The sequence below is a fragment of the Larimichthys crocea genome, chromosome IX (assembly GCF_000972845.2).
Source record: "Larimichthys crocea isolate SSNF chromosome IX, L_crocea_2.0, whole genome shotgun sequence".
Lineage (NCBI taxonomy): Eukaryota > Metazoa > Chordata > Actinopteri > Sciaenidae > Larimichthys > Larimichthys crocea.
This window is the reverse complement of record NC_040019.1, coordinates 335,218-449,069: the sequence shown is the minus strand read 5'-3', so window position 1 is coordinate 449,069 and position 113,852 is coordinate 335,218. Positions and strand designations below refer to the sequence as shown.

General features: G+C 41.6%; 9 protein-coding genes across 14 annotated transcripts in view; 4 read left to right on the top strand and 5 right to left on the bottom strand.

Moving 5' to 3' along the window:
• ankrd34ba (ankyrin repeat domain 34Ba) overlaps positions 1 to 12,218 on the top strand; it is a 29,463-nt gene extending 17,245 nt beyond the window's left edge. Inside the window, exons 2-3 of one of the 2 annotated variants that reach the window (XM_019278672.2) lie at positions 4,812 to 4,974; positions 9,666 to 12,218. In XM_019278672.2, coding sequence (XP_019134217.1) covers positions 9,714 to 11,336 — 1,623 coding nt within the window. In that variant the 5' untranslated portion in view covers positions 4,812 to 4,974; positions 9,666 to 9,713 and the 3' untranslated portion in view covers positions 11,337 to 12,218. Of the gene's footprint in view, positions 1 to 2,276; positions 4,975 to 9,665 lie in introns of those variants that run through there. The other variant, XM_010753034.3, reaches the window with a different exon arrangement.
• A 1,625-nt stretch (positions 12,219 to 13,843) lies between these two features.
• Positions 13,844 to 22,157, bottom strand: oclna (occludin a). Its single transcript, XM_010753030.3, has 9 exons — positions 22,000 to 22,157; positions 20,854 to 20,943; positions 19,396 to 20,047; positions 19,142 to 19,309; positions 16,695 to 16,825; positions 15,830 to 16,012; positions 15,397 to 15,568; positions 14,997 to 15,038; positions 13,844 to 14,491 (listed from the first exon to the last, which is right to left on the bottom strand). Exons 2-9 carry the CDS (start codon positions 20,901 to 20,903, stop codon positions 14,393 to 14,395), a joined length of 1,497 nt encoding a protein of 498 aa, XP_010751332.2. The 5' UTR covers positions 20,904 to 20,943; positions 22,000 to 22,157; the 3' UTR covers positions 13,844 to 14,392.
• Positions 22,158 to 24,487: 2,330 nt separating this feature from the next.
• On the bottom strand, positions 24,488 to 33,870 carry marveld2a (MARVEL domain containing 2a). 3 transcript variants are annotated; one of them, XM_019278669.2, is made up of 9 exons: positions 33,746 to 33,870; positions 30,551 to 30,642; positions 29,084 to 30,058; positions 28,637 to 28,857; positions 27,833 to 27,871; positions 27,543 to 27,718; positions 27,099 to 27,270; positions 25,948 to 25,998; positions 24,488 to 25,120 (listed from the first exon to the last, which is right to left on the bottom strand). In XM_019278669.2, exons 3-9 carry the CDS (start codon positions 30,039 to 30,041, stop codon positions 25,001 to 25,003), a joined length of 1,737 nt encoding a protein of 578 aa, XP_019134214.2. In that variant the 5' UTR covers positions 30,042 to 30,058; positions 30,551 to 30,642; positions 33,746 to 33,870; the 3' UTR covers positions 24,488 to 25,000. The 3 variants fall into 3 exon arrangements, with proteins under 3 accessions (XP_019134214.2, XP_019134213.2, XP_019134215.2); XM_019278668.2 differs by having other exon boundaries at positions 30,584 to 30,642; XM_019278670.2 differs by lacking the exon at positions 30,551 to 30,642 and having other exon boundaries at positions 33,746 to 33,861.
• Positions 33,871 to 38,138: 4,268 nt separating this feature from the next.
• slc25a1b (slc25a1 solute carrier family 25 member 1b) lies at positions 38,139 to 49,214 on the top strand. The gene is made up of 9 exons (XM_019278681.2): positions 38,139 to 38,571; positions 43,089 to 43,196; positions 44,282 to 44,381; positions 44,718 to 44,856; positions 45,517 to 45,601; positions 45,754 to 45,858; positions 45,946 to 46,061; positions 46,146 to 46,219; positions 46,887 to 49,214. The coding sequence occupies exons 1-9, from the start codon at positions 38,460 to 38,462 to the stop codon at positions 46,999 to 47,001; spliced, it is 954 nt and encodes a 317-aa protein (XP_019134226.1). The 5' UTR covers positions 38,139 to 38,459; the 3' UTR covers positions 47,002 to 49,214.
• A 1,572-nt stretch (positions 49,215 to 50,786) lies between these two features.
• On the top strand, positions 50,787 to 74,739 carry pi4kaa (phosphatidylinositol 4-kinase, catalytic, alpha a). 2 transcript variants are annotated; one of them, XM_019278647.2, is made up of 54 exons: positions 50,787 to 51,024; positions 55,150 to 55,266; positions 55,348 to 55,441; positions 55,673 to 55,761; positions 56,364 to 56,436; positions 56,524 to 56,786; positions 56,865 to 56,931; positions 57,015 to 57,163; positions 57,245 to 57,310; positions 57,384 to 57,480; positions 57,562 to 57,753; positions 57,843 to 57,943; positions 58,151 to 58,280; positions 58,363 to 58,489; positions 58,572 to 58,667; positions 58,743 to 58,926; positions 59,008 to 59,108; positions 59,200 to 59,368; positions 60,215 to 60,265; positions 60,356 to 60,464; positions 60,560 to 60,696; positions 60,775 to 60,908; positions 60,994 to 61,076; positions 61,161 to 61,231; positions 62,297 to 62,421; positions 62,505 to 62,586; positions 62,669 to 62,752; positions 62,832 to 62,921; positions 63,002 to 63,121; positions 64,010 to 64,102; positions 64,208 to 64,364; positions 64,445 to 64,572; positions 64,650 to 64,808; positions 64,892 to 65,043; positions 65,122 to 65,229; positions 65,824 to 65,951; positions 66,969 to 67,124; positions 67,208 to 67,287; positions 67,381 to 67,580; positions 67,747 to 67,834; positions 67,913 to 68,080; positions 68,167 to 68,220; positions 68,357 to 68,477; positions 68,612 to 68,741; positions 69,072 to 69,142; positions 69,763 to 69,835; positions 69,914 to 70,094; positions 70,172 to 70,276; positions 70,362 to 70,487; positions 70,593 to 70,713; positions 70,797 to 70,956; positions 71,212 to 71,301; positions 71,928 to 72,011; positions 72,094 to 74,739. In XM_019278647.2, exons 1-54 carry the CDS (start codon positions 50,926 to 50,928, stop codon positions 72,143 to 72,145), a joined length of 6,285 nt encoding a protein of 2,094 aa, XP_019134192.1. In that variant the 5' UTR covers positions 50,787 to 50,925; the 3' UTR covers positions 72,146 to 74,739. The 2 variants fall into 2 exon arrangements, with proteins under 2 accessions (XP_019134192.1, XP_019134191.1); XM_019278646.2 differs by having other exon boundaries at positions 65,824 to 66,044.
• hic2 (hypermethylated in cancer 2) lies at positions 73,191 to 78,632 on the bottom strand. Its single transcript, XM_010750709.3, has 3 exons — positions 78,382 to 78,632; positions 77,180 to 77,416; positions 73,191 to 77,103 (listed from the first exon to the last, which is right to left on the bottom strand). The coding sequence occupies exons 2-3, from the start codon at positions 77,396 to 77,398 to the stop codon at positions 76,009 to 76,011; spliced, it is 1,314 nt and encodes a 437-aa protein (XP_010749011.2). The 5' UTR covers positions 77,399 to 77,416; positions 78,382 to 78,632; the 3' UTR covers positions 73,191 to 76,008.
• Positions 78,633 to 80,217: 1,585 nt separating this feature from the next.
• On the top strand, positions 80,218 to 91,756 carry zgc:56235 (Voltage-dependent anion-selective channel protein 2-like). Of its 2 annotated transcripts, XM_010750700.3 has the most exons (10): positions 80,218 to 80,353; positions 83,248 to 83,318; positions 84,551 to 84,600; positions 84,937 to 84,939; positions 87,389 to 87,541; positions 87,639 to 87,691; positions 88,617 to 88,838; positions 89,350 to 89,500; positions 89,592 to 89,649; positions 91,277 to 91,756. In XM_010750700.3, exons 2-10 carry the CDS (start codon positions 83,252 to 83,254, stop codon positions 91,366 to 91,368), a joined length of 849 nt encoding a protein of 282 aa, XP_010749002.1. In that variant the 5' UTR covers positions 80,218 to 80,353; positions 83,248 to 83,251; the 3' UTR covers positions 91,369 to 91,756. The 2 variants fall into 2 exon arrangements, with proteins under 2 accessions (XP_010749002.1, XP_010749003.1); XM_010750701.3 differs by lacking the exon at positions 84,937 to 84,939 and having other exon boundaries at positions 80,219 to 80,353.
• Positions 91,757 to 92,365: 609 nt separating this feature from the next.
• tor4aa (torsin family 4, member Aa) lies at positions 92,366 to 100,837 on the bottom strand. The gene is made up of 3 exons (XM_010750708.3): positions 100,539 to 100,837; positions 97,624 to 98,124; positions 92,366 to 95,379 (listed from the first exon to the last, which is right to left on the bottom strand). Exons 2-3 carry the CDS (start codon positions 98,122 to 98,124, stop codon positions 94,522 to 94,524), a joined length of 1,359 nt encoding a protein of 452 aa, XP_010749010.2. The 5' UTR covers positions 100,539 to 100,837; the 3' UTR covers positions 92,366 to 94,521.
• Positions 100,838 to 104,131: 3,294 nt separating this feature from the next.
• Positions 104,132 to 113,852, bottom strand: part of brap (BRCA1 associated protein) — a 13,864-nt gene continuing 4,143 nt past the window's right edge. The window contains exons 6-13 of the mRNA XM_019278665.2: positions 113,710 to 113,852; positions 113,313 to 113,388; positions 113,079 to 113,217; positions 110,862 to 110,971; positions 110,700 to 110,789; positions 110,508 to 110,611; positions 109,716 to 109,855; positions 104,132 to 105,042 (exon numbers count right to left, since the gene is read on the bottom strand). The exon at positions 113,710 to 113,852 is cut by the window's right edge and continues 6 nt beyond it. Of these exons, the coding sequence (XP_019134210.1) occupies positions 104,810 to 105,042; positions 109,716 to 109,855; positions 110,508 to 110,611; positions 110,700 to 110,789; positions 110,862 to 110,971; positions 113,079 to 113,217; positions 113,313 to 113,388; positions 113,710 to 113,852 (1,035 nt within the window). The 3' untranslated portion in view covers positions 104,132 to 104,809. The remainder of the gene's footprint in view (positions 105,043 to 109,715; positions 109,856 to 110,507; positions 110,612 to 110,699; positions 110,790 to 110,861; positions 110,972 to 113,078; positions 113,218 to 113,312; positions 113,389 to 113,709) is intronic.

Genomic DNA, 113,852 nt, shown 5'->3' with positions numbered 1-113,852 from the left:
CAGCTGCCAAAATGAGCTAACATGAGCTAACAGCAGCTAACAGACTGAGCTAACATGAGCTAACAGCAGCTAACAAACTGAGCTAACAGCAGCTAACAGACTGAGCTAACATGAGCTAACAGCAGCTACAGCTGTCAGCAGGTTACTTCACTGTCCATCATAAACTCTGTAAATCACAGAGAGTTGAGGCGGAGCAGCCGGAGGACATCAGAGGGAAAACCAGAAAACATTTCCTCCATAAAATATGATCCAGTTTCACCAGAACCAGTGAAATAGTTGCTGCTGTGTGACTTAGTGCCGTAAAGCGTTACGTACTTCTCCCGACCCGGAGCCCAAAGTTACATAGTGTGAGAACAGACGTACGAATGACAGAGACACCGTTCACCTGATCACAGGTCAGTGTGGGTCAATGGGAGTTAAACTCGACACGAACAGTTTCATTGATCGTGGCACAGTGGGTGGTCTTGGGTGGGGCCATAAGGGGCTTTAATAACAGCACTCTGATCTGTAGATATAGCCAGCAAAGGATTATAGAGGATTACTATTACTGTGCGTCTGCCACTATGACTGCTGCACATAAATCACAAACATTACTGACCATGATATGCATTGTTTCATTAGTCAGACACTCAGTACAGTCGAGCTCTTCGGAAGCTGTTGCAGCCTCTTTCTTGTGGTTATTTCTTCAACACTTTATATTCGCAGCTGCTTCTGCATCTGTTTTCTGTGTTATTCTGGGAGAGCACCTGTGTGCAACCAAGCGAATGGCAGAGGAGACCCCAGACTCCTGCACAACACTGCAAATCCTTTAGTCTAGTGGTCTGCAGATCTGTGATTTCTCTAGCCCACAGAAATCTGAGCAACATTGTCTTGGCTGGAAATAAACTTCCTGTGTCGTTAAATTCACTCACAAGGGGAGAAAAACTGTATAGTTTCCCTAATTTCAGTCAACTCGGAGGCTTTTCTGGTGCTGACATTAAAGGTGATGTCTCTAAACATAAGAGGAGGAGACAACAACAGCACAGACTGCAAATAAATATGTAAAGTTACCATTAAAGCTGCTGTAATTGATATGTTTTATATCAGTGAAAGAGGTCAAACCAACTGTGGTGGAAGAAGTAGTCCAAACTTGGATAAACATTTGTAGCAACATTGCATAGAAATTTGGTTTTTGTTGCGATTTACCGAAAACACGTCGAAAACATCAAGCAAGGTCAACCCAGCTCCTGTTCTGGCACAACACTGGCTCTGCTCCCTGTCAGCATTCGCTAAAACCTCCTCTTCCCTGTGATACAAACACTAACACTCCTCCGGTGCTCTGAGCTCACAACCCAGCTAACAGACTGAGCTAACATTAGCTAACAGCAGCTAACAAACTGAGCTAACATGAGCTAACAGCAGCTAACACACTGAGCTAACATGAGCTAACAGCAGCTAACAAGCTGAGTTAACATGAGCTAACAGCAGCTAACAGACTGAGCTAACATTAGCTAACAGCAGCTAACAAACTGAGCTAACATGAGCTAACAGCAGCTAACACACTGAGCTAACATGAGCTAACAGCAGCTAACAAGCTGAGTTAACATGAGCTAACAGCAGCTAACAGACTGAGCTAACATTAGCTAACAGCAGCTAACAAACTGAGCTAACATGAGCTAACAGCAGCTAACACACTGAGCTAACATGAGCTAACAGCAGCTAACAAGCTGAGTTAACATGAGCTAACAGCAGCTAACAGACTGAGCTAACATTAGCTAACAGCAGCTAACAAACTGAGCTAACATGAGCTAACAGCAGCTAACACACTGAGCTAACATGAGCTAACAGCAGCTAACAAGCTGAGTTAACATGAGCTAACAGCAGCTAACAGACTGAGCTAACATTAGCTAACAGCAGCTAACAAACTGAGCTAACATGAGCTAACAGCAGCTAACACACTGAGCTAACATGAGCTAACAGCAGCTAACAAGCTGAGTTAACATGAGCTAACAGCAGCTAACAGACTGAGCTAACGTGAGCTAACAGCAGCTAAAAAACTGCACTAACATGAGCTAACAGCAGCTAACACACCGAGCTAACATGAGCTAACAGCAACTAACAGACTGAGCTAACATGAGCTAACAGCAGCTACAGCTGTCAGCAGTTTACTTCACTGTCCATCATAAACTCTGTAAATCACAGAGAGTTGAGGCGGAGCAGCCGGAGGACATCAGAGGGAAAACCAGAAAACATTTCCTCCATAAAATATGATCCAGTTTCAGCAGAATCAGTGAAATAGTTGCTGCTGTGTGAGAAACAGACAAAGAATATTGTTCTGGTTTTAATATAATTTCATGCACCGTGTTCCTGATCATCATTTGAAGGCAAATAACTCTCGGCCAGTGTTTCTAATAGCAACCGTGTCAGACGCCTCTCATTGTGTCGTCTAACCTTCACTCTCACCTTGATGCTGTGAATCAGAAAAATTGACATTACGTGAAAATGTGATTTTCAAAGTGAAACAAACAGACAGAGCTCTGAGCTGCGTTCACACAATAAAAGACACTTCGGTCTTCAGTCCGTCAGCTGAAGAAGACAGTTAGCTGTGACGATGCATCTATAAAATAAAAGATCTAATACAAAACTCCAAAGTGTGCTCTCTCCCTAAGAGGGCAATCAAGCAGGTGCCTGGTTAGTCATGATGGCTAAACATACAGTCCCGTGGGTGTCTCCTGTTTCCAGCTGAGAGTACTTGTTCACAGTGCTGATTTCCATCAGAACAGGGCAGAGAAAGTGTCAGGTAAATGGCTGCTTGTTCACCGCCAGGACTCAAACACTGCGGAGAGCTGAACTGGGCAGCAGCTCAGAGGGGATAAAAAAGCGAACATGAAGATTATTATTAACTGCGTTTGTTACACAACGTTGCAAAGAAAGGCCTTGCATTTGAAACAAAATAGAAACTGTGATAAAAAAAAAAAAGAATGTTTCACCCAGATTTAACCTCTCCAGCAGTGGATCTTCAACAAGTAAAAGTACAAATACATTAAGTATCAGAAGTACTCCTGTGACTAATATTACAGTCCATACTGATGCATCAATGTAAGAGAGAGTTTAGTCCATGTGGGTGTGAAAGTGAAATCAACAACTCATGACGACGAGTCACAACTCTGTATCACTGTTTGTTAAAGCAACTTTTCTCTCGATTCCCGAGGTTGACGCGGGAGAGGAGCTGGTGTCGTGCCAGAACCAGAGCAGGCGGCAGTGTAACCGGGCTCAGCAGCCACTATGGACATAATGGCAGAGGAGAAAAGACCGAAGAGGACGCTGACGGAGGAAGCGAAAAGAAGAGAGTGAGCGGGCAAGATGATTGATGATTGGTTGATGATTGGCTGTTAGCAAAGTTGTCGGGATTCAAGCCCACGGTATCGAAGGCCTGCCCAAAACCAAGCCAATCGCGATGTTCCAGGTTTTATGGAAAGACGAGACATCCATCTGGACCAAACTTTGTTCTGTGGTTTGGAGAGACCTCCTTCTCTTTTACCATCCGATGTTGGAGGTAAATGCTGATCCACTTTGACAGAAATGATCCAGGGGAACATCAAGAACATCTCAGATCATCACCCAACGATGCCTGTGGAGGTCTGCCCACCCCACAAAAAGATGGACAAACTATTTTTCTATTGGTGGTAGCATTGTACATCATCTTCAGAGAAGCCTGAACATTTGAACTTCACCCCTCTAGTGCCCTGTGTGTGAAAGACCAACTCCAGGAGAGAGATGCTGAATTTAGATCGCGAAAAAAGACCAACAACACGTTTCTGAAACAGTTTCAGCAACCAACAACCTCCACGAAGGAGGATCTACCACAGGACTGTGTTTGTTTCAACTCACTGTGCATAGGTCAGACGCTGACATCTTGTGGTGGATTCACAAACTGCTCCGTGAAAAGTCACAGTGTTTCTATGGCTACAGAAAAGTGATAGAAACTGTACCGCGGTCCTGACAATTAACAGCCGGGCTGGTAACCGTCTGGGCACGGAGGACACAAAGAACAGTGTTTTTTCTTAAATGTGATGCAGAACTGCAATTTGCATTTTTTCTTTTTTCAGTTCATGAAGGACTCTTTAAAAAAATGAGCTGATGTTTGATCTGCAACAAACCGCAACCAGCTTTAATCGTCTTTAATCTTAAATTTGTGCAGATATTTCCAATAAATCAATCAAACATCGACCCTCCTCATATATTTGATATTACGATAAATGAATCTTGTGCATGCAAGCAAAGTGTATGCACGGCATCTTATTCACACACACACACACACAGGTGCATACACACTCCCACACAGGCACAAAGAACAGTTTCCTCTCGCACAATTACAACATGTGCCGTCATCCGGCCTCCTTGATGGTTGTCATGGAGATGTCATTGATAAGGTGGACAAAATAAATATATATATTTTTTCTTCTTCTTCTTCTTCTTCTTCTCTCTGAGCGTAAACTAAAGAAGAGAAAAGTCCTGCGAGGCGGCCACAATTAAAAGGCTGAATCAGAACTCCCATTTGTTTTGTTTTTTTGTAAATGGAAAGACAAATCAGACATGCTGCTGTGTGTGTTGCAGCGCTGGGTTGCTATAGTGCTTCACCTTGTGTGTTCATCTCTGTCAACCTTTTTCTCTGTAACTCTCCAGAGCTCTGCTTACTGCTGCTGCTGCTGCGGTGATGATGGATTAACCATTTCTTAGACCAGCCTGACGACAAGCCTCTATCACTCTCTCTCACTCACTCACTCACTCTCTCTCTCTCTCTCACTCCATCATCACATACTTTGTCTGAGGAGCAAACACAATCTGAAAAACCTTGACTGCTGCTGCTGCTGCTGCCTCTTCTGACTTCCACACACACAACACCGCCTGGTCACTGAGGACGTCAGTCGCAGTCTCTGCAACAAGGGAGTAAATGTCTGCAAGAGAGGACTGATCACACACAGCTGAAGGTTGGTAAGTATGAAGACACACACACACACACACACACAAACACACACACACACACACACAAACACACACACACAAACACACACACACACAGGACATTCAATCTTTAATTCTTGTGACCTTTTTTTGACAGAATCTGTTCGATAACTCAGAGGGAAATGTCACGTTATGCAGCATTTAATCAAGTCTGACTAACACGTTTTGTCTTGTTTGAGAGTGTGCTACACACAGCTCTGACATGTGCACTGCAAACACACACACACACACACACACACACACACATTGTTAGTGGGCTCTCACAGAGGATGAGTGTTGAGCTCAGCCTGTTCAGGTGAAGTGGAGTTTTCTGCAAAGCCTGCAGGGTGGAAACAAAACACTGCAACACACTGTAATATACGAGGAGCGCGCAGTGTGTGTACAGTACAAACAGTACAGTTTGTAAGTATGGAGACGTTGATGTGAGGGTGTTTACATCCACATTAAGATACACAGTGTAGTACATGGAGTGCCCCGATGTTTGGAGGGCTCTAAACTGCAGAATCTCAGTAGATGTTTAAGATTTTAAAACCTCAAACGGACAACGCTATGTGTTCATCCTGAATGTCAGCTAACAATATTTTAAATCATGTTGATCCACACTGACCTGTGATCAGCTGAACGGTGTCTCTGTCATTCGTACGTCTGTTCTCACACTATGTAACTTTGGGCTCCGGGTCGGGAGAAGTACGTAACGCTTCACGGCACTAAGTCACACAGCAGCAACTATTTCACTGATTCTGGTGAAACTGGATCATATTTTATGGAGGAAATGTTTTCTGGTTTTCCCTCTGATGTCCTCCGGCTGCTCCGCCTCAACTCTCTGTGATTTACAGAGTTTATGATGGACAGTGAAGTAAACTGTAGCTGCTGTTAGCTCAGTTTGTTAGTGTTTGTATCACCAGGAAGAAGGAGAGGAGGATTACAGGGGAATGCTGACATTGTTGTGCCAGAACCGGAGCTGGGCAAGCAGGCGCTGTAACTAAGCAGCCTCTATGGACATAATGGCAGAGGAGAAGAGACCGAAGAGGACGATGATGGAGGACAAGAGTAAATGTGGGACTGACTTTTAGTGGTTGGTGAGAGCTTGGTGAAATAAAAGGCTGAAAGACAGTGATATTAGAATACTACAGATCCCATAATGCAACGCTATATGACAATGACGAGTAAACCAATCTTTAATTCTTCTGCAATCGAGGGTTAAAACAGGCGTTCTGATCAATAACTGATTGAAGTCTGTGACCCGCAGATGTTCTGCCACATCTGTAAACAGAACATCGTTTTGATTTATTGACTTTGGAGATAAGGAGGCGACATTTTCTGTCGTCTTCTTCTTCTTCTGCTTCATCCTGTTGCTGCTGTCAGCGGTGACATCATCACTGAGCTCTTTCCAGAGGCAGCCACTCACGTCCAAGACAAAACACCACCTGCACCGCGTTTGACAGATGAGGTGGAGGTGGTTTGCATTTAATCATGCTGCTCCTTTTTTTTTTTTTTTTTTGGTCGATGCTTTCATCTTTTCATCACCGCTCCACAGGGCAATCATTTTGTCATTAAAACACTTTGTTACAGGTTTCTTACGGAGTGCTGCAGGAATGAATAAGCAAGCAAGCTTCTCGCTCGCTCACTCGCTCATTTTATTTATTTATCATCATCGTCTTCAATCTTTTTTCGCCTCTGTCCTGTCTCCGGTTCTGGCACAACATCGGCTCCACTATCTGTCAGCATTCCCCGTACCCTGTACCCTGTAAACCTCCTCTTCTTTTCCAGTGGTACAAACACTAACACTCCTCTGGTGCCCGGTGCACAATCGGGCTGCCCGGCTAACGAACTGAGCTAACATTAGCTGACAGCAGCTACAGTTGACAGCAGTCAGCCCAGCTCGGCGTCTGTCTTTCAGCCTTTTATTTCACCAAGCTCTCACCAACCACTAAAAGTCAGTCCCACATTTACTCTTGTCCGGCGGCTTCTTGCTCGCTCACTCTCTCAGCGTCCTCTTCACTCTCTTCTCCTCTGCCATTATGTCCATAGAGGCTGCTGAGCCCGGTTACATTGCCCAGCTCCAGTTCTGGCACGACACTGGCTCCACTCCACTCCATCGGTATTTGCCCTCCTCTTCCCGGTGGTACCCAAACACTAACACTTCCCTATTAGCTAACAGCAGCTACAGTTTACTTCACTGTCCATCATAAACTCTGTAAATCACAGAGAGTTGAGGCGGAGCAGCCAGAGGACATCAGAGGGAAAACCAGAAAACATTTCCTCCATAAAATATGATCCAGTTTCACCAGAATCAGTGAAATAGTTGCTGCCGTGTGACTTAGTGCCGTAAAGCGTTACGTACTTCTCCCGACCCGGAGCCCAAAGTTACATAGTGTGAGAACAGACGTACGGATGACGGAGACAGTTAAAATATTTTAGTTTCAGAGAGAAAAGTTCCACAATGATGTGTTTTTCTTTCCAGAAACTTCAGTCCAGCCAGCTGGCACCTTTTTATTGAGGTTTTTGTAGTTAACGAGGAGGCATCGTATAGAAAACAACCAACTGTTCCTCATCCATATGCAGCACTTCCAACATAAGTGCCAGGAATAAATAGAAACGAAGCATCCGACAAAAGTTCAGCTCAGAGAGGGCAGCGAAAAGCTGATTTTAAATAAGTCTTCTGTGGATGTAAACACCATGACAAAGGATAAATATGCCGTTTATTCTATATTTTCCTCATTGTCAACAAGTCTCATGAAAAGATTCAACACTTAAATCTCATTGTTTCCCCTCGAATCAAATGTGCAGGAGTGCAGATTGCATTGATTTGTTACTATGTGGAAACTGGAGCATTGCTATTAGCAACACATGCAATACATGCAGTACGATGTAGGCCACTAATCATTGTGCAATTTCAGTCACACAATGGGGGCCACGCAAGTACATCAACCCACATGTGAAGTAACATGCAGATGCACAATATATGACACATTTAAGCATATATAGTCAAACATGTTGCAGACACGCAGCAGGGTTTAAACAATGAGACCAAAGACTCGCCTGAAAATGTGTTTTTATTGCTTAAATCTGCGATGACCACCTGTTCAGTCTGTCATTTAATGTCATTACAGCATCATTTCATCCACATTTATGGGGCTCCACACAAACACACACCAAGTGACTGTTGCCTCTTTGCATACCGTTGCAACATACTAAAATAACGCCTTTCCCCTTTAGAGATGTAAATCCTTGCCGTGTTTCAGTTTCATAGACTGTGACTCACGCAGGAATATCTGTCTGAGACTTTGGTAACTGTCACCTTATCTGGTCTAATAGAAGAGAAGCAAGGACACACAGTACAAAGGCTGATAGAAAGTGGCTGCCTCTGCTGGTGCTGCGGAGGACGAGCGTATGAAAAGAAACCGTTGAATGGAACCTATATGCAAACAAACAACAACAAAAAAAAAAGAGACAAGAGCTTTATAGGTTCTCATTTTCCAAATCCAAAATATGTTTCATGTACGAGTAGATTCACGTGTAGAAGCAGCATATAAACTGTTTGATACGGTGCGGTTTAAGAGAGGAGATTAAAGGACATTAAATATTCGATAAAATGAATATATATTGTGTCTTAAATTACAAAATAAAAGTGGGAAAAATGAGAAGGTGAAAGTGAATAAATGGCATATGGCAGGGGTCTTTTTTATATTTACTTTAATTAACGTGTATTTCATGGTATTAACCTATTCATATACTGGGTTATTAGCCGAAATGTGTTTATGGTTGATTTTAAAAAAAGTTATGTCATAGTTATTGTTGTTTATTATTAACGCCAAGAGCTGTGCATGTCCACTGATCCATCCAGTTGCAAGTGCAAATGTCTTTGCTGTTTGTAGTTTCTTAATTATCTGCATCCTCACAGTCACCATTACTTTGGTGAAAATTGTCAGTTATTATGACAAAAATTGGTGGACCCCCTGCAGTACCTCTGTGGACCCCCTAGGGGTCAAAGACCCATGGTTGAAGACCCCTGGTATATGGGATCGGGTTCCTGGTCTAAACATTGATTCACGCTCCCTTGTTGGTATTAGACTGCTGTTTATGTCAGGGATGATATCCGACAAGGCGTCTATTATCAGGGATTAATGGATGACAGGGAGGCCAGAACAGAACGGAGATTTAATGCAGAATGAATTCCTGATTGTTGACACCTCTTAAAGGACATTAGGGAAAGTGCAAGCAAGCAGTGGTTGAGTGATGTAGACATGAGTGAATGAGAGTGAGGGAGCGCTGGTATCAAGAAAACCAGTGAAACGACAGAATAAAATGTTATTTCCTGATTGTTTCATAGTAGTTACATGGTCAGAGGATGAGGTACTGAAAACTACACTTCGAAGTTGGACAGACAGTTTCCTGTACCTACTTAATTAGTCCTATATCTGGACACCCTGCAGCCAGTCAGAATTAAGTATTCACCCAGAGCGTGAGGTATGAAGTCTAAGTAAGAGTCCACGATACCAAGAGGGCTCTAGAACCGAACCCCTCGAACAACACCCACAAACCCAACACAATCCTCTGGACATATCGCTGACACTAGCACCAGACAAGCATCATTTAGCTACCTCATCCTAGGTTGTGTGCAACTGTCTTACATCTTTGTATCTTGTTAATTTCTGCAGAAACCTGTCCGACTACATCTCCAAAACCACCTGCTGGGACCAAGAGGGATGGAGGGCGAAGGCTGTAATCCTGGGGTAGCTATGGATTCAGGTAATCCCTTGCTAAAAGCAGTCTTCCTCCGCCGCTTGCGACTCACACGGCTGCTCCTGGAGGGAGGCGCTTACATCAACGAGAGTGACAGCCAAGGCCAAACACCCCTGATGGTGGCCTGCAGGACCCAACATATCGATGCCCAGAGCGCCAGCAGGGTCAAGCTGGTCCAGTTTCTTCTAGAGAAAGGAGCAGACCCGAACATCCAGGACAAGGAAGGTCGCTCTGCGCTGATGCACGCCTGTCAGGAGCAGGCAGGTACCGAGGTGGTGTCTCTACTCCTGGCCAGTGGAGCCGACATTAGCCTGGAAGATCAGTCCGGGACATCAGCGTTGGTCTACGCAGTCATGGCTGGAGACTGGAAGGTTCTGAAGTTAATGCTGGACACGTGCAAGGCTAAGGGCAAAGAGGTGATTATCATAACGACTGACAAATTCCCATGTGGGAAACTACAAGCCAAGCAGTACCTCAGCATTCCTCCACTTAGTCCTCTTGACCAGACGGACAAAACAACGTCAGCAGCTCCTGCATCTCCTTCTGAAATTCAGCTCATCACTTCCCCCCAGTGCTCCTCCTCTACCCTGTGTCCCCCAAAGCCCGTCTTCTCCTTCAAAGAAGCCCAGTCTTGTGGGGTAAACTCCCATCCATGTTCCCCATCGAGGTTTCAACGACTTGGCCAAGCGGTGCCAAACGGACTGCAGCAGCCCCTCCTGAGGTTGAACTCTGAGCCCTGGCTAAAGATCCCAGCGTCTCTGCTCACCCAGCAGCTTCCGGCGGGCGGCAAAGACCTCAGTGAAAGTGAGGAGCTCGCTCTCTTAAAACCGGATGGGGACAACAGCGTAAATTCAACTGGCAGCTTCAGATGCTATGAAGGACAACTGGCGAGGGACAAAGGACTCGAAGGAAACGGAAAGAGTGAATGTGCCAAACACGTGGAACAAAAGATGTCCTTGCCAGGTCTCATCTCATCCCACTCAGCCTCCCACCCCAACCTCCACTCTGTAAACCTTGGAACGGATACAATCGCCTCATCTTCCTCCTTTTCAAGTGGGAAAACTCTTAGCACTCCACTCCACAGCATGGCCTCATCGAGCCTGCATAGCATAATCCAGAGGCGCAAGCTTGGGGCGGACATCTACAGCTCTGACCCTCAGCTAGCTGTAGACATCCAAAACCTCCCCGAGGAGTCCCAACAAAGAACAAGAGACCTAGCAGATGGCAAGAGGTTGGCGCCCTTACGCTGCTCCAGTACGCTCGGATCCAGGGAGTCATTCTCGGGCCCAAACAGGAGGGTGCTGTCTGGGTTTGAACGCAGAGGGTCTGGAGCCTTCTTGTTGGACCACAACTCCCAGGTCAGGCCAAGATCTCTGCCACCTTTGACCCTCAACTCCACCAACAACACCCCCCTCCTTAATGTTTATAACCTCAGCTCCAGTGCTGGAAGTGGTTTCTGTGAGAAAGAGCCCGGCTTGAGAAATTTCCTTCCCTCTGCACCTCCTGGACACCCCAAAGAGATGACCCGGCGGATGCTGCTGAGGAGACACTCGATCCAGACCGAACAGTTCAAAACCACGGCTTGAAATTTGACCAAGATGGGGAAGAGAAGTTCATCAGCGTGTTTTAGTGTTTTGTTACGTGATGTAGTGTCCGTGTAGTGAAATTCAATGAGCCAAAGAGGATGTACAAGAATGACAAAATATCCTTTATCGATGTATCTTCCTCTGCTTTAGTGTACTGTGTGTTGTCACTGTGCATGTAGCTTCAGTGTGCAGTTTATATGTGCAACACTTTTCTGGTCACTTGGGGGCAGCAGGAAAAACACAACATCGGACTTCCTGTCGTCTTATGAAGTCGTTACACATACAGCAGAAGTGACTTTTAGCTCAGTTTTGGTCTCAATTTTGGGTATTTTGAAATACCAAGCTCTAAATGCTTCATGGTGTTCAACAGCTAGTCTCTGTGTTTTTATTCAGTTTCATGCTGGCACTATAGAGTAGGTTTATCCAAGCTTTTTTTTTTTTTGGGAAACTAGGTTGATGAGAGCGGAACCAAAACAATAAGCTAAACGGACTCAAAGGCAACAGCACATATGACGTATGACAGTATTGTACCGATGATTCTCTGTAGATTTGTCACTTTTAACGTTATTTATGTCCATTCGATGCATTCTTGATAGAAGAAATATTGATTAGTGCAGCTTTAAAGTCACTGAGGCGAATTCACAGATTTTGCAGCTGCTGAACCTGCAACGAGTAAGACACAAAAAACAAATCATGAAATTGTCAAAGCAACACTGCGAAGCAATTTACCGCCTTAGTGTAATCCTACTGTGGTAAATATGTTCAGCTGTACTCGAGTATTTGTTCAGATTACATTACTTATGATCAAAAACTAAAGAGTCGACGTCAACTAACAAATAGAGCTAACAGACTGAGCTAACAAATAGAGCTAACAGACTGAGCTAAAATTAGTTAACAGCAGCTAACAGACTGAGCTAACATTAGCTAACAGCAGCTAACAAACTGAGCTAACAGCAGCTAACAAATAAAGCTAACAGACTGAGCTAACATGAGCTAACAGCAGCTAACAAACTGAGCTAACAGCAGCTAACAAATAGAGCTAACAGACTGAGCTAAAATTAGTTAACAGCAGCTAACAAACTGAGCTAACATTAGCTGACAGCAGCTAACAGACTGAGCTAACATGAGCTAACAGCAGCTAACAGACTGAGCTTACATTAGCTAACAGCAGCTAACAGACTGACCTAACATTAGCTAACAGCAGCTAACAAACTGAGCTAACATGAGCTAACAGCAGCTAACAGACTGAGCTTACATTAGCTAATAGCAGCTAACAGACTGAGCTTATATTAGCTAACAGTAGCTAACAGACTGACCTAACATTAGCTAACAGCAGCTAACAAACTGAGCTTACATTAGCTAACAGCAGCTAACAAATGAAGTTAACATTAGCTAACAGAAGCTAACAAATAGAGCTAACAGACTGAGCTAACATTAGCTAACAGCAGCTAACAGACTGAGCTAACATCAGCTAACAAACTGAGCTAACATGAGCTAACAGACTGAGCTAACATGAGCTAACATAAGCTAACAGCAGCTAACAGACTGAGCTAACATGAGCTAACAGCAGCTAACAGCAGCTAACAGACTGAGCTAACATCAGCTAACAAACTGAGCTAACATGAGCTAACAGACTGAGCTAACATGAGCTAACATAAGCTAACAGCAGCTAACAGACTGAGCTAACATGAGCTAACAGCAGCTAACAAACTGAGCTAACAGACTGAGCTAACATGAGCTAACAGCAGCTAACAGACTGAGCTAACATGAGCTAACAGCAGCTAACAAACTGAGCTAACAGCAGCTAACAGACTGAGCTAACATGAGCTAACAGCAGCTACAGCTGTCAGCAGTTTACTTCACTGTCCATCATAAACTCTGTAAATCACAGAGAGTTGAGGCGGAGCAGCCGGAGGACATCAGAGGGAAAACCAGAAAACATTTCCTCCATAAAATATGATCCAGTTTCACCAGAATCAGTGAAATAGTTGCTGCTGTGTGACTTAGTGCCGTAAAGCGTTACGTACTTCTCCCGACCCGGAGCCCAAAGTTACATAGTGTGAGAACAGACGTACGAATGACAGAGACACCGTTCAGCTGATCACAGGTCAGTGTGGGTAAACAGGATTTAGAATGTTAGTTTAGGAGTTGAAGTTACACAGTGTTGCTTTAATTTTTACAAATATTACTGAACCTCTGCAGACAGCGGTTGCAAGTGATGCACAATTCTTTGTGAATTCGCCTCAGGATGTGCAGATTTTTAAACATTGCCACCCCGCAGTGGCATCATCTAAAAAATAAAAAAAGTCACTGTGAAAGAGGCAACAACGCTCCGAATGCTTTTTAAAGACGCTGCAATCGCTTTTCTACTCATGGTGGCTTTTTAAAAAAAAAAAAAAAAATCAAGAGAGGTTGTGAGTGTTTCACACGCGCCATTTTGCACAAGAAGTCCCGAACATGTCTGTGAAAAGTCACTGTCGACACTTACCGTGTAAGAACAGCAAGAAAACTGTTTAATAAATGAATTTATTATCATAAAAAGGTATCACAAATCATTGTAAAAGTACATCGCTATGCATTAAACACGCACAATCATTTTCAAAGTGTTTGTTTGTTCTACCATCGTTAAAAGAAACGCACCATAAAAACACAAACGTTCCACGAACGGCTAAAAAACATCAGTGTTTCCCACATATTTACAGGCTTACTTTAAAAACGAGGGTTAAAATATGAGCATCTCGTGTCGAAGAGCTATTCAAAACAAACGGGGGGGATTATGTATCGATTTGTGTTCACGCCACAATCTGGTGGTTTAGAATAAATACATTTAACAGTTCCTATGGCAGGTGATGCTCAGAACACAAACATCGGTATAATACAAAACAGAATATTTGTTTCCTCTGCTTAAAAAAAAACAAAACTTTTGCAGTGTTTCACATCAGCGCAGACAGAACGGAAACGTCTGAAACATTCAACCCCACCGCTCAAACAAAAATCTGATTTCAGTCTCTTCTGTCTCGTCTTGGGACAGGCGTGAAATCCGTTCAGAGATGTTGTCAGTTCCTGCGGTCGTAATCGCTGACCATCTTCTTGATGTGGTTCAGTTTGGACTTCAGGTATTTACACCTCCGCTTCTTCACCTGGTAGTCTGGAGTCTGTGGAGACGAAATGATAAAAACAGATGATGAGTTTGGGGTCAATTGCGGAAACCACCGAGAGGAATAAATGTTCTGTTTTTTTGAGTTGCCATCGTAACTTTCAAGTTCCTTCTTGACCCTCTTGACGGTCACTGACATGAGCATGCTTCATACTCCATCAACATCCCAATCAGCCCTCCCTGAATCTTCAGAAAACAGCCGGTAAGTCCCTCTTGTTTACCCATTACCACCATGCACGGCGGGTCAGGATCTCCCTCACAACACAATCTTACAGCAGCTTCACTTGAATGACTGAATGTAAAGGAAAGTATGGAGAGACGACCGCAGCCTGTATCAGGAATCTGGCAGCACGTCGAGTCAGATAAGGCCTGATTGTTCTCACGTTGTAAAGTGTGAAGCAAGAAAATGGATCACCAGATCTTTTTTTTCCCTCTCAGGTCTTCCGTATGTTTATTAATCAACATTAAATTAATAAGCAGAAGCTCTGATGACTGTCACAAACCTTTTTCATGTTCTTTATCCTGTTGTACTCGTCCAGAGCGTCCTGTTTAAAAGGGAACAAGAACAATTTGTCACATTTCAAATCAAATTTAACAAGATTTTACATAAATATTTTTTTTTAATCTCTATAACTTAAAACTTTTGGCCACTTGGGGGCAGCAGAGGAGACTGTAAACACAACACTGACATCAGCTTATAGATAATAAAATCTCTTATGTTAAATGCTCCATGACGTCTGTAACTGAGTCCGTTTGCAGGAGCTCTTTTCTTTTAGAAACTGCAGCCTGCTGCTGCTAGAAACAAAACTGAAGAGCGTGACATTAAATCTGAGGAGGTGTAAAACAAATATCGGACATTTGTTGTTCGATTCTCGCCATATAAAACAAATATGAATCTCTCACCAGGTACTGCGGGCTTCCCTCCTGCAGGTCGTCCAGCTCTCGGTCCACGTCGGACAGCTTCTTGTTGAGGGAGTCCAGCTCCGCCTGCAGGTCTTTGTACTCCTGGTGGTCACGGTCGAATTCACGCTTGTAGTCGCTGCGCTGCTGCTCGTCCGCAATGGGAGGAAACTCGCTGAAGTCGGAAAAGAAGAAGAAGAGGAGACACATTTAAACGATGGAAAGAAGATCAGAGCGTCAGAGGTATCTGTTGCTTCATGGGCTCAGTTTAGTTCATTTGACTGAGTTTGCACACATGCAGAGTCAGCAGATTTAAGGCTGCTGTTTCTGCCTGTCTGTAGTTATTAGGTAATAGTTTTTATTTACATTTTGCTGATAATACGTCACTTAGGATCTGAACTCTCCTCTGGACGTGTCGTCTTGAATCTCTTCCTACCTGTTGAAGTCGTCGTCGTCCAGCTCGTCTCCTGAGGAGTAGTAGTCGGTGTCGTTGTCCTGTCCGTCGGCGCGTCGTGGCCGACCCGCTCGTCTCTTTTTGGGCCTCCCGGCCGAGCTGGCCACCTCCGAGCTGTTGCTGTACGGGACGCCGTTTTGCAAAGGCACCTCCTCTTCTGCAGGCCTGAGGGACGAGGGACAGTTCACACTGTTAAAGTCAGAACAGACTGAGGGAACTCCTGTAGGTGTGATTTGTCTGTAAAGTTCAAACCTCTTTGCTCTTCAGTGACTTTCTTACGAGACAAAAGAGGAAGTGAACTGCAGCTGTTATGATTTATGATCTCTCGGTTCATCGCGGACGATTAAAGGTCGACGATGACTTCCTGTTTTCTTTTCTGCACTGAAAGTATGTCACCTAGTTTCAGCGTCAGGCGTCAGTCACATGACTCGGTAGCATTTGTGTGCAGAAAAAAACAAACATGAGCTGCTCCCAGATTTTTTTGACAGCAACAATTTGAAGACGCCAACGCCAACTATGCAGTATTCCTATTATTTATGTGTCACCTTTCATGCAAACGTGTAGCTCAAAGTGCTTCACAGAGAAAATGAATTCAAACCTGTCGAGTCCTTCAGATCCACGTGCAGAACAAACTTTTCCTTTTTGTGTTTTTATTCAGGTTTTAGGTTAAACTGCTGCAGGACATGTCCACATGTCGTTCATCCTCAGAGATTCTAGATCTGAAATCTTTTTGTACCTTTGAAATAATCTCAGAGCGACACACATCTCTTAATACGCTGTGTTGAACTGGAACACAGAGGAGCTGCACACACCTCTCTCTCTCTCTGTGCTCCGTCAGGTTACTCACTGAGGGGTGTAGTTGTAGGGTGGTTTGTCATAGTTGGTGCTTTCATCGTCCAGGTGACTCCTGGAGCCTCTCAGCTTCTCCGGGTAGTCCGACATCGGGAGAGCTTCGGGAGCGACCGACACATTGTTCACCTGTGAGGAGAAAAATTCACATTTTAGCATCAAATATTTAAAAAAAATACATGTTTATATTCATACTTGTGTGTTGGAGCAAATTTTTAAATAAAAAGCGTGAATATATTTGAGTTTTGGCTGGTTGGAGAGGCAAAACGAGACATTTTACAACTTAATCTTGAACATTTTAAGCAAAAAAGTCAAATATTTGTTAGTTTCAGGTACATAAATATGAATATTTAATGTTTTCTTTGTCATATATGATTAAAAAATGAATATATTTGGGTTTTGGACTGCAAAACAAGACATTCTGCAACATTATCTTCATCATTTCAAAGAAAAAAATTCAAATATCTGCTTGTTCCACGCACACAAATCTGAGTATTTGGGTTTTACACTGTTGGAGCGACAAAAACGAGACATTTAACCATTGTATCTTGGACATTTTATGGAAAAATGTCAAATATTTTCTAGTTTTAGGCACACAAATGTGAGTATTTGATGTTTTTCTTTGAAATGCATGATTAAAAATAAATATATTTGAGTTTTGGACTGCAAACCAAGACATTATCTTCATCATTTTAAGCTAAAATGCCAAATATTTGCCTGTTTCAGGCACACAAACGTGAGTATTTGATGCTTTCTTTGTCCTATATGATTTTAAATGAATTTACTTGGGGGTTTGACTGTTGGACACTATTTTCTGACTTTTAGCAACCAAACAATTAATCTGTAGTGAATTAATCAGTCGTTAGTTGCAGCCCAGAAACGAAAGCTGCACCCATATTCAAACTACGACCAATAATCCACAATAATAAATAAAAAACTAATCAGCCCGTTCACAAACAACCTTTGACGGGTGGCTCCCTCTGGATCTCTCCCAGCTCAGGTATGATACACCTGCATGGACTTGTCCTGTGCAAATATGCGACATAATGAAGCTGCACCCTCCATAACAACATGTATGTGCTGCAGGTCGCTGCACACACACACTCAGCACTTTCAGGCGGGTTTCCACAAGCTGCAGTGAAATAAACGCCTCTGGGTCCCAGTGTCGCGTTACATGCTGCAGTGTCTTGTGTCTGCTAAGTTTGGTGGGTTCTGGAGTACCAGTCCGACCTGTTCTTCCTCCTCAGAGCTCTGCAGTGCAGCTGAATGTCATCATGACTTCCAGCTATTAACAGTAATGACTCACCTACTCGTCGCTGCTTAAGAGTGTGTCAAATGTGAGGCCTGTTGCAAAACGCTTCTGAGAATAGCTGCAGAAAGCGTGATTCATGTTGTGTTGATTCTGTTCATGCTGGATTTTTACGGAGTCCGGGTTGTCATTGCTGGAATTCTTCTTCCTTTACGACACGTTCAGATTGAAACTGTCATCTGTGTACACGCCACACCTTGAAACCGAGCACACGAAGAAGAAGGAGCTTCTCCTCCCCCCGCTTGTAAAAAACAGGTGAACCGGTTCAACCACTCCAGCTGATGTTTACACTCTCTACCAGGCAGCTCTTTAAGATCAGATCTGAGAGCTTAAAATTCATTGTTTTGTCTTTAAAATGTGTCAGGGAACGGTGAAAATACCCGTTATTACTTCCCACAGAAGCTGTTTTGTCCGACAAACCATCTAAAATCCAAAAAATATTAACTGTTTGGGACAAAACAAGCAACATGAGGACTTTACCACGAGTTTTAGGATATTTTGAGGTATTTTTTTCTATATTTTATTGCCTAAAATGTTAATCGATTGATCGAGAAAAGACTACTTTAATTCACGATATAGGGAAAGATTGTCTTTATTGTATTTAAGTGTCTTGTTTTGTCCCACAAACGGTCCAAAATCCAAAAAGATATCCACGTCACTATCATGTATTACTCAGCAAATGTTCGTCAACTTTGCTTATTTGCTCATTATACGATGATCAAAACTGTTGCGGATTCATTGACTAGTCGTTGCAGCTCTATAACATGTCAGGTCAACAATTAGGAAGATTTAATTAACACGAAACTAAAATTCTGCTTTGCATAATTGTAAACTGAATATCTCGTGAAGGCGTCACCATGAGCTTTAAGATACTGTGAAGCAGATTATTCTATATTTTAAAGACTGAAATGTTGATTGATTGATCGAGAAAATAAATATTTAGTCTATGAAATGAAACGATTGTTTAATCTCAAGGAGAGCTGCAACGATTAGCTAATTAACCATTAACCATTAGTCGTTACCCAATAAATTAATCAAATTTTGCTGATTTTAGCAGCTCGAATCTGAATATTTTCTGGTTTCTTTCGTCCTCTATGACAGTGAGCTGAATTTCAACCAATCACGGCGTCACTCACCCACGCCTCGACGTCCTGCGGCGGCTCCATCTCGTCGATGACCTTCACCCTCTTCCACAAAATGTTGCTCTTGCCGTAGTTCTGGATCTTCTGGCGAGTCTTCAGAGCGAAGACGAGCATGATGATGAGCGCGATGGCGACCAGGAAGCCAAACACCACGGCGATGGCCTGAAACGAGACATCAAACCACCGAGTTACAGACAGAACTACGGACGAACGACACGAGGAGACGAACGGAGGAGGTAAACATTCACCTCCTGCGGCTCCACGACACAGTAGTGGTAAAGGTACTGGTTGACGAACACTCCTGAAGGTTGCGGTTGTTGGTACTGAGCGCACAGACCGGCGATCTGGCTGCCGTAGACCGATCCGGAGGACTGAGCCATCGGGTTCACCGCGACCAAGTACACTATGGCGGCAATCATCATTAGCAGCGCTAGGATTGCGCAGATGATGATGACCGCCAGGTAGAACTTCCTGCTCTCTGATAGGCTCTGATGAGACACGATGATGATGAAGATGGCCAGGCACGCAATGAAGGTGATGGCCGCCATGGCGATGATAAACCCTTTGCCCTTTCGGGGATCGTTGTAGTTCCCTCCGAGTCCACCGTATCCGTAGTTGTTTCCGGCTCCATAACCGCCACCGCCAAAGCTGCCGTAGTTCCCTCCATAAGTTCCTCCGTATGCGCCTCCTCCGTACGCGCCACCGCCGTACCCGAAGCCACCCATGGCGCCCTGACTGTCCCAAGCCAGCGTGGAGGCAACGCAAGCAAATATGGCGACGGACATCACGATGACCATGATGGACATGATCTTGAGGATGCCCGGCGGAGACGTCCAGCGGTAGAAGTGCTGGAACTCGTCGTCCGGGTAGTAGGAATAGGCCGGCTGTGGAGGGCCGTTACTGCGAAGAGACGGACAAGACAGGAAGACGATGTTTGAGTTTCAAAGTAAACAAAAGATGTTTTTTAAGTGTATAGCACTAAATTATCCTCAGCAGGGTTCAAGGGAGGCTGGAGCCAATCCCACATTGGGCGAGAGGCGGGGTACGCCTCGGATAAAAAAGTCCCTTAAAGTCGTTTTATTGGTGAAACAATTTCGACTTTAAGATGAAAAAAATCTAATTTCAAATCAATCAAGCCTGAAAGGAATCGATCAGATCCCATCGCGATCACGTTCTGTCAGTATAATCAGCCGAGAAAAACTTAAACTTTCTCTCTGAATCTGGAAAAATAAAAATTTTCTGTGAAATTCTGTGAAAACTTCAATTTTAAAACTCCCAAAATTCATCTAGATGATTTTCAAAGTAAAATATTTTAAATCCAGCGGTATTTTATCTTTTAATTTTCTAATGAACGTGGCCTTTCTTTGCTTCCGTATGGAGGACGTCATATCAGTTCAGACTAACAGCACTCAAGATCGGTATCGGGCTTGAGACAACTTTTTAAAAAGGCCTTGGTCTTAGCAGCTGTCCAAACCAAATCATCTGGAAATAAAACCACAAAAATTTAATCTGAAGAACACACAGAGGTTTGTAAATACTCCAAAGTCTAACTCAACGTAGAAACCAAAGAGTTGAATGAATATAATCTACCCAAGCATGGTCATGACTTGATCTCGGCTTAGTTGGTCTTGACTACAACGCTGGTTCATTCACTCTGTCTGTCATCAGCTCGAGCTGAGACTAAAATAAATCAAAAGTTGACTCACTATCCGTCCGACTCGTACGGAGGTGGACTCCCGTTGGGCCTCGACGACATGACTGCTGGATCCACTAGACGCTGCTCTGCGAAGATAAATCTGCAAGGAGACAGACTGACTCATTAAAACAGAAATTAAAACATCTTTAATACAGATTGATGGTGATTCATGGACGCAGAGACGTTCATTGAGGGCGAGCTGACACTGGGCCCCTCACTGACCCAGTTAAGTTAGTTCAGGCGTGGTGGGTTAGCTGGTTAACGGCGCCCTAAATTAAGTTTAAATGATTCAGGTTTGATCTTTACACCAAGACATCTATCGCATATCTAAATAGGCACAATGCCCTTAACAAGAAGTCTGGAAATGATGACTAACTAACTAACTAACTAACTAACTAACTAACTAACTAACTAACTAGCAGGTATATTATTATAGTATCGTGGAGAATAATTGGGTGTAGGAGCGCAACTGAAATCCAAAAAAAATCCAGATATAGCAGGAGTCTCATAACGAGGGACGAAGGAGGCGTGGACATTTATACAATACTTCATCTACTACATGAATAAAAATCCAAGTTTCGTCACGATAAAACAACAATGAAAGGGAAGTTAGACTCATTTGTAGCGAAGCCTTGATCAGTTATGTAATGTCAAAGATTAATCTGATGATTATTTTGATCAAAAAATGTCATCTAGGTCACTTATAGGTTAAAAAAAAGATATTTTGTCTGATTAAAACTCCAAAAATCAAACAAAAACATCTGGATCAGGGAGATTTCTTAACATTTTTACTTAGAAATTGAACTTAAATGATGAATACATAAAAAAAAAAAATCAATTTACAACCTTTAAGAGTTTAATCCGCCATTTTCCTGGCAGCAGTGGAACTAAAAACGTCTCCTCGCTTCATATTCATGTGATTAAAACCTCAAACGTTCCTGTTTTATTTAAATTAAGCCACATTAAACCACCTGTACGTTTACATTCATGACAAATCACGCACTTTTTCACGCATTAAATGTCCTCTCCGCAGCAGCAGCAGCAGCACAGATGATGTTAAAGAGATAATTGATTTTAAACCCGCATCTCACAGCAGCACACCTGTCCTCGTCCTACAGGTAAACAAGTTAAAGTGGGTTTAAAACCCGCAGCTCACCTGTCCTCTGTTTGTCTCCTCTCTTCTTCTTCTTCTTCTTCTTCTTCTTCGCTCGACTTGAAATGTTTCAACTGAAACTGCACCACCTGATAAAAACAGCCCCGGACACACCCAGGTGAGCTCCGCTCTCGGTCACTTTAGCCCCGCCCCCAGCCACCGACAGGTGTCGCGTTACGAAACAATGCCGGAAGTGTTCAAGGAAATACAAAAAGGTTAAAACACAAAAAACAGCGAGTTTAAGTTCAATTAAATGAATTAAATCAGTTTAAACAGACAACAGAGAGACTGACACATAATTATAAATCAACATCTCATGAATAATTAATATTAATTATTGAATTTAAAATGTTTTTGTCTCTCAGAGACTTTTCTGTCCTAAATGTGACAAAATGTTGTAAAAGCTGATTAAAATACATCTAAATGCATCAATCAATCATGTTAATTAAATAATCAGAGCCTGTGAGGAGAAACTAATTTATACTTTGTGAGCTAAAATAAGAAAATTAAATGCAAATAAAGTATACTATATATAGTATATAGATGTATATATATAATATAATATATATATATATATATATATCTATCTATATATAAAATATATAATAAGAAAACTGATTCGCTGTTACGCAGCTCACAATCACACAGTGGATAAGAAATACTCATAAATAAGAAAATAAAATAGAATAAATGTAAAATTTAATAAATTCAAATAGGAAAGTATATAATAATACAATAATATATTTAATAATAAATAATAAGCATCTGATTGGGGTGAAGCTTTTATTCAATTAATCAAAGATTAAAATAAACAAATATTTATATTTCTTTTTTAATCATTTAGCTCAATATTTATGATGTATCTCTATTTTTAACTTCACACATTAAAATAAATAAATTACTGCCTCTAGTTATATTGTTACATTTATCTGATTATTGAGTTAAAGACGGCAACTTACAATAATTTTCTTTACCAATTAATTAGCTGATTATTTTCTTGATCAATCCATGAATAAATTTGCTGATATATTAAAACACAAACATATCATTTAAATATTAAATAAAGACAGAAAATCTTCACATTTTAAAGGCTGAAATTAATAATTATGATAAATATAGGGACTTGTTTTCTTTGTCTAAAGTTTCTTTTAATTGTTTCTTTTTTATCTTCCTGCCTGAGTTTTCGAAGAATAAAAGAAAGTCAACCACGTTCAGTCAGTACACAAAGCAGATCTGTATTCTGAGGACAGAAAGCACCAAGTGATCACTTAAATTATGAAAGAACGTGGACATTTACAGCAACGTATATATACAAACATGCTCGATAACATGAGGGAATGCAGACTTTACAACATTGATCCCATTTAACCGAGAGGTCCAGTGTGTGAAGAGGATTAAACAGACACATGAAGGCACTTCAGGATCTCTACGTGACTATAAAGTATAAAATGTTTAATCTATGAAATGCTAAGACTGTGTTACAACATATTCAGAACAAGCAGCACATGCAGATTTCCAGATCCAGTTACATATATATATAAAAAAAAAAGACAAAGTGTGCAATCAAAACAATCCAAACAATCGTCACAGGAGTTCGATAAAACCAGCAGGAGGAGGTGATTCGTAACGGACGAGCAGTGTTTTCTTTGTTTCAGATCATCAGGTCGACGTTCAGCAGAGGTAAACCACGTCGGTGCTTTCTCCCATCGCGTGTCATCGTGAAATAAAGTGGTAAAGCCTCGGCTACAATCATAGTCACAGTATCACACACACGTATATCCAGTTATTTGCATATTCAGACAGTTTTTTTACAAAGGAACAGATGAGCCGCTTTGGTTTCTGGTGAAGAGTTGCCCAGGAGACAGTTAGCTTAGCATAAAGACTGCAGTGTCGTGCCAGAACCGGAGCTGGGCAAGCGGCAATGTGAGGCTTGCTTGAGGTTGACTCACTAGTTTTCGATCATAAGTGATGTAATCAGAACAAATACTCGAGTACAGCTGTCTATATTTACCATGAAGCCTTGATCAATGGATGTTATGGAATATAAACGCACAAAAAACTGATTAATCTGTTGATTACTTTGACTGTAGGACATCAAAATATGTCATCACGGTTAATTACAGGTCTTAAAACGAGTTTTTGTCTCATTAAAATCTACAAAAACAAACAAAAACAGCCGGATCAGGGAGTTTTTTTGACATTTTTGCTTAAAAATTGAACTTAAATGATTAAAAAACATATTACATGATTAATTTTCTGTTAATTAATAAATCTATGAATAGTTTTAGTTTTTATTTTAAATCAAACAGAGTTTAATCTGCCAGTTTTAAAAAATAAAAACATCTCCTCACGTCATATTCATGTAATTAAAACATGAATATGAGGAAACAGGAGTACTTTTACTTTTGGTACTTTATCCTTTATGTTTAATTTGTATACTCTTATTAACTACCACAGTACTTGTTGATCTGTCCTTGTTTTTTTGACGTTCATATTTTTGTACTTCTGCTTCAGTGACAAAGTATTTCTACAGATGTATTTCTACTAGATGTAGTGGCATCTAGCACCAAAAGGTCTCACTGTATCTAGCCCCATTAGTGTTTAGTTTGTCCCTTCTGGGCTACTGTAGAAACATGAAGACGACCTGTTTCATCTGTAGATATAAAAGTCTCATTCTAAGGTAACAAAAACATAAAAACTCTGATTTTCAGGTGACATGACTGTGTAACTCTCCACCAGAAAGCAAACACGTGTATTTCCTCAAATGATGAATAATTCTCTGAAGAATAAAAACTTTGTTCCTCTTCCCTTCTACGCGTGGACTTTAAAAAAATAAAAATAAACGCACACACAAATCTTTGCTCGACGGATTTCAAACGACACAGCAAAGCTGGAAATCCCTGTCGTGCTCCTGTGGTCTCTGATACAAATGTCAGTTTCACCAGCAGCAGTGCTCAGCTGTCGGTGTCAGCTCTGTGTTAGTGGTCAGTAGTGTTTTCAGGGTTTAGCTGTATCCGTCGTTCCACTCCATCACTTTGTCGTATTCTTGGATCTTCTGTTTGATGTGCGACAGTTTGCTCTTCAGGTACTCGCAGCGCTCCTTCTTCTCCAGGAAAGTTGGATCCTGAGGTGGAGAGGCAGAAACAGACAAACCATCACTTTTAGTATTTAATGTATTATTTCCACGCTTCAGAACAGTCATGTGACTACGCAAGACTCTGATGCTGATGCTACGCTGACCTGTGATCAGCTGAACGGTGTCTCTGTCATTCGTACGTCTGTTCTCACACTATGTAACTTTGGGCTCCGGGTCGGGAGAAGTACGTAACGCTTTACGGCACTAAGTCACACAGCAGCAACTATTTCACTGATTCTGGTGAAACTGGATCATATTTTATGGAGGAAATGTTTTCTGGTTTTCCCTCTGATGTCCTCCGGCTGCTCCGCCTCAACTCTCTGTGATTTACAGAGTTTATGACGGACAGTGAAGTAAACTGTAGCTGCTGTTAGCTCAGATTGTTAAGTATTGTTTGGCATTTTGGACCACCGGGAAGAGGAGGCTATGTGGGGGGAATGCTGACAGGGGAACAGAGCTAGTGTCGTGCCAGAACAGGAGCTGGGCAATGTAACCAGGCTCAGCAGGGACATAATGGCAGAGGAGAAGAGAGTGAAGAGGACGCTGACGGAGGAAGCTAAGAAGAGAAAAGGAGAGAGTGAGCGAGCAAGAAGCCGCCGGACAAGAGTAAATGTGGGACTGACTTTTAGTGGTTGGTGAGAGCTTGGTGAAATAAAAGGCTGAAAGACAGACGCCGAGCTGGGCTGACTGCTGCTGGACTAGTCAGTGATATCAGCTGCTGCTGGGGACCTGGTTGATGTTAAACCTCTAGAATATAAACATGGGCAGCTGCTGTAGATCGTTCATACAAAACATCAGTAAGACGACAGACTCACATTTCTCTTCCTCTGGTATTCCTGAAGGATTCTGTTGATGCGATCGACCTCCTGCAGAGACAAAGAGACTATTAACCTCAGGCTGATACATTCAAGGGTTAAACACAGAAAATGCAGTGATGCTGTGAATCAGCATTCCTCCAGTGAAGGAATTTCAGGGTGGAGGGGAAGTTCAGCAGGAAGCGGGAAGTGCAAACAGAGGAAGTTAGACGACGGGGAAATGATGCATATTTTAACAACAAAAAGACTCGATGCTCCGGACACACAATCAGAGCTCACACGAGGCCAAACACTGATCCTCCAGCATCAGACTGACGGGGTGGAGGGAGGTGGAGGTAAAGTGTTTGTGTGGTGGCTCTGAAATCGAATTTCTCAATCAGCTTCTCAAGTGAAACATGTTCATCAGTCTGATGTTGCATATTTACTCCAGCAGTTGTAAAACAGGAGTCGTGTTTTCTCTTTGTGAGAGTTGTTGTTGAGGTGACTTGACTTCGTGGAAATGTGTCACGGTTGAAGCAAACAGTTTCTGTTTGTGCTCAGACATCGTGTGGCTGCGTTTCATTTCACTGCATGTTTACTCTGCGGCATTTTATACTGTGTAAAGATGTCTGAACAATTCAGCCCAATCAGCAGCTCAAGTATCGACTAAGTCTGTCATGAAAATCCCACCAGAGTAGGCCGTACACTGTCTGGTCTTGGTCTCGGTTTAGATTTAGATTGTGACACTTTATGTGGTAATGTTGTTAAAGCCCATCAGAGCCAACCAGGTGTGTTTCCTGTTGTGGGTCGTGCTTGAAAAATAAAAGTTTGATGTCTGAGACTTCAACGTGACACCAGATAACGTCTCTCTCGCTGTGCGATTGTTCATGGAGGACGATGTTTGGATTGTAAATCTGTTTTCTTTCTGAATAAAATTGATACTTTAAATATTATTGGACGTAAATAACATTGATTGTATCGTGTTAAACACACGGTATTGATATTTTTGACAGTCCTTAGCCTGGTGAAGCTACAGAAACTTTTGTTAAACTCTTCTTCGCTTCAGAGGTTGATCAGATGATGAGTAAACTGAGATCGATCATGTCGAGGCTGTAAAGACAGAGGACTGAGGATTATTTTGAAAAGCACAGGAAATGTGTGCAACCAATCACCATCTGGCTGGTGGGGTTCTGGGGCAGGCTGCGCATCATGGCGTCCATCTCGTCAAACTTCTTGAGGGTCAGCTGCACCTCCGCGTGGAGCTCTTTGTACTCGGCGTACTGGTCGTTAAACACGGCTCGGTACTGGTCCCGCTCCTCGTCTGAGTGGATCGTTGTGTATTTACTGCACAGAGGAAGGAGAGGACAGCGACTGATTAACATCAGATCGGACGCTTTCACACCTAAAACAATCTCAGCTGTGTTTGTCTGTTTGAGCTCAGTGGTGATCGAACAACTCGACCCAGGCCGGACGATCTGATAATAAGAGATGTAAATGTTTATGCAAATCATTAGGTAACCATGGTAACGCCTATGCACATCAGCACACGTGCACGGAGGTTTTCCATGACCCATCAGACAGTCAAACCGTGTGTTGTGTGTTTCCGTGACACCTACGCGATGTAGTCGGGCAGAATAACGGGTTTGGGGATGTGTCCCGATGGTATCGTTCCCTGTAAAACCTTCGGTGGGATCGCTCTCGGAGCGGCTCGGATGGGAACGACTGACGAGCCGTGGACCTGTTCTGGATCTTTGTCGTCAGGAACCGAAACTGGAACCGAAACTGGAACCATCTGAAGAGACGCAGCAACAACGACAACAACAACAACAACAACGACTATGTCAAAACAATCACGCAGATTCTGAAATAAACTCAAATGTGCAGATGTAAATTAACGGACGCTTACCAAAGAGCGCTCAGCTCGCATGTCGGACGTCGGATGCATCTGAAACATACAAAAATATTATCCAGTTCACAATCAGGATTTAATATTAAAGGAACAATTCTGATGCCACACCCACGTCCCCCAATGCTAGCCGTTTCCCTCCGTTCCCAGTCTTTATGCTAAGCTAAGCTAAGCTGAGACAGACCTGAGAGCGATGTCGATGTTGGACGAGAGGAGGAGGAAACAGGAGTTTCATATTTCGTATCTCTGTTACACACCAAGTAGTGGAAAGTATTTACTCCCATACAATGATTTAATTTACTCGAGTATTTCCATTTTAGGCTGCTACTCGACTTGTTTCAAGGGTAAGAATTGTACTTTTTACTCTCCTGTATTTATCTGGCAGCTTCAGTTACTTTTCAGGTTGAACTTTTATACAGAAACAGCTAAAATCATTTATTGTGTTTGATACAGCAGCATTACAATGAGCCATGCTGCAGCTTTTCATACTTGAAGTACTCTTTGCTGCTAATACTTCTAGACTTTTACTTGAGTAAAATGTTGAATGCAGGATGTTTTTTTACTGCGTGTCATTAGTACTTTTAAATAAAAGATCTGAATACTTCAGTAGAAATCCGACACCTTCTTGCACAGGTGGGATTAACAGACTCCACCTCCTCACTCCTCCACAGCCTGTGTGCAAATTATGTGGTTTGCTGTTGCGTGTGTGTGTGTGTGTGTGTGTGTGTGTGTGTGTGTCTACATGTTTGTATGTTCAAGTCCTCAGAGTGAGAGACTGGAACAACAGAAATGAAGAGCTCGTACCGCCTGGCCGTACTTCTCCCTGTATCTGCGAGCAGCTTCGTGTCTCCACAGCTTCAGACAAACCATGGAACCGATCAGATAAACGACCATGGTGACAAACAGGAAGATGATGGCTGCGGTCTGGCCCGCCTCCGTTCTGCAGAACGCCCCGTTGATGCCGTTGTTGAAGACCGGGTAGGAGCAGAGTCCTCCGCGGGTCGTGTCCCGGACATAAACGATGCCTGTAAACACAAAAAGAAATATGTTATGATAACCTACAGATGGTTTTGGTCTCTTCTTTACTTAAAGGGCCAGTGTTTCGTTTACAACCCCTCGCCTCACCCTCTTCTTTCTCGTGTGAAGGACAAACTACAGACTGCAGGTGTACATGTGATAGAAATTGACCTACAGATACTCACAAATAAATAAAAAAAAAATCGTTAACGTTAATAAAGAGGCACCACCTACCCGCTGCCATGTACAGCACAGCCAGTGACAGGTTTAAGGTGAACTCCGTCAGAGGCCACCAGGAGGAGTCCAGCAGGATGGTGCGGTAGTACATGGTCATCCCGAGCACCAGCATGATCACAGTGACCAGCCAGGCCAGCCCTGCCACCACCAACACAAACGGGGTCTTTGGACCCGTGTAGTAGGCCCCGCCTGTGACGCCGCCGTACATCCCTCCTCCACCGTAAGCTCCGCCCGGGGACGAGTATCCGAACATGTTGAACCACTCGTTGTCTTTGTGGATGTAGGCGCAGACGCAGGCGAACACGGCCGCTCCCAGCAGGAGCTCCACGCAGCCCAGAATCCTCAGCAGCCCCGCCCAGGACTTCATGAAGGCGTAGCGCAGATGGTACTCCTCCACTCGCTCGCTGTAGGTCAGACCCGTTTGGTAGGTGCGTCCTGACACTGACTCGTGGGCGTCGTGTAGTTCCAGAAGCTCCTTGCGTGAGTTGCAGCTGCTGCCTGAGCCTCCATAAGGATCCCGGTACGATCCCGGAACAGAGGGCGACTGTGGAGGCGAGCAGCGCACGCCCTCGCTGGTGCTGTTGTTGTTGTTGGCCGAGGAGCCCGACATGGACCACGGCTTGTTGCTGCTGCGGTTACTCCCTCTGAAGAAGTTCTTCCATGAGTCGGGGATGAAGCGGTGGACCGGTTTAATATCGAGGGCGGGGTCGAGGTCTGGGTCTACATTGTCCTCGCTGCCGCTGGGATCGAACTCGGGGCCCACGGGCGGCTGGTCCGGCAGAGGCGGAGGAGGGAGGGGGTCGGCGCTCTGAGCGTTGCGAGCCGCCCTCTGCTCCCTCAGCGGCGGCAGGTCGTCGGAGTCTACCCGGGGTAAAGAGCCATGCGGTACCTGGTCGTAGTGCGGCGCCTGGTGGACGCGCTCAGTGCGTCCGTAGAAGCCTCCTCCATAGGACATGAGGATGGTGATGGTCCCTGAGACACACAGACAAACAAACCAGCGTTTGTATGAAATATCGTACAGAAATGTTTCACAAATAATGATTCAATTAAGTTTCTATCGACTGATTCTGATCGTATGATCAGTACAAACCATTAACAGAGCTGAGCAGGTGAAGAAAGAAGAAAGCCAGAAGATAAAAACCAGATTCAGACGGACCAGAAATCCAAATTAGAGTCTAACAATCCCCCCCGGTACCTGAGGTCACCAAAAGCCCTCATGAGTGAAGATGATATCCCAGCATCCTCCATGCAAGTCAGGAATGCATTTTTGTGCCGCGTCCAAATTAACTGGCTCAGATTCCTCGTGGTGCTGTGTTTGTTGTCGTGATAACCGTTTAACTTACCGGCTGCGGACGGCACAAAAATACATTCCTGACCAATCAGCCCCTTTTTAAAAAAAAGCCCCATTATCTCCTTAAAGGATGTCGAAGAGGGTAAAAAATGAAATGAACTCAGCTTCAATACCTCTTTCACACGCAGTCACTCAACTCGACTTACATTGGCTTGCAGGTCAGAATGCAAACCTGGTATGAACGCGCAGTGTGCCGAGGAATCACCTGTGGAGACAAACAAACACGTGAAGGAGCTCCGACGTCTACCGAGCATTTAACTAATGAGAAGAAATACTGACTTCAAATATGATCCGAATACCAGAAGCTGCAGGATTTTCTGATAAAAAGACTCAAATCTGTGAGAAAACAGCGTCTTACAGAAGTGCTGTGGCTCTGCGGAGACAAATCTTCTTCTCCAGGAGCAAGAAAACATGTTTTATACTTTTGTTTGTTCCCACGTATCATGATTCATTCACCAGTATCTGTCAAACAATCGAGCAGCCCGGACAAACACCATCACAGTTTGTTTATAAATCTTCATTTTAAAGTGAGAAAAGCTGCAGAGTCTCACAGCAGATGAGTCGAAATGATTTGAAGCTTCTGGACAATCCAGACCGGCACCGAGAGGCTCATGGAGAGACCACAAGAATCCAGAATGAGGACACAGACCGCGCCTTAAATACCTCTCTTAGTCACTGTACTCATTATTGTTTTTATTATTTATTCAGCTCCATTAAAATGACTTCATACTTACTTATCTACTCACACTGCTTCTATAATAACTTCTATGAAATCTGAAAACATTAAACTTCGATGTAGATAATTAAATAATTCGTTTGAGAGTAACAGCCTGTGGGCTCTAATTATTATTCTGTTTTAATTGAACTGTTGATTGAGTTGTGTGAGCTCACATAAAAACATTTCACTCTGATTGTCTCTGTATGAATAATATGTGACAGATTTAATGAACTGAGTCGTCACAGGAAGTTTCACTGCTTCGTTTACTTGTGGTACTTTTACTTCAAACTGAAGACTGAACAGTTCACATCACTACATCATGTCATACTACTACTTTATCTAATCCTGTGTGTTAATAACATCCCTCCTCACACAGAATATAATCTGCAAACTCATCTTTAAATTAATAATAACATCTCTGGACACGCCGCAGCGTTTAAACACTTTAAACAACGCGAACTTCCTTTTTTATTTGAATGAATCTATTTTAGTTTCTTAAGTTTTTAAGACACTTTAAAACAAAGTTATTTAAACTTATGTGAACAACTGAAACTTAAAAAAAGTACGTTCACACGACTGATCTGAATACCTCTTCATGTCCTCATATATTATATAAATGTATTGTTAATATTTCCAGACAGTAATTATATAGATACGTTAAACAACTTGAAGCTCATTTATTTTAGTATGTTTGATTTTATTTATTCTTTTATATCCTCTCAGTTTTGTCTCGAGAGACAAAAACAGTTATTAAACAACAACAAGAGGAGTACTTTTACATGACTGTGATACTTTTACATGACTGTGATACTTTTACTCGAGTAACAGATCTGCATACTCCTTCACCTCTTTACGTCCTAATATATGATCGATGTATTGTTATTATTTCTGGACGTGCTGCAGCAATGAAAGCTTGTTCATTTCATTTGTTTATTTCAGTTTTTTCCATTTTATTTTGAACCTTTTTCTCAGTTTTTGTCTGTGAAACATAAAAAAAGTTATACGATCAATTTATTGTTAATATTCCCAGACACGCTGCAGTAGATTCCTTAAGCAACTTGAAGCTCATTTATTTTAGTATTTATTTGATTTAATTATTCATTTATATCCTCTCAGTTTTGTCTCTAGAGACTAAAAACAAGTTATTAAACAACTTAAAAAAAAGAGGAGTACTTTGACATGACTGTGATACTTGTACTCGAGTAACAGATCTGAATACTCCTTCACCTCTTTACGTACTAATATATGATCAGTTTATTGTTATTATTTCTGGACGTGCTGCAGCATTGAAAGCTTGTTCATTTCATTTATTTATTTCAGGTTTTTTCCATTTTCTTTTGAACCTTTTTCTCAGTTTTTGTCTGTGAAACATTAAAAAAAGTTATTTAACTCACCTGAAAAACTAAAAAAACACAACTTAAAAAAGTTACTCTGATACTTTTACTCGAGTAACAGATCTGAATACTCCTTCACCTCTTTACGTACTAATATATGATCAGTTTATTGTTATTATTTCTGGACGTACTGCAGCATTGAAAGCTTGTTCATTTCATATATTTATTTCAGGTTTTAGTAAATTATTTATTTCTATTTCCATTTTCTTTTGAACCCTTTTCTCAGTTTGTGAAACATAAACAAAGTTATTTAACTCACCTGAACAACTGAAAAAACACAACTTAAAAAAGTTACTCTGATACTTTTACTCGAGTAACAGATCTGCATACTCCTTCACCTCTTTACATCAGTTTATTGTTATTATTTCTGGACGTGCTGCAGCATTGAAAGCTTGTTCATTTCATTTATTTATTTCAGGTTTTAGTAATTTATTTATTTCTATTTTCTTTTGAACCTTTTTCTCAGTTTTTGTCTGTGAAACATAAAAAAAGTTATTTAACTCACCTGAACACAACTTACAACAAGTTACTCTGATACTTTTACTCGAGTAACAGATCTGAATACTCCTTCACCTCTTTATGTACTAATATATGATCAGTTTATTGTTATTATTTCAGGTTTTAGTAATTTTTTTATTTCTATTGAACCTTTTTCTCAGTTTGTGAAACATAAAAAGTTATTTAACTCACCTGAACACAACTTACAACAAGTTACTCTGATACTTTTACTCGAGTAACGGTGTGAGTACTTCTTCACATCACCTGTGTGTACTTATACACGACACAGAGCCTCGTGCTGTGAGGTACATTAACATATAAACATGCCAGGTGTGTGTGTGTGTGTGTGTGTGTGTGTGTGTGTGTGTACCTTTAAGCCGCACACACACACAGGGCTCGGTTTGCTTTTTTAAAAACTGTTACAACACTCAGATTAAATAACTTTAAGTTTTTAAAGTTTTTAATCGAGCTTTAAGATGTTTAATGAAGTTTTTTTTAAACCGGTTTGAGCCGGTTAACAGCGTTAACGTGACCGTTAAGTTCCCGGTTTGACTTTTCGACGGTTGAACGTCGCATTTTAAAAAAAAACAGCTAACGGCTCCTGATCGATACGTGATCAAACACGCTGATTATCGGTTATTAATCGGTGTAAACACCGTGTGTGTGTGTGTGTGTGTGTGTGTGTGTGTGTGTGTTACCTGTTAGTTTCCCTCCTCTTCCTCTTCTTCTTCTTCTCTCTCATCTCAGTAACGTTAAACCAACAGGAGGACACCACGTGACCTGCCCATCCCCGTGACGTCACTCAGACAAACAAGAAGCGCACCTGTTTTCTGCAAAAAAAAAAAAAAAAAAATGTTACCTGCAAAACTGATACTGTGAATAATCTACTCTGTGATTACAAGTAACTTTACTCGAGTACTGGGATTGTATTGGGTTTTTTTTTTAAAGGCGCAGTGTAAGATTTAAGGACTGTATTTTCACAATAAGGCAAACATGGAATATTATATTCATAACTAGGATGTCATGCATGTATAATCACCTGAAAATAACAATCTTTTTTTATTTTTGTTACTTAAAAATTATACTTTTATGTACAGTGGGAGCGGGTCCTCTTTTTTTTTTAAAGGCGCGGTGTACTGTATTTTCAGAATAAGGCAAACATGAAATATAATATTCATAACTATGATTTCATGCATGTATAATCACCTGAAAATAACAATCTTTTTTATTTTTGTTACCTAAAAATGATACTTTTATGTACAGTGGGAGCAGGTCCTCTTTTTTTTTTTTTTTTTTAAAGGCGCAGTGTAAGATTTAAGGACTGTATTTTCAGAATAAGGCAAACATGGAATATAATATTCATAACTATGATTTCATGCATGTATAATCACCAATCAATCTTTTTTATTTTTGTTACTTAAAAATTATACTTTTATGAACAGTGGGAGCGGGTCCCTTTTTTTTTTTTTTTAAAGGCGCAGTGTATAATTTAAGGACTGTATTTTCAGAATAAGGCAAACATGGAGTATTATATTCATAACTATGATTTCATGCATGTATAATCACCTGAAAATAACAATCTTTTTTATTTTTGTTACTTAAAAATTATACTTTTATGTACAGTGGGAGCGGGTCCTCTTTTCTTTTTTTTTTAAAGGCGCAGTGTATAATTTAAGGACTGTATTTTCAGAATAAGGCAAACATGGAGTATAATATTCATAACTATGATCAGAATCAGAAATACTTTATTAATCCCCACAGGGGAATTGTGTTGTTACAGCAGCTCCCAAACGATAAGTTAGATAGTAAGTAATAGCAAGAAAAACAACAAAAACATTTGAACATAACATCCCAAGAAAACTGCACAAAATATTTGCACTTCCACCTGCAAACTGCAAACTGATACTATGACTAATCTACTCTGTGATAAGAACTTTACACAAGTACTAGGATTGTATATGACCTCCTTGAATACTTTTTTTTTTTTAAAGGCGCAGTGTAGTAAGATTTAAGGACTGTATTTTCAGAATAAGGCAAACATGGAATATAATATTCATAACTATGATTTCATCAGAATCAGAATCAGAAATACTTTATTAATACCCGCAGGGAAATAGTTTTTGTTACAGAAGCTTGCAAACGGTAAGTTAGATAGTAGTAATAGCAAGAAAAAGCAAAAACATTTGAACATAACATCCCAAGAAAAAACATTACCACTATACACCTATAAGATATACAATTTAACACTATATACACAGAGTATAAATAACAGTTAAATAAACCAATAACAGTGAAATAAAAGCCAAGTAACAGTGAAATATACAACATGTAAATCTAAAACCTTATAAAATAATTTAGTGTTTGACTGTAGAATAGACACTGATTGTTTAAAGTGGAGTATGCATGCATGAGAAAATTATTCATGCAGGTATAATCACCTGAAAATGACAATCATCTTATTTTTGTTGCTTAAAAATGATCCTTTTATATCTGCAGTGGGAGCCGGTCCTCTTTCATGTTGAAACACTATATTTCTACAGTAGCCCAGAACAGACAAAAATAAATACTGACTCTAGACAAGGCCCTTTAAATATTGTGGGCAGCTGTGGCTCATAGGTAGTCCTCCAGTCTGCATGTCGAAGTGTCCTTGGGCAAGATACTGAACCCCAAAGTGCTCCGGGAAAGTGTGTGTGTATGAATGGTTAGCTCCTAAATAACTGATGAGCAGTTGGCACGTTGCACGGCAGCCAGTGCCATCAGTGTATGAATGTGTGCATGAGATATGTAGTGTAAAAGTGCTTTGAGTAGTCGGACGACTAGAAAGGCACTATAAGTCCATTTACCATTGTTTCTCCTTTATACTAGGTAGGCAAGGGTGATGTGAGGAGATTGCAATGCAGCGATTACACCACTAGATGCAACTAAACCCTACACACTGGACCTTTAAATGGGGAGAATGCAATTATGCATCTATTGTTATGTCCATGAGATCAACTGTTACAGAATGAGTCTCTCTCTGCGCTGAGGGGAGTCATCATGCAGAGTTATGGAGCTGCAAGAGTCTCCGACTAAAACTGCCCTGTTGTTTAAGCATGAGGTCATGCAGTAGATGAGAGTTATTGTCCATGATACTTAGTAGTTTGTGGAGCATCCTTTTTTCCACAACCAGCTGCAGGGGCTCCAGAGCAGCACAGAGTCAGCCTTCTTGATCAGTTTGTTCAGTTATTTGTGTTGCTGGCTCTGATGCTGCTGCTGCTGCCCCAGCAGATGGCTGCAAAGACAAGATTGCACTCGCAACAACAGACTGGTAAAACATCAGCAACATCTTACTGCACACATTAAAAGACCTGAGCTTCCTCAGAAAGTAGAGTCTGCTCTGTCTCTTCCTGTAGACTGCCTCAGTGTTGCATCTCCAGTCCAGTCTCTTATCCAGGTGCACGCCCAAGTACTTGTAGTCCTGCACCACCTCCACCTCCACCTCCTCACGCAGGATGGAAACTGTGCTCAGGTCAGACCTAGTCAGTCCACAACCATCTCCTTCGTTTTGCTCCCACACCACGCCACAGAGTGATCAACCAGATCCCTGTACTCAGTCTCCCCCACCCCCATCACTGATACAACTCACAACTACAGAGTCATCTGAGAGTTTCTGCAGATGGCAGGACTCTGGTGCTGAAAGTCTGAGGTGTACACTGTGAAAGAAGTGGCAGAACAAAGCAAGGCTAAAGAGCTAAATGCGTTAGAGGAGATGATATTTCTAGACAGTTACAATAAAAGAAACCACATTCTAAAAAAGTTAATTTCATCTACATATAAAAACAAGCAGGGAGGAAATTATAGGCCACAAAAAAGAGAACAATAATTACAGGAAGAAATCCAACAAAGCTGGCAAGAATAACTTTAATGTTCAGCTTAACGTTAAACTTCTAAACAGTCTTTTTCTGTCTCCTGCACACTTTGTATTCCTTTTGATTTGGACAAATTTAAATTTCTAATCATTATTTTATTTTTTCAAGTAGTAATATAAACAGAGTAAATACTACTACTACTAATAATAATTCTTTATATACCTATATATATTTATATACCTTATATGTTTCAATGTGCAGTAGAATAGATAAAATAGTACACAGAGTTACATATTATGAAATGTATTGTGTATTATTTACTTATTTATTGTTTTTGATTAATCATAAAAGTGTATTATACTGTGCATGAGTGGAGTGAGAAATAACACCCCCTACATGTGATCTGAGTCATATTCCTTTCTATGTGGTGTATTGTTCATTTAATTATTATTCATGGTTTATTATGTATAGTTTTTTTTATTAAGTATTATTATTACTGTTAGATTTGTTTTTATCATTTAAAATAGTTAATTTACTGTATAGGTGAAACTAATTGAACTTAATATCTATTGTTTTATTATCTAAAAAATTAAATATGTAGTATTATAAGTTTTAGTATTACTTATTCTTTTTTGATTAATTATAACAATTTTAAATATGTAAATATGTCTCTTTATATCACTGACAGGAGTGAAGTGAGAAATAGCTCCTTCTTATTTAGTCCCTATTTTTGTTTATATATATATATATATATCTCTATATATTAAAATAATAAATTATATAGATATATATTATAATACTATATAATATATATGTTTTTGGTTTTTATATATGATATTATTATATATATTTTAATTAATATAGATAATTAATAATAAAAATAGATATTATTATATATAATCTATAAAATATAATAATAAATAATAATCAATTATTATTATAGTATTATAGTAGATAATGAAATATAATAGTATAATGTTTTTGTTTGATATATTATATATATTATATCTAAATACAATATCTTATTTTTTGTTTTTATATATTTTTTTTATATTATATATTCTATATATAATAATAAAAATAGACATATAGTCATAGTTATAATGTACTTCGTATTTTTTTTATTTTTATTACTATAGTATACAGGTGATTGGAACTTAAATATTTGTATTAATTGTCTGTACAGCGGTGAGGTGGGAAACAGCGCCCCCTGTCAGCCATCATTTAAAGTTCAGAATCTCTCCGGTCCACCTTAAACGTGTGTGACAAACATGGCGCCCCCTCCGTGCCCCGCCCTGGGCGAACACTGACTCGACGCTATTATCAGCAGCTCTGTGTGTGTGTGTGTGAGTGTGTGTGTGAGTGTGTATCACGGAGGAAACTCCACTGTGAAAAGTCCACAGTACATTATCAACTCCCAAAGTCCAATGGTCACTGTGCAGCAGCAGCAGAGCGACTCCTCCCGCACAAAGCACCCAGCCTGCAGGACGTGCTGACCGGGGCTGAGCTCATCCGGATCCGACCCAGAGAAAACAACAAAGTTGAGGCCGGTGTTATCGCACTCATGTCCGGGCAGCCTGGATTCGTGAGCCCGTTCCACAGACCTCCGTGTCTGGCTGCTGCAGCTCCGGCGGGGAAAGCCAAATTCACGCACCCGGGCAAGGCGATCCTGGCAGGTAAGAAAAGTTCTGTACCGCTCCTGCACCGAGAAACTCGCTCACAAGTTGCAGCTTTTAAACATATATAGTGTGCAGATGTTGTTCAAGGGGCCTCTGGTTGGATGTATAGGAGAGGCTTGTCTTAAAGGCACACAAAAACAACAAGATGCATGTGAGAATGTTTCACTGTAGACCTCATGCATGAGTCTGCTGGGTCCATTAAACTTTACCCACACGTCCAGAGTACATGGACCCTGACTCATTAGTCAATCAGTGACATATGCATGTATTAGTGCAGAGTTTGAACTTTTTAAAGTGTCTCTGCATACATGCACTCTGGTGGGTGTTTTCAGTTGAACCCGGTGCCCCAGAGGCCCCCACCACCACCACCCTGAGGCCCCCACCCTCCACTATGTTCTCCCCTGTTTACTTGCATGAATCACAATGACAAAGCACATTGCTCTGTCAGCCTCTGCAACCATTCACATAGTTTACAAAACGCCTGTCACAGTTCAGCTCAGTTCAAGATGATTTTTTTTTTTTTCTTCCTGTGCAGTTGTTGCATGCATGTATGTATCACAGCCTTAAAATAGAGCCGGACGTGTAGAGAAAATGCTTGCAAGGCAAGAATAAAATGAAATGTGTAGGATGACCAGGCATCTATCAGCAAGTCTGAAGAGACTATTTGTACAACCACACTGTAACAGACAGCGCCTGTATTATTATAAAACTATAAAACTAAATGTATCTTGGTCTCTGCATCAATTTAAAGTAAAAGTTTTGAAGACTTAAAGACTGGAAACAAAGGGAAACTGTTAGCCGGTCCCAGGAAGTCACTGCACCTGGTCCAAATATAGCCCAGCATGTTATAGTGCACATATAGTTTTTATATTTTTATTTATCTTATTAAACAAACAGATATATTGAGTTAATTAGTGAGAATTTGTTTCCAGTCTGTGCACAGCCTCCTGCTTGTAGCTTCACATACAAACACGAGTATCAATCTTCTTGTCTAACACGGCACCAAATATTGAAGTATTAAAGCATTTATTTACTTTTTAAAAAGTGTGAGTTGCGAGCATGACTGTATCCTGTGACTACTATGAACATTTGAACACTGTTGAAACTTCAGTTCAGTGAATTTTATCAGTTACAAAGTGCTTTTCCTGCTGTTTTAACGTCATATTCCCTCCATTTAACCACCATAAGTTGTGCGTTTAATGATTTTCTAGCCTGAAGGAGTCGAGGTGACACAGTTAGAGTTTCGTCCAGGTGTTGCAGGTATCATAAAAATGATGTAATCTCACTTTCAGAACACCTGGTCAAGTTTCCATACATGTTGGACTCGATAAACTGGTTTTGTATCTTTCTGCAGCTTGAATATGAGGACGTAACGCAGGTACAGCAGCACACAGAGGCTTGTTTTTGCGGATGATGATGATGATGTGGACTGTTTTGTGTTTCAAGCTTAATTTGTAGTTGCAGCTCCAGCTCTAAAGCCGGTCTCTAACTAAACAAATGCCTGGGTGTGTCACTACCAGCACTCTTAAAAGCAACAATTTGGTCGCCAACATGCTCTTGGATGTTTTAGTGAAAACGGTGATTTGTGAATCTGTAATTTTGTGATTGAACGTGCATGAGCAGCCTGACATGCATGCGCGAGTGTAGGCTGGAGCCACTGGTGTGCTGGGACTTCTCTGCATGGTGGAAAGAATGCATGTTAACAAGACAAGGCCCCTTTTTGTATATGTGAGAGGTCGAAACTCAAGGAAGGAGACACGTTAAACTGGAATAATGCATTCCACTTCACAAACTCCGTTTGCATTGTCCTGTGCAATCTCGACTCTCCGAGTTGCCAGACCTGAAAAGAAGTTTGGCACAAATACAACGTGCTACAGCCAAACAAACAGACAAAGCAGTGTTAGCTTCTGCCAAATCAGAAACAATACAGTACAATAAAACACGGGCGGATATTGGAGATGCATTTGAAAGTTTAAAAACTAGATTTGAGTGAATCAAAACACGGAAAATAAAGTCATGATCTTTGTATTTCAGGTCATTATTCACCATAATCGTCCCTGTCTTTTTAATTTTATCTGTGCTCAAAGACCCTGTTATGAACACTGACAGTTTAAAAAGTGGACAGCGTATCCGTGACGTCACCCATAGGTTTCTGAAGCTCAGTGTGGTGGCTCATCCACCTCCTGGCTAATCTAAAAATTGGCAAAGTGGACCTGATGTAGGCCGAATGACGCCTGGTTGCTCAAACAAGCAACCTGGAGCAACACCCACGTGTCAATCAAAGCGTCCACGCTCTTAATCCTGCATAACTTTAAGCCTTAATATAATGTGAACAGGTGAGTTGTATATAAATTCACCCTCAGTACAGTTGTCATGAACGGGGAAATTAGCTACAGAGACCAAAACTGTTTTTTGTACCAGGCTGTAAACATGTTTATTTCTGCTGTGAAACATGGGGACTTATGGAGACTGACTCACTTCTGGAGCCAGCCTCAAGTGGACGTTAGAGGAACTGCATTTAAGATTTTGACCCACAATGGATCGTGGAAAGCGACAAAGTCATTGTGAAACTTACCGTCCATACCCGCCTCTTGGTTTCTCTGTGGTTTCCAAAGACGCTACAACACCGCTAAAGTTTTGAAATCTCACAACCATCATCAGTAAACGGCGGGATCCAAATAAAACCAAGTCAAACAAATGGACACAAACCAAAGGAAACTTGTTGCTGTCAATATTTTGCAGCACAGACTGAATCCAGACTCGGACGTAGAAGCTGGTTCATGTGTTTTCAATCTGGCAACCCGTGTGAGCTTCAAGTCTGAGGTGGACGGCTGGGGGAGACATGACTGTAGGACCAGTTTTAACAGTGTTACATATTTGAATCTGTTAACCACGTACATCTGCTGTTCACACTCCTTCAGTTTTGTCACTTCTGCAACTATTTTAAGCATTTTGTTGCTCCGTTTATTGCTGCCAGGCTAATGCAATTTCATGCAAATGTGTCAGGAATCAGGCCACGGTCTGGCTGCCGCTCGGTGTTGCTGAAGGGTGATGTGGTGTACAATGTTTGCTCTGAAGGCTACACGCCCCCTTGAGTTGGAGCCAGGCCAGGGGGAGTAAACCGTAGGCGGGGTCACACGGAGATCAGCCGAGCCAATCAGCTGCCGCGCTGCGTGTTTGCTGTTGAACTGCAGATGTGTGACAACCCGGGGTTTTAAGGTGGAGCCGGTTTGTAGCCACAGGCATGTGTGCGGCACTCGTCTGTTGTTATATCTCGGTTAATTTCTATTGTGCAACTTGCTTTTAGCTACAAACTTTAAAGGTCACATGTTATGCTTGAAGTGGTGATATCTGTAAGAAGACATATTTGTGAGTCTTCATGAAGTCAGATTTAATCACATATATCACCTATACTCCAGTATCCAGTCCAACAATAAGAAAAATATATGTTTTTAGGTGTTTTTTAAAGTATTTTTCATGATATTTTAAACCTAATTTCTTGGTAAATGCTGAAAAGCATAAAAGTTGTTGATGATGTCATCCTGTACTTGGAGGGCGTGTACGAATTTTATATCCAATCAAACGCTTTCTGTGTTATGACGCCGAATTCTGCATCTCTGGGGAATATACTTTAACATGCAGGACAGTGTAATTAATTATATCTCGGTTAATTTCTATTGTGCAACTTGCTTTTAGCTACAAACTTTAAAGGTCACATGTTATGCTTGAAGTGGTGATATCTGTAAGAAGACATATTTGTCCTCCTTAGGTCAGATTTAATCACATATCACCTATACTTCAGTATCCAGTCCAACAATGAGAAAAATATATGTTTTTAGGTGTTTTTTTTAAGTATTTTTCATGATATTTTAAACCTAATTTCTAGGTAAATGCTGAAAAGTGTAAAAGTTGTTGATGATGTCATCCTGTACTTGGAGGGCGTGTACTAATTTTACATCCAATCAAACGCTTTCTGTGTTATGACGCTGAATTCTGCATCTCTGGGAAATATACTTTAACATGCAGGACGGCGTAATTAATAAATTTTTTGGTGTTTTAAAACCAAACATTGTAGATTGTGTAAGCATTATTTAGGTCTTTAAGTCTGAAGTTTTCTCATGTAGTCTGTATTCGAACACAACTTTGCAAAAGAGGTCATGAATTATGCATCCACTGATCCATTTTCTGTAGCCGCTTATCCTCATCAGGGTCACGGGAGGTTGGAGCCTATCCCAGCTGACTTGGAGCGAGAGGCGAGAGTACATCCTGGTTGCCAAGCTGCCAGTTCATTATTGTGCATAGTATCCAGAGAATCAAATATTTGCATGTGTAAAGTAGATTAGATAAAGAAAAAATACTTTTTAATGATCAATGGTTTTACTTGCTGCCAAATTAAAGTTACGTTCTTTTGAAATTAACTTGTGTGGCGTGGACAGAAAAACAAAACGTGTGTTTTTTAAGATGTTTCTCGTCTCATTAAAATCAGTGTTTGTTTTTTTTCACTGTTTTCTCAGGAGGGTTAGCAGGAGGCATCGAGATCTGCATCACCTTCCCCACAGAGTACGTTAAAACACAGCTGCAGTTAGACGAGAAAGCGAATCCTCCCAAATACAAAGGCATCGGTGAGTTCATGTGTCAAGTTTCGCTTTTTAAAAAATCTAAATTACACTCTTTGGACTAATGTAATGTAATCTAATACAACACATTATGCATTGAATTCCACCTTTACAAAGAGACACTGTCAGAGAGATATCTCTAGTTGAACAGGGACTTTATTATCTTCCATTAATGGGATAATTCTGGTTATTTGAAGTGAGGTTGTGTGAAGTATTTATCCGTAGTCAGTGTATTAGCTACAGCAGATAGTGGTAAACATGCAGGAGGACCAGTACAGAAGCTAAAAAGTTAAATATCAGTCTATGTGTGCAGTATATTTAGAATATTTTAACACCTTGCTGTCAGACGCCCTTTCATACAGGAAACTTATATCGTTCTCTCCAAAACAACCAAACATCATCCTCAAAAAACAGATTACAGGAGGTTTCTGGTTTACCGCTGCCTCAAACTGCAGAAACTTTAGTCAAACGTTCGTTTGGATCTGAAGTAACATGTTTAAAACACCAAAGTCACACAATGACACAAACAAACTAACCAATCGAGGCAGCGTGGACCAGCACCTGATGCGTTCTGTCAATGACGTCTGGTGGCTTTTAAAGCGAGCATAGATCGACAAACACTTGAGTTTCCCGTCATCTGATGACAAGGTAAAAACTATGGACAAGTACCTCATACAACCGACTTCAAACAAGTTGCCGCTTACAGTCGATGTACCTGGCTAAAGGTGTGTAAATGCTGTCTAACAGATCCTGCAGCAGCTCACAGTGATTGTCGATTAATGATTTATGCCGATTTAATCAGCCCGCCGTCTTTATTATCTCAGAGTTTAGGGTAACAGTCCATAGCCGGGTCAGACAGTGTGTTCTTACACATGTGTGTTTGTGTAGTAAGTTAGTCTTTGTTATCTCTTCCATGGAAGCCTGTGAACTTTGGCACACCTTGTTTTCTGAACCCAAAAATTCACCGTTCACGTCTTTTAACAACCTGACTGCTACACAAAGACTTTGGTAACAGAGCGGCTGCTCATCCTGATAAACGTTTAATGTTTTATTGATAAAGGTTAGTTTAATCGCCTCTTTTCCTCCTACAGTTGACTGTGTGAAGCAGACGGTGAACAGTCATGGGGTGAGGGGTCTTTACAGAGGTCTGAGCTCACTGGTGTACGGCTCTATACCCAAAGCAGCTGTCAGGTACTTTACACACACCTGTGCATGCACAAACACACACTCTATGAACAATACACATCCATGATGATGCTTGGCGTGAAACAAAACTTCTATATTGATTATTTGGCACCACTTTTCCAACAAGTCATTCATATAAAGTGTCGATTGATCAGTCGACGTATTTGCTCTCTTCTATCAGTCAAAAAATAATATTTTTGACTGATAGAAGGACAAAACAAGCTATGCTCACACTCTTTTACTTACTCTTCAGTGATTTATTAACCTGTTAACCTTTAGTAAATCTGTATGTGTGTGATAGAGATTATTTCAAATTTTGAGTCTGTAATATCTCGTCCACAGATTCGGGATGTTCGAGTTCCTCAGTAATAAGATGCGCGATGAAAACGGTAAACTGGACAGCAAACGAGGATTCCTCTGTGGCCTCGGGGCTGGAGTCGCAGAGGCTGTGGTCGTAGTCTGTCCAATGGAGACAGTAAAGGTAAAAAAACCCAGCATTATTAAACATGCATTGGACATTTAAACATGGGGGCTTATGGAGACTGACTCACTTCTGGAGAAAGTCTTTTAGTGATCCAAGAGAGGCTGGAGTGCAACTGCAGCCCCCCCATACATCCATTTTTTCAGTTGCTACTGCATCATATGTATATATTGAGTTATACATTAACCAAATTTCACAGGGCTGAACTCCAGTTAGATAAAAATACAGTTCTTTTGGTCTCATGGACACGTGTCAGTCTCTTGATTTTGAGTTTTAAAGAGAAAGAATGAGAAAATAAAAAGAAGACTGGAGTAGTTTTCACGTGTACCTGAATTAAGTTAAATTATGTAACGGACAAGTTAGCACCTCTGCCTACAGGGACGGAAGAACCCGGTCTGTTCTGTTCCTGCTGATTTGAACTCTGTACTCTGGATCCTGATAACAGAAATGTTGTGTTAGTGGTGGACTGGACCCTGAAGGATGGAAAGTTTGTAGTTTGTTGTACAGCTTCACCTTCTGGGAGACAAAAACAAATATTTATAATATATATTTGCAGAATTACTCGTAGCATTTCTGTTTGCAGAGCCGTGCATGCTGCCCTGCTTTGATTCTTTGACACTTGTTAAATGTATTAATGGTTGTTAATGATTTTAATTTCAGGTCAAATTCATCCATGATCAGACATCAGCAAACCCAAAGTACAGAGGATTCTTCCACGGGGTGAGGGAGATTATTAGATCTGAAGGTAAGGAGCTGAGTTTTACTGCCACCTACTGGTCCAAATCCACCACATAGTGATTGTTTTCCTTCAGGTTTGGAGGTTAATATTCTTCCTCAGCCTCATAACTCCCGTAAGGATTGCTAATTTTAGCGTTGGTTGCTTTTTTGTATCTTCAGGACTGAGGGGGACTTATCAAGGCCTAACAGCCACCGTGCTGAAACAAGGCTCCAACCAGGCAATTCGCTTCTACGTCATGACTTCACTGAGGAACTGGTACAAAGGTGTGTAAATAAATGAATAAATAAAAGAAATAATCAACACATACAACCAAAAAAGCAGCTGAATAATCATCTTTTTCAAACACCAAGGTGATGACCCTAACAAAGCCATCAACCCTGTGATAACTGGACTCTTTGGAGCTGTTGCTGGTGCTGTCAGTGTGTTTGGAAACACTCCCTTGGATGTGATTAAGACCCGAATGCAGGTAGGTTCAGTCACTTTCTTGCAATCTCGTAATTTTTTTAACCCTCAGAAGAAGAACTAACACGTATGTATCTTGATTTAACAGGGTCTTGAAGCTCACAAGTACAAAAGCACATTGGATTGTGCCGTCAAGATCATGAAGCATGAGGGACCGATGGCGTAAGTTCATAAGATCTATGGAGAATGAGTGACAATGCAAAGAGTTGGCATGGCCTGATAACACTGACAGTTTGGAGTTGGCGTCATATCCTTTTTCAGATGAAAACCAGTGTATATGGGTGTTTAGTAATATTGTTGACGTCCACCATGAACGTCCCACAAGTCCTGCCCTGTCTTGTTTTACAAAAGCGACCTTCTGACAACCTTTGCATAGTCATATCGGTGCACAATGCCCATTAAAAATCAATTTTTTTTATATTCCAGCTCAAAAATGTACTATATCAGCCAACATATTGGTGAATTTCACCTCTAAAATCTGTATCAATCTCAATGGGTTGGGCTCCAAATGCTTCTCTAAGAACAAGGAGTCAGATCTTGAGGCTACCACTGTTGTGGAGTATCTCAAGGTAACATCTTAGGGCCACTTATGTTGTCTTTAATTTGGTCATAATACTTGCACCGTGATTTTTGGCCATTTTAAATTTTAGTAGAAGTATTTGTATAGTTGTGTTTTGTGTAGGAAGTCCCCCTCAAATGTCAAAAGTCACTTGGTCATATGATGAGTTTTGAAATAATTAAAAATAATATTAATAGTGAAACATTTTTGGTGCTTATTTTAGTGTCCTGATGTATTATATTCACTCTCTCTCCCTTTGTCCCCATCCAGGTTCTACAAAGGTACTGTTCCCCGGCTCGGTCGGGTGTGTATGGATGTGGCCATAGTCTTCATTATCTACGAGGAAGTTGTGAAGATCCTGAATATTGTTTGGAAGACGGATTAAAAATGGACATCGTGGTGCCACACAAGCAGGAGTGTTGGGACAAAGGCCAGTCACGTTATTAACCCGGCCTGAGTCCCAAACTGATTTCTTTAAACCCTGCTTCTAGGTTCTAATATCTACCTCTAAGTGATTTTCAGTGAGACAGAAAGGGATTGGTATGTTCTTGATTTTTATTACAAGTGGAAGCATTACCTGCATAAAAAAAAAGCCTCCAGATTTGTAGGGTGCTTACACTTGGTCTCTTTTCTTAAATTTCTAGAAGGGGGACGTTCCTTAAGAGCTCAGGGACAGGAACGAGGCATTTATTTGGATCTGACTGACTAAAGAAATGAGAAGTGCTACAGTGCTTTTGAGTTAATTTATACGAATGCTGTATGTACTTTAATCAAAGAGAAACCAATCCCCGACCCAACATAATGTGATTTAGACACTGTAGGAAAAGAAATTATACTTGAAACGAGAGATTTTATCAGAGAACAAACATTTTAAAGCCCTTTTATATGCAACCATTTAGTTTGTTTTTCTTTTTTTTAACTTCTCAAAACCTTTATTCCCTTCAGTACATGGTGAAATAATTTATATTGAGATGTCATGCTGCAGAGGCTACAGGTACTTAACAACTAAATGCCTTAAATCACATTAAAATGTCAAATAAATTAGGATTGTAGGACCCATACAGATTTGCATATTTACACAACTTATTTAGAAACGCACCTTTCCACACAACAGTAGCCCGAGGTGTGTGTGAAGAAGAGGTTTCGCCTTTTAAGTTGCAGAGATGCTTTAAGTCAGTTAACTTTCTAGATTAACGCTATGAAAAGTGCCTATGTGTTGTATGATTCATTTTGAGATCTTTTGAGATTAAGAATGATTGACTGTTGTCTGTAATTAGTCACTACAGATGTTTCAGACACATTGCAGTGTTTTTGCCAGATGTTTAATTCCCAGCAGTTTCTGTTACATCTGGGATGTTTCTATCTTCTGAATTCTGATTAACTGTTTAGTGTTTTGATGATTTTTATTTTTTATGCTTCTAAAATTGCCTTTATTGCATCAACATGCATGTTTTGAGAAATGCCATTTATAGTGCCTTCCATCTCATTCCATGGAGGACGAGCGGTTTAGCATAGCTTTTACTTCAGATGTTTAATTTTTCGGTGTAACATTAATTGCCTTTATGCCATTATATTCCAACTGACGACCCAATGTGCCAACTGCTGCTCCTCATATATATAGAAAAAATGCCACGTTTATAGTGCAGTTTGTAGCTTGTGAGTCTGGCATGTTTACATGCGATGCAATTAATTTTGTTATTACCTTTCTGATCTTCAGCTTCAGTTCCGGAGCTTGCATACATCTAGACCTATGTCATGTGTCATAGCTGTTCAAATATCTTTGTTTTCATATAAACACATGAAAACATTTCAATGTAAAACCAAGTATTGTGCCTTCGCGGACTAGTGTGTAGAATTTAGTGGCTTCAAGCGTGAGTGACCTCACCTCTGCTCGGCATCCTGTTTATCCTGTTTCAAGCATGAAAGGCGAAAGTTGTAAATGCAAAAGGTCCTATCTGGAGCCACTTGTGGTGTCTGTAGATATGAAACGACTCATTCTACGGTAACAAAACATAACGATTATTATTTTCAGGTGATTATTACAGAAGCCCTAAGCGGTCATAAATACATACATTTTAATTTCATCTATTTTCTCGTGGTAATTGGTGGTTAATTTTTCTTGCTTTTTGCGAGATCTCAAGTTATATATGTCTTTATCTTGAAATAACCAATGTTACCCCAAGATAATGGGATAATTCTCTCGAGAGCTCATGATAATGAAACTTTGTTTTCATGTTCTTCCTAGAAACATAATTAAGACCTCGAGAAAACAAAAGTACAGTCTAGTATGTTAAATCATTGCAGGAAACATTCAGTATAGCAATGTCAGTAGCAAATTAATTGAGTTGTGCTCTCGGGAAAACAGTTTTGTTATCTTGAGATAAGTGACAAGAGATTTAGAGAAAACAAATGAAATTAAGTCTTTATCATAAGACAAAAGAAGAAATGAAATATATAAATGTATGACTGCTTGGGGCTTCCGTAGGTTAGACACTAATGAAAATACAGTTTTGCCACTAAATCTTACACACTTGGACCCTTCAGTCTAATGAATTCTAATATGTATACTCACAAATAAACATTGGATCAGACTGTTAATACTGTTGTGTTCATTTCAACATTTTAAATACCATCCTGTTATTTCTGTGTGTGTGTGCGTGTGTGTGTGTGTATTTCTTTGCATTATATTTGATGTAAGCAAAGCTTCACTAAGACGGACAGAAGATACGTCAGGTGGCGTGTCGCAGTGCAAACAATCAATTAATGAGACCCTAGAATAATCTGCAGATTATTTAATAACAATAACTGCAGCCTGATTAAATGCTGAGCGTCCTGTTTGCTCAGTGTTTAGTTGTTCTGGCAGAGATCCATGAATTCAGACCAGCTCCTAAACACTGAATCAATCTGTAAATGAAGTGTATTGATGCTGCATCTTTGAAATAACAGCAGTGTTTTTCGTGTATGTATATATGTATATATATTTGTATATATGTATGTATAAATATATATATATATATATATATATGTGTGTGTGTGTGTATATATACAGACCCTTTCCAAAAAATTAGAATATCATAGAAAAGTTGACTTATTTCCATAATTCCATTAAAAAGGTTAAACTTTCATAGATTATAGATTCAGATTAAATTTTTTGAATTCCTGTTTTTGTGGGTTTTTTGAGCTGGAAGCCCAAATTTTGTAAAAAAACAACAACAAATAAATACTTGAAATCATTTGAATTGTGGGCCCTGAATCTACAATCTATGAAAGTTTATCCTTTTTAATGGAATTATGGAAATAAGTCAACTTTTCTATGATATTCAAATTTTTTGGAAAGGGTCTGTAATAAAGAGTATGGTCTAGACCTGCTCTGTATGGAAACTTTTGTTATGATTTAGCCAGAGATGTATAGTAACGAAGTGGAACTACTTAAGTACTGTACTTAAGTACTAAAATGCAGTATCTGTACTTTTTGGGAGTATTATTTTTTCCCCCAACTTCTACTTTTACTGCACTACATATTTTTGATAAATTTAATACTTTTACTCCGATACATTTTTAATGTGCTGAATCGTTACTGGTTACTATTGTAGCGTCCAGCAAGACCCCCGCCCCCTTGCAGTCATTCAGGCGCATTCACAGACCATGGGAAATCACAGAACTCTACCATGAACATTGTAACACTGTAACATTAGAAGTTGTGCCTTAATAAATATTTGCAATTATATAAACAACAGTACTTGTACTTTTACTTGTACTTTTACTTTCAGTACTTAAGTAGCATTTTTTTTTACATACTTCTACTTGCAATACTTAAGTACAAAACATTTTGAATACTTTTGTACTTTCACTTAAGTAAGGTGTTTAAAGAACACTTCAACTTCTACTCAAGTCAGTTTTTTGATATAGCACTTGTACTTCTACTCCACTCCGTTACTCCAGTACTTTATACATCTCTGGATTTAGCACTATATAAATAAAACTGAATTGAAAAAATAAAGTCAATATAAATTATATATAATATCATAATTCTTGTGCGCACTAGATAATAAATCATTAAATAACAAGAATTAACAGATTAAAAAAAAAAAAAACATCACATTTTGGCACTGCAGGGCCTCCATAGCGGTTCCAAACGTGCCGCCTTCGCTTTTTGTGACCTTGCCTCGCTCTGTTTGGACGTGGCGCTCGCCGTAGCTGTCATCAGTGCGGACTTAGCAGCAGCTCGGGCCGGATGAAGATGTTTGTGTTGTTGTTGTTGTTGTGTTAGTGTTTGTGTCAGGACAGCTGTTTAAAGAAGAAGAAGAAGATGTCTGTGAGCGGCGCGGGAAACAGAGGCTTCTACTTCAACACCGTGCTGAGTTTGGCGCGCTCTCTGGCTGCTCACCAGCACGCGCCGTTAGAAAAGGTGAGGGAGCTAACGAGCTAACACCTGTCCGACTCTCTCTGACACCGAAGGCCCGAACTTACCTGCACTCACCTGCCAGAATCACCTGTATCAAGATCCTAAAAACACCCTGACAACCTCACAGCTCACCTGTGTGCGTCACACCTGTCCTCACTGACGTTAAAGGTGGCTAACGGCCGAGCTAATGTTAGCTGTTTATCTCCAAACTAGACTTTATTTATCTGAATGTGTCAGTGTGACAGGAAGATACATGTTTAATCACACATTTCTATAGTTTTATTGTGTGAGAAATGTGAAATATTGTTATTACACTCACCTGTGCAGGTGATTAATCATGTTTAAAGCACAAATACCAACATTTAATGACGCCTCCAGGTGTTTTAATGTCAATAATTGCTGCTTTTCTTCTTGTTATGAGGTTAAATTGAATATTTTTGACTGTGGATGTTAGATTTAAAGTATTTATTTGACTGTTTTATCACATTTTTACTTTATTAAGGACAGTCAGAAGATAAAACCTCTATAGTACACTAGATAAAGAGACAAAATACACAATAAATGACAATGCACAATAATCTGCATTTAAAAAAAACACCTCAGATCTCACCACAGTAATGTTAGTGCAAACAATGAATTAATGAGACCCTAGAATAATCTGCAGATTATTATTACTTTATTATTATTATTATTATTATTACTTCCAGGTGTTTTAATGTCAATAATTGCTGCTTTTCTTCTTGTTATGAGGTTAAATTGAATATTTTTGACTGTGGATGTTAGATTTAAAGTTTTTGTTTTACTGTTTGATCACATTTTTACTTTATTAAGGACAATCAGAAGATAAAAACTCTATAGTACACTAGATAAAGAGACAAAATACACAATAATAATAATCTGGATTAAAAAAAAAACACCTCAGATCTCACCACAGTAATGTTATTTTGTGAAGCAGACAGCCCGCCGCCTTATATCTGTGCATAACTTTACGTATTAATGCAGAACGAGGTAACGAAGTGTCTGCACACGCCAGACTTACATGTAAACACATGTCAGACTCTGGATTTCGTCTGTGGACGTCTCTTTGCACACGAATCATTCAGGAAATGCAGTTTGTCTGCCTTCTTTACCTCGAACAATCGTAACATTTCTTTGCATTATATTTAAGCTTCACTAAGACGGACAGAAGATACGTCAGGCGACGTGTCGCAGTGCAAACAATCGATTAATGAGACCTCTAGAATAATCTGCAGATTAATTAATAACAATAACTGCAGCCTGATTAAAGGCTGAGCGTCCTGTCCGCTCAGTGTTCAGTTGTTCTGGCAGAGATCCATGAATTCAGACCAGCTCCTAAACACTGAATCAATCTGTAAACGAAGTGTATTTTCAAATAACAAATTGTCGATGTGTCTGGCAGAGGTGATCAATACTAAACGAGGACAGCGATGACGGGGAGCCGCCGCAGGGCTGCTGAAGTCCCAGATTCATTGTCGGTTGTTTTGTTGCTTTTAAAATCTGTGTGTGAAGTCACAACGTTAAAGTACAACAGCAGCAGAATGTCGCTCTGACACCGTCGGTATTTCAGTTTATATTGCGAAAAACGAGCTGGTTTCACGTCCGATCTATAAATCTCAGTGTTTTTGTTCTCGATGTGGAACTTGGAGGCAACAGGAACTCCGAACTGGTTAATCTGTCCGTGACAAAGAGGAAGGACGAGCTCCATATTTACATTTTCAGATGTATTATTAACTCGGCGCACGTCATGGCAGGCAGCCTGAGGGAGCACGGACCAGAAAACACAAACATGACGCCGCCTGATCTCACTGAACATGTCAGACGAAGAGATCAGCTGTTTGTTAAGTTAAATAACTGTAAAGTTGTTTTTGGAACGATGCCGTTCGCCTGGATTTGTGGTCGGGGATTAAAGCAGGCGACAAGGGGAAATGTTAGAACAGGAAGTTATAAGCTGTGTCCTTTCACAACAATGTAAGCTCCATGAAATGTTGCTGCAGGGTTTTGATTTCATAATTTAGTTCCTCTAAATAAATATTTCCCCACCAGGACTGTGAAATCTAATCTGCATCATTTTCAGCAGATCAGCTGTTCTCCGTAACATCGTTTCCGTCCAAATAACGAAGATAAACTCCAGTTTTAGTGAATAATGCTGCATTAATCCTGCAGCAATTACATATTTTTTTAAATAATATTACTTGTGGCTAAAGCGAAAGCTTTGTAAACAGCGATTTTCGGGGGAAATTTGGGAAAGCTCACACCGATGTTTGTCCTTGTTTTCTGCCAGCGTCTGTCCTGATTTCATTTTGTCTCCGTCACCTAAAGTCAGAGAAGTGAGTTCAGAGTTAAAGAGTTTAAGTGTAACCAACAGAAAAGGAGCTTTGCACCGTTAATATGTGACGCTGAGTTTAATAAAAAGTTTTCTGGACTCCACCTCTAATCTTTTACTCTATAAGAAGTCAGAAAATTGTAAACACAAAACAATTTTCAGTTCAGTTCGGAGCTTTATTGTCCCTCCAGGGGAAATTTGATTTGCAGTGACAATGCAACTTACACAACAAACAATAAATAGACAAACAATGACGCAAAGTAAAGCAACCAAAACTTGATTTAAACAATCCTAAACGAAGTTAGAATATAAGTGACAGAAGGCAAAAAGTCTATAAAAGATAAACAAGTGCCACAAGAACAGTGCAATTTAAGAATTGTGCAAATTAATTGCATTGATTGCACGAGGAACAAAGGAGAATTTATACCTATTTGTTCGTGCCCTAGGTAGCATGTATCTCCGTCCAGACGGCAGAGAAATAAATTCCTGCAACAATCAAGCAGAAAGTTAAAACTGACTCAATAAAAGATCGATAAAACAAAACCATTAAGGTCTTATCGACGTTAAAAGATTTTAGTCTGTGCAGAAAGTATAATCTCTGCAGGCCCTTTTTACAGATTGCTGAAGTATTTAGGTCATGTGTCAAGTTTTTATCAATTATTGTCCCCAGATATTTATAAGAGTCTACCATCTCCACTGCTGTACCCTTGATAATGGTTGGATGGGCTGTATGTGGAGTTTTCCTAAAATCAATGACCATGTCCTTAGTTTTTAGGACAATTTTATATATAGAATCACGCAGAGACGTCTTCAGATAAAACATTTAGTTTGAGTCTAAAATCTGAAACGTTCAGACGTGACGTAGAAAACAGCGGCAAACGTTTAAAAATCGTTTCAGCAGCTGGTTTTCAGTAGATCGGCTGATTGCTTTATTGACATCCCGTTTGAGTTCTCCGCCGTGTGAGTGCTGCGTCACATAGACCTCTCTTGTTGGTACAGTAACCTGCTTTTCAGTCGGGATATTTAGTTTTGTTTTATTGGCTTAAAGGTCAGTTTGTGTTATGGAAGTTTTCCGTTGGTTCAACTCCAAAGTGTTTTTCCATAAGCGCCGTGTTTCCTGCTGAGCTGGTGTCTAAAGCACCGAGCACAAGCAACAAACTGAACAGCCCCTTTTTAAATTGAATTAAAGTTTTGGCACTGACAGATCTTTAGTTTTTTAAAACTTTAAACTTACTCAGTTTAAAAGACACTCAGCATTGAGTAATGGATAAAACCTCTGAATGTTCGGCGTATGTTTGACGTCACCAACAAGTTTTCAAAGAGACATTTCACCTGTCAGTCAAAGCGTCCACGCTCTTAATCCTGCATAACTTTAAGCCTTAATATAATGTGAACAGGTGAGTTGTATATAAATTCACCCTCAGTACAGTTGTCATGAACGGGGAAATTAGCTACAGAGACCAAAACTGTTTTTTGTACCAGGCTGTAAACATGTTTATTTCTGCTGTGAAGTTGGACATTTGGACATGGGGACTTATGGAGACTGACTCACTTCTGGAGCCAGCCTCAAGTGGACGTTAGAGGAACTGCAGTTCACTTCACAGACACGGATCTCTGTTTAAATCCTCGTCAAAGTCTTTTAGCATTAGGTTCATTAATACCAGAGGCGGTTCTGGCTCCATTCCTGAAGAACATTTAGGCCAAACTGAATCATCACCGCTGATGCAACCAGACGTGATCGACTGTATCCATATAAGAAAAGATCTGATCTCGTCCTCCCACAGGTCCAGAAGCTACAATGCATGTGTCCCGTGGACTTCAGAGGAGTCTTCCAGCTGGACGAGCGGAGGAGAGACGCCGTCATCGCACTGGGCATCTTTCTGGTCGAGTCAAACCTGCAGGTAAACATTTCTCAGCTCTCCTCTTCGTCGTGCGCTGACAGCGGCATTGTTTTAACGCGCTCTGGAAAACTTGTGTTACAGCACAAAGATGCCATCGTCCCGTATCTCCTCGGGCTGCTCAAAGGGCTTCCTAAAGTTCAGTGGATCGAAGAAAGCTCCGAACGCAAAGGACGAGGTAACCGCACACCCGGGACTCTATTATTAACGTTAGTTTTGCTGGTTTGGGCATCGCTGCTCTGTAAGCTGATCCAAGCTCATCCCCGTCACTCCGACACCTTCTTTAAACAGCAGTGACAGTTTTAATCCTTCCTCCTTTTGTGGTTTAACAATTAAATATGTCACATAATATTCACTATTATGATTTAGTCTAATCTAAAGTGCTGTTTTTTTAATATTTGTCTTGCAGAGATTCTTCCTGTTGCCGAGAACTTCAGCTTTTCTCTCGTAACGCTACTCTCAGACGTCGCCCAACACGATGAGACCTTACGTGGACAGGTGTGTGTGTGTGTGTGTGTGTGTGTGTGTGTGTGTGTGTCCTCTCCAGGAGTCTAAACTCTGAAGCTCGACCTGTTGTTGTTCTGACTTTGTTTATTTCACGAAGCAGCTTCTAAATCTGAGTCTGACTGAGATTTATGCTGCGAAAAAAGTTTAATTTGGTTTCAGAGAGAGCGAGCGGTGGTCAAGAGACGTAGACAGTGAATGAGAGTGAGCAAGCGCTGACATCGATTAAGTCGGTTAATCAGAGAAATAAAAAGTTATTTCCTGAGTGCCTGATCATGTCTGATCTAAGTTACCGCTTTCCTTGTCATCTCTGAATTTATCTGACTGTTCACAGTGTAGACATAGACAGTAAACACTGAGATGGAGAGAAGGGAGTGATATGAGACAAACGTCAAACGTTGTGGTCGACCAGGGTGACCCAAAGTTTTCAAAGTTATGAGACTGGAAGTCTGGGAGACTCATATTAGCTTCAGAACAAGGACTCTGGATTTTGTCCACCGTCACATTCATTGGGTTTGTGTTAGTAAAGACAGGAGGAACAAAAACTGTGAAACTATCTTTTTTTAAATATGATCTTGTTCATGTGGTTTCTTCAGATCCTCGAGGCGCTCATGGACATCATGCAAGTCCTGCAAGATATCTGCAAGAATCCAGAAGCTTATGACAAAGGTGCCAACACAACTCACCTCGTGCTTCCTTTTTAAAAGTTCATACTTTCAGCTTCTAACGACATCCTGTGAACCTTCTTCTGTACAGAGTACCTGTGTCGGTACACCGTGCCCACCCTGCTCGGTGTCGCCCGAGCCTTCGGCCGATACAGCAACACCGACGAGCCTCTGCTGTCCAAGCTGTTCCCTCGACCGGTCGCTCCTGTGCTGCCCACCCCCGAAGAAACCGACGCGGTGCACCGGCGCTCCTTCAACGACTTCCGCTCCATCATGCCGAGCTCTCTGCTCACGGTGTGTCAGGGAGACACTCTGAAACGCAAAGCCTCGTCTCTGTCCAGCGTTTCACAGCAGGTAGAGACGATTTAAAGAGAAAGTGACAAGCCTGTAAAAATAATACCTGCGTACAAACATGTTTTTCTGTGTTTTCAGGCCAGTCCGGAGAGAGCCTGTCTGACCCCGAGCTCGCCTGCTGATCCCTCTGCGCAGTACTTTGAAGGTCAGCCCCTGAGCAGACGGATGAAACAGGAAAAACATCAGTGACTTTCTGAGACTTGACAAAACTCTGCTTTCCCTCTACAGGTTCATACCTGCCCGATGGCAGCGCAGTGGACCCTGATTATTACTTCTCCACCATCAGCTCCAGCTTCTCCGTCTCCCCTCTTTTCACCGGATGCAGCTCCGGAGAGTTTCACGTCCCTCTGGATATCCTCCGACAGCTCCTCCACATGGTCAGCGGAAGCAGATGCATCGCGAAAATGTTGAGATGCAAATTCGATGTATGAAAGTTTAAACTTGTGTCTCTCGAACAGGTTGAACAGTTTGTCTCTGAGTCATTTTTAAAAACGCTGGACGACACGTTGGCAGAACTTTTAGAGGTACGACTCTTTGCTACAGATTCTCTTTCTCTGACACGACAGAGTTATTGACACATTTCTACTTTCTTGGCAGTTGAGTCCTGGTCTTCATCTCTACTACAAAACCTTCAGTGATCCTCTGTATGTAGCTATATTTAAAATGCTGAGAGACACCCTGTACAATTTAAAAGGTAAAGAATCCCCATCTTTCTTCAGATTGTTCCAAAGTTTTATCTCCTTTTTTCTAACGATGTATGTTCTCCGCTCACCAGACCTTCAGACGGACTACGTGAAGGAGATCCACGACTTCGTGCTGGAGCAGTTCAGCAGCAGCCAGTCGGAGCTGCAGAGGATCCTCCACGACGTCGAGTACCTCCAGAGCGAGCTGAGCCCGCTCAAGCTGCGCTGTCAGGCCAACGCCGCCTGCGTGGACCTCATGGTGTGGGCTGTGACTGAAGAGCAGGGTGAGGACTCGCAGGTTCATTCATTCGCACATGGAAGTGATCCGTCTTTAGAAGTCATCTCTGAAAAAGTCTTATTTTTTTCCCCCCAGGAGCTGAGAACCTTTGCACCAAACTGTCCGAGAAGCTGCAGTCCAAGACGTCGAGTAAAGTCATCATCGCTCACATGCCCCTCCTCATTTGCTGTTTACAGGTGACCGCTTGTTTCTTTACATGTACATTCACATTTAGTAAAAGGGAAACAATCAAGGTACAGAGTGACAAGGGGGATAGATTTATCATGTCCAGATGTTGGTGGTGTGGTAGAGGAGGTCCTCTCTGAAGATCTGGAGGTCTTCAGGAGGTTTTTGAAGGTAGAGACGGGGAACGACAGACGAGCAAAGTTTGTTTGTGTCCTCAGGGTTTGGGTCGCCTGTGCGAGCGTTTCCCCGTGGTGGCGCACTCTGTCACGATGTCCCTGAGAGACTTCTTGGTGGTTCCCTCTCCTGTTCTGGTGAAGCTCTACAAATATCACAGCCAGTACACTCCAGGTAACGTCGGAGCACTCAGCAGCTGGGTATTATATCCACTTCAGTGTTTTCTCACCAAATCTTTAATTTATTTTCTAATCAGGCGGCGAGATAAAGATCCACGTGACCAACGAACATTCCCAGTCGACGCTCAGCACGCATTCGAGCAGGAAGAGCCAGCCGTCCATGTACGAGCAGCTGCGGGACATCTCCATAGATAACATCTGCAGGTGAATGCACCCACAGACACACCTGGGCGTAGTCTCACAGAGGTTGCCGCTTGGTATCAACTCGACCTTTATTCTCCCTCAGGTGCCTGAAAGCCGGACTCACGATGGATAACGTGATCGTAGAAGCTTTCCTCGCCAGTCTGTCTAACCGTCTCTACATCTATCAGGAAAACGATAAGTAAGCCAGGCGTCATGTTGTCATAGTAACTCAGACGAGACCTTGCGAGTGTATTTACACCCGTCTCTTGCTCAGGGACGCTCACTTGATCCCGGACCACACCATCAGGGCTTTGGGTCACATTGCCGTGGCCTTACGGGACACTCCCAGAGTGATGGAGCCCATCCTCCAGATCCTACAGCAGAAGTTCTGTCAGCCGCCCTCCCAGCTCGACGTCCTCATCATAGACCAGCTTGGCTGCATGGTCATCACAGGCAATGTAAGTATCCAAGTATCTCTACCTGTTTTTATTGTTTTAGCACTCATCTAACATCCAAACACTTCTTTGTCTGTTTTCCAGCAATACATCTACCAGGAAGTGTGGAACTTGTTCCAGCAGATCAGCGTCAAAGCCAGCTCCATGGTGTACTCCACCAAAGACTACAAGGACCACGGATACAGGTGATGCGTTTCTCCTCCTCCTCCTCATGTCGCAGATTCACAGTTTTTGTAGTGAGAGTTGAGTAAACGAAGCTTCTCTCTCTGGGTGCAGACACTGTTCCTTGGCTGTGATAAACGCTCTGGGGAACATAGCAGCCAACCTTCAGGCTGAGCAGATGGTCGACGAGCTGTTGGTCAACCTGCTGGAGCTTTTCGTTCAGCTGGGCTTGGAGGGGAAGAGAGCCAGCGAGAGAGCCTCAGACAAAGGACCGACTCTGAAGGTATCGCACAAATAGTGCACAGTGCACGCATCTGCAAACACGTTAACGCCATAATGTCGGTTACGATGCTGCAGCTTCAGCTGGTTGTACACTGTGTGGGCCAGTCGGAAGCAACTTTACAACTCACTCCCCTCCGGCATCAACAAAAAAATCACTCTCATGCCTCCAACTTTTCCAGAACGCAGCAGCAGCAGCTCGGCTTCTAACTGGTTTTAACAGACAACGTCACATCTCACCGATTTTAGCTTCCTGTGCGTTTTTAGGATTGATTTTAAGATTGATCACTTTTAAAGCCCGTCCGGGTCCCCATACGAGCCAGCTCGCAGCCTTAGATCCTCCGGTTCGTCACTTCTGGTTGTTCCTCGACTCTGGAACGACGAGGAGATGAGGCTCGCTGAATCAGTGAATTCCTTTAAATCACTTCTTAAAACTCATTTTTACAGACTTGCCTTTTTGTGATGTTGTCTATTTTAACTTTTATTTATTTTATTATCTCTTCATTTGCTCATCTAAAGACATCCAAAGTGTTCAGACGTGTTCCTCTGCACCCGGAGGCGTCATTCCTGAGAATCGCCTCAGTCTTTTGTGTTCCTTTGTCATCTTGCATACGTCATGCACGGCATACTTTGAACACTCTTGTGCTGCACTTGGTTGTGTAACAGGAAAAGTGAAAAGAACTTGAGAAATCCCGTTAATCACAGCCTGTAAAATGTGTGTGATTGTCAAATTGTTTGTTTTGGAAAGTCACATGCAGCTGCCAGGTTCTGATGTCCAACCGACGCTGTCCAACGTCCCAACAAACACTTTTTCTGAGTCATACCGACTCTCCTTGTTTGTCTTCTGCAGGCATCGAGCAGTGCTGGAAACCTCGGTGTCCTCATCCCAGTTATTGCAGTGGTGAGTGCACAACATTTTCTAGTGATCACACTTTAGCACGTTAAACCACGTCAGTGGAAACAAAGCAAATATAAATTTGTTTTCTGTTAGCTGACTAAGAGGTTGCCGCCAATTAAAGAAGCAAAGCCACGTCTGCAGAAGCTCTTCCGGGACTTTTGGCTCTACTCTGTAGTCATGGGATTTGCTGTCGAAGGCTCAGGTTGGTTTCACATTTTCTATCTTCATCTTAACTCGCTGATACATGCCGCGTCATCAAAACGCCTGACGCTGACGTGCTCCTGTTGAAACCTTCAGGTCTGTGGCCAGAAGAGTGGTACGAGGGAGTTTGCGAGATCGCGACCAAATCGCCGCTGCTGACGTTTCCCAGCGGGGAACCGTTACGCTCAGAGCTGCAGTACAACTCTGCGCTGAAGAATGACACCGTCACTCCGGTATGAGAGCGCGCACACATGCACAGGTACGCTCACGTTAAGTTACACCTGAGCTCACGGTTTATTGCCGCATTTCAGGCGGAGCTGAACGACCTGCGCAGCACCATCATCAACCTGCTGGATCCTCCTCCCGAGGTGGCCGCTCTCATCAACAAGCTGGACTTCGCCATGTCCACATATTTGCTGTCCGTTTACAGATTGGAATACATGAGGTATAAACACGTCTGCAGAGTCTATGTTGGCTCATGTGCTCATTCATCATCAGCGACTGTAATGTCTGATTGTGATGTCTGTCAGGATGCTGCGCGCTCTGGACTCCGACCGCTTTCAAGTCATGTTTCGATACTTTGAAGACAGAGCGATACAGAAGGATAAATCTGGTAAGCAGAAGACAAAAAAAAGACAGAAAACTTGTGCTGCTACTTGTTCATTGCATGCATTAATATTTCAAATATTCTCTCCAGGCATGATGCAGTGTGTGATTGCTGTCAGCGACAAAGTTTTCGAGGTCTTCCTGCAAATGATGGCGGAAAAAGTAAGTGAGATGTTTCCAGAGAAGTGAAGAGGAACTCGTATTTTGTCTCTGAACGTAACCGCTGTGAAACAATCAGGACGTAACTTTTTATTTTTCTGATAAACGACTTTATCGATGCCGACGCTCCCTCACTCTCATTCACCAGCCAAGTCGCTCAACCACAGCTGACTCTTTCTCTCTCAAACTTATGGGACACAAACCAAATTAAAGTTCTTCATGTCTCTATTTCGCAGCGTCAGACTCAGATTTAGTAGAGTCGAGTGGACACAGTAGTTTTTTCTGACAGTTTTTTTTGACGTGACAGTCAAACTGCTTTGTTCTTATTCACTGAAGGACTGCACAGAGTTTTGTGCTGGTATCATCGAAGAAAAAACGTAAAAAATTGTGTATTTGAGGTCGTGCAGTGTACGTAAGGTATTTTAAGGTGTTCCCCTGTGTAGAGGTGCAAAATATAGGAGAAGCAGAGTAGATTAGATAGAATCTAACGTCTGGGAAAAGCAGGTGTGAAATCTGCAGCGCGGGTCACTGGGTCCAAACACAGAGAGAGAGATACTGTGACAAAGTCTGGACAATAAAAACCCGACAGCAGCAGCAGGTTAAAACACGTCTTATAACGTGACTTAACAGCAGCTCTCCATTCTAGCCCACAACACAAAAGAGCAACAGCAACAGCTCGACCCTCCACCGCCGATATCCTCCCCACCCCGGTCCTTATGTCCTCGAGATGCTGAGATATATTAGTGATGGTACTGTCCAGAATATGCTCCAGCTTGCTGTCAATCAGGTCAGAGATATTATTTCAGGTGCTGCCGTTCTTTAAAATCATTTTAATCGAGGAAATAAGTGGCACATTAATCAGGTATGAGTCTTCTGGATTGAAAGACAAGCAGTCAAATACAGACCTGTTGTTCTTCAGCTGGCCTCAGACAAGACGTGTGCATGTCAAACTGATACAGGAATACTAACATACTTATACGCAGGGCATAAAACTTTCACCACATACACGTCATTCAAATATCGGTTCGTCGTTGATCTAACCTTGATTTTAAAATGTTACATTTCCAGCCTAAAACCAAAGCCCACGAGGAGGAGCTGGAACGCCACGCTCAGTTCCTCTTGGTCAACTTCAACCACATCCACAAGAGGATCCGCAGAGTGGCTGACAAATATTTGTCGGGCCTGGCTGAAACGTGAGTCTGCGTTTTAAACACCGACTCTTTAACCGGCTGTTTTAAAATGCAGCTGAGTCGAACGCTGTTTTCTCTCTCTGCAGTTTCCCACACTTGTTGTGGAGTGGCCGCGTGCTGAGGACCATGTTGGACATCCTGCAGACACTCTCCCTCTCGCTCAGCGCAGTAAGTGACGGACTGATCATCGGCGTAACATCGGTCTTTTTATCGGACGTGCACGCCCTGACTTGTTTCCTCTGTGTTTCAGGACATTCATAAAGACCAACCTTATTACGACATTCCAGACACGCCGTACAGAATCACTGTCCCTGACACGTATGAAGCCAGAGAGGTGATATTATTTTATTTGTATTTATCTGATTCTTTTTCAGAGAAGTTTTAAAACACATATGTTGTGTTTTTAATCACAGAGCATAGTGAAGGACTTCGCTGCACGCTGTGGGGAGATCCTCAAAGAGGCCATGAAGTGGGCGCCATCTGTGACTAAATCTCACCTCCAGGTGACGTTTACACCATGAAACTCAACATGATGAATAAAGTTAACATGCTCACCTTAAACTCTGTCCTTCTTGTGTTTCAGGAGTACCTGAACAAACATCAGAACTGGGTGTCCGGTCTCTCCCAGCACACGGGCCTGGCCATGGCTACAGAAAGCATCCTGCATTTTGCTGGTTACAACAGACAGAGCACCACACTGGGGGTAAGTCATGTTCATTGTCTGCTTTTTCTAACACTACACCATCGGAGAAAGATGAATCTAGTGACTTTTTCACATGCTACATGTTAGTGGTGGTGAATTTATACATTTTTAAACAGTTTAGGACGCTGTAGCTGGTCGGAGTAGCAGATTGAGTTAATATCAAGCGGCAACCTTCGTTGCTGTAAAGTGGCATAAAACTGCAGTTCCTCTTGTCGTCCACTTGAGGCTGGCTCCAGAAGTCCAATCCAATCCACTTTGTTTATATAGCATGATTTTTAGCAAACCCAGGGTTTCCAAAGTGCTGCACAACAAGATAAAACACAATAAATAAACAATAGAAACACAATAAAAACATGAAGTAGACAATAGAAAGATAAAAAAAACAATAAAATAAATAAATAGCACTACCCACACGAGATAAAAAATAAATAAATAAGTAAATAAAAATATGCATGTATACACAAAAAATCATGGTGTCAAAAGCCAGTGAGAAGAGTCAAGTGAGTCAGTCTTCATAAAATCCCCATGTCCAAATGTCCAACTTGCAAATTCTGCTGTCAGGTTAAGAGACAGTGCAAAGTTAAACGAGCACATCTCGTTCCCCCTGATGACACAATGTTCTCTCTCTGAGGAAACTGGATCTCTTGGACTTGTTGATTAAAGCTTCAACTGTCTCAGCCTGTGAGAGAACAAAAAAACACCTCCTCATATCATCAGGACAGTGACGACGCTGCTCCAGAATATCTCATGGACATTGTGGCTCTTCCTATAAATGAGCAATAAAAATAGAGAAAGACGAAGAGCGACGTCAAACGTCCTCCGTGTCCAAAAAAAGGGGCTCAGAAAAGTGTCTGTCATCGTTTACATGTCGTCTGCTCTCACCTGTAGTCCACTCAGCTGACCGAGAGGCCGACCTGTGTGAAGAAGGACTACTCGAACTTCATGGCCTCCCTCAACCTCAGGAACAGATACGCCGGAGAGGTGAAACCACCGAAATCGTTATTAATATTATTATGATTGTTATACTGTCTGTCCACAGAATTCGGAGTTGTTACACTTCAAGTCTTTGCTCCTCTGTGTCTGCAGGTTTCGGGTATGATCCACTTCGCGCAGGCAGTTCGTGGACAGTCGGATCTGGGCCGGCTGATGATCAAACAGATGGGAGAGGCTTTAGACTCCGCGCAGCCTGAGGCCTTCACCGAGGCCATGTTCAAACTGGCCGCCTTGCTCATCAGCTCCAGAGGTTCGTCTTTGTCTCCGTGCTCGTCTTTGCTGTGATTGTGTTTGTCGTCTGACTGTCGTTTTCTCTCGACCGGCCTCCAGACTGCGACCCTCAGCTCTTGCACCACCTCTGCTGGTCTCCGCTCAAGATGTTCACGGCGCACGGCATGGAGACCGCCATCGCCTGCTGGGAGTGGCTGCTGGCAGCTCGAGTCGGAGTGGAAGTACCGGTACGGAGACGCGTTTTATCATTTCCCGTATAACATATTGTGTGTTCACACTATCGATCTCCTCTCCTCCTGCCTAGTTCATGCGAGAGATGGCGGGAGCGTGGCAGATGACGGTGGAGCTTAAGATGGGCTTGTTCTCAGACGCTCAGGTGGAGGCCGATCCTCTGGCTGCATCAGAGGAGAGTCAGCCCATCCCGTGCCCTCCGGATGTCATCCCTCACCAAATATGGATCGAGGTCAGACAAAGAACATCTCTAACTCCTCTCTCCTTCCACTTACCGCCTCTGACGTCTGCCTCTTTTTTTTTTTTCTCCTCCAGTTTCTTGTCCAGAGATTCGAGATCGCCAAGTATTCCAGCGCAGATCAGGTGGAGATCTTTGGCAGCTTGCTACAACGCTCGCTGTCCCTCAACGTGGGCGGTGCTAAGAGTGGCCTCAACCGCCATGTGGCTGCCATCGGTCCTCGCTTCAGGTACGAAAACACACACACACACAAAGCTTAAAGATAACGTATGGTGTGTTTCATGATTTCTTTTTGTCTGTGCTTCAGGCTGCTGACTCTGGGTCTGGCTCTGCTCCACTCGGACGTCCTCACCAATGCAACTGTAAGAAACGTGCTGCGAGAGAAGATTTATTCCACGGCCTTCGATTACTTCAGGTACCGACACACGCAGAACGAGTGCAACGACATTTTCACACAATTGAACAATTAATCTGTGTGATATTGTTTCAGTTAACTGGTTACTAATTTAGGCTGCACTCAGACAGAATCAGGCGCTGCAGCGAAAACAAAAGAAGTTTCCAACTTTTGGAAAAACGCCGCCTATCAGCCGTTCAGACCAGTCAAACCTCCACAAACTCTGACACTTTAACTGTTGTTGTTGTTCTGACTTTGTTTATTTCATGAAGCAGCTTCTAAATCTGAGTCTGGCTGAAATTTACAGAGACACGAAGAAGTTTGAGTTGGTTTGAGAGAGAGAGCGAGACAGCAGGTTGGTTGAGTGACGCAGACGGTGAATGAGAGCGAGGGGGCGCCGGCATCGATAAAGTCAGTTAATCCTGATTATTTCATAGCGGTTACGTTCAACACAAATAGACCCAGCAGCCCCCACACCACCGGACAACCTTGCGTAGACTCGCTGCAGCGCCCTATTCTGTCTTTAACGTCTGTGAGACTTTCATCGCGTTTGTTCGTGATTCATGAAACACGATTAAAAATATTTACCTGACTCTCTGTTATCCGTCTCCCCAGCGTGGCTCCGAAGTTCCCCACCCAGGGCGACAAGCACCTCCGCGAGGACATCAGCATCATGATCCGTTTCTACGCCAGCATCCTGTCCGACAAGAAGTACCTGGCAGCGTGCCACTTGGTCCCACCTGGTGAGCTTGGTACTACCCCAGCCCCGAGCACGCTCTCTGCCGGGATATTCGGATCGCTTATCGTGTCCAGCACTTCTCCGATATCTATCTTAAGTAAGCCTAAAGCGGTGGAGCTCGGACTGCACCGCAGCAGGGGCATGTTTTTGTTTTTTTTTCTCCACGCGTGTCAAATTTGACGCTGTTTGTCCTCACGACGCTGCCGATAGATCCTCGCATCTATCGATGTTACAACTTTCTTTCAACAACATTCTTCCTCCTGGTATCTCTTATTTTCTCACCACAACACTTCGTTACACTTCATGTCTTTATTTCTTCAACTTTCTTCAACTTTTCGGCATCTTATTTAAACTTCAATCTGTTTTTCATCCTTTAATTTCAAGCAGCCGTGAGGATAAAGCGCAAATTTGTCAGCTGCGTTAAAGATGCATGATTTATTCATCATGTCATCCCACCCGTCTGCCCCCCCCCCCTCTTTTCCTCGATCAAACTTCCAAAGAAGAAAATTTCAAATCAAAAAAATGTTTTTTCTTCCACCCCAGACAATCCTCTCTCCTCCTCTTCATCCCCGACGACCACAGAGAAAAAGACTCATTTTCATACCGCACCGAATCGCTTCAGGTAGACCGGTCCTCTAACCGCTGATCCTGGATCCGATTAATCAAGCTCCCGCCTCCCTCCCGTCCTCGCCCGCGCATTAACGAGTAAAAGTAACATCTGACCCAGTATCAGTGGTTTCAAGGCAACTTCTACCTACATGTGAATCCCGTTGGATTTCCCCGCTTCCAAATGCATGACCATCACAGCACAACACAGCGCAGGACTAACTGACGCAGCTCATCTCGCTCTTCAGAAACTCCCCTCATCATCGATCACACTGTTGATGTTTCTCTCTGTTTAGAAGTCGTGTAAGAAACGTACGACGTGAAACTGGATTGATAAAGAGTGAAGTCGCAGTTCGCACGTGCACGTTTCTGCTCGTCTCCGCTCGTGCTTGAGTGTGTTTTTGTGTGTGAACAGACAATCAGGACCCGTCTTTGAACAGTCTGTCGGTGATGAACGCCGCCGACCTCAGGAGCAACATCGACTCCAGCTCACGCTCCCAGCAGAGCGGCCAGGGATGGATCAACACGTACCCGCTGTCCAGCGGCATGTCCACCGCGTCCAAGAAATCAGGTAAAGCTGCTGTCAACCCCGAGATAAAACCGACAGAGCGAGAACACTTCACTCACTGACTGCACCTCCTCTCCACCTCTTAGGCACGTCAAAGAAGAGTAACCGAGGGACGCAGCTTCACAAATACTACATGAAGCGCAGGACTCTGCTGCTGGCCTTACTGGTGAGAACCGATTTCTGATTTTTAACCCTGCTCACTGTCAGCCTCTCCTCATCGCTCCTGTTCTCCCGTCTTTGTAATTCGTAATCCCTCCAGGCCAGCGAGATCGAACGCTTGACGACGTGGTACAACCCGCTCTCCACTCAGGAACTGGCCATCGCCACAGAGCAGTCGGTGGAAACCAGCATCGCCAACTGGAGGTCCAAATACATCAGTCTGACGGAGAAACAGTGGAAGGACAATGTCAACCTGGCGTGGGGCATCGCTCCTTACCTGGCTATGCAGCTACCAACGAGGTAATCACTCGCTCTAGCCTCCAGTTTCAGAGTGTAATCCCACTGTGGTAAATATGTTCACCTGTACTCGAGTATTTGTTCTTAAAAACCTCTTCTTCTTCGTCCTTGTGGTCCAAATCACCTGTGGTACAAACACTAACACTGATCCGATCTTCTTTGTTTCCAGGTTTAAGAACGACGCCATCGTTGCAGAAGTTACCCGGCTGGTGAGACTCGACCCCGGCGCTGTCAGTGACGTACCCGAGGCCGTCAAGGTAAAGATCACTCGCCTGGGCACGGCTGTCGACACTGTTCATGTGTTTGTGAATGATCTTTGATATTTCCCTTCCCAGTTTCTGGTGACGTGGCACACCATCGATGCCGACTCTCCTGAGCTGAGCCACATCCTGTGCTGGGCTCCGGCAGATCCGCCCACCGGCCTGTCCTACTTCAGCAGCATGTATCCTCCTCATCCTCTCACCGCTCAGTACGGCGTGAAGGTGCTGCGCTCCTTTCCTCCGGTAAGTCACTCGCTCGTGGATTTTTGGGGATTCCTTCGTGTTTTTTTTCCTCACAGCTCTGTTGACGTTTGTGTTTCTCTTCTTAGGACGCCATCCTGTTCTACATCCCTCAGATTGTTCAGGCTCTCCGTTACGACAAGGTAAGATGATAAAACACGAGTACGTACTGTCTTCATCATGTTTAGTTACATTAAAGCAGCTCAAGGATCAGAAGCCAATCAGGTAACGTGAACTAGACCTAGGTGATAACGAACTCTGACGCTCTGTCCCGCTCAGATGGGTTATGTGAGGGAGTACATCCTGTGGGCGGCCCAGAAGTCTCAGCTTCTCGCCCACCAGTTCATCTGGAACATGAAGACCAACATCTTCGTGGACGAGGAGGCGCACCAGAGAGATCGTGAGTACACGAGTGTGATTTAAAGATGTAACTAAGGCGTTCTTCTTGTAATTATATTGCCTTGCCTGATGGGAACACCCTCATCAGGCCTAATTAAATCAAACGAAGTAATCGCATTAATTTAATGTGTGCAGCCGACATCGGGGACCTGCTGGAGCAGATGGTCGAGGAGATCACGGGTTCTCTGTCGGGTCCGGCCAAAGACTTCTACCAGAGAGAGTTCGACTTCTTCAATAAGATCACCAACGTGTCCGCCATCATCAAGTAAAGTCTTTAACTTTATCATCAAGTAAAGTCTTTAACTTTATCATCAAGTAAAGTCTTTAACTTTATCATCAAGTAAAGTTTTAACTTTATCATCAAGTAAAGTCTTTAACTTTATCATCAAGTGAACTCTTTAACTTTATCATCAAGTAAAGTCTTTAACTTTATCATCAGGTAAACTCTTTAACTTTATCATCCAGTAAAGTCTTTAACTTTATCATCAAGTAAAGTCTTTAACTTTATCATCAAGTGAACTCTTTAACTTTATCATCAAGTGAACTCTTCACTGTCTACAGATCGTCCGTAAACGAGGAAATGTTTGTTTTTCAGGCCCGTTCCAAAAGGAGACGAGAGGAAGAGAGCGTGTCTGAAGGCTCTGTCGGATATCAAAGTCCAGCCAGGTAAAATACAAACTATTCCTGCAGCGACCTGTGACGAGCTGGCGACTCGTCCAGGGTGTTGTACCCCGCCTCTCGCCCCCCGAGTCAGCTGGGATAGGCTCCGGCCACCCACGATTTATTTATTTATAATTATTTATTAATTATTTTACATTTTCAATTTACTTTTACTTACTTTTTTTAATTAATTCATTAATTTTATTTATTATTTTTTTTTTATTTTTATTTTTTTTCTCATTATTATTTTATTATTATTATTCTTTTAGCTTTAATTTATTTTTTAAATTTAAATTATTATTATTATTATTTTTTCTTTACTTATTTATTTATTTTTATTATTTATTTTATCTTGTGCGGGTAGTGCTTTTTATTTATTTTTATTGTTTTTTATCTTTCTATTGTCTACTTCATGTTTCTATTGTGCTTTATCTTGTTGTGCAGCACTTTGAAAACCTTGTGTTTGCTAAAAATCGTGCTATATAAATAAAGTGGATTGGTTCGTGTTTCATAATCCAGCTGCAGCTCGTGATGCGGCAGTGTGTCTATCAAAGGAAGTCTAAACAGAGAGAGAACAGTAACGTTGAGTTTTGTCATGTGAATATTTTTTTTTGTTTGTTTTTTAGGCTGTTACCTGCCGAGTAACCCTGAAGCCATCGTGCTGGACATCGACTACAAGTCTGGGACGCCCATGCAGAGGTAAGGCCGGGTTATAATTCACGCTTCATCGGCGCCTAAATCCGTCCGTACGCTCACATGTTTCCTCCGTCGCCACAGTGCCGCCAAAGCACCGTATCTGGCCAAGTTCAAGGTGAAGCGCTGCGGGGTGAGCGAGCTGGAGCGCGAAGGTCTCCGCTGCCCGTCCGACTCTCTGGAGGACGGAGAGGAGAATCCAGACGGGTCGCGCAGGGTTTGCTGGCAGGCGGCAATCTTTAAAGTGGGAGACGACTGTAGACAGGTACGGCACTGAACTCTGGGACCTTTCAGGGTTAAGGTTACTCCGTGGTGACCTCCATGTGTTTCTCTTGTCTCCAGGATATGCTCGCTCTGCAGATCATCGGGCTGTTCAAGAATATCTTCCAGCTGGTCGGTCTGGATCTGTTCGTCTTCCCTTACAGAGTGGTGGCCACCGCACCAGGGGTAAGACTCAGACTGGAGACTATAAAACATCGAACTTTAGTTCTGTAATCAGGTTTTTTTTATTGACTGACCGTCTTTCTCTCAGTGTGGCGTGATCGAGTGCATCCCAGACTGCAAATCCAGAGACCAGCTCGGCAGACAGACGGACTTCGGGATGTACGATTACTTCCGTAATCAGTACGGCGACGAATCCACGCTCGCCTTCCAGAAGGTGCAGAAGTTTTTGTCCTTTTTTGTTCACCTCAGATTTCCTCTGTGTTATCAGAGATCACTGCGAGGATTTCAGGTCGCTGACGTCTTCCTCTCCTTCCAACAGGCTCGGTATAACTTCATCCGCAGCATGGCCGCCTACAGCCTCCTGCTGTTCCTGCTGCAGATCAAAGACAGACACAACGGCAACATCATGCTGGACAGCCAAGGTCACCTCATCCACATAGGTACGGTACCTGGACGTCGACGTGGACTCCGCTGTGGACTGGACTTCTTCTACATGTCTGCTTTGTGTGGTTTTTCTCTCCAGACTTTGGCTTCATGTTCGAGAGCTCTCCCGGCGGTAACTTGGGCTGGGAGCCCGACATCAAGCTGACGGATGAGATGGTGATGATCATGGGCGGCAAGATGGAGGCCACGCCGTTCAAGTGGTTCATGGAGATGTGCGTCAGAGGATATCTGGCTGTACGGTACGAACGCTGTACACATCCTTACACAGGCTACCTGATGCCTGTAGAGTTCATTTTTAGGATTTTATGATGACTTTACAGTTTGAGGAGACGCAAACTCTATCTCAGACTTTTAAAATGATCTTCCAATGATTCCATTCGTGTTTTATTTTCTTCAAAGTTTTAAGTTAAATCTGAAGATTAAAGTCAAAAGAATCCACACAGAGAAATATTAAACTTGTGGTTTAACTCGTTGTTTCCTCTCTGGACGTGAAGGCCTTACATGGATGCTGTGGTGTCTCTGGTGACGCTCATGCTGGACACTGGACTGCCGTGCTTCAGAGGACAAACCATCAAACTCCTCAAGTAAGTCCATCAGTGTGTCGGAAATTTGACCATGACTGTGACAAACAGAGCGAACTGTGTGGACGAAAGATTCAAGTTTATTTATATTTATTTCTTTGGCGTGTTGCCTTTATTTGACAGTTATATATTATCTATATGCAGCTTAACGGCTGATTATTTGATCCACACTCTTGGAGGTCTTTGAGGAGAAACAATCCTCTAAAATGTTGTTTTATTTCTGGGAAATCATTTGGAGAGTTATCGCCGAGCCGCTCGAACATTTCAGTGTCTTTAAGCTCCTTGTTTTGATCTTTACATGAAACCTTTGTTTTTAGTAAACGGTTGTCAAAAGGCACATTTTAAAATGATATGAAATTATAATTAGATCGATCTTTTGTATCGGAAATACATAAATTCTCTGCAAACAGCAGCAAACAGCAGACACGGTTAGTAACTGGAACATTTTTCAGAACAGATTTTTCAAAACAAAGCTAAAAAAAAGTCGACATTGGACTCACGAGCAGCTGTTTGTTAATGTTTGAGGTTCACGTCGAGTTCTGCTGCCCCCATGTGGCCATAAAACATAAAAAGCAGCTTTAAACCTTTAAATGTTTTGTGTTTTTTTTTTTTTTTTTTTTTTAAATCAGAGGACGGTTTAATCCTCAAATGAGTGAGAAAGAAGCGGCGGCGTTCATCATCAAAGTCATCCAGAGCTGTTTCCTCAGCAGCAGGTGAGTAAAATCCCAGCAAACACCAGCATGACGTTACCTGCCGTGACACAGACTGACACCTTTTTTAACTTGTTCTCAACAGGAGCAAAACGTACGACATGCTGCAGTATTACCAGAACCAAATTCCTTACTAAAGATCTCCTGCCGGACCTCCACTGTACCTGAACATCCACTTCTGGATGATTTTAAGAAGACGGCGGCTCGATTTGAGAGAGACAAGAAGAAGAAGATGGCACTTTGATCGTAATGCTCCGATTTTATTCAGCATACTGTACGTCATCTGATTTTATAAATGTGCGTCTGAGTTTTAAAGTAGTTTAACTTTAAAGAACCAAAAGAGGTATTTGAATCACCCTTTAAGTATTTTTCTTCTCGATGCTGTTTTTGTTAAACACCAACTAAACTGTCACACTTGGAGGACGACGATAACGGGACTGTCAACCCATAACGGGAGCCGTATTTTACACTGTTCGTCGAAGCAGCCGTTCTCATCGTCGTCGTCGTTTTGTTTCTATGCTGTTCACCACTTTAATGCACTTTATAGATCACAGTATTTCACCGGCTGCAGCTGCCTACGATCAAGACTTTAAACGGAGATCATACGTGAGATTAAAACAATCAGCCGATCAGTAAAATATAAAAAAAAAAAACAATCAATCAGCATTAAGCGGTAGTCTTTTAGAAACATTACGGTATTTAGAGGATAATTATGCTGTAATATTTACTGTAGAGTCACAGCTGTTTCTCTGTGACGTATGCGTAACCTGTAGAGTTCTACGTGAAGAACATATTTATCAGAACATTTTAAACACTTTTAACTCTGCTGCTTTGATGCTTATCGTCAAAGGCGGTCATGTTGCACATCTTCATGTCTTCAAGCTTTTTAGCTTCAGTTCGTTTTGTTTTTTGTTTTTTTTCCACTACAGGAACTCCACGACAAAAAAAACAAACGTTTAACAACCTTCAGTTTGCTGCTCGGTTACGACTGTTTGTTTCCACTGGATAGTTTTTGGGTACGCGTCATTTAAAAAAGGCAACAACGTGTTTTTACGTCAGTCGTTTATCACCTTTATAATTAATAAAGTAAATTTTGTTTTAAAAAGTTTTGTTCTGAATCTATTTACTACAAAGTTCTTCTAAAAATCCAAATTATTTGGTCTCTTTACTGATAAAAACCTGTTTTTTAACGATTGTTGGATGGATGCTGGAGTTAGTTATATATCAATGTTTTCATATTTGTTTCCAGTGTTTGTGATATTTTGTGTTTTACAAACAGAGGAAACTTTCCCTTTTCCTTTTTAAAAAACTGTCTAAACGACACTGGGTGTTTATTTCTGACTTCAATGTAACAAAAGAACAGAACTAATCCAGTAGAACGCCCATAAAACTTAATAAAACCTAAATCCTGATCTGTTTTGAGTATTAAAGTATTTGAGTATTACATTTATTTTCTTAAATGTGGTTAAACCCGTAGTGTGCTCCCCAACGCTGCAAACAACCAACAGTTTTACACGGACAAATGACAGTTTGTTGTCAGTACAGACGAGTAGCAGCTACACAAGTCTGTGAACTTTGTTTCATTCGAGGCGATTTATCAAGCCGCTCTCTGAAACAACAACTCTTTGCACGTAAACAGACTTTGATATAAAATCGAGGGCGTTCCCCTTTTTTAATAATCTCCCCGTCGCAGACACGTTGTTGCCGTCTTTCCGCCTGAGAGTACCTAAAACTTTCCTGAGCAGTACGGCAGGGTATTATTAAACAAGTACCAATACGAGTACCTTTTTAGAGTGATACAGATTAAAGTACTTCAGTCAATACTTATTAATACCATCATGTGCACGGCGTTCAACTTGACCACGGACTGTCATAGCTGTGGTCAAAGAACGGTTGTGTTGCGATCAAAGCCAAGCAAACTTCAACTTTTTCTAGATGTGGGTACCAAAATGATGGAACGCTTGGGTTACTTGGTTCTGGGTTGTTTCCTGGTACCGAGCAGCTCCAGGTTGGAGAACAGTGCAAATGAATAAATAAAATAAAAAGCTGTTCTGGTTCCTGTAGTGGGAAAAGTCCGATAATAAAGAGCTGTCAGGAAAGTCTGGTCAGCTCTACGTCACAGCATGTTTGTCTCAAATATTTTGTTTGTCCTGTCTCAATAAAACGTGTCCGATTACAGGTTGTTCTACATGTTTGCATACCCTTTGTAGCACCTGTGACCCTGTTTGGAAACATTCCCGTGTGAGTCGTAGCGATCCTGTCGGGTTCAGGTCGTGTCGGATGATCTTACTGTTACTGATGCAGACGATGAATAAACCTAAAAAGCCATTTCTCCTACCCTCGGTAGAAACACAACTGTAGTAATACTTGACAGAAAAAAAGACTTATGCAATATATTCATGGATGTCGATACAGTACTTGTGTGTTGTGTTCAATGAAATGCTATAATTCCTTCAGTCCTTGTGAGGAGTGTTTTATGTCGCAGCTGCTGTCTTTGCATCACAGAGGGATGAACTTTGAGTATTTACAGAGCCTTTTTTTAATGTAGTGGATTAAATGTCAGTTATCCCTTAACGTCCACCGTTATCTGTGAACCACAAGTGTTTATCAGTGTGTTATACTGTGTGTGTGTGAGTGTGTGTATCATTGCCGGTTCAGATTAAGGTCTCATCTGTTTTATTCTGATAATGTGTAAAAAACTTCTTATTTCCAGATTAAATGTGTGTACATTTCATCAGACTGCTGATTTATTTGTTCGTTTAACTGTAATCTTTATTGTTTGGTCTCCACGTTTACTGTCATCGTTATATTTAAAGGAACAATATGTGAGTTTGGGTGTAACAGTGACATCTAGTGCCTAAAAATTGGTACCGCAGATTGAACAGACTGTAAACTGTCTCAGATTATCTCCAATATTTACTCGTGTTTTAACAACTTGTGGAGCTTTTTAGGTTGGGTAGAAATGTCACTCCATTGATCTACTTTGTTTGACTGCTTCGACATCTCGACATGGGCACAGGACGCAAAAACACAAGCAAAAAAAGAAACACATTGGCTGTAGTGTTGTTAAGAAACTCATATTTCCTTAATCTCTAATGACGTAACACAGTTATTAAGTGATTTAAACAGTAAATATCTCACATATTGTCTATAAACAGACTTAAACACAAACACACCTCACATCCAAAAACAAAACAAAAGCCAAACGAGATATAAATACAACAATATTTAGAGTTTATTATGAATAATAGGAAAACTGTTTATCACGCAGCATGCACACTATTATTACACTGTAGTATTGCAACTTATATTTGTGTACTTTCATTTTCATAAATATCACTTTTATTACGACTTATTCTCATTTTAATAAATCATTTTTGGTTCATTTAAACTCTTCATGTGCGGTCCTCCCTCTTTCTTAGGTTCTTCAATTGTCTGGGATTTGAACCCGGTACCTCTCATCAAAGTTTAACTGAGCCAAACATTGTGTTATGTCAGTATCAGTAGTGAGTGCATGTGCTAACTTAACCTACGTGAACCAAAGCTAAACACGATCAACAACCAAACCAAAGAGCCTTCCAGGAGGAGGCCAAGAGGACGTCGTCCCGAGATGATTCAGCTTATTAAGGCTGCAAGACGAGGCGGGAGAGGCCTAACCAGCAGAAAACAGTCCTGCAGCAGCTCAGTGCCCCAGATAAAGAGTCTCCATGTCCAGAGTCTTGGATACCGTGCTCAAGTTTGTGGTAAAGGCTCAAAGTTTTTATTAGTTTGAACTATTTCATGTGATTTTGTAACAGAAAAATCACAAGATTAAATAAATTGTCACATTTTTAGTGCTCAAATCCAACCTTCGAAAAACTATTCTCCCTGTTCTGTCAGTTAATTACTTTATCCTATACTTACACTCACTGGATCATATAAAGTTTTATCATTTATGAGTTATTAGTGTATAAAATGAGGTATAAATTGCACTAAAGTTTGTCTGGTTTGAGCTATATCTTCAGATCACTGTGTGCATCTTCAAGTGGCTGATGATGCTCCGTTGCTGGGAGAACTTCACCCCGCAGAGGTGACACTCGTACGGCTTCTCCCCTGAGTGAACCCGCATGTGCTCCATCTTGCGGTACTGCCGCGTGAAGCGCATGCCGCACACCTCGCACGCGAACGGTTTGACCCCGAGGTGGCTGCGCATGTGCCGCGTCATGGTGCCCCTCTGCGTGAACAGCTGCCCGCAGATGTTGCAGGAGAAAGGCCTGCTCAGCAGGTGGATCCTCTCGTGCTGCCTCAGCAGAACCACGTCCATGTAGCTCTTACTGCACACCGAGCACACGTAACAATGTGGCGTCACGTCTGGTTTTGTGTTTTCTTTCAGGGACTGTGGTGGCAGCTGATCTTCAGTCTTGATGAAGCTTCCCTCGTCTGCGTCCTCAGCTTTGGTTCTCAGCTCTTCGGCCGTGTGCGAGCTGACATGAGCGATGAACTGCTCAGAGCTCGGGAAGGCTTTCCCGCAAGGAACGCACAGATGCAGAGTGTCGGGCAAAGCAGGCTGAAAGATGTTCTTTGGAGCCGAATCTTCCTGTCCAACTTCGGCTTGGACCTCCAGCTCTGACAACATCTTTTCCCCTTCTTTGACTTCCTGTCTCTTGATGCATCGGAACCTCTTGTGGACCCACGGCCCGCCACGCTCTAGTCTTGGGTAATAGGAAGTTGAGGTGGAGTTAATGGGAACATCATCAGATGAATTACTGCTTCTTGCCAGCTCTTCGCTGACCCCCTTTCCTTCACTTTCATTGATCTTCACTGCTGCTGATGGGTTGACAGACCCACATTGTGCAGTAAGAAGCTCCTCCTTGGACAGATCCAACGCTTGGAGTCCATCTTGAGTTGAGTTTTTGACCTCCATACTCCCAGAGCGATGGTGGAGGTGGCCGTTGGTGGTCAAGGAAGAGCTGCAGGGTTTGCAAAGTATCCTGCGACAGAGAGCTGCTAAGTCTGACAGCTGAAGGTAGGAAGCAGCTCTGAGGAGTGCGGACACACCCAAGTTACTCGCGTGGTGAACGGTAGCCAGCTGACCTGTGTAGATGAAGTCCAGCACCTGATAGAGCATGAAAAACATGTCGTCACACACCTTTTAGATGAACAGAAATCACGCGTTATGTCGGATGGCTCACCTCTTTGAACACAGAGGGCTTCACCATCTTCGTGTTCAGCGTGATGAGGTTGTCGCGCAGCACAAGGCATTTAAAGTAGCTGCTGCAGGCTGCCAGGACGTTCTTGTGGGCTCGGAAGAGAACGTTTTCCACCATGATGATCACGTCACACAAGTGTCCTTTGGATCGTTGCTGGTTCAACTTCATCAGAAGTTGTCCGGTGTAACTAAGCTGCTCCATCTCAAAGACTGGGAGAAACTTAAGACAAGGAGAAAAGGCCAACAACTTATTACAGCAAGAACAGTCATAATATCGACGAGATAAGATGAGGGCTGCGGTCGAATCAGTTTAGGAAGATTCCTAACTGAGGAAAACAACCTCAAAGTATTTAAGCGGCTTCAACAGAAAGGAGATAACGCTGCTCTGCATGTCTTTGCAGGCCCATGTCTACAACATCCACCATTGCATAATTACGTAGCCATGAAGGTGGAGTTAGATTCTTTATAAACTGTCCTTCACATCTTTCCTTTGACCTATATATATATATCTATATACTACTCACAAAATGTTAGGGATATTTGACCTGAAATTTCTGGAAAATGTAATGTTCTTAATCTCAATTTAATGAAACAAAAGTTGACAACAGTGGTGTGTATACCACAACGAAACATGCCAATGACTCAGTAATTTGTCACGTATCCTTGACCATCAATTACAGCTCGTCTCAGACGTCTCACGCTGTTCACAAGTCGACTTATTGCAACCCGCTGACGCTCTAAGCTCAGTGGTAACTTCCCTCTGACTACATCCTGTTTGAAACCTCACTCACCTGACCAGGTGCTGTTGATGGATTGTCAGGTGTCGTCTAAATGTGAGTGAGTTATTACAATCTATCCTCACCTATACTAAAGCGTGGACCTCATCTTTAGGAAAATCAGGTTATTAGGCTTCATCATCTGGGGACCCTGATTGGTTGTACAAAATATTGTTTCAGGTAGCTGTTGAGATATTTCACTGGATAAGTTTGAGCTGTTGGTGGTGCCACAAGAAATATCTGAGAATCACCAAAGTCTACTGGATTCATCTTCTGGGGACCAGAAATGCCTGATGTACATCTCAAGTTTGAGATATTTCTGTCACAGTTTAGGGTAACCAGGAACATGAAGGATAGGACTACAAAGGCAGAACAATGGTTTCATAATCACAAAGGTGAATGTACTTACAGGTTCTCAGGCCGGTACAAAAGCAGTCCAAACATGCAAAGAAATCCTTGAAGAACCAAAGTTCATGAGACAGGTAAGGTCCAAGAAAACAAAGAAGGCTGGACACTGACTAAACACACGAGTGACAGGACACAGGTCAAAACTCATCAAGTTACAGGACACCTACAAAATAAAACAGCCGCCAACAGATCACCATCCTTTGTGCCACGCCGCTACACGCGGGGCGACTATCAGCGAGAGAAAGGTGTCAGAAACAGACAAGAAGACTCCACCCTGCACACTTCTATCTGCAGCACAGCTACAGTGCACAGAATACAAACACGACTGTAAAAACACTCAATGTGAATCTTTATTTTCTCAGTTTACGGGAAGACACTACAGGTGGATAAGGTGACATGACATTATTTTTTGTATAAAAAGTTCAAATGAGGAATTATGTAATCTAAAATGCACTAATTTGAAACATTTTTCAGAACAGAAATCTTAATATTTGATAGAAAGGCAGGATAAAAATTCTAGTTTCATTTTGTTGTTGTTGTCTTTTCACAGGTTTGTATGATTTTATCAGAAAATACCATAAAAGTAATAAAATATTTGCAGTTTTTAGGAATAAAATGTCATAAATTAGGCTATTAATAATAACTAAACAAAGAAAGGAATCAAACTGAATCAAACAAACAAAACTGTAAATTTATGGAAAACTACTACTATTATTTTTAATTACGTACAAATGTATTTGAAAGGATCTGTAATTAAATATGTATCTGTTTGTAATAATTCAGGGACAATTTTGGAAATAATAATAATAATGATAGTACAATAACAACGTGTTGTAGTGTGGTAGTAATGTGAAAACAACAGGTAATCACTTGGCATTAACAGTGGGTATATATTTAATTTAATTAAAAAATGGTAACATGGTGACATTATTGGGAAAATAACAAAATATGAATTATAATTAATTAATTACTATTAATTGGTTTGGTTAACTTTAAATGCAGAACATAATTTGAGTATTTTTATGATATAAAAGATGTAAATACTTAAAGTGAAGACATCTCACAGAGAGATTCTCTTACTGGGATTTGCTGGCTCACATCCACTAAAGTGTGCTTATCTTAGATTGTTGAAGGCGGTTTCTTTTTAAAGTCATCTCAGGAGATAAGAGCGCTCCGTATCTGTTTGTCAGAACAGATGTTTAGTACTTATCAGCACTAATATTCAAATATCCCGGGGCAGCCGTCTATCTACGGCAAAACAGATGTTAGTCACAGCAGAAGTAAACTGTACTGTGCCAGCAAACAAAGAAAAGTCCAACAGAGACATGACAGCAACACATATATGCCATATGTGAACTTCAAAAACTTGTAATACATAAAATAATTTTCTTAATGGGAGTTATCAATGCATACCTTATTTATTCTATATTTATTCATGTAAAATACCAAATAAATAATGTAAATAAATGTAAATTAAAGTAAAACATCATAATTAAATTTGATTTAATTTAATTTAATATGATTTAATTTAATTTAATATAATAGAATATAATATAATATAATATAAATATATGCATGTATATAATATAATATAAATAATATAATGTAATGTAATGTAATGTAATGTAATGTAAGTAATGTAATATAAATAATGTAATATTATATAATAAATATAATATATATCAGAGTGAATGTAATGTAATGTACTGATAATATAATATAATATAAATACTAATAAGTAAGGTAAGGTAGTGTAAATATAATATAATATAATATATGTATAAAATCAATTCAAGGCTTTTATTTTTTAAAGCCCCTCACTTCCTGCCGTGACACCGCGCATGCTCCGTGTGTCTCCTTCATTGTGCCCCTGTTGAGCTAAGCTAGCTGTCAGTGCAGCATCACGTCAGGGACGAAACGAAAGAACCGACAAAGAACCGACAAAGAACCGACAAAGAACCGACGTCACACCGGTAAGAACGGCACGCAAACACTCAAACAACGCTGGGTAAACGTGAATATAACGTTAAATAATGTAACAATCTGATGATAATTAACGTAACGGTTCCCGCCGCTTTGATAAGGTTAGCCTCGCAGCTAGCGGGATTTAGCTCGCGGTGTGTGTGTGTGTGTGTGTGTGTGTGTGTGTGTGTGTGTGTGTGTGTGTGTGTGTGTGTGTAACGATGCTCAGCCTTGTAACGCACAGTTTAATCCCTGCGTGATAGAGCAGCCATTATAAACTGCGAGTTTAGTTTAGCATTTAGCTGCTAACTAGCCACACACACACACCCTACCTACACACCCCTCCACAGCTGTGAAGGGGTGTGTAGGTGGGGTGTGTGTGCATGTGTGTGCATGTGTGTGTATATGTGTAGGGGTTACAGTGCGTTTCTTAGGGGGTTACATTGTGTTTCTTAGGGGGTTACATTGTGTTTCTTAGGGGGTTACATTGTGTTTTTTAAGGGGTTACAATGTGTTTTTAGGGGGTTACATTGTGTTTTTTTAGGTGGTTACATTGTGTTTTTTAGGTGGTTACATTGTGTTTTTTAGGGGGTTACATTGTGTTTTTTAGGGGGTTACGATGCGTTTTTTTAGGTGGTTACATTGTGTTTTTTAGGTGGTTACATTGTGTTTTTTAGGGGGTTACATTGTGTTTTTTAGGGGGTTACGATGTGTTTTTTTTAGGTGGTTACATTGTGTTTTTTAGGGGGTTACAATGTGTTTTTTTTAGGGGGTTACATTGTGTTTTTTAGTGGGTTACAATGTGTTTTTTAGGGGGTTACGATGCGTTTTTTTAGGGGGTTACATTGTGTTTCTTAGGGGGTTACGATGTGTTTCTTAGGGGGTTACGATGTGTTTCTTAGGGGGTTACATTGTGTTTTTTAGGGGGTTACAATATGTTTTTTAGGGGGTTACAATATGTTTTTTAGGGGGTTACATTGTGTTTCTTAGGGGGTTACGATGTTTTTTAGGGGGTTACATTGTGTTTCTTAGGGGGTTACGATGTGTTTTTTAGGTGGTTACGATGTGTTTTTTTAGGGGGTTACAGTGCGTTTTTTAGGTGGTTACATTGTGTTTTTTAGGGGGTTACATTGTGTTTTTTAGGTGGTTACATTGTGTTTTTTAGGGGGTTACGATGCGTTTTTTTAGGGGGTTACATTGTGTTTCTTAGGGGGTTACATTGTGTTTTTTAGGGGTTTACAATGTGTTTCTTAGGGGGTTACATTGTGTTTTTTAGGTGGTTACATTGTGTTTTTTAGGGGGTTACATTGTGTTTTTTAGGTGGTTACATTGTGTTTTTTAGGGGTTTACGATGCGTTTTTTAGGGGGTTACATTGTGTTCTTTTAGGTGGTTACATTGTGTTTTTTAGGTGGTTACATTGTGTTTTTTAGGTGGTTACAATGTGTTTTTTAGGGGGTTACATTGTGTTTTTTAGGGGGTTACATTGTGTTTTTTAGGGGGTTATGATGCGTTTTTTAGGGGGTTACATTATGTTTTCTAGGGGGTTACGATGCGTTTTTTAGGGGGTTACGATGCGTTTTTTAGGGGGTTACGATGTGTTTTTTAGGTGGTTACATTATGTTTTTTAGGTGGTTTCAATGCGTTTTTTAGGGGTTTACATTGTGTTTTTTCGGGGGGTTACAATGTGTGTATCATTGCTAGTTAGCTACTCTACTCTAGCTGTCAACCCCCCCTACACACACGCACACACACACACACACACACACACACACACACCTCCTCTGCTGGCCCATCTGCTGTCCTTTGTCCCAAATAATAAAAGACATTGTTCATGCAGAGATCTCTCACATCTCCTACACTTGATCGTGTGCATCATCATCATCATCAGGATGAGGATGAAGGCCTCCCTCTACAACCTTGAGAGCTGCACAGCTTCACATGTTCCCTGCTGCTGCCTCTAAAAAGGGAACAGCTTGTTCCCTTTCTGCTGCTGGAGCTCACCGGCAGGCTCGACTCGGCTCGGCCGGTTTAATTATAATAACAAGACAGTCCCTGCTTTGTTTGAGCGGACTGACTTCTGCTGCTGCTGCTGCTGTCTGCTTTCCTTCATTCACGGGTGGTGCACCATCAGATGTGACGTAGGGATGTAACGATACACTCAACTCACGACTCGATATGGTTCACTTTTTTTTGTTCACGATACGATTTTCTTATTTTTTTTTTTATCAAAATGAGCTACAGACATATTATGACCAAATAAAATTATCTTTTTATTTGTAGGAAAAAAAATCTTAGTTGCTTTCCTCAGAAACTCTCAAACAGTTTGTGTTCTCTTATAAAAAAAATTGCAACTTACATGTTGTACGATTGTATTTGTGTATATAGGGAATCCAAAATGATTTCAAACTGCGCGGTGCGTCCTCTGTTTTCTACCGTCGCCATGTCTTCCCTCGCTCTGCGCTCCGTACCTACGTAGTGACGTAAGTCACGTGACTTGACGTCTGACATTGAACAAATGAGTCACCAACCAGTGATTTTTTTTTTTTTTAGATAACGTAAGAAAAAGAACACATCCCACTTCTCTCGCATTCGCGAAGAAAAACCGATTTTTAATCGTGTCATGATGCATCGTTACATCCCTAGACTCTGACTCTCGCTCCTTTTTAAAATCATTAAAACAACCTGTGCACAAACAGGTGGTTTGATTTATGTCGTCACACAAAAACAAGCACCAGCGATGAAACTCAGCGATCTGTATCAGGTTATCACCCTGTTAAAGCCCCAACGTGTTGCCTGTTGCAGAAACGTGTTGCCTGTTGCAGAAACGTGTTGCCTGTTGCAGAAACGTGTTGCATGTTGCTCTCTGAGCCGTTGGTTGACGTTGCTGACTTCTGTCTCCTCCAGCACAATGGCTGTCCCTCCTTCATACTCAGACCTGGGCAAGGCTGCCAAGGATATATTCAGCAAAGGCTACGGTGAGTACTGTCTAAGCCCAAAGAGTCAATTATTAACTGTTAACAGAGTCGGACTGAAACTCTCTAATATTATCTTTGTATGTTTGAGTTCAGTGTGTGCAATATGGATACAGTTCTTTATCACAGTTTATGAAATGTTCCATTGAAATATCTGTCTGTATTGTTAATTAATAAATCATAAATTGTGCGATCATTAATGGGCAGGAATGTGTGTTTCAAACCCAGTCCAATAAGTCATGGTACTTTTATTAATAATTAATTATTGCCATGAATCTGTTGAGCTGAGTAACTGCAGATTCACACCGGGAACGTGGTCGTGTCAGACTTTGTTAACTTGCTCAGATTTGCTCCGATTTTTCTGGTTCATGTGCTTCTAAATATGTAAGTATGCTACAATTTGTACAGTTGTGTTTTATTTTGAAATCCGAGCAGAGTGTCTACGCTGTTTCTGTGTCTGACTTCCTGTCAGCTCGAGCCGATCAGTGCAGATCGTAAAATATAAAACAGCCGAGCGGAGAGAGGCGCTGGTCGGGTTTGAAACATCGACTAGAACGACTGGATCCACCAGGAGACGTTAAAGAGAGAAAGCTACGGAGCTGCAATGATTAGTCAATAAATCGATCAACAGACAATAATCAGCAACTGTTTTGATAATGATGACCTCATTCCAGCTTCGAGGGTTTGATGCTTTTCTCTGATATTTCGATTTTCGAGTTGGTCCAAGACGTCACCTTAAAAAAAAAAAAAAAGGACATTTATCTAGACCACATGATGAATCTATAAATCGAGAAAGTGGTCGACAGATTAACGGATCGTCCATCACAGTGTTCACACGAAACACAGCTCACCTCCATTTAATGTTAACAGCCAAACCTGGAAAGAAAACGCAGGTATTGAACTACGAAACCTGAGAGTAATGTTGTGTAATAATTATAGTTTCAGCCTCGAGATTTTGTCTTCCAAGTTTACCCTTAAATATCAAAACATTAACCCACGTCCCTGCAGATAATTTGAATTGAAGGAATACTCTAAAGCTCGCTAGTTAACATGTCATACCTCTGATGTTTAATCCGTGCAAAGAGCGACATGTCGTGGTTTTTACAGGAGATTATGTGCTCGAGCTGAGCTAAGATGACTCCAGATTCATATTGAACGAACAGATTTTCTGATATTTCAGTGAGAACTTGTCGTTTAAATGTTTATTCGCGTCCGTCTTTCTTTTAATCCTCCAGGCTTTGGCGTCGTGAAGCTGGACCTAAAGACCAAATCACAGAGCGGAGTGGTGAGGATATTTATTCATTTTTATATATAACCTGTTGTCATTTCCCAGCCCGCTGCCTCCTCCCCCTGTAACACTTCATCCCACACACCTTTAAACTGTGACCTGTGACCCGGAGCTTGAAGGTTTGCAGGTCGGCGAGCGGTGCTGATGCTGATGCTGATGCAGATGCTGCTTGTCGGCTGAAGCTGCGCTCTGTCGCAGAGAAACACGACAAGCCTGTGTTTGTTTTTGTGGCCTGTCTGTCTCTCTGCCTGTCTCTCTCTCTCTCTCCTCTAACTCGCTGCTCTGTCTCCATGCTGCTGCCCTCTGTGCCGGACTGCTCGTGCTCTAATGTAGATGGTAAGATCGGAGTCGGAGCTTTAACGACCGCCATCGTGCCGTTATCATCCGCACATTTTGTTTGTGTCCTCACTCATGAACAGCATGAATATTAACGTGTTTTAACAGCTTGTTCTGTCACATCACTGCTAATCAGATCTAACCTTTTCTTTTTGTAGAGAATGTCTTTTATTATTTATTATTTGTCTTTTTTAAGTTCATCGTCCGTTAATCTGTCTGTTTTTGTTCCTAAAGTCCAAGGTGCTTTCTTTGAAAACTCAAATATTAAACTCTATATTTGATCAATAAGGTGACGTGTGTCACATTTAAATAGACTCCTGGCCCAGAGGACGATAAATTAAAGGTGTGTGTTCATGTAACGTGTAGGTGGACGGACGGTGAGAGTCGGTGTGTTTTTGAAGAGGAAAAACAGTTTTTGTTTTTGACAAAATGCTCTAAAACTGTGAACTTACCATAAAATTTAAGAATTCTAAACATAAACTGGATATAATTAACAGATCTCAATCAACCCAAGTGTGTTTTTCTTCATTATGTCCTGTTAAAAAAACAAAACAAACTAACATATTGTTGCGTATCAGGCAGGTTTCAGATATCTGGACATTTTGCAGGAGGAAAACTTTGAAATGACAGATGAGAAATATCATTCAGTTATTTATTTATTTATAAGGACAATGTTTTACTGTCTGAGAATCAAACAAGAGACACGTATGACTCACTGCAGTCTTTGATTTAACGCAGGTATAGATCGTGTTTGGCCAATAAAAGGCTAAATTAATGTTGACAGATGTTTACTGATCTCACCGAATTTTGGTCACAGAGTGACAGAAATAATAACAATAATAATAATGTGTTTTTTTCACCTCGAATACTTCCGTTAGTACATTTCTATGTAGTGCACTGTGTACTTCCTGGTGTAACGTGCTAATTTCAGCAGCGTAGTGTCGTCCCAGTTCGAGCACGGCTGGACAGAAATGACTTTTACGACTTTGTGAACTGGTGCCAAAATATAAACAAAACATATGTACAGCTTTTATTTATATATTGAAGTATTCACTGCAAACACAGCAGCTTCCTGTCACGAGCTGGCGAGTCAGATTTTTGACCGTTTCTCACAGTACGCCGTATTTTACCGTAATACCACAGTGTGAACGCAGTTATGTACTCTGATATAGCGTGAGCATGGAAACACGTGAGTCTTTGAGGAGACCTTCAAATCTTTCCACATCATAATTCATTCCTCTTCGTTCCTCTCTAATCTGACGGCGCTGACGTTTCTTTCATCGGCGTCTCATTAAGTTGGATTTCGATGTCGATTCGTTGAGCTTCAGGTCGGACCGTCGACTCTTTGCTGCCACATTTCCCGTCTGGTTTTTTAAACTTTTCACCTCTGTAGATGTGTCGTGGTGTGACAGACGTCTGCGTCCAAACCTCGTTAATCATCAGTTTCCAGTTAACACTCTTCTTAAAGAGAAAGATGACGAGCAGCGCCCTGCACCGTCCACAAACTGGAGACCTAAAGTGTCCTCAACACTCATTCACTGCTCCACGTCTCATAGACGACCAACAGTTTACTCAGAAGCAAGCAGAATATGAAGAAGTGCTTTCTTTGTAACATTGTGGAACTTTATAGAACGTAAATTTACACACTCGTGTAAAATGTTGGACGGTGCGAGAGGATAGGAATAAATAAAAACTGCTTGTCGGCGTCTACACAAAGCTGAAAGGTCAGTCAGCAACCGAACATGCTAAAGCATTGAAGATCTCGTCTCAGAATCCACAGCGTTTTTACTCGGTCTTCAAGACCAGACCTGTAGGGAAATCACTAAACCGAAGGGTGGGGAACATGAGAGACAGAAGAAGGAGCTGAGGAGATGTCAGTCAAATCTTCTGTAATAAAATTTGACTACTTAAACTTTAATTCGGCGTCCAAAAAAGAAAACACATCAGTCTGTAAATCCTGCAACAGACTGCTGACTGAGACAGCCGGAAAAATGCCTCGTCCAAGGAGACTTGGCCGATATCAGCTATCTAAAGAAGTTCTATACTGTCTTGGTCTTGACTACAACGCTGTGCTGAAGTGCACAGTTTAAATACTTCCACTAGATATTCAGACAACTTACAGGTGGAAAAACATTTGAACAGTTTGAACAGGTACTTTTATATTTTCTTGTTTTTTAACCGTGCACTCTGTTGGTGTCTTATAATAATTCAAATCATTAAATGTGTCGGTGTGTTGTTCTGTTTGTTTTCTGTCCTTCACGTGTTGCTGGTGTCTTGCATGGATTCATGTTCGGGGTTGTCTCACAGTCGTCTCGGTGTTTTACGCCTCTGATGGTTTATTTTGGCACTTTCTCCCCTCCTGGTTTTTTCTCTCTGGATCTTCTCTGATAAACGTCAGTCCGTCGCGTGTGATTAACTCTGTCGTACTGACGCTTCGTCTCCCCGTCAGGAGTTCAACACATCCGGCTCCAGTAACACAGACACAGGGAAAGCTGCAGGGAGCCTGGAGACCAAATACAAGATGAAGGAGCTGGGCCTGAGCTTCAACCAGAAGTGGAACACGGATAACACGCTGGCCACTGAAGTCACTGTGGAGGATCAGGTCTGTGACGTTAACATGTTCACGCTCACGTTTCACAACTGATAAAATGACATTGTTAAAGTCTGAATGTTGACACACGGTTTCACTTCACCTGCAGTTGACTCAAGGACTGAAGGTCGCCTTGGACGCGTCTTTTGTACCGAACACGGGGTGAGTCTGCTTCTCATTGTGTGGATCAGTGATACCATTCCTTTACGGGATTAATGAATGAAACATTATGTAATACGTTTAAACTGTAGGTCAGGCCTGATAGTGACGGGAACACTGAAGTCAGAGCACTAGTTTCTCGTAGCCGCGTCCGTAATTAGCTGCTATTTTCACACCTCGATACACGACCTGACTCACTTCTCCTTTAAATCACATTTACTTTATCACTTATGACTTCTTCCCTCTTACACTCATTTCTTTGACCTCATTTGAAAACCCAAATATGACTCAACAATTAACAGGTTTGTTGGGGACGGATGAATCCACATTTGGCGCTCTAGTTGAGTATTAGTGGCAGCAGGTTGATGCATTTGGGTTTGAGTCAACGTAAACTAACTTTTCAACAACAATAGAGCTCTACGGCACAGAAAGAAGATATTTCAGGCTCTAATATTCGAGTATTAAACATTTTAATTAAGAAATATTACATGAGAGAGTGTGGCTTTAACGTCATTATGTGTGGTCAGGTCTGTAAGTGCCAATAATGGCGTTAAAGCCACACCCTCTCATGTAATATTGTGATTATACAACAATTACCAACTTAAATTAAACAAATGATCAAAAGATTTTAATTTTTTGGGGCTCTCAAAATAAAAATTGAACACCTAACACCTGGCAATCAATCAGCCTCACTCACCTGTGTAAACGAGGCGCTCACCTGTGTAAACGAGGCGCTCTAAGAGCTCCTTAAAATCCAGAATATTCATTAAAGAAATTCAGGTGTGTTACTTCAGTAAGTGTACTTAATATTTGTTCACGTGTTAAATGTTTTCAGGATGTGATGTGGTGGAGATGGCGGAGTGATATTGAGTCAGGTGTGCTGTCGTGCTGGGTTGTATAACGGTAAACACGTCTTGTTTTTCTTCAGTAAGAAGAGCGGTAAGCTGAAGACCGGCTACAAGCGTGACTACATGAACCTGGGCTGTGACGTTGACTTCGAGGGTCCCATCATCCACGCTGCTGCTGTGCTGGGCTACGAGGGCTGGCTGGCTGGCTACCAGATGGCCTTCGACACGGCCAAGTCCAAACTGGCCCAGAACAATTTCGCCCTCGGATACCGGGCCGGAGACTTCCAGCTGCACACCAACGTGTGAGTTAGTCCTCTGTGGATCATCAGGGACATTTTTAAAGACTTATTTCAAAGTTTAAGACATGTTAACCAGGCAAACTCTGATGATATCTCAGCGTCTCCGGCATTGATTTTCAATTCCTCCTTCTACTTCTCCTTTTTTTTTTCTTCTCCTCCCCCTATTCCTTCATCTTCCCTTCCTCCTGTTTGTTTATTTATTTACCTTGTTAGTTTCCAACTTTATGAAAATGTTCGTGCAATCAAAATCATTTTTTAATGTTCTTTTGTAAAAACAAAACAATGATTAGTATCAATAAACCAAAGACAACAATAATAATTATTTATTGACGGTTTATCAGACGCAGACAGACTAGAAACAGCTGTCAGACACAAAGACTCGCGTCAGACACAAAGACTCGTGTCAGACACAAAGACTCACATCAGACACAAAGACTCACATCAGACATCAGCCTCACTGCTCCTGATTGTTTAAAGGAAAGTCTTAAAAATGTAATTTTCTCTCCTCTCTCAGTAACGACGGGACAGAGTTCGGCGGCTCCATCTATCAGAAAGTGAACGACGAGCTGGAGACGGCGGTCACTCTGGCCTGGACCGCTGGCAGCAACAACACTCGTTTCGGCATCGCTGCCAAATATAAGCTGGATAAAGACGCCTCTCTGTCTGTGAGTGATCCAACTCTTTGTGGTTGAGTCAAATTTAAGTCAGCAGGTCTGCTGGTTGGCTGTTTTGTCTCATCGTGTTTCTGCCCCACAGGCCAAAGTGAACAATGCCAGTCTGATCGGAGTAGGCTACACCCAGAGCCTTCGGCCAGGTAGGTACCTAATCACAGTCAGTGTAGATCAACATGATTCACGATGTTGCAACAGTTTTTCTTCTTCTCACGAATTCATAATGACAGCATCACTATCAATCTGTCCTATCCTTAATTATATCTGCCCTCAAACAGCATCAGCACGACTGAACACATTCTCATTCAACATATTCAGCACTAATCATCATCAAAACATCTGATTTATTTTATTTTCAGTCTGACGTGTTCAGTCTTTTTGAAATGAGTCCTGAAGTTTGCACTGACTCACGTCTTATTTCTAGGCACACGGGTGAAGATTGTCCTCTGATAGAACGTTTCTGAAAAAAGAAAGAAAGGAAACCCTGAAGACCAACTAATTTATTTTTATTTTTTAGAATTTGGAGCCCCTGTTATCTTCATCATGATCTGTGCAGAATGCCTATATGTTTAGAAAGAAAGCGTTAAACGCAGAGTTGGTCATTTTCCCGGTTTATGTGCTTCTAAATATGCTCCTACATGTGTAAAAATGCTGCAAAAAGTCAGAAATTTGAGATACAGTCAGAATTTTAAGGGGGAAAAAAATCTGAATTCTGGAAAAAAAGTAGGATTTTCGAGGGAAAAAGTCAGAAATTTTAGTTTTAAAATCAGAATTCTGAGTTTGAGTCAGAAGTTTTTTTAAAAAGTCAGAAATTTAAAGAATAGTCAAATTTTGAGAAAAAAAGTCAGAAGTTTGAGGGAAAAGTAGAATTTCGAGGAGAAAGTCAAATTGAGAAAAAAGACACATTTTGAGAAAAAAAATTTAATTCTGAAAAAAGTCATAAATTTAAGAAACAGATTTTTTTTTAGAAAAACATTTTTTTTTTTTGAAAAGTCAGAATTTTAGGGGGAAAAGTCAGAAATTTGAGAAACAAAGTCAGAATTGGGGAAAAAGTTAAATTTTTAATATTTTGAGGACTTTTTTTTTTTAGGAAATGACAGAATTGAGAAAAAGTCTGAAAATTCTCAGTCAGAAATTTTGACGGTAAAAGTCAGAAATTTTAGTTTTAAAATCAGAATTTTGAGTTTGAGTCAGAAGTTTTTTTTAAAAGTCAGAAATTTAAAGAATAGTCAAATTTTGAGAAAAAAAAGTCAGAAGTTTGAGGGAAAAGTAGAATTTCGAGGAGAAAGTCAAATTGAGAAAAAAAGTTAATTCTGAAAAAAGTCAGAAATTTAAGAAACAGATTTTTAAAAAAAATTCAGAAAACATTTTTTTTTTTTAGGAAAAGTCAGAATTTTAGGGGGAAAAGTCTGAAAATTCTGAGTCAGAAATTTTGACGGAAAAAGTCAGGTCTGAAAATTCTGAGTCAGAAATTTTGACGGAAAAAGTCAGAAATTTCAGAATTCTAAGTTTAAGAGTCAGAATTTTTCTTTTTTAAGGCAGAAATTTAAGGAATAGTCAGATTTTGAGAAAGAAATTGAAATTCTGAGATAAAGTCAGAAATTTTTGTTTTGCACGGGGTGTTTTAATTTTGAAAATCCAGCGGATTCTCTATGCTTTTTGTGTGTCTGACTTCCTGTCAGCTCAAGGAAACATTGACTAGAGTGGCCGCGTGTCGTGCACGCCGCGCCCGTTGGAATCTGGCGGTAACTCTGTTTCGTGTCTCCGCAGGTGTGAAGGTCACCCTCTCCGCCCTGATCGACGGGAAGAACTTCAACGCCGGCGGACACAAAGTCGGCATGGGCTTCGAGCTGGAGGCATAAAAAAAAGGGGGAAGAACTCAAACCCACCAACAAAGAAGAAGAAAAAGCCCTGAACCACATCACCACACACTCCTCTGCCCTCCCTTCCCCTCCTCACACACACACACACACACTCCTCATGTAGCCTCACTCTGAACTCGCCCTCCTCCTCGTTCACACATTTCATGAGCAGTTCTGACAGTAACAGTCGAGTCTCGGGTCGTGAGGTCGTGTGTTGGAACTGACAGCTGTGGATCTTTCTCATGGTTACTGAAGTGACACTATTTATTTTCCCTGTAGGTTTTGGATGAAGTAGTCGTTGGTGTACACGTGTAGCTCTTCTGTATTCAGCATGTGAGAATGAGAGTCATGGATGCAGAGCTGAAGGATTGGTTTAAAAAAAAAAAAAGGTGCTGTCGCTTTTTTTTTGTTTTTGTTGGTTTGAATACGTCTGTGGACGATTCACTCCGATAAATGTTTTGATACGACACGTTTTATGAACATATGACTGAATTATCAAAGGTGGTCGAGAGTTTAAAGGCTCCTGCATGAAGGACTAAATTTAAGGATTTAAAAAAGAAAGATCTTTAGCGCTTCGGTAGGTGAAATCAATGTTTGTGGAATCTTCTGGTAGCTTACGTAGTTAGTTCGCATTTCTACAATATTGTTTTCATCTATCCGCCTCGAACAAAGCGAGAACACTTCCCACACGCGCACGCCGCCTCGTAGATTTATCTCTTAACTCGCCGGCCAGCTGTTTCCTTGTGTTGCTCGGGGACTGCGCTTGTTGCTGTCGGTGCTCTCTTCTCTCTCTCAGAACAACCTCCACTCCTCAGATCTGTACATAAAATGTGATTAGAAACATCCGATAGGATTACGTAAGAGGTCGTGACTATCCTGTTGTTGTTTTTATGAAGCTCATTTTTCTTTGTCACTTAGACACAGTACCTCATTTTTTTTCCAAATGTCAATTAAGGGAATTCTAATAATAATAAAAAAAAAGATTTAAAACAATGTCTGAACAGTGTTTTTATTCTTTTTATATAAATAGATGAGTCTGCAGCAAACTCTGCTGAAATATTTTAGGTCGATCTGATAAATTTGAGTCCAATATCAACTCCTCTGCATCTTCAGCTGCCAAATACTTGACCACATGGAGGCTTCATTAATACTTCACTCCGTTAGAAACCTTCATTGCACCCCACATCTATCTCTCACTGTCGATATTGAGGTCTCATTTTAAGACAACAAAAACACAACAATTCTTATTTTTAGCTGACTGAACACTGAATTAAAACATACTTATAAATATTGGATTCAATTCCTGCTAATAAATACTCCTAAATCTTTCACACTGGACCTTTAAAGGTGAGTTAAGTTGTGGCCCGAGTTTGATTACAGCTGTTTTAAAGGTCCAGTGTGTAAGATTTAAGGCAGAATGTGGCACAGATGGAATATAATATTCATGAGCATGTTTTCATTCATCTATAGAATAAGAAATATGGAGCTTTTGTTACCTTAGAATGAGCTTTTAGAGGCAGCGGGAGCTCATCGGTTTTCATTTAACGCTGCAAGAAAACAAACAAGTATTTATAAAAAAATTACAAACTTTGTTTAAACATTGTGTCTTTAATTCCAAGTTTATATTAGATAATATAAACTGAATACAAGGACATTAACATACGATTCATTAAATCTCATCAGGCCAGTAAAAATGTAACTCAGTGCTAGTGCAAGTCTGTTGATTTGAAGTTCATTTCCTCAGGTGTCAACATGCAAAAATCATTAAAAAGAAATCATTAATAAATAACCAGGAACGTACTAAACAAAGATAAGGAAGATTGCAAGATTCATCCTATAATATTTAACTAAATCCACAGGTTTACACATTAGAAATATCTATAGAGTCTAGAATAAAAACCGTGCTGCATTTGACATCTCTGACATTATAAATATCTGACCTTACCTTACAAAACAAATCAGTATCAGTCTCAATTAATCGCAGATTGAGCTGCCTCATTAAAGCAGGTGTGAAGTGGTTAAATGGTCATTTCACCCAAATCATGATAATCCACAAACTGTTCATTTGAACATGGGGACTTATGGAGACTGACTCACTTCTGGAGCCAGCCTCAAGTGGATGACAAGAGGAACTGCAGTTTTTTGGGGGTTTTACTTCACAGACACGGATGTTACCACTTCATGCAAACATGCTTAAAATGATAATGCTAACATGTTTGCCATGTTTGATACATGTGCAATAATGGTAGCTAATTAGCACAAAACACAATGTACAGTTGAGGTTGATGGGAGTGTGATTGTTAATCCTCAGAGGAACACGAATGCTTGAACCAAATGTCGTGACAATCTATCCAAAAGCAAAAATGTAAAATCCATCAGAGCACGATCACAGTCAGTTGCATTTGACATGCGGCTGTCGCTTAAAAAAAAAAGAAAAAAAAAAGCATGGGACCAATCAGAGGATCACCCACAGAGGACCATGAATATTTGTAGCACATTTCATGACAGTCCAATTGTTACTGAGATATTAAGCTCAAAACCGAGGAAAGTCAGTTGAACTTCTTCGTGACACATTTGACATGCGGGTGGCACTAAATAGATCAAAGGATCATCCACTGAGGACCATGAATATTTATAGTAAATTTCATGACAGTCCATCCGATCGTTGTTGAGATTTAGCTCAAAACCAGAAATGTCAACGTCATGCTGGCATAAATTTGAAAAAAAAAAAAAAAACATAAATGTATGTACAAACTTTCAACTTTCTGGAGCAAAGTGGTTGAAACTGGCCAACAAAATGACAAAATAAACAAAATAAAAATCAGCGGTAGTGTCTCTTTCCAGACCTCGCTGTCAACCAGAGGATTTCTCTGTATGAGCGGATACCACTGGAGGTTTTTCTGAACCTTTAAGAACCGTTTGTGGACTCAAACTTCTTCACAAGCTTTTTTCGCCATTTCCTGCGACAGAGCCGAACGTCTTCAGCGTCCTTCGTCCGTGTGCAGACTTCTTCTCTTTTCTCCTTTCACAACTGCAGAACTGAGATGTGTCATTCAAGTTTCATAAGCCGCAGACCCACATGCACTTCTCACGCCCTGTTTCTTCATGGTTCCAAGAATGTGAAACATCCAAACGACATCCCTGCAGAGGATTTCACAGCAGATTGACTTTAGCCACTACTTGCTTGCAGCCTGTCTGAGAATATTCGTGCCCCCCTACCGTGGGGTAATATTCGATCTCCCCCGCGAGGCGCTCTATGTTGGTATGATCCGGGTAGAACCCCTCGCGAGTCATTTCGTCCAGGAAGCACTCCATCACGTGACCTTTCTCCAAAAGGCCCAGAGGCAAGATGTCGGCCTCTGTCCACAATATGTGAAGCTTCTCCAGAGTGTTGCGTAATATCGGAGTCAGCTCTTTTACGAGGTTACTATGACGACCGGATGCCGACATCCCCATGGAAATACTCGAGGAGTTGTGTAGCATATGCTTGGTGATGTGTGCATGACCCAGATTGCTGAGGAACAAGTAGATGGCGTTCAGGTATTCGTTGGACTGTTTCGAGGCGACGAGCTGCGACAGCACGTCCAGGATCTCGTCGTGCATGTGCTCGGCCTCGTCGAAGATGAAGAGCGGGATCTTCTCCTCCTCCTCGGCTCGTTCGACCATCTCCGAGATGATAGCGGAGAGGTCGCTGGCGCAGTGCAAGGCGTTTGCCTCCTGGGGGCAGTGATGGAGGACGTAGTACTGGAGCACCAGCGTCTCCCCAACCACGGAGCGGAAGTGTCCGGCCAAGAGGCGTCCCAGGTGGCTCTTGCCCACACCGCTGGGGCCGTGCAGGGACACCACCAGGGGCTTGTTGTGGACGTAGGTGGAAAGGTAGTCCTTCAGATGGGACAGCAGACCCTCCACCGCTCCCTGCTGCCCAAACACCTCTCTCCTCAGTGTCTTCTCCAGCCCCTCCAGGTCGTACCTGAGGACGTGGTCGTCTAGGTTCTCTATGGCGTTATACACCTGGGAAGAAAGAAGTGACAGATAAGCTACTATGCAAGAAATCACCACACGTAACTGTTAAAGGGTTAGTTTGAATTTGAGATTAAAGTGACACTGTTGTAGCACTCAAGACTTCTCAAGACCACTGTTTGAAGGTCTCGTCTTGGAAAAAACTGGATTTGTATTCGGTCTTGTCTCGGTCTGGGACAAAGAAGATTTTATTTTAAGACCGGTCAAGACCAAAGCTGCAGGAGATTTTAAGAAGTGACAGAAAAAGCAGCTGAGAAACAGTTCAAAAAGTTCAGGTCGAGGTTACAAACCACGAGCCAAGCTAAGTGTACGCTATATTTAAAATATTTTCAGAGCTTTACCTCACTGTCAGACTGAAACCTTGTACCTCTTTCTCCAAAGCCACCAAACTCCCTTCAGTAAAATCATTTTACCTCTCAGAACACGGGAGTTATTGTTGGTCCAATGCTGTTTGGATCTGCATTAACATGTTCAAACACCAAAACAACAAACAAAACCGACCAAGGCAGCGTAGAAACAGCAACTGCCGTGTTCGCCGTCGTCGACTTCTCCCGCTTTATCCGTTAACGGGTCACGGGGGCAGCAGCCGTCTCCCGGAGGGACGTGCCCGGAACATCTCACCAGGGAGACGTCCAGGAGGCATCCTCACGAGATGCCCGAGCCACCTCAGCTGGTTCCTCTCGATGCGGAGGAGCATCGGTTCTACTCTGAGCTCCTCGCGGATGGCCGAGCTTCTCACCCTATCTCTAAGGGAGAGCCCAGCCACCCAGCGAAGGAAGCTCATTTCGGCCACTTGTATTCGCGATCTCATTCTTTCTGTCACTACCCAAAGCTCGACTGTTGTGCGAGGTAATGTCGTCTGCCTTTCTAAAAGAGTTCCTGAAAAACATTTACTGAGAAGGCTGCGAGGTTTGGACCTCGCTCAGAGATTTGGGAATATTAGCTACATGTAAGCTACCTAAGTTGGCTGAATACTGTCTTGGTCTCGACCCCCTCAGTTGTCTCAGTCTTGATATACTCTGGTCTTGGTGACCCCACAATACGAGTTGTCAGTCAGTAGATCGTGGTTGGTGCACTCCCAGTTTAAAGCGGTTGCTCCGTTAGTTTGTGTGTGTTATTCTGTGACTTTGGTATTTGAACATGTTAGTGCACATCTTAATTAATGCAGATCGAAGCAGTGTCAGACCGACAACAACTCCCCCTGTACTCTGAGAGCTTAAATGAAGCGAAGTGAAGCTTCAGCTTCCTGTGTGAAAGAAAAAGCTGTGAAAATACTTTAAATATTGCGCTCACCTAGAATGACATTGATTGTTTAGTTGGCTAAAATACATTTTGTATTTTGCATTGTTTAACTTCCTTGCTGTTCCTCTTGCAGATTAAATATTAAAAAATCTGCTTAGAACAAATAAAATCCAATATAATCTACCAAAAGTCTAGAACTGAAAACATAACACGCAGCGCATTGTTATCTTTATCTCTCAGACATGCTCTGACACTGTAATGTAATCTGCTGCCATCTTTTCAAAGAAAATTTCCACTCGGCTGCAAACCCTAAACAGGAAATACACTCCGGCCCATTTAAACAACTGAAAGTGAAGAAGAAACAACAACTTGATGATGTGGGACGCCGGCCAGAACCTGAGGCCTGAGTGTGTTTTATGTGACATGACTGAACGTGTAAAGTCTATATTCACACACTGCACACAATGCATTACAGTGAAAGTGAAGTGCTTTTCTGGGTACATACTTATAGACTAATGCAAGCTGAAGAGTGAATGGGGAAACAGTGTGTCTCAATTCAGATACTTCTGTTCGTACACTGTGTCCTTTCTGTTGTCGTGAGTGGAATAATCTCAAGATGAGATGTTAGATCGATGGATTTTAGGGGCTGTTAAGTTTGTAAAAGGCTCATTGTAAAACACAAAATTCTTATTTTCCGGTGATTATATGGTAATGAAAACATAGTTATGAAGATTTTATTCCCTGTCTGTCAATATATCTGCTTAAATCTTACTACTGGACCTTTAACCGACAGGTTTGACCTTAATGTTGATCAACTTGAGTAAAACCTCAAGTGGATTTGGGCCCATGTTGACATCCAACCCAAGACCTCCTTCTAATTTTGCTGCAAAAGACTAATTCTTGTCCTTCCACAAGTATTTTTACATGAATTTAAAGTCCACTGAGGAGAAAAGGCTTCTCGGTCTTAGTAGAAGTTGGATTTGGTCGCTGTACCTGCATGAAGACGATGGCAAACAGCAGGTAGAGGCAGTACTTTGCCCGGCTCTGCTCCTGCTTTGGCGGCGCCCTGCACCCTCCACTGTTGGGAAACAGCACCCGTTTCCTCCTTTTCCTCTTCTTCCTCTGAGGGGCAGCTGCCGCCAGGGTGGAGTACGCAATTGGGGTGAGCCCATCGAAGGTGAAGATTTTGGGGCTGGTTCGTGGTGCAGCTCCTGTGGGGTTCCCTGCTCCGCCCAGGCCCAGGGCGAGCTCCTGCCGCCGCTTCTTCATGGCCTGGTACTTCTGCTTGATGCGAATGACGGCGCGCAGGGACGAGGAGAAGCTGGACAGGCTGGGAGCTGCTGACCGCTCACTGCTTCTGTCATTGTCTTCTTCTTGTTCACCTTCCACCTCTCCGTTCACCTCTCCGTTCACCTCTCCATCCATCTCCAGCTCTTCCTCCAGCTCTTCCTCTGTTTGAGAGGCGGAGGTGCTGCTGCTGTCTTGGTCACTCATCTGCAAAGAGAAAGACAGAGATGACTTTAAAGCAGCTATTCATTTATTTTATAGTGACAATGGATCTCATGACTGTTTACTTGTGACCGAGCTGCAACATCTGTGGTTGCACACGAGAACGTCTTTGCCAGACAAACCTACAGAGAATTACAACCCGACTTCCTCTCAGCTCTACAGAGCATGTTGGTATCTTTCAGCTCTTTGTTTTGGTTTTTATGTCTGAAACTTTTCGTTTCAGCGCTCGCAGTCATTAACTGATTTGATACCAAAACCAGAGCAACGACCGAGAGAGAACGTTGGACTTCCATCCATCGGGTGACACAAACACAGATCCAAATGATGATGTTCTTATAATGTGGCCAAAGATCTAAAATATTTCACCATTTCAGTTGGGTTGTACTCTAAGAAGTTCACCTGCCCCCTTTAATGAAACAGCTTCTACAAGTCAAAGTAAAGGTGTCCGTGTTTCTGCTGCCCCCATGTGGCCAATAAAAGGTTTACCGTCCCTTTTTGGAGATCCAAAAACCCCTCGAGGAAACATTTGACCATAGTGAATGAAGCCAAGTCACCTGTAACAGCGCCCACCTGTCAATCAAAGCATCCACGCTCTTAACCCTGCATAACTTTAAGCCTTAATATAATGTGAACAGGTGAGTTGTATATAAATTCACCCTCAGTACAGTTGTCATGAACGGGGAAATTAGCTACAGAGACCAAAACTGTTTTTTGTGCCAGGCTGTAAACATGTTTATTTCTGCTGTGAAGTTGGACATTTGGACATGGGGACTTATGGAGACTGACTCAGGTGTCAGGTGTCCAGCTTAATGACGTGTTAATAATAATATCAATGGCACTAACTCCACCTGTCAAAACAATACAATGTTTTCTATGGCTGGAGGGAGTTGTGTTACGTGACGTCACCTGGTTGTTGGCGCTAAAAATCTGAATATTTCAGCCTGACGTCCCTCAACTTTCTGATGATATATGACAATAATAAATAGACTAAATATGTTTACAATAACTTTACAAGCTTCGTCTTTATTCAGAGCGTCAGTGCAAAGATAAAAAGTTGTTTCCTCTCTATCATCTCTCAGCATCACAGCGAGGCCGCTGATCACCTTCACACAGCATCAGGGAGGTTTGTGCGTTCGTTGTACGGACGTCTGTTGAAATGATTTGCTGGGAAAGGCCGAGTGTCTCTGACAGTAAGTAAAGAGAAGAGCAGTGTGTGAAATAGTTGCAGGTGCTATTTCCTCGTTTGACGGCTAGAAGTGTGAAATACCACCAATACCTCGAGTCAGAGTTACAGCCCATGAAGATATCTTATCAGGGCGCAGATGTTTTATTCCGCTCGCTCACAGACCGGCTCGTTTTATTTGTTTGATTATCACATTTCTCAGATTTTATCAGTTACTTAAACTTGTTTTGCTACCTCAGACATTTCCACAAGTGCAGACCTCTAAAGTCCTCTTCAAACACGTCGCAGATAAAGTGAAAAACACTAAATGTTCCTGCAGAGAGAGAGAAGTTCAATCCCTTCAGGAACATTCGCTGGTTGTATAACACCTCCGCCTGTGGAAATACACACCAGCGAGCTTTCTGCACGTATCACACACTGACCGGAAGATTTGCAAACACGCCAAAGTGCTTTCAGGTCAACTTCTGGTTGCACACATGCGATTTTTGACTTGACTTAAACACTCATTAGTTCAAATAATTCACATTCTGCAGGTTAGTCTGCAGAAATATTCAAAATGTGAAGCAATGCTGCCTCATAACTTCATCCACCAAGTATGCAGTGTGGCTTTTTTTTTCCAGTCTTAGTGAAAAGGAGGAACTATCAGTTCCACCCAGACGTGCCATGTACAAATATAGTATTTGTGCCACTATTCATTAATTAATTTGTCTGTTGCTGGTGCAGCAGGAATCAGGAAGGAAGAACATTTATTATGATGAATAAGCGAGCACAGTGTTTGCATTGTGTATCTGAGATCAGATTTGGTTATTATACTTGGCACAGAGGCGCTTGATTCTTGTAAACCACATGAGAACAGGAGAATTCAGAAAGCAGTGAACCGGTGTGGGGGAGAGGAAATAAAGATATTTGAACTGCCTTCACACATGCAGGGACCTGAACGGATCAGCTGCATACCAGAGATTTTTTTAGGGGTCTTCAACTCTCTGATAAAGTTTGCTGTGCACAGAAAAATAACAGTCTTTCCAACAACATGCAGATTAACTGAGAACACACACACACAAATACAAGGTGTAGCTTTCTAAAAGCCTTTTTGTGTTGAGTTTCACACACACACACTTCACCCTGCAGGCTACAAGGAGTGGGATTAACCGGGTCAATGAAAGCTGAGAGGTGAAGTAAAAACATGCAAGGAAAAAAAAACAAGAAGTTTTCTTACCTTCAACACGGCTCGAGTGTTTCTAAAGAGAAGTAACTGTTCAGCGGGTTCGGTCCATAGTTTGAAGGAGAGGAGGAAGCCAGAGACCAACCGCACACAGACGAGCAGCTCGACTCAGGAAGAGCCCTCCTATCTGACTATCATACCTCCAGATCCTGTTCTCAGCCATCGCCTGGCTCCTCCTCTCTGATTCGCTCATTCTTCTGTCCAGTTTTTCCTGCGTTTCACACATTAGTCAGCAGCTTCCACCGTCCCTGTTAAAACAGCTCAAATCCACCTCAGTGCCTCAGTTTCAACCTTTTTTTTTAAACATCTGTGCAGGTGGAAAACTTAACTTTAGACACATGTATACTAACATGTATAAACAAGGGTGAGATCTGTTTTCTATCTTATTTTATTCAGAATCATGTTCAAATGTCCAACTTCACAGCAGAAACAAACATGTTTACAGCCTGACTGACTGACCCCTACAGCTGATTATATACACATATATAAATAATGTTTATAAAGTGTTCCTCTAATCTGTCATCTCAGTGTCTCAATTTCCAGAAGTCATACAGGAAACAAAACTTATCAAAAAGATGCTGATGCTGATTTAACTGCGTGAAACTGAATTTGAATTTCTCGTCAGCTCATATCGAGAAATTCAACACGATAGTACGAGTACACCATGAAACCTCAGCTCATACTATCATGGTGTACTTTTCTTGACGCAAGTAGTAACTTGAATAACTACAGTAAAGACATTTACTCAAGTACAACTTTAAAGTACTTCATTTTTCACATGTGCCACTTTGTACTCCGACATTTCACAGGCAAATATTGTATCCAGACAAACATTTAACTGACCGACAGTATAAATACTTCAAACTTGTTCATACTTTAATGGTAATCAGATAGCTGCATAATTTTACTTTTGATATTTTAAAGGACTTTTTCCTGCGATGGAGCTTTTTTTTTTGCGGCGTGGTTATTAATTGTTAACTGGTTCAAATCTTAACAGTAAAGAATAATAATTATAATTTAGCGTTCATCAAAAAGCTATAAAATTAATTGTGGTGTTCCTCAGGGTTCCATTTTAGGTCCTATTCTTTTTAATCTTTACACGCTGCCACTTGGAAACGTCGTTTGGTGACACAAAGGTCCGATGCTTTGCTGACGACACGCAGCTTTACGTTGATGACTCAGAGCTGATCGACGACCTTTTAGACATCAAGTTACGTATGTCAGAGAATATTTCTACAGCTCAATCAGGACAGAGTTTAATTGTGTGAAGCACTTTGTGATACATGCCAAGATTCGACACAACGGTGCAGAATTGAGGGGATGGCAAAAAATCATCAGGTCAAGCAGAAAAGAAAATTTATCTTCTACTATTTTTGACGATCAGTTTGTCGTTTTTCAAACAAAAAAATATCTTGGTTCTAGCTCAAATGTGAGAATTTGCTGACATGAAAACGAATTGTTATTCTGGATTTTGGACTGTTGTTTGTTTGAACAAAAGCAGAGATATGAATATCGTCTGCGGTATTGTTACATAGTTTAAAATGTTGTCATTGTTGTGTGGGTGTGCTGACTTTAAAGGTCTCTAAAGAGCTTTGGGATATAAATAGAAAACCAGGTGTGGAAAATATTTGCATGCTCATTTTCCTTTGACAAATTCAGCAGTGCAATGTCACTAAGTACGTCTACTTAGGCAGAAGTATTAGAGGTATTTGATGCTTCATCCTTAGTTACTAATTTCTTTGCACAGTCAGATTAATACAAAATATAAATCAACAAATAAATGATGCATTTTTATGGATTAAGTGCTGCAATGTTTAAGTGATGATACATTTTAATGCACCACTTTTTATATAAGCCAGTAATATAACATGAACCACACTACATAAAAAGAACTTTTACTACTTTAAATCCATTTTAAACTCAATATTTTTGATGAATTCGAGTATTTTTGACTTTATTACTGCTTCTTTTACTTCAGTAAAATGTCTGAATACTTCTTCCAAAATATAAAAAATACTAAATATGACAACAAACATGATTAAACTACCCAACCAGACCGCCTCTTATTTACAGTCACGTTCATAGAACATCTGATCACAGTTTGTAGTTTCTTTATAGTCGGTGTGAAAAGGAAGTTCTCATGAGGAAGTCCGAGCTCGAATCCTCCTTCAGAGGACTTCTCTGTACACAGTTTACTTTCACCGAGCTGCTGTGAGTAAACTGTTGATCTTGTGTAGTCGGAGGGAGGGATTAGTCATTTCTGGGGCAGATGTGGCTTTTTTTTTTTTTCTCCTGCGGCCTCCGAGCAACACCACCAACAATGAAAGCTGCATCTTGATGCCACAGATACATTTCTTTTTTTACTTTAGCATGTTAAAGTTTCTCACGCCTGCAACCTGACAAACATCTGCTTCACTTTTCACTGCAGAAACATTTTCCTGAAACACTGAGAATCCTCAAACTAAAGAAACTAAAGACTTCTTCTGTCGCTCTCCTTTTTTTGTCTTGTTAACTTTACACTCTGTGCCAGTTCATAACTTTCTAAATCCCCCTTCCTTTATGTATTTTCTGATCATTTTTTTCTTTTGTTATTCTGTAACAGACTTCCAGGAACTCCCTGCAAAACTCCAGGGACGACAGGCTTCTGAAATTTCACCTTCAATCTTGATAGGGACAACATGTGCTGCTTTACCGTGGATCTTTGCACAATAGTTTCATCTGTTGCACGACACACTGGCTTTGTACACTCTGCTCAGCTGTTTAAAACCCGATGCAAATATCAGAGACAGCAGTTTATTGAAGACTGGAGGATGATTTAGAGGCAGCAACGAAAACTTGAAATTCAATGACAGAAGCTCAGTTGAACTTTTCCTCGTCCTGTCGTGGTAACACACACACACGGGTTGAACAGCACATGCAACACTAAGAAACTATAAATCTCTGCCGCTCTGTTAAAAGATGTAAAGTGACAGCTGCTTTCTGGCACGTCGGACGTTAAGGCCTTTCGCACGTTTATTCTACGACTTTAAATCTTTAAGTAAGTCATGAATTTAAGGACAAATGCACTAATATTTCAAAGGCGTGAACACTTTGTCTACACCCTGACTTCTTGTTTAGGTCTTCTCCACCCGCTCAGGGTCTTTAAGGTACCTGTGTTGTGATCGGTGCTTTGTATACAGTGGATCCTAACCTTTAAGCAGACTCCTGTTGGAAGTATTTCGATCTTTGAAGTGGAAAAATACTCACAGGTCACGGCCCCGACTCAAACTAATGGAAAAACCTGAATGTATTGAATTACACGGCAAAAAGAGGGTGTGACTGAAGGAAGGTCAACTTCCTCGAGTCTAAGGTGACGCTTTAAAATGTGGCTTTGTCCAAAAAATCCCCAAATATTCAGCATAACATTATTTAAAGACAAGAAACAAAGCTCTAATCGTGTATCATATGTTGTCAGATAAATGCAGAAGCTTCAGCGTTCTGCAATAGATCGAGTACAACGACAAACTCGTGTAGTCGTGACGTACGCATCGATCAGGTGGAGTCCGCCCGTCACAGCTGATTAAATAAATACTGCAGCGGCGCCTCACTTTGCAATTCAAATCCTGTTTATTTTCCCCCTGAATGCAAATGTGCGACTCGGATATATACGCGATGCTTCAGAACCTTCCTCACAAACTTCCTCTGATGGGATGGACTTCCTGCTCCTCCCTTCAAGGCTTCCCGTCAACACTTATCAATGTTCCACCTCCACCCTCCTTTGTCCACCGGTCATCCTGAGTAGTGTTACTATTGAGAAATGAAAAGTTTCAGCATTTTACTTTAAGAATAGACTGAAAAGTCTCAAAGTTTGGAGGCGTCACAACGTTCAGCATTTAAAAGACGTCAGACAGACTCTGATAGGAAGAAGTATTATTACAGGATCTCAGACCGAACACAAACAAACAGAGTTTTGATCAAATAAATAGAATATGACCAAAACAGACTTTTTTTTTGTAGATTTGGAAGTAGCAGAATAGATTTTACATCACACAGATGAAAATATCTGAAAGCTCGCCGTCTTTCCTTCCGGTGGAAGTTACATTAAGTTAAGGTGGAAATATTGTGCAGCTAAATATTGTTTACTCGTTCTTCGACAAGTTGAGTCACTTCTCTCCTCGGAGTGCTTTCTGAGGAACCACGATGATTCAGACGAGGACAGCTATTCACACGTCCACGGCTGAGAGAGGCGGCGACAGTTTCTGAGTTCGTTCCAGCACAGTTTTCTTTCACTTCCTCTTCCTGCCCCGGCCTCTCCGTCCCCTGCCGGAGGACGCGCCGCCGGCTCCCCCCGAGCCCAGAGCGCCGTCTGCCGGGCTGGCCCCGATGTTGATCTGTCCTTCTTGGATTTCGCTGCGAGCCTCCGGAGGCAGGTGTTCGATCTGCTGCTGCGTCTCCAGATAAAACATCACGTCTCTCAGCTGCTCCTGCAGCTCTCCGATCGCCACGTCCTTACGGTCGCCTGCAGGAAACACAGCAGATAATAAACAGAAGATGATCACTGATCACTGTTATGTTGATATGTTGAACTTCCAGCAGTTACAGGGAAAGATTTCCATCAAAAAAAAAATGTTTCCATCCCTGTGTGTCTCATTTAAGGTCCTTTATTTATAGTGTATGCAAGAAATTTATTATAATCTTCATAACTATGTTTTCATTCGTGTATAACCAGGATCTTTGTTCTTCTTACCTTAGAATGAGTCTTTTATATCTACAGTTGCCATAGGTCCTCTTCCACAGAGTTTCTACAGTAGCTCAGAACGGACAAACTAAACTCTGGATCTAAACCTTCAGAGTTTTTCCTTAAAGCTAGGAGGACAAAGACCGTATAAAAAAAAAAAAAGGATGTAATCTCTGTAATGTCTCCATCGTGGCTTCGGTTGCACCATCGTGGATCCCAGCTAATCTAAAACTAGTCAGAGATGTGGAGCTGAGGCGGCTGAATGACGCCTGGTCAAGAAATTAAAGCGTCCACGCTCTTAATTCTGCATAACTTTAAGCCTTAATATAATGTGAACAGGTGAGTTGTATATAAATTCACCCTCAGTACAGTTGTCATGAACGGGGAAATTAGCTACAGAGACCAAAACTGTTTTTTGTACCAGTCTGTAAACATGTTTATTTCTGCTGTCTAACATGGGGACTTATGGAGACTGACTCACTTCTGGAGCCAGCCTCAAGTGGACGTTAGAGGAACTGCAGTCAGCAACATTTGTCCTCTTATATTTTATCATTTGACAACATAAACATTGATTACAGTTGCTTTAATGTGTCATAACAAACGTCACTGATGGATGCGCGGCTCCCTTTACTCAAAACCTCGAGATAAAGCACAAACCCTTTAAAATGTGGAATATGCTACAGAATGTATACAACCGCCTCAAGGCGAGGCCGCCACACAGCTGCGTGAACTTCCTGTCTGCAGACTGAAACAAACAAAGACCGACTGACATTAGAAAGGCTGCGCAAAGAGTGAAGAACCCTCCACGAGCTCCGAGAATCATCGACATAAACATATAAAACAAATAAATATGGGAGTAATTTATGCGTATGATTCCTAAACACACTTCTGTTGACTTGAGCAGCCGGCGGGCTGACAGAACGTTTTAAGAAGTGGTGTAAAACTTTCAGATATTACAAGGAAACGCGAGTAATAACAGCCGTCCTGTGTCGACACATGCGCCGGCTGATAAGTAACAAGAAATGCCAAAGATAAGAAAGAGAGAGAGACAGAGAGCAGCTGGAGAGTTTCTGTGGTCGACAAATGTCGGTCAACTATCGGACGGACTGCCGTGAAATTTGGTTCAGACATTCACGTTCCCCTGAGGATGAACCATAAATAACTTGTTTGTAGTTTCAGCTCTCAGCACTTCTTCTTTATCACAACTGATTGTGTTTTTTGTTTATTTAAAAACAGCTTTTTACTCTCCATGATCAATAAATTGACATCAGAGAAAATTCACTATTCTACAAGAAACGTGAAGCGATACGGCAACAACTTCTAAATTTATACAGAGAAACACACTGATATTGTACTTTAGTGCTGCGGACCGCCTAATCATCGTTTATATGAACATGTTAAATTACAAAAAGGTACAATAATACTATAACAGCGAGGCAGCTCTGTTGCAGCAGGGTATATTATTGTGTTTTGAGCTGTATCTGAGCATTTATTGTTTAAGGTTTCAGTGTTTCAGATTTAGGGAGCTCTGTTCACAGAATATAATATTCATAACTATGTTTTCATTTGTTTTTAGAGACAGTTAGGGTGCAGAGTTACCGACACATTTTAATAAGCACGTGCGGAGACGACGCTCATCCGAGTTATTTATTGAACATAAATCTCCGGTCGACTTTCAGAACTTATACAACAAAATTAAAACGAGTAACTTAACAAGCAAGGTCCAAAAACATTTCGGCATGAGTGTGTGGTCGGAAAAACTTTAACACTCCAAAACATTCATTGATAAAATGAAATAGCCACCTGTTGAGGATGAAATAAAAAACATTTCTCACCTTTATAAAATTTAAACTAGGATGGCTTAGATAATTTCCTTCATAATAATTTCTTTTATAAATAAAAATACCACAATTAACTGAAACCAAGTTTATATATTTTCTAATTATACAACTTGTGTTTAATCACCTGAAAATAAGAATCTTTCTGTTTTTGCTACCTCAGAATGAGACTTTTAAAGATACAGATGGCGCAGAGCCTCTTTGGCGGGGTCCGCCATGGGTTTGTTGTGGAAGGGACAAACTAAAACACGGACGTTTCACCTTTTTTGGCACAAACAAAAAAAAAACTGCACCAGCAACTACAGCTCGATGCCACTAAATCCCACACATAGCGGTTTGTTAAATATTAACAAAACCACAATGACACGACAGGAAGTTATTAAAAATAATGAGTCTTTTCCAGTCACAGATGAGTAACCTACCTCAGAAATAATCTTTTGATTTAATGTGAGTCACGTAAGAAAGTGAGATAACTAAACTCTGACTAACGTTAAAGAAAACATACAAATTAAAACACTCACGTTAATAAACGTCAACAGGAAACTGCCTAAATCAACTCACAGTTTAAACTTTGTGTCTTTTCACTTGTTTTTTACAGTGTGTGTGTGTGTGTGTGTGTGTGTGTGTGTGTGTGTGACGTTTGTTTAAACAATCCTCATCCTCAGACTGGAGGAAAAATACAGGTATGTCTAAACTGTAGACCTACAATTTCCGTCCCAAAACCTCCAACCTGACATTTACGTCGCCCTCGGGCAAAGTTGTGACTAAACCTGAAGTTTAAATGTCAGCGTGGAACGCAACAAAACTCCTGTTCATCAGGTGCGGCTCTCCGATTTGTTTACCATTTGCAAATATTACCGTAAAAATGAGGAAGTGCTCGATAACTACCGAGGCTGAGAGCAAAAATAACCTGTCGAGCTTCGGGCACATAATGAGACTATTATTTAAATCTGTGAAGCGGCTGAACATTCCTGTTCCTCTGGATTCTTTAGTTGGAAATTAACTATGTCGAACTGTTTATCTGGCACAAAAGGTGACCTTAAAAATGAGCTACGACTATTTAGAGCCAGTGAAAGACGAGCTAATGATCCCGGAGGTGTGAAAAGATCCAACGAGGCGGGTCCAGGATCAGGTCAAATAAATAAACCTGATTAAATTACTGAACTTTTACTGTGTTTTGTTCGCTCGGGCTGCTCGTGTTGCAGCCGAGCGAGCCAGCAAACTCCAGGAAACTGCAGTTCCTCTAACGTCCACCTGAGGCTGGCTCCAGAAGTGAGTCAGTCTCCATAAGTCCCCATGTTTCACAGCAGAAATAAACATGTTTACAACCTGGTACAAAAAACAGTTTTGGTCTCTGTAGCTAATTTCCCCGTTCATGACAACTGTACTGAGGGTGAATTTATATACAACTCACCTGTTCACATTATATTAAGGCTTAAAGTTATGCAGGATTAAGAGCGTGGACGCTTTGATTGACATTTGCAGATTTTTTAGATTAGCTGGGGCTCCTTGTTTTTGTTTTCTCAACGACCTCTGAACCATAAATAAAGATCGAATATATCTTTTAATTTAAGCTGATTAACTTCAGGAGTCAGTGTAAAGTCAGAAGAAATGAAAGTGAAAGTTCGTCAGACCAAAGAAGAAAGTGTTATTAACCACCCAGCCAAATTTGAATGATTAAACATAAACAAGTTTATGAAATTAGGTGAATTCATCTCTGTCTCTCTGCTCAGGGTGGCCTCAGCGTGTCATCGAGCCGCCCTTTAAGGACCGCCCACAAAATCCTGAGACTGAAAACTGTTTGAACCTCTAACTCATTTCAGTAACATATCGTTCAAAGTCTTTTCACGTGTTTCCAGCAACATATTTAACGTATTTTGAGAGTACATTCCACTGTGCGTTTATTTCCTGTGTTGCTGACTGACTGACACCAACATCCTTTAAACCTTTCATACAGATTTTAGTCTAAACCAACAAAAACAGTCAAACTCCCTCCATGACAAATGTTTACACACCAGCCTCCACAGGGTGGTGTCGGAGGGTTTCTTTGCCACGACGGTGACTAAATCAAAAACTATTTGGATTTGTCAAGATTCACAGAAAGTGTTTAGACTTTGAACAGCCGAGACACGTCGGCTTCGGATTTTTATGAATTGCTTACGCAAGAAAATCCAGATTTGTTTCACGCGTGAATGTGACAGAAGTTTTATGTCCTGTGTAAACGTACGTCTGTATTCATTCATCATTTTCACACATCTGGTAGAAAGCAGAGGAGCAAACACTGGGATGAGTAACAGATCAGGTCCAGGAGGAGAACCACGAGAGGTCCAGAGGTCGCTGAAGAGATTCCAGATGTGGATATCGTCTCCTCACATCAAACCTTCAACTTCACGAAATGTTTCACGACCTAACACGCATGTCGAGCTGTGCCAGCTGGCACTGAGGTGGATTTATCTGTCACGTCGTTGTTGGTGACGCATCAAGACGCATTCAGATGTTTCCCAGACCGCCTGATCACACCTCGCCTCTGTGATCGATCCGATTGCCTGGGAGGTTTTTAAAACCATGTGAAGGCCTCACGCCTCCTCCTCCTCCTCCTCCTCCTCGCTCACTCACCGCTCTCTTTTCCTTTGCGCTCCTCCTCGGCCAGCTGGGACTGCAGCTGCGCCTGATTGGCTCTCAGACAGCGGTTCATCTCCTGCTCCTCCTTCAGCTCCTGGCTCAGCTTCGCCACTCGACTGCTCAGCTGAGTGCACCTGAACACGCGAACACAAACACAGGAGCTCAAGTTCTGCAGAAGTCGCTGACACACCTCATAAATGACGTCTGTAGCGCGTCGCGCTGGCTGCCAAGAGCCCAAATGAAATGCCAGAGAGATTCTGGAAAGAGATTGTGTGTTTGTGCCTGTCCGCACACTTACCCAGAAACCCCGACGGGCACACGCAACCTACGTGCAACTTCAAACTCCACCGGGAGCGTTTCAGAAGCGTTTCACCCACGAGACTTTGTTTACTTGCTCAGATTTGGTCATTATGTTCTTCTAAATATGTGTCTAAATGTGTAAATATGCGACGTACTTCATATCGTACTTCTCTTTGTCTGTTTTTATGACCGGCAGTTTGCACAGGGTGTTTTATTTTGAAAATCCACCAGATTCTCTATGCTGTTTCTGTGTCTGGCTTCCTGTCAGCTCAAGGTGCTCTGTGTAAATTGACACATGCTGAACAACCGCGGAGCCGAGCGGAGGCCGGCTTCTGATCCGGACCGCGGCAGAGCCGGTGGGGTTTGATACACTGACTAGAACGGCCGCGTATCGCAGGTGGAATTTGGGGGTTATTATTATTTTGCTTCCCTTCCAGCTCTTTTGTTTTCCTCCTCAGATCTCTCACCCGCTCACACGTCTCTTACTTTTTCTCCATGCCCTGCTTCTCTTTGCTGATTTCTCCGAACCGTCTCTCCAAGTTGTCGCAGCGCTCCAGGGTCTCCTTAAATTTGGCCTTCATGTTGTTTATCTGAAGTTATAAAAAAAGACACAAACGTGCACAGATAGATCAGAAAACAGATTTAAAGTGGGAATCAAAGCTTGTGTTGTGTCTGTACCTCCTCGGCCGTCTCCTTCTCCAGATGGACGATCTTGTTCTCCCAGTAAATCCTCTGAGACTCGAGCTGACTCGTCAGCAGGTACGAGTACTGCGGACACGGAGGACTCGTGAGATCACGTCTGTTTGTATCTATCAAACATCAGAAATGTGAAACACTTACCTCGAGTTGAAGAGCGTCGATTTTCTCAGCGTGGCAGGTGTCCCCCTCACATTCATACTGCACCATCTTCCCGTCCGTCTTACTGGCCACCAGCCGATGGACGTAGTTATCTGGAAGCACAAAGATCACAGACACACTTTAAAGTCCGTTACTGTTGGATTAGAGCTGAAACAATAAATTAACGGACAGAAATTTAATTAGCAGCTTGTTCTGATCATCGCTTCATTGTTTTGTTTTTGATACTTTCTTTTTATTGTCTTTCTTTACCAATGCATAAACATTAAGAACATAAAGTAGAACATAGAACATGTTGGATTACCATACTTCTACAGTTTGATCCTTTTTTTAAAAATGTCAATGTGATGGTCCTTGTCCTGTCATTTTTACATATTCAGTCCATTTCTCCCACTTCCGGTGATACTGATCCTCTTGGGTCCTTACTTTATACGTCAGTTGTTCCATAATGTGGATTTCGCCCATAACTCTGATCCAGTCTTCCAGTGATGGCGGGTCTGTCCTATACCATTTTCTTGTATTTGCCTTTTTACAGGCTACTAACATGATTTTCAATATTTATCTATCATCTTTCAACACAACATTTTCCGTAATGACACCTAGATATAATAGTGTACAGGACTTGGACACACCATACCCCAAAATTCTGCCTATAACCAAACACACTTCTTCCCAGAATTTTGCGATCTCAGGACATAGCCAGAACACATGTGAGTGGTTCACATTTACATCTCCACAGCTTCTCCAACATGGCTGTGATAATGAGGTATGTTTGTTCCTAATTTTGGGTGTTATAATAAATCTAATTACATTTTTCCAGCAGTGTAATCTCCAAGCACGTGATGATGTTGTTGACTGCTGTGTTTTCCAAATATGTGTCCATTCATCATCAGATATGTTCACACCCAGTTCTCTCTGCCACTTCTGTTTTACATAAGTCGTTGTATGCCCTTTTGCCTCCATTATATTCCCATAAACTGTTGATATTATTCTGAATTTCCTTACATTATAGACTTCGGTTATGGTTTTGATTATTGAGTTTTTGTCCAGATTCACGCGGCCTTGTATTTCTTTATTGAAAAAGCTCCTTATCTGCAAATATCTGAAATGATCTTGGTTACTTAAGTCATATTTTTGTTTAATCTCCTGGAAGCTCATGAAATTCCCATTTTTAATCGTTGTGCATATCGCTGTTTCATTGTTTTTGTTTTTTATTGAAGCAAAACTTCCCAAAAAAATTCACTCAAACTCAAAGATTTGTTTCTTTTCTCAGTTTTTTTATGAATATTTTGGGTTTTATCTGTTGGACATCCAACATAAGCAGCAAGTTTACTCAACACATCACACCCGAGTCTGTGAAATTAAAATAGAAAAGTAACTGTAACCGGGAAAACAACTAGCAGCCGTACACTGAATCCATTAGAGACGTGAGAGTTTGACATTTGTGGCCGAGATCGTTCCAGATTTGAAGTTTTGCTTCAGATGTTTTTACAAATCAGACGTAAAGCTGCATGAAACATTAGTTTAATGTGAGTATGTGTGAGGTGAAGGAGGTGACAAACTCATAAATAACCATCACCCAGCCTCTGCAGACTTTATCCTCTTTTAGCTCAGTGTTTTGGTTTCATGGCACATTGACTGTAACTGAGCTGAGACACATTCAGAGAGAGTAACTTTGGTATTTTTCAGCCTGAAGCTGAATCATATTCGTCATATTCTGCCTTTGTTTCACTTCTCTCCTGATATTTTCACATCGAACTCTGAGGATTAGGAGCAAGGTTTCATTTTGTTTCTGTCCACTTTGAATCAAGTGTTACGGTGTCGTTTCTGAGACATAACTTGTTTCTGGTGAATCAGTCTCTGTCGGGTCCTTTTCATAATATCGTCAGACATTTATTAGAACGATCTGAGCCTGTCAGTGGATTACACACTCGTTCAATACCGGACCAGTTTCAGTCACTTTGACACTTCAAGAACGTCTGATGACTTTCATGTAAAGTGACTGAAAGCTCCAGAAAAGCCTCTCCCACATGGTGGGACTCAAAACAACCTCATCAGGCTGCTTACAGAGTCCTCTTCTGCCCTCTAGTGTCCAAACTTGATCAAAGCAGCTTTAATTACTATAAATTCTTTGATTTCATTGAGGATTTATTAATGAACAACATGTTCACACACAGACAGACACATGAACGGGTTCGGTACCTCCTGCGTAGTCCCAGACTCGGTGGTTGGTGAGCTGCATGGCGTAGGTGTGCTGCGTTTCCTCGAAGTGCTTGTAAGCATGCCGGCTGACGTAGCGGCCGCATCCGATGTGTCCGCAGATTAAACAGATCCACAGATTCTACGGAGAGTAAAGAGCAGCGAGGGGTGAGGAGACGAGGAGACGAGGAGACGAGGAGACAAACGCTGAAGTGAATGAAACAAAAGACGGTTTACCTCCTGCACGCCGCACTCGAAGCACTTGTTCTCTTCCACCGGTTCTGGTGTTTGACAGTACCGACACACAGGACACCTGGACACAGAGCACAGAATCATCTATTGACGTGTGTGTGTGTGTGTGTGTGTGTGTGTGTGTGTGTGTGTGTGTGTGTGTGTGTGCTTTTGTGAAACAGAAGAATAAAAGAGGACAAAAACAAAACAACACACGACACAAAGCCCAGAGAAACGACCAGTGGACCAAGAATCAGGTGAGAGAGCACGTGGCGAGTGAGAAGCTTCTTGTGTTTACCTGTGTGTGTGTGTGTGTGTGTGTGTGTGTGTGTGTGTGTGTGTGTGTGTGTGTGTGTGTGTGTGTGTGTGTGTGTGTGTGTGTGTGTGTGTGTGTGCGACTCACGAGGCGTCTTCCCACCGCTGCAGACACTGGCTGTGGAAGCTGTGGTTGCACAGAGTGGTGAGGATGCCGTTAACCGACTCGTCCATCCTCTCCAGGCACACGGTGCACTTTGGCAGCTCGGTGAGCTCCATCACCGGCAGGCT

Excerpts from the sequence above, each read along its gene's own strand:
- oclna (XM_010753030.3), bottom strand. The coding sequence starts at position 20,903 with ATGTCGTCGAGGCCCAACGGGAGTCCACCTCCGTACGAGTCGGACGGA. Across the intron at positions 20,048-20,853 it reads CCGTACGAGTCGGACGGATA|TAACGGCCCTCCACAGCCGG; the intron begins GTGAGTCAACTT and ends GTCTCTTCGCAG. Across the intron at positions 14,492-14,996 it reads GGATAAAGAACATGAAAAAG|ACTCCAGACTACCAGGTGAA; the intron begins GTTTGTGACAGT and ends TCGTCTCCACAG.
- slc25a1b (XM_019278681.2), top strand. The coding sequence starts at position 38,460 with ATGTCCGGGCAGCCTGGATTCGTGAGCCCGTTCCACAGACCTCCGTGT. Across the intron at positions 43,197-44,281 it reads TCCCAAATACAAAGGCATCG|TTGACTGTGTGAAGCAGACG; the intron begins GTGAGTTCATGT and ends TTCCTCCTACAG. Across the intron at positions 46,062-46,145 it reads TGATTAAGACCCGAATGCAG|GGTCTTGAAGCTCACAAGTA; the intron begins GTAGGTTCAGTC and ends TTGATTTAACAG.
- hic2 (XM_010750709.3), bottom strand. The coding sequence starts at position 77,398 with ATGGAGCAGCTTAGTTACACCGGACAACTTCTGATGAAGTTGAACCAG. Across the intron at positions 77,104-77,179 it reads AGCCCTCTGTGTTCAAAGAG|GTGCTGGACTTCATCTACAC; the intron begins GTGAGCCATCCG and ends ATGCTCTATCAG.
- pi4kaa (XM_019278646.2), top strand. The coding sequence starts at position 50,926 with ATGTCTGTGAGCGGCGCGGGAAACAGAGGCTTCTACTTCAACACCGTG. Across the intron at positions 56,932-57,014 it reads CTCTGCGCAGTACTTTGAAG|GTTCATACCTGCCCGATGGC; the intron begins GTCAGCCCCTGA and ends TTCCCTCTACAG. Across the intron at positions 63,122-64,009 it reads GACAGAGCACCACACTGGGG|TCCACTCAGCTGACCGAGAG; the intron begins GTAAGTCATGTT and ends TCTCACCTGTAG.
- tor4aa (XM_010750708.3), bottom strand. The coding sequence starts at position 98,124 with ATGAGTGACCAAGACAGCAGCAGCACCTCCGCCTCTCAAACAGAGGAA. Across the intron at positions 95,380-97,623 it reads TTGCCATCGTCTTCATGCAG|GTGTATAACGCCATAGAGAA; the intron begins GTACAGCGACCA and ends CTTTCTTCCCAG.
- zgc:56235 (XM_010750700.3), top strand. The coding sequence starts at position 83,252 with ATGGCTGTCCCTCCTTCATACTCAGACCTGGGCAAGGCTGCCAAGGAT. Across the intron at positions 87,542-87,638 it reads AAGTCACTGTGGAGGATCAG|TTGACTCAAGGACTGAAGGT; the intron begins GTCTGTGACGTT and ends CTTCACCTGCAG. Across the intron at positions 88,839-89,349 it reads TTCCAGCTGCACACCAACGT|TAACGACGGGACAGAGTTCG; the intron begins GTGAGTTAGTCC and ends CTCCTCTCTCAG.
- marveld2a (XM_019278669.2), bottom strand. The coding sequence starts at position 30,041 with ATGTCCTATGGAGGAGGCTTCTACGGACGCACTGAGCGCGTCCACCAG. Across the intron at positions 28,858-29,083 it reads TGTGCTGTACATGGCAGCGG|GCATCGTTTATGTCCGGGAC; the intron begins GTAGGTGGTGCC and ends TTGTGTTTACAG. Across the intron at positions 27,719-27,832 it reads TGCGAGCTGAGCGCTCTTTG|ATGGTTCCAGTTTCGGTTCC; the intron begins GTAAGCGTCCGT and ends GCGTCTCTTCAG.